The 144179-nt window shown below is 44.0% G+C and overlaps 1 protein-coding gene across 3 annotated transcripts; it reads right to left on the bottom strand.

The window, feature by feature from the left end:
* Nucleotides 1-10220: 10220 nt before the first annotated feature.
* On the bottom strand, nucleotides 10221-88137 carry ripk2 (receptor-interacting serine-threonine kinase 2). Of its 3 annotated transcripts, none has more exons than XM_068031636.1 (11): nucleotides 87660-88135; nucleotides 61661-61814; nucleotides 57468-57623; nucleotides 48248-48405; nucleotides 44608-44657; nucleotides 41108-41269; nucleotides 33420-33505; nucleotides 32398-32478; nucleotides 30103-30250; nucleotides 18864-19064; nucleotides 10221-14107 (listed from the first exon to the last, which is right to left on the bottom strand). In XM_068031636.1, exons 1-11 carry the CDS (start codon nucleotides 87848-87850, stop codon nucleotides 13749-13751), a joined length of 1746 nt encoding a protein of 581 aa, XP_067887737.1. In that variant the 5' UTR covers nucleotides 87851-88135; the 3' UTR covers nucleotides 10221-13748. The 3 variants fall into 3 exon arrangements, with proteins under 3 accessions (XP_067887737.1, XP_067887738.1, XP_067887739.1); XM_068031637.1 differs by lacking the exon at nucleotides 87660-88135 and adding an exon at nucleotides 87536-87584; XM_068031638.1 differs by lacking the exon at nucleotides 10221-14107 and having other exon boundaries at nucleotides 18955-19036; nucleotides 87660-88137.
* Nucleotides 88138-144179: the final 56042 nt, after the last annotated feature.

Here is a 144179-nt window from a genome sequence, read left to right on the forward strand (position 1 = left end):
GAACAATCATTGCTGAGAGAGAAATGGATGTTGCTTCCTGAAGAAATGAATGAACCTGCCAGCCTTCTGGAACAAATCATCAGTCACCTCCTGAACACAAGAACTGGATATGGTAGCTGCTGAATACCTGCAAAAAATCATTCCTTGGTATCTAGAATGAGCTTACAGTTCAAAGGTGATCATTATTGCAAAGTTTACATCACAGCAGAACATCAGGAATCACTCAGGCCAACTCTAAATTAGACGTCATCATTTGACACAGCTCAGTTATTGTCTCCCTCCTGGTCCAGGCCTCTGGATTACTGCAACAAAAAGTTGGATGGATATACTGAATCACTAGTCCAGTAATAGAACCGTTATACTACTGTACACAGTGTCATGTACAAATAAACACTCATGTGGTGTGGTAATGCAATGGGGAATTTATTTCAGACTCTGAAACCTTCCAGATAAAATGAAAATATACAAGAAAGGACCCTGGAATGTAATTGCTATAGTATACTATATACTATACTTGCTCCCATTAGGATTCTCTAACCTTCAGCTTATAATATGCATATCTAGTGTGTGTCACTTTATAGTGAAGACTTGGCAGTTTCAGAAAGTAATGTCTTAATAGGAAGCAAATCCAAAAAAATAAATAGGCTCGATGTTCCAGTGCAGCTACAACACTGGAATATACTTGACAATGTGGAAAATTGCCCAGGTATGTCCTGTCTACAAAAAGCAAGAAAAATACAATCCGGCCACTTACCACCCCATCAGTCTACTCTCGATCATTAGCAAAATGATGGAAGGTGCCATCGACAGTGCTATCAAGCACCACTTGAACAGCAACAATCTGCTCACTGATGCTTAGTTTGGGTTCTGCCAGGGCCACTCAGCTCCTGACCTCATTACAGTGTCAGGCAAACACCACCCCCACCCCCCCCCCACTCACCCACCCTACCAAGACTGAGGCACACATTATTTTGCCACATGAACATTAAAACTTACAATTGCAAACCCCTGGCTGGAAAGAAGTTTGCATAGTAGCAGACAGTGTTGGAACAAAGGGATCCAGTCTTTGCTTCCCCAATACACAGAAGAAGTAGTCAGACCAGTTTTAGTCACATGACTAGCTGGCTGTTGGTTTTTTGAACTTGCCACAGATTTGAAATCAGAAGGTTTTGTTAGCTCCTGAACTGAGAACACCTCAGTCCTGTCTGCTCTCATCAGCTTCGGAAACCATTGAAGACTTATGAACCCCAAAAGAGAAAAGTCTCCTGCAGTGAACAAGGTTTAAGAAGAATACTGGCCCCCAACGAAAAGAAAGAGCTGTCTACAATCAAGGACTCTACGGCGAGCTGGAAACACAAAAACAGTAACAAGAAACCCCCTTTTAGAGAACGCCTCAAACCTCTCCATTTTATTTTTTCTTCTGCTCTTTTCTGTCACTACTTACTTGCGTGTATCACATGTGCATGCTAGCATGGGTGTGTCGTATATCCGCAGACGTTAACTGTATTAGAGTTTAAGTTTAAGGTTTAATAAATTTCACTTTTCTACTTTAAACAAAGAAAATCTGGTGTGCTCATTTCTTTGCCTCATAACTGGAAAGCTGTGAACAAGGATTCACAAAGGGAGAGGTCAAAACACAATGTGTTTAAAAATAAAACCCTGTTACAGTAAGACCAGGTGAAGAAGGTAAAATGACCCTTATACACCTTTCGCACCTGGTCCCAACAGCAGCTTTGGTCCAAACATAGGCAAAAGAGCTGAACTCAAGAGGTGAGATGTGACTGATTACCCTTGATATCAAGGCAGCATTTGACCAAGTGTGACAGCAAGGGGCCCAAGCCAAATTGAAGTCAATGGGAATCGGGGGAAACCTCTCCACTGGTTGGTGTCATACCTAATACAAAGGAAGATGGTTGTGGTTGTTGGACTTCAATGATCTTAGTCCCAGGACATCACTGCAGGATTTCCTCAGGGTAGTGTCCTAGGCCCAACCATCTTCAAATGCTTCTTCAATGACCTTACTTCCATTGTTAGGTCAGAAGTGGGGATGTTTGCTGATGATTGTATGATGTTCAGTACCATTCGCAACTCCTCAGATACTGAAGCAGTCCCTGTCCACATGCAGCAAGATGTGGACAACATTCAGTCTTAGGCTGATAAGTGGCAAGTAATATTCATGCCAAATAATTACCAGGCAATGACAATCTCCATCAACAGATCTCTCCTTGACCTTCAAACGGCATTACCATCACTGAATTCCCCCACTACCAACATCCTGGGGTTACCATTGACTAGAAACTGAACTGGAGAAGGCACATAAATACTGTGGTTACAAGAGCAGGTCAGAGGCTGGGAATTCTGTGGCAAGTAACTCACCTTCTGACTCCCCTATGCCCAACCATCTACAAGGCACAAGACAGGAGTATGATGGAATACTCTTCACTTGCCTGGAGAGTGCAGTTCCAACAACACTCAGGATGTTCGACATCTTGATCATCACCCCATCCACCATCTTCAACATTCACTCCCTCCACCACCGATGCACAGTGGCAGCAGTGCGTACCATATACAAGATGCACTGCAACAACTCACCATGCCTCCTTCGACAGCACTTTCCAAACCCGCAATCTCTACCACCAAGGAGGACAAGGCAGCAGATGCGTAGGAACACCATCTACAAATTCCCTTCCAAGCCGCACACCATCCTGACTTGGAAGTATATCACCGTTCCTTCACTGTTGCTGGATCAAAATCCTGGAACTCCCTTCCAAACAAAACTGTGGGTGTATCCACACCAGATGGACTGCAGTGGTTCAAGAAGGCAGCTCCCCAACTACATAGGGCAATGAGGGATGGGTAATAAAGACTAGCCTTGCCAGTGCCATCCACATCACATGAAAATTAAAAAATGTTTTTAATCTAGTGGAAGTACTTACTGCTGAATTACATTCATAGCAGAAAATTGCATTAATACTGCCTAACTGGAACACTGAGGCCAAGTCAGACATGTTTTTGCATGACACTCGGTTAATGATAAACTATCAAGACTCAGGAAATGTCAGGTCTTCTAAAATATCCATTGTACGTTGTAATACAGCTGAGTTTTACATTGCACTTTTGTCAATATCCTGGTTTCACTTCCTTTGATTCACTCAACTCAAATTCTGCCACATAGCAGAAAGCAGACCCACTCAGAGTCATTTATGGCACAGAAGGTGGCCATTCAGCCCATCCAGCTCTCCACAGAGCTAAGCAGTCAGTCCCAATCCCCATCGCCCTCTAAGTCCATTTCTTTCAAGTGGCCATCCAATTTCCCCTTGAAGCCATTGGTTGTCTCGGCTTCCACCACCCTTAAAAGCCCATGGGATGCAGAGGATTGTGGAGAGTTGGATCCAAAATTGGCTCAGTGACAGGAAACAAAAGGGTAATGGTCGATGGATATTTTTGCGAATGGAAAGTGGTTTCCAGTGGCATTCGCAGGGCTCAGGGTTGAGTCCCTACCTCTTTGTGGTATATATTGATGATTTGGACTTAAATATGGGAGACATGATTGGGAAATTTGTAGATGACACAAAAATTGACCATGTAATTGATAGTGAAGAGGTTAACTGTAGACTCCAGAATGTTATCAATTCTGGTTTGGAAAACTGGCAAATGGAATTCAATCCGGAGAAGTGTGAGGTAATGCATTTGGGGAGGTCAAACAAAGCAACGGAATACACAATAAACAGGAAGATTTTGAGAGCTGTAGAGGAAGTGAGAGACCTTGGAGTGCATGTCCACAGGTCCCTGAAGGTGGCTGGACAGGTAGAAGAAGTGATGAAGGCGGCATATGGAATGCTTTCTTTTATTGGCCAAGGTATAGAATACAAAAGCAGGGATGGAATGCTGGAACTGTATAAAATGCTGGTTAGGCCACAACTGTAGTATTGCGTACAGTTCTGGCCACCACATTTTGGGAAGGACATAATTGCACTGGACAGAGTACAGAGGAGATTTACAAGAATGTTGCCAGGGCTGGAAAATTGTAAATTGGATAATTTAGGGTTGTTTTCCTTAGAACAGAGGGCTGAGGGGTACAAAATCGAGGTGTACAAAATAAGGGGCCTAGATAGACAAGCAGGACCTGTTTCCACTAGCAGAGAGGTCAGTTACCAGGGAGCACAGATTTAAGGTGATTGATAGAAGGATTAGAGGGGACATGAGGAAAAATGTTTTTAGCCAGAGGGTGGTGGGTGTCTGGAATTCGCTGCCCGGATCGGTGGTGGAGGCAGAAACCCACAACTCTTTTAAAAGGTACCTGGACATGCACCTGAAGTGCTGCAACCTGCAAGGCTATGGACAAGTACCTGGAAGGTGGGATTAGAATGGGTGGCTAGTTTTTTCAGCTGGCGCAGGCATGATGGGCTGAATAGCCTCTTTTGTGCCGTAACCTTTCAATAGTTCTGTGGACCATGTGGGTGGCAAGTTTCAGGTCACTACCACCCGCTACGTAAAAAAAGAGCTTCCTCATATTCCCCCTGCATCTCTTGTCCAAAAATTTCAATCTGTGTCCCCTAGTCCTTGTTAATGGGAAGTTTTTTTCTTGTCTAAATAATCGAAGCCTGTCATAATATTGTAGGCTTCTTTTAAATCTCCCCTAAATCTTCTTTGTTTTAAGAACAAACCCAGCTTTTCCAACCTAACCTTGTAACTAAACTCCTCCATCACTGGAACCATTCTGGAAATCTCCTCTGCACCCTCTCAAGGACCTTCACTGAAAGAGATATGACATTTGTAGAGAATACAAAGTTAGAAATGAATATTTTACATTCCTCTTTATAGTGGAGAAGGAGGGTACAGATTAGTAGAGGAGGACACAGATTAATGAAGCAGAGAAACCTATATTGATTTCTCTGACAGAATCTCCTCAACCTGCCACCACCTAGATGTCAAGGGCAGCAGATACATGGGAACATCACCTCCAAGTTTCCCTCCAGATTGCCAGTTAGACTCTTTAAAAGCTCTAATAATTCCATTGGAAGTTTGGAAGATACCAAACATTAACATAGAACATTACAGCGCAGTACAGGCCCTTCGGCCCTCGATGTTGCGCCGACCTGTGAAACCATCTGACCTACACTATTCCCTTTTCATCCATATGTCTATCCAATGACCACTTAAATGTCCTTAAAGTTGGCGAGTCTACTACTGTTGCAGGCAGGGTGTTCCACGCCCCTACTACTCTCTGAGTAAAGAAACTACCTCTGACATCTGTCCTATATCTATCACCCCTCAACTTAAAGCTATGTCCCCTCGTGTTTGCCATCACCATCCGAGGAAAAAGACTCTCACTATCCACCCTATCTTTAAATAAATTAACATTTATTTAAAGGGGAAGAGACTAAGCAGATAACTGTAGGGAAGTTAGTTTAATGTTAGTAATAGAGAATTACTAGAATCTATCATTGCTAGAATAAAAATGCACTCCAACATGGAATGAGCATTATTTCCTCCAGTTAAATATCAGAAAGACCAAAACAATTATGTCCAGTCCCCATCACCAACTCTATCATTGGCACCGTTTCCATTCCCGTCCCCGACCACTATCTCAGATAAAGATCTCAATGTCTTATTTGATACTATCCCACCCTCAAGTTGAGGTTTCTGACCCCTTACCCTCTCCACCAAAAAGATAGCTTATTTCCACCTTTGTCTTATTGCCCGCCTCTGCTCCTGCCTCAGCCCACCTTCTACTAATCCATTCATTCATCACCTTCAGACTCCACTATTGCAATGCTCTCTTAGCCAGCATTCCAACTTCCATAAACTTCAGCTTGTCCAAAAGGTTGTGTAACACATTGTCAAACATTTTAGCACCCGTGATCTTCATATTTCTAGAAAAGCTGGAACTGTAATTTCTCGGCCAGATAGTCATATTCCCACACTCTCAATTTCTTTATGTAGAGAGATGCTAGAGTATGAAATATTTTGTGACAGGAGATAGTTGAGTCAGACAACGAGTTGAAATTAATTTCTGCCAGTTTTTGGGCTTTAAATAGGTGGCATGCTTGAAAGGCGCGCCAGAAGCTCATGCAGAGTTTGGCCACATCAAAGTATTGCTGGCAAGCTGCAGAAGTCAATCGGTCATCCAGAGGCTTGTAGAGGAACATATTTGCTTCTACATCACCCTTCCCATTCAAAGATATATGATTGATATTGACTAGTACGCAACTGTGAAATGAAGAGCCCAACTTTACCAGCTCTCTACTCAAAAAAAAAGCTCATGGCTCTATCAAAGTGCAGGGTCATATAACTTATAAGAAAGCTAAAGAGAATTAGACAAAGTAAATCAAAATATTATTCACATGCAAGTCAACTTTAAATATGTTTGCAGTTGGAAACAAGGTGTAAGGAAAATGCATGACAGTGGAGCTTTGAGTCTTCATAAACGTATAGAAACAGCATCTGTAAAGCAATTATCTTAAAATACAAAATAAATACTTCCTTTAAACCTTTTCACTAAATTCATCATGAAATATTTTAGCAGTTTTTTTAAAGAAAAATCCTTGAAATATTAGGACATTTCTATTGAAAGTGAACTTTATTTTCTTTTAAATCTTAATTTACTGTACATTGATCTAAGGTTACATTGATGCAGAATTTTTTTTAAAAAAACGTTTAAATTAACAAAAGCAGGATGTGCGCTACCAGGCAACACTGCATCACAGAGTTCAAACTTTTCTCTGATTAGGCCACAAAAGTCCTTATTGCACAAGTCTGTTTATGACACATTTAGAAAATGATTTTCATGCCTAATATTTTCTAGGAATTGAATTTTTTGAAGTTATGCATTGGGTAAGTTAGTGTAGAAACTGTTCCCACTTCCATTATTTCACATCCGTTGATTTGAAAGAAAATGGACAAAACCAGAATTTAGGATCAACTTGGATCATGCAGATAAGACATCTGGTAAAATTAGCACTCATTGATGTGACCAAATTGCTGATTATTCCAGTTCATTTTACTTTCAGTACCTATTAGGGGCAGATCTGAAAGAAAAGCTTGTGCAAATGTGTGACTCAGTGATATAAGCTGCAGAGTGCTCACTTGCCAGTTAGAGTTGGAAGATTGCATTTGAAGGCTTTTTCAATCGCATTCATGAGATAGTTTTGATGAACATCCTGCTGTAACATTAAAATATCTTTCTCTTTCAAGTACTGACTGACCCGCTGTGGCTTTTTAGGCCCAGAAATTTGGCCATGCAACACTTATCTTTCGGGTGCGAAACAGCCTCTTAAAGCTCCGATAGATTGGGCAGGAAACACATGCTCATTGAAAGTCAGAGTGTGTCACTCACCATTTCGGTAAAAAGCAAAAGAAAAAAAAAATCAAAGTGTTGCGTGGTCTTGCATTCTCAAAAATGACAGGTCTACAGACAGCCTAACAGACTGTCCTTAAAGAGAATTATGCCACAACTAACAAGGTAAGTTGCAAAAATATACTTACCTGAATGTGGAGTTGGGAGGCGTAGGAGTGCTCTCCCCAACCCCTTATTGAAAGAATGTAATTCTGCATCTCGATCACCCACCCACCCACCAATCACATACCCTGACCACTGTTACCTCTCGATTCAATCACACACCCCACCTTCCTCACTTAGCTGAGGGCCACTGCTAGTGTCACAGCAGCCCAAACTTCAAAAATGCATCACTAGGCAAGCTGTCTTTTACTCCCTGCAACTTGCCCGCTTCATTGAAATGAGGCCCGAGACACCATATCAGGGGTGCCTTGGGCTTCACCATTCAGGGGCAGGGACTGTGTTATGTACCTGCCATGTGCCAAATTATATTCTGTTTTTATTTCAGGAATTATTTTGCTTTGTTTTTGGAAATAACTTGGAAGCACAGCAGCTCTGCAAAGGTTGAAAGAGTACAGGAAACAGAACACAGCATGAGAAGAAACAAAACAAGAATTTACTGTACAATTACAGCAATAGATTATGGTTCTTGACTGAACAACCGTTAGAAGCTATTACTTTGTTTTAGAAAATGGTGATATATGAAATACTATACCTAGATTTTCCAACTAACATTATAACACCAGCACTAATCCATTTAAAATAGAGCGCTGCTCGCATCAAACCACCACCGATTGGAAAATCTAGATTTATGGGCAATTCTCGCATTTGGATCAACCAGCAATATGTTCTCCAACAAGGAAAGCCCAATTATGCTCTCAATGATTTATTGTTAACTCTTTCTTAACAGTTATTACAACAAAATGTGGAAGGGAGATATTAGGTCAGTGTTGCAAATAATGTCAGCATGCATCACTATCTTCAGCTAACCAATATCTAAACTAAACCACTATAAAATATGATAGGTCAAACAAACAATTTACAGAATTCATGTTTTAAGTTTATGTAAATCAGCACAACAATATGGACAAGTAAAACACACATTTTACAGTTTCTGTATTAAATTCCAAAGCAGAAAGGGACATCTTTTCTAAAAGTCTAAGTTTATGATTTCATAAGACAGTGTATTATCATGGACCTAGGAATGGCACCTATTATATCAAAATTTAAAGAAGTCTGTTGTGTGTATACAGTCGATATAGCTTAGAATATAAAAAGGAGTTACAGTAAAGCTTTGTTCGTCTTTGGCATGGTTGAATTATTGTACTTAGGATAGACCAACTGATGAGATTAGCAGAGTAACTCTGGTGCTAAGAGCTGAAAAAAGCAATCTGTTCAAGAATATACAGATCAGGTGGTAGGAAATTAGTCGAACTTGAGCAAAGAACACCACTCCCATCCTTCTTAAAAAAACACTGTTGTATGTTTAAATATAATAATTCCATTAAAGCACCACCCTATTAAGTACTTTTCTAAATTCATAAATAAAAATGCTTGGCAGATTACATCTTAGTGCATACTACAAATCTCTTCGGATTCACAAAGGGAATAGCAGCTCTCATATTACTCACATAATGAAAAATTGCTGAAAAAGTTAACACCATAATGCAAACTCTCCAGGGTTTAATTAACAGAACAAGTCCCCAGGGTCAATTGGCCTCGACTGCTCAACCTCCAGACTAAAGGAGACAGATATTTAAAAGTAGTCAAATTTTTAATAAGTAGTCAAAGTTATACTTATATTTAACTCTTTTTCTTTCTTTTACAAATCAAATCTTATCTACCTCCCCCCCTCCCTTCATGTGCTTACATTTTTTTCAACTGGAAGGTAGCTTAATTCCTGTTAATAGATAAGCTTGCATTTTCCCATCAGGCAAGCCTAGTTGGAATAGTGGGTGGAGATCTGTTACGCACCTATTTCCAAAATACATAAGGAGTGAGATACAACTTTATGGGATTGTTGGAAGATTCATTTAGATATTGAAATAAGTGGGAACATTCTGCATGCCATTTCCTGATAAAATGCATGCAAGACATCTATTCATAATTGAACTGGATATCCAGGGTTGTTTGGTAAATACACACAAGTTGATTTAAAGAGCACAGTAATATTAAGGTATATTTCAATAACTTATTGACCATTTGTCTTTGCCTTCCCACTTGCACTTAGTCTCATGAGCATTTGTTCTTTTTTTTTGCCTCCAGCACCATTAATATCACTAGGTTGGCTTTCCCAATCGGAGTCTCCTTATTAAGGGGTTTGGAAGAAAAGAGGGATGCCAGGTTATACAACAGGTGGTCCGTGTCCATCCACCGGTACCCACACACCCACCTCTGCAGGCAGAATTGAATGCATCTCACTCTGGCAAGCCATTAGTGCAGGTGGAGGTCCTATTCACAAAGGAAACTGGAACCATGGACCCAATGTCACCATTAAGATAGGTTAGTGCCTGACTTGTTGGGTGCTTCCTCAGAAGTACCTGTGACCAAAATGCACCCTTCATCTCTGCTTTTTTGAAATATATTTGTATCATTAGAACTAGAAAGCTAAAAATTAAAACAGGATCACACAGACAAAAAACACATCAGTTTAGTTCTGGATAAACTGAATGGAATGTCTTTCATAAATGAAAAGGTTGAGGCTAACATGCAAGGCATCAACTGGCCAGAGTGGTCACATTCAATGGCAAGCATTTTTGCCATTGCCTATTATGTGCTGCATTCAATATTAATGGATGTCTGTTTGTTCTAATGAAATCATCTGCTGCTTTTGTTTCAGGAGTGCTGCAAAACTCCTGGATATAGATCCAGTCTCAGGGTGATGAATTTGAGTGACAACTGCTTGAGGTCTTTAAGAGATGGACAAGGCCATTGATTGTCTGTCTGTCCCAGTGGGCTCCAGCCAGACAGTCAAGGACATTGTCCACCTCGTACAGAATTATATTGGTAGTCCACAGCCAAAGTATGTCAGTCTTCAGGCAGCCAGAGGGCAGTCTGTTTTAAAAAGCTAATACCAACTTGGACAGGTGTCCCCATTGGAATTTCCAGCTTTGAGAGAGATAGCAAGTTACATTTTTCTTGTTTAATATAATTGAGGCTTTTAGAGTCATATATATTTCACTCTGTTAATAGCCCATCAAGCCTGCTTCACCATTCAAACAGATCATGGCTGATCATCTATCTCTATGCCATTTCCCCCCCCACTATCCCCACATCCCTTGATGTCATTAGTATCCAGAAATCTATCTATTTCCGTCTTGAACATGTTCAATGATTGAGCTTCAGCAGCACTCTGGGGTACAGAATTCCACAGATTCACCACACCCTGAATAAAAAAATTGCTCCTTATCTCAGTCTTAAGTAGCCCGTTCCTTATTCTGAGACTCTGTCCCCTGGTTCAAGACTCACCAGCCAGAGGAAACATACCATCCACATCTACCTCGTCATGCCTTGTAAGAATTTTCTAAGTTTCAATGAGATCACCTCTTATTCTTAGAAACTCTAGAGAATACAGGCCCAGTTTCCTCAATCTCTCCTCATAAAACAATCCCGCCATCCCAGGGAATAGTCTGGTGAACTTCCGTTGCACTCCCTCTACGGCAAGATATTCTTCCTTAGATAAGGAGACCAAAACTGTACACAATACTCTAGGTGCGGTCTCACCAAGGCTCTATACAATTGCAGCAAGACCTCTTTACTCCTGCACTCAAATCCCCTTGCAATGAAGGCCAACATACTATTTGCCTTCCTAATTGCTTGCTACACCTGCATACTAGCTTTTAGTGACTCATGAACAAGGACAGCCAAATCCCTTTGGACATCAACGCTTCTCAACCTCTTACCATTTAAGAAATACTCTGCCTTTCTGTTTTTTTCTCCCAAAGTGGATCACTTCACACTTATTCGCATTATATTCCATCTGCCATGTTTTTGCCCATTCACTTAGCCTGTCCAAGTCCCCTTGAAGCCTCCTTGCATCTTCCTCACAACTTACATTCCTACCTAGTTTTGTGTCATCAGCAAATTTGGAAATATTGCAATTGGTCCCCACATCCAAATCATTTACTTGTACAGATTGGGAACAGCTGTGGCCCCAGTACTGATCCTTGTGGTACCCCACTAGTAACAACCTGCCATCTTGAGAATGGCCCATTTATGACTCTGCTTTCCATCTGTTAACCAATTCTCAATCCATAACAGTATGTTACCCCTAATCCCATGTACTCCAATTTTCTTTACTAACCTCCAGCGTGGGAACTCATCAAAAACCTTCTGAAAATCCAAAGACACTACATCCACTGATTCTCCTTTATCTATGCTACAAGTAACATCCTCAAAAAACTCTAACAGATTTGTCAAACATGATTTCCCTTTCATAAATCCATGTTGACTCTGCCCAGTCATATCATTATTTCCATGTGTCCAGTTATCTCATCCTTTATAATAGATTCGAACATTTTTCCAACTACTGACATCCAACTAACAGGTCTGTAGTTCTCCATTTTCTCTCTCACGCCTTTCTTAACTAATGGGGTTATATTTGCTACTTTCCAGTCTGCAGGAACCCTTCCAGAATCTAAAGAATTTTGAAAGATAACCATCAATGCATCTACTATCTCTATAGCCACCTCTTTCAATACTCTGGGATGTAGTTCATCTGATTCAGGGGATTATCAACTTTCCATCCAATTAATTTTTTTTTTTTTTTTTTTTTGAGTACTACCTCTTTATTGATACCAATTTCTTTCAGTTCCTCATTTTTACAAGTCCCTTGGTTCCCTTTACAAATCACTTGGTTCCCTTGGTTAAAATGTTCAATCATCTACATTATTTAAATAAAACCAACTTGTTGGTTCAAAGCTTCCATGTTGATTCTATCCAGAGCAGAATTAATGGGCCAGCACGTGATACATCCTAGTACCTGAGCAGAGAGTAAGGGTGCTCTGTTCTGATCTGTGGACCTCATTATAGTTTTTCTAGATATTGCTCAGAAATAGTGCACTTTGGATCTTAGGAGACATGTGGTTTGCTTGTTAGAGTGATTAGTGGAGCTTTAATTGGAGAAAATTCTAAGTGTAATAATCTAAAAGCATGATGCACTCCATTCAGAGTTTGGCATACTTCTGGTGGGACTGCCAGAGTGTTCAACAGCCAGTTTACCATTAGTGGCACACCTGATATGATGCATTGACCATATCTGCAGTTACTACCAAAGAACCACCCATGTGGATTTGTGCTCATAGGGTACAGATCAGAAAGTCAAATGCAGAGTGGTGCCATCTGCTGCAAGGACCATTCAGAATAGAACTGGCACATCCAGTGACAGTAACAATTAGCTGAGGCCTGAAACTTTGTTCAAGCTCCTGTTGGGCATGCTGCAATGCTGATGGGAATGACACCATGAAGTGATAAAAGAGGACCACCCCCCTCACCCCCCGCCACTTTAACAACCAGGTTGAAGGTTGAGTGCTCGGCAGGACCATGCTGTATCTGCAGTCTCACCCTGCATCTGGTTTCCTCTCCCTTTATTTTGTCTGTCACTTATTACTCCCCTGCAGGCTCGACATAGACAGTTAATGGATTAACTTGCCTTAATTATCCTCATCCTATTACACCTTTATTCAATGTTTTCCTTCATTAGTGTGCTCCCAGCAAAAAAATAAAAATCTACAAATGCAGCTACGCACATTTATGATGATAATCCAGCCTTGGACAATTTGGGTACTAGCAACATACTTCCACTTGAGTCCATCTAAATCCATTTCAAAAACTCAGGTGTAAACTTCACTCATTTATTAAGGCTGTAATGTCATCCTAATACGAGGCAATCAATGGAGTTTGATGAGAAAACACAAACAGCTGCCTCTATTCCCTTCCAGGTGTGACACACTATTTCGCGGTGACATTCAATGTAACAGCATGATAAAAGACCATTAGAATTCATTTTGTGCTTGTTAGATAACCATCAATGTTGGTAACAGTGTGCAGCAGCAACCTGACTAAATGGGATCTATCCATGATATAATTCACACGTCCTGGGTTGAAAAAAATTATTCCAACTTTTAAAACACTCGACTGTCACTAGGTGCAACCTGCAGCACAATACAAAGACCACTGAAGATGAATCAACCATTATAGCTTAAATGACCCAGGACAACAACAGACCTGAAGAAACAAATCTGAATAATAGTCACAGAGAATGCTGGATTGATGAAAGGTCATTGACCTGAAACGTTAACTCTGTTTCTCTCTCCACAGATGCAGCCTGACCTGATGAATATTCCAGCATTCTCTGTTTTTATTTCAGATTTCCAGCACCTGCAGTATTTTGCTCTGGTCTGAATAACAGTCACTTGTTTTTGAGTTGGGTCGCCAACAGGCTCATAAATGAGATTGGGCTGGATACTGTAGATAGTTCTGGATAAGGTTGAAGGCCCATCTGCTTATTGTCTTTTAACTTCTGAACAATAACTCTGGAAAAGTCTTCTCCTTGGTTGTCACTAGTGTCTAGGAGTTGTCGGACTTTAGCTGTTCTCGTGGGTTTGGTACTGATTAGCTCATAATCCTCCTTCATTATTAGGTCACGGGAAATCAGGGCATCCAGGGATTGATTCAGACATGCTTCTGTCATTTGATTGATGATATCCTCTCTTTTGCTTTGAATCCACTGGTGAGCCACACCTTGAGAGACAGACTCTGTGAGGAAACCTGCAAGGAAGACTTAACATCAGTGAATGGAGCCCAGTAAAACAACAGCAACAGTGCAGGGATTGGGATACCAACATTGCGACTGTTTGTTCAAGTATCAGCCAATGATGTTTGGCACATTTTTTGGGTCTGGATCTCTGGCATGATACTTTGTGCTGGATTTTATGCTCTTCCCCCATGGTAAGTCTGAGGGTGGGGAGAGAATTTAATCAGGCGGGATGGTGGCAGGTGGGGACCCCGGTCATTTTCCTGCCTCGACTCCAATTCAGTAGTTGGAAGGCATGTGGATGGCCTTCCCACCCAGTGCCAATTGAGGCCCTTATGTGGGTAATTAATGCCCAATTAAGGGCCTCTTCCCACCGCTGTCGGTATTAGTCCGGTGGCGGGCGGGCCTGTCACAATGCAGGGAGCATGACAAGCAAACCCGTTCAAAGGCACTCAATGCTTGATCGAAGCACTCAGCTTCAGGAAGGGGGAGGTGGGCCCTGCTCAGAGCCACCCTCCTGCCCTTGCTGCTGACCACCCCCCCCCTACAATCACCACCCCCACGAAACCCCTCTTGCCATCATTCACCTATGGCATGGGTCCATTGACGATCCTGGGCCTTGAGTGGGAGTACTACCAGCAGCAGCCACAACCTGCCTGACTCAGCTGCTGAGTAAAAGAGCTGCCAGCCTCTGATTGTCTCGCAGCTCTCAATGGCTTAATCCCAGGTAAGGCCTGCTGCTGAACAGTTAAGTGCCTGATTAGCACATAATTTCGGATTCCTGAAAAGAGGTGATGTGGGGCTCTCACTGGTTCTTCAGCCGGCAGGCGAGACCCCCGCCGCCTCCATTAAATACTGCTCAATGTGACAGAAAATAGCCCAATGTCGGAGCACAGGCTAGAGCTCTACAGTTTATAATTGGGTGGGTGGGGTGGGGTGGGGTGGGGTGGGGGGCAGGGATAGAATTTGGGATGGGACCAGGAATGCTATGTCTTCACCCTGTTTAACCCCATCAGAAATTCCTATTGATTGGAGTTACCCATTAGTGGGTTGCTTATTATGATACTGTGCAAATTAGACAAACATTATAGCAATCAAGGCCCAGTTTTTTGAAAGCAAGAAAACTGCTCTCTTAAGAAAGTGGAACCATCTTCGAATGTTTTCATCTCCTTGGATCAGCACTGCACCTACACAGCAACCAGGTTCATTGCTAAATCCACTACTAGATGAGGTGGGCACCCCAACTGCAGTATTCCATTGCGGAACCTGCCTGCAATGTGCAAACGTGTCCAACCCCAGAAATTAAATTACAAAGCAGAAATTCCACTCCAGCCCAGATCTGCTCCCAAAGGCTGTCCAGAGGAATTTCGGGGTAAGCTTGTTTAACTCTTGCAAGACTATCATTCTGAGATTACCTTAATAAAAACAGGGAACCACTTTCAACTGCCTGGTACAGACTACTAAGGAAAAACTACTGTGCCTATTCCTGGAGTTTTTCAATGTGTGAAAGGCTATTGGTGCTGCCATTATATTGAGTGGTGACTTGAGATTACCACTAGAAATGAAGAAATTGTACAAGATTGTATATATGCAGCTGTTCAAATGCTCCATTTGCCTCTTTACATGTCTGGCTGCAGAGCCTTACTGATGTCAGCAAAAGTCACTTATAAGGCGGCAATCTGAAATTGCATGAATGGAGTTTGCAATAGAGATCTTGGTTATGTTACAAAGGATCATTTCACCAGAATAAGAAGCAAATGTTCCTATCCCAATCTGCTATTCTCAATCGCCTTGTAAATACAGACTTCAATTTTGAAAATAACTTTCCCTTGTATGAATGTTATCAGGTGATAATTTATAACATGTCTATATGTTGTGAGTGGGCTAAGATTTCAAAACCAAGAAATAGCTAATGAGTTAATTAAGTAATTTTTCTGGAATCAATTCATATGATATCCATATGAATAGTTATATTAATAAAATTTAGTTTAGCCTAACATTCAATCCAACAAATGAACATTTCACTATATATTTTGTCTTGGATCAAAGAGAACTCCATCGACATATCATACCAGCCTAAGAAAGTTATTAGCCAGACCAGACTATCAGCTCTTCCACTGCAAAAGCAAAATTTAGTCATTTGGCAATACAGAACTTGAGTATTGCTGAAAATAAACATGTTGTTGAAGCTTTTTGGCTTGCACTCATCAGGACAATCCACAAGAATACCAATGTAAGGGAAAGCAACAACTTTATACTGTCTGAGAAGAGAATGTTGATTGGTTGGCAAGTGAACTGTGATTGGTAGAGGCATTGCCATGGGGAATGCACCAGTTTATGGTGACTGATAGTTAAATTTCAAACAAAGCTTGACAGTTAAATCAGGCAGCTTGACTCTGATTGGTCAAGTCAATGCCCTGAGGAATGAACCAGCAAATGACTGTCACTTATTTTGTTTCACTGAAACAGATGCAATGTGTATACATGTTCTTTCTGTCTGAAAAGAACAGGGTCCTGTGTATTAATATATGTAGTTTCTAGTACGCGCAAATGCGCCACACTGCGAGCCTGACTGACAATCTTAAATTGGGGTTGTCAGCGTAATTCTTCACACACTGAGGATTATTTAGTAAATGTTGTCCAATTGCAAAATCACATCTAATGTCGGATACTGTGTTTTGCGTTTAGAAAGCACGGGCTGGTTGGGTACGGCCTGTACCTTGGCTGTTGCGAACAGCGGAAGGGACATGTTTGATACGATCCATCAGTCTTTGGGACTCACAGCCTGTATACCTAGCATTAAGCTGGCATTGAAATTCATATATCACATTACTCATTTGTGTGATAGGCAGGACGTCATTTTGTCTTGACGGCAGCATCCTGTTAGTAGCAAGCAGACGTGTTGCTACTGTGTAGTAGCAACGTGAAACAGCTAGCTTTACCTGTTGCTCAAATGTTTGGGATACATTCCCCTTCCAGGGTAATTTGAGGTAGATTGGGCACTTTTCAGGGCCAAAAATGACAGCCTTAGGCCTGTTCATAAGTTTGTACGATATACAGTGAGAAATGATGTGATCATGGGAGCCATTGTCACACAGGATGCCTTTGATTCGTCCTATTTCAACATCAAGCCTACATGGTGAGCAAATGGTTCAGGCCCTATTTACAAAGTTGCCAATAAGTCCACGAGAGAGGGAATGACACCTAACTTCCTACCTCTTGCATATTTCCGATATGTAGTTAATACATTTGCTATATTTGAATCCACAGTTGCATGCAATAATTTCCTTACATGTCTTAATGGGCTCCATCCTGCACTCAAATTCACCTTGGAAATGGAGCTGTCAAATGAGCTCCCTTCCCTTAACATACTAGTTGAGAAATCTGCTAAGGGGTTCTCTACCACGGTCTACTGCAAATATACCTTCACTGGTCAATACATGCATTGGGATTCTTACAGTTCCACGTGCTATAAGATTGGCCTTAATGGCAACCTCGTAAATAGGGCCCGAGCCATTTGCTCACCATGTAGGCTTGATACTGAAATAGGACGAATCAAAGGCATCCTACCTGACAATGGCTCCCATGATCACATCATTTCTCACTGTATATCGTGCAAACTTATGAACAGGCCTAAGGCTGTCATTTTTGGCCCTGAAAAGTGCCCAATCTACCTCAAATTACCCTGGAAGGGGAATGTATCCCAAACATTTGAGCAACAGGTAAAGTTATCTGTTTCACGTTGCTACTATGCAGTAGCAACATGTCTGGTGTTCGCCACTAACAGGATGCTGCCATCAAGCCAAAAAGACGTCCTGTCTATCACACAAATGAGTAATGTGATATATGAATTTCGATGCCAGCTTAATGCTAGGTATATAGGCCGCACATCCCAAAGACTGGCGGATCGTATCAAACATATCCCTTCCGCTGTTCGCAACGGACAAGGTCCAGGCCAGACCCAACCAGACCGTGCTTGCAAAACTCAAGACAGTGTCCAACATTAGATGTGATTCCGCGATTGGACAACATTTGCTAAATAATCCTCAGTGTGCGAAGAATTACACTGACAACCAATTTAAGATTGTCAGTAGGGCTCACAGTGTAGTGCATTTGTGCGTACTGGAAGCGACATCTATGAATTGCAGACAAAAAGAACACGTACACACATTGCGCCTGTTTCAACTCAACAGAATCAGTGACAGCCATTCACTGGTTCATTCCTTAGGGCAATGCCTTGACCAGAGTCAAACTGCTTGGTTTAAATTTCAAACAAAGCTTGACAGTTAACGGTCAGTCATCATAGACTCGTGCATTCTCCATGGCAATGCCTCTACCAGAGTTCACTTGCCAACCAATTAGCACTCTCTTCTCATACAGTATAAAGTTGTTGCTTTCCCTTACATTGGTATTCTTGCAGATTGTCCTGATGAGTTCAAGACGAAGAGCTTCGACAATATGTCAGCAAAGTAAAATTTAGAAACCAAGCAGGAGGGTCTCCCCTCACTTTGACCCTACTAACCCCTGGTCTTCCCAATAGACTTTCTATGTTTACGTATTTCCAATAAATCATGCATTACTTGCTTTCATAATCTGGTGAGGCTGGTGTGCATGCAAAGCCACTAGCAATCTAAACCTATGAATATCACCAAATGGCATAAATGTATATTAAGCTGGAATTTTCTTGATATATTAAAAAAAATCAGTGGCTTCAATTATGGCGGCAGAGTTTAATGTCTGTAGGCTGAATTACAGTATGTCTGCACTCACCACTGCAAGGTTGGAACATTAGTCCCTCTCCACAGTCTGGTTCACTTTCAGGAACTGCCCTTCTCAGTGTAAAGCTGTCGGCTGGTTGGCATATAGCAGTCTGAGGCAAACTGTCTTCTTCACTGGGTGCAACTGAAGATGGTGTGTACGATTCTTCATCTGGACATTTCATACTAGACAGAACATTTTCATCTGTAGTTACTATGAAGGGACATCCATAAGATACAGGTAAACATTATGGGCACAGATTAATTTGCTTCCCTGCTTATTTTGTACATAAAATCTTTCAAACTCACTCAGAAGCTTTTGCAAATATAGATCACATCCTTTTGGAAGTTCGCAAGAAGTTAATGGAATAAATATTGGAAAGTCATTAAGGCAATATTTAAAGCATGACATAACTGTTAATCATATTAGGGGTTAACTACCATGAAAGATATGGAAAAAAGCATACATTTGGAAGGTGGAATTTAAATAGTTTTTTGCACTGATGCTTAGTGATCTAAATTAGTTACATTGCATTAATTAGATTCATTACAGCTCTATTATTTTGCTCCAGTACTCTGGTGTGTAATATATAGAAGTTTTACGCATGGTCCTCAGAATACACATGGAGGGAGGAATTTGTTCACGTAGAACTAACCTATGCCAATTCCCAGAGACAGGTAGTGCTGTGGTCCACTACCTATACAGCCTGCGCAATGTTCTTTATTTGAAGGACACTGCAGATCTGGACATGGTACTGCCTGCCCCTGGGGAATCTGCGCTACGTGAATCAATTGCTCCCCCAAAGATGATTTATTTGAGCTATTTCCTGCTTGTAACCATAACAATTTACCTCTTCTAGTTATACCAGTTAAGGAGACTAAATATTGATGTTATCAACCTTTTGGGTCACACTCTTAGGCTTAACTCAACTGTTCTCAATGTCAAAAGATCCATCGACCCCAAGTTGAGTTTCTTCCCATCATAAAGACCACCTAAATCGCCTGCCTTCACTCCTAATACTGAAACGCTCATTCATGTATTCATCACTCAGACTTCACTTCAATGCTCTCCTTGCTGGCATCTCATCCTCCTCCCTCCTCAAACTGCAGTTTATATTCTCTCTTGCACCAAGTTCAATTTGCTCATTTGCTTGTCTTCTCTGATCTCCTAACATCACAAATATAAAATTCCTGTCCACATCTTTAAATCCCTTCAGAGCTGTCCCCTCCCTACCTCGATAACCGCTTCCAGCCTTACAAGTCCTTCTCCCACAAACTCTCTTGGCCCCTGTACATCCCCCTCCCATCCCTTTGCCCCTCCATTGGCCACTCTCGAACTCGCTCTTCCAAACCCCTCTTCCTTGCCACCTCCATCCTCACTTTTAAGACCAGCTCTTTGATTAAGCATCTAGTAAGCTCTCCTAAATGTCTAGTTCTTTGACTCAGCATCTGTTTTTCTCAATGCTTCTCATAGAGAGTCATAGAGCCGTATAGCATAGAAACAGGCCCTTCAGCCCACGGCGTCCATGCTGACCATAATGCCTATCTATACTAATCCCACCTGCCTCCATTAATTCCATATCCCTCTATGCCTTGCTCATTCAAATACCTGTCCAGATGCCTCTTAAATGTCGCTACTGTTCCTGCCTCCACCACCTCCTCTGGCAGCTCATTCCAGATACCCACTAATCTTTGTGTGAAAAATTTACCCCTTTGATCCCCTTTAAACCTCCTCCCTCTCACCTTAAATCTATGCCCTCGAGTTTTAGTCACCCCTACCATGGGAAACAGACTCTGGCTATCTACCCTATCTATGCCTCTCATAATTTTATATACCTCTATCTTGGCCCCTCTCAGCCTCCTTCGCTCAAGGGAAAACAGACCCAGCCTATCCAATCTCTCTTTATAACTCAAGCCCTCCAAACCAGGCAGCTTCCTTGTGAATCTTTTCTGTACCCTCTCTAGCTTAAGCACATCTTTCCTGTAGTGCGGCGACCAGAACTGCACACAGTACTCCAAATGCGGCCTAACCAACATTATGTACAACTGTAACATGACGTCCCAACTCTTGTACTCAATGCCTCAGCCGATGAAGGCAAGCATGCCATACGCCTTCTTCACCACCCAGTCTATCTGTGTTGCCACTTTCAGGGAACTATGTACTTGCACCCCAAGGTCTCTCTGCTCAACACTACTCCCCAGGGCCCTGCCATTCACTGTATATGTCCTGCCCTGGTTTAACTTCCCAAAATGCATCACTTTGCACTTGTCTGCATTAAATTACATTTGCCAATCCCTTGCCCACTTTCCCAGTTTATCTATATTCTGTTGTAACCTTAGACAACCTTCTTCACTGTCCACCATACCACCAATTTTGGTGTCATCTACAGACTTACTAACCATGCCCCCTACATTCACATCCAAGTCATTAATATATATGACAAACAACTGTAAGGTTCTGTAAGGTACTTGTCCTTGCTGCTCTCTATGTCTAGTGTAGAAACCTATACTACATTTCATAACTTCCTTCAGATCAATAACTATTTAGTTATCTATAATTCCAGTGCTTTCTGCCAAGTATACTCTAAATCAAGGGTTCTCAACCTTTTTGCTTCTGACGCTACCCCTTAACATATTAAAAAAATTCCACAGAACCCCTATAACATAATACAATGTTTCCATATAAAAATCAGCAATGCATTTAAATATATGCTTGTTTATTAATTTTGTTTTAGTTACTTTATGTGAAACTTGAGTTATCTTTAACTAACATACATGCAATAGTCAATGTTCATCCTTGCTCAGTACTTTGTTGCCATTGATATATCTATATTTTTTTATATTTAGAGATACAGCACTGAAACAGGCCCTTCGGCCCACCGGGTCTGTGCCGACCATCAACCACCCATTTGTACTAATCCTACACTAATTCCATATTCCTACCACATCCCCACCTGTCCCTATATTTCCCTACCACCTACCTATACTAGGGGCAATTTATAATGACCAATTTACCTATCAACCTGCAAGTCCTTTGGCTGTGGGAGGAAACCAGAGCACCCGGCGAAAACCCACGCAGACACAGGGAGAACTTGCAAACTCAGCACAGGCAGTACCCAGAATTGAACCCGGGTCGCTGGAGCGGTGAGGCTGCGGTGCTAACCACTGCGCCACTGTGCTGCCCATATATCATTGCTGAAAATACAGCTTCGTGTCAGTAGGTTGCACTAAACGAGACCAACACTTTCAGGGCTGTTGAAGAACCAGTGCTGTATTCATTGGAGTATTCACACCCAGATCGCTCGCAATCTTCAACAGCTGGGGCCCACGCAGTCTCCAATAGCCAGAACCTTAGAAATATAGAAAATAGAAAATAGGAGTAGGCCATTCGGCCCTTTGAGCCTGCTCTGCCATTCATTATGATCATGGCTGATCATCCAACTCAGTAACTTGTTCCCGCTTTTGCCCCATACCCTTTGATCCCTTTAGACCCAAGAGCTATATCTAACTCCTTCTTGAAAACATACAATGTTTTGACCTCAACTGCTTTCTGTGGTAGCGAATTCCACAGGCTCACCACTCTCTGGGTGAAGAAATTTCTCTTCATCTCAGTCCTGAAAGGTTTACCCCATATCCTTAGACTATGACCCCTGGTTCTGGGCTCCCCCACCATCGGGAACATCCTTTCTGCACCTACCCTGTCAAGTCCTGTTAGAATTTTACAGGTTTCTATTAGATCCCCCCTCACTCTTCTGAACTCCAGCAAATATAATCCTAACCGACTCAATCTCTCCTCATACGTCAGTCCCGCCATCCCAGGAATCAGTCTAGTAAACCTTCGCTGCACTACCTCTATAGCAAGAACATCCTTCCTCAGTTAAGGAGACCAAAACTGCATACAATATTCCACGTGTGGCCTCACCAAGGCCCTGTATAATTGCAGCAAGACATCCCTGCTCCTGTACTCGAATCTACTCGCTATGAAGGCCAACATACCATTTGCTTTTTTTACCGCCTGCTGCACCTGCATGCTTACCTTCAGCGACTGGTGTACGAGAACACCCAGGTTTCGTTGCATATTCCTCTCTCTCAGTTTATAGCCGTTCAGATAATAATCTGCCTTCCTGTTTTTGCTACCAAAGTGGATAACCTCACATTTATCCACATTATAATGCACCTGCCATGCATTTGCCCACTCACTCAATTTGTCCAAATCACCCTGAAGCCTCTCTGCATCCTCCTCACAACTCACTCTCCCACCCAGTTGTGTGTCATTTGGAGATATTACATTTAGTTCCCTCATCTAAATCATTAATGTATATTGTGAATAGCTGGGGTCCTAGCACCGATCCTTGCGGTACCCCACTAGTCACTGCCTGCCATTCGGAAAAAGACCCATTTATCCCTACTCTTTGTTTCCTGTCCGCCAACCAATTTTCTATCCATCGCAATACACTACCCCCCAATCCCTTGCGCTTTAATTTTACATGCTAATCTCTTCTGTGGGACTTTGTCAAAAGCCTTCTGAAAGTCCAAATAAACCACATCCACTGGCTCTCCCTCATCAACTCTACTAGTTACACCCTTGAAGAATTCTCGTACATTTGTCAAGCATGATTTCCCTTTCATCAATCCATGCTGACTCTGCCCAATTCTACCTGCAAGTGCTCTGCTCTAAAATCTTTGAGAATGGACTCTGGAATTTTCCCCACTACCGACGTCAGGCTGACTGGTCTATAATTCCCCGCTTTCTCTCTACCTCCCTTTTTAAATAGTGGGGTTACATTAGCTACCCTCCAATCTGTAGGAATTGTTCGAGTCGACAGAATCTTGGATGACCACCAATGCATGCACTATTTCTAAGACCATTTCCTGAAGTACTCTGGGATGCATACCATCAGACCCTCGGGATTAATCGGCCTTCAATCCCATCAATTTCCCCTACACCATTTCTCTACTAATACTGATTTCTTGCAGTTCCTCTCCTTCACTAAGCCCTGTGTTCCCCAACATTTCTGGTATGACATTTGTGTCCTCCTTTGTGAAGACAGAACCAAAGTATGCATTTAGTTGGTCAGCCATTTCTTTATTCCCCATAATAAATTCCCCTTCACAGTTGTTATGCTCCAGAAAGCCAGGTGGTAATAGATAGAAATACAGCCACTCTTTAAACACATTTATAAGCATTTATCAACAGAGATATACATTACAAACATGCAGCTCCAAATCCAACAACCACAGTTTCAGTCTGTTCCTATTTACAGGAGCTCAAGTGAATCCCCGTTAATGCCCACAACCTGTATACAATTAATTTACAACTAATACCCAAATCTCCAATACCCAAAGCCATCACCATTTCTAATCCTCAGAGGATTACCTAGGCAGGATTTTCCTTCTGAGGGTGGGAAACAGAGGTTGCAACTATTTCTGGGTCCCGAACCCGCCCCCTGGGATTTTTATGGGGGTATCCCTTTAACTGGCCTGGAGACAGGTTCTTCATCCAAATATGGCCAAAGGGTGAACTCTCGAAGCTGGAGGGCCAATCAGAGGCCTTGCAGGCCGAGAGGAGCAGCAGGTTGCAATGGAAGATAAGTAAGGGTAGAGGGCAATTCAACATACAGGCCTCCTGTCTAAAGATTTGAACAAGTTAATTAAAAATAGATTCAGCAGCCAGGCCACCACTTTTAGGGGCTGGGGGAAGCCCCTCTACAGGGGGCCTGTAGAGGCTCCTGTGCTCAGGCAGGCAGGGAGGGTGTCTAGGCTTGTCTGGAGTGATGTCCCCCAGCGCTGCCAGCAATGCCTACTCCAGGCACCTAAACCAGCCCTTGCTGCTGTGGGAACCTGGGAGCTGACTGGAAGGTTCCAGTCGGCCTCCTTTAATTGGCCTGAGCAAGCCTGATCGGCTACTTGACGGTGTGGGTAGATAAGCCTGCCAGCCCAGATCTCACCTCCACAAAAATGGCCCAGAGACAAGATGGAGCCAGGGAATCAGCACACTAGCTGGCAGGGATAATTTTCAGCGCCATCTGCCTCCGATTCTGGCCCATTCTTTCCAATAGAATAGAATCATAGAATAATAAAGCATAGAGGAGGTCATTCGACTCATCGTGTCTGCACCAGTTCCTTCGAAGTACAGTGCAGGTAGCCCCAATGTTTGGTTCTTTCCCCACAGGCCTGCAATTTTAACTCCTGAAAATATTCATTCAATTCCCTTTTGAAAGCTACTATTGAATCTGTTTCCATCACCCTATCAGGCATTCTAAAGACACCTGTCACCAGTTGAAACACGAGAAGCTGCACATCCCCGTACCTGTGCTTACAGAAGCACTATTCAAACAGCTTCACAGCTCCAGGGCACCAACAACATTCCTAACCTGCGTCCAGCACATCAGCAGCTTTGGACAAGTACTCAATTTCCCTGCTCTTGCTTCAGTTTTCTCTCTTTCTATGCTTAAATAAATGATTGGGGTTTTTCCTCGGAGAGTGATTCAGTGGGCTGCGCGCTCAACAGAGGGGGAAGCAACATGCGTGGCTAGCACGATACACGGCTAGCCTGCATCTCTTAAAGGGAGGCTGCCCCCTCCCCCCCGCACTCCTTAAAATACTCTCCACTTGCCTGGATGGGTGCAGTTCCAACACAAGCTCAACACCATCCAAGTCAAAGCAGCCCGCTTGATTGGCACCCATCCACAAACATTCACTCCCTCCATCATCGACGCATAGTGTACACACGATGCACTGCAGCAACTCACCAAGGCTCCTTAGACAGCACCTTCCAAATCCATGACCTCGACCACCTAGAAGGACAAGGGCAGCAAATGCTTGGGAACACCACCACCTGCAGGTGCCCCTCAAAGCCACACACCATCCTGACATGGAACTATATTGCCGTTCCTTCACTGTCACCGGATCAAAATCCTGGAACTTCCTTCCCAACATGTGGGTGTACCTTCCCCACATGGACTGCAGTGGTTCAAGGCAGTGGCTCACCACCACCTTCGCAAGTGCAATTAGGGAAGGGCAATAAATGCTGGCCTCGCCACCGATACCCACATCCCATGAAGGAATAAAACAAAAAGAGATGCACTTAAACAACAGGAGCTGCTGCTATAGTGCCTGGAAGGTTTTGCTGGAAGGAAGTGGACAGCAAATGGAGCAAAAGGCCAGAGAAGGCTCCCAGTTTCTCCAATGTGACACTGGAGGCCTTAGTGGTGGAGGTCAAAAGGAGAGATGCCACATTTTAATAAGGGGCCAGAGACACTCAAGGGATATCCTGAGAAGGGAATGGGAGCAGGTTGCCAGGGAGGTCAATCCTGGATTCTGGTGCCGAAGGCCTGGCTGCAGTGCCAGAAAAAGTTCAATGAACTCATATGGGTGTTCACGCTCAGCGAATGTATTTTCAAAAGGACATCTCCTACCCAACACGCAACCTCTTACACTGCACAATGCACCATCATCATTCACCCATTAGCAATCAGGACTCATGGCTAATGTTCAGAGACTCCATCTCACCCTCACACACTTACCAATGCTGCCAGCCTACACTTCTTGCACTTTCACATACTTCCAGCTATTCAGTTATGGCAGGCACATCATCCAAACATATTGCAGGAGACTCACCAATATTTCTCCCTCTCTCTTGCAGAACAAGGGGGCACATAACTGCAGAGAGCAGTAGAGAATCAGTGGGGAAAATGCATGCCCCTATCGCCCACCTGCTTTGAAGGGGACAGTCAATGCAACACGGGTACAGCTATGACTGAGCCCAATGCATCCAGCATCACCAAGAGCACTCAGGATAATGTATGTTCCTGCCTTATGCCCCTTCCCAAATCCCACTTCATCCTCATCCTCCTATCTGGCATGAAGTGCAAGCTGCAAATGCTGTGACTATGGATCTCTTGCTTTCCACCCCACCCTGTACCCTCACCTCAACCATCCCCTTCGGCATTTCTTTTTTCAAATACCTGGCTAATCAGTACAGCCTCACCGTGAAGGGTGAGAGTAACACCAGACCTCTGATGAAAAAGCACTGTCACCTGATCTCAGATACTGGCACTGTGCATACCTTAGAGGGTAGCACATTGGGATCAGCATGTAGTGAGTCACTGAGCACAAATGGGCTGGGGAAAGTTTTGTTCATGTGCCAGCTCACCAGAGAGTGGTCACACATGAGGACTCAGATAAGGACTTTGATGGGGTGGCATACAGAAGAACGCTGATGGGCATGCACATGGAGATGCTTGGTGCATTGGCAGGCCTGCCAGAGAGCCTGTTGGGTCATGATCAAGGAGCATGGAGGAGGCCGGCTTCAACTTGGCACAGAGCTTTGTGCAGAGCTCGGCGATCACCCTTTCCAGCATGGAAGTGGTGCTCAACTCTATGGCATCAGTTGTGGATCCATTTCTGATGTAGTGTCTGGTGACCAAAATCTCATGTTCCATTGCTGCAGAAGCCACCCAGCATCTCAGTGCTGCAGTGGAAGCTCAGATTGAGGTTAAATGAGATCCATGCCTGTTGTAATGCAAGCCTAGGTCGGCGCCATACAGGCTCAGATTTCTGCCCTCGAGGCTGCAGCTACCAGTGCTCAAAGGAGCTTGCAGGCTCTCTCAACAGTCCAGCAATCTGTCCTCCAAACGATTAATAAGATTGCTGAGGCGCTGCCCCAGGGCAGTGGTTTGGTGGAGCATAAACCTGCTGTCCTCCTTTAGGAAGACAGCATTTGTGCTTCCACCATTGCCACTGCTGCTGTTGACTCTCAGCCAGCCAACCCAGACTGCTGCTGCCTATGTTGAGGTGATGCAGTCCAAAGCTAGGCCCACAAGGCCCAGACCTGCTCGACATCATCCTGCAGGCCATCTGCAGACTCCACCACTGAAAGTAAGCAGCCTTCCATGAGTCATGCTGCAGCCACTGGGTGAGCACTGTGCAGGAGCACTAGGACAAGCAAAGGCAGACAGAAGACAGGCACTCATAAGCACAAAAGTGAATGGTTCAGTTATGTATATGTTATTGAAGTGCTATTGGATAAAGTTGCTATGGAATGGTCTTTTGTTGGTGGCTTTTATTTCATGAGTTTGACCAAGAGGATGCTGTGATGCTATTCACAGAGGGATTGAAAGATGGGGAATAGAGGACCAACTGTGATGTGGAGATGAGGTCTCAGGTGAAACTGGAGTCTGAGTATCCACTTAGGAAAACAAGTTTAGAGTGAAGGGGTCGAAAATGTCTACGCCCTTCCTCTTCCTACCGAGGTGTCCTCCATAAGTGTAATAGTAAGGGCTGCGCTCCTGTGATAGCAAGGCTGTGAAGAACGCAACAGACCACCACAACTTGGAGACATGCTTTGCCGAGTACAGGAGGATTCCTCCCGAGTGTTCTAGGCAGCAGAACCACTATCAGGATGCTGACAGTTTTCTCCACAATGTTCCTGGTGGTTCATAGCTCTCTTGGAGGTGTGCTGTTCACGTGTGGCAGAGGGGAGTTATGTGCCAAGTGTCGAGTGGGTATCCCTCATCACTCAACAGCCAGCCACAGGCTCTTTAAGGTGAGCCAAAGATGGGTACATCTGACTGCGTCGTGGCTGCTGCTAGGATAGCAGGCATTCACCAAGAGGATCTTCTGGGCATGGTTGCACATCAACTGCATATTAATAGACTGGTGGCCCATGTGGTTCTGAAACATCTCCCCATAAACATGTAGCTCTGAGGACCCCACATGTATACACTTAATGCACCCTGCAGCATTGGAAATCTTACTAGCCTGACAAAGTCATGTGTTCACTCCTCCTGCTTTTCTCTGGTAAGTGAAAAGACAATGAAGTCCCTCTTCTTTTGTACAGGGCCTCTGTCACCTCCCTGATGCAGTGATGGTTGTCAAACTGTGAGATATTGCTAATATTGCCCGCTGCTCCTTGGAAGGATCCACTGGCATGGAAATTTAGGGCTATGGTGATCTTAGCCATCTGCTTTGCAGCTGAAGGTCATGTTGTAGGAAGTGGCAGGTCACTCACCACCTTCTTGGTGGAACATAGGCACCTCAGACACTGCTTCTGGCAGAGGTGGAGTTGGATAAATGCTCCCTAAAGACCCTTGTTGTGTAGGGCCTTCTATTGCGAGTTGTGCTGTTCCTCCCTCTGCTAACTGTGCTCCATTTCCAAGTCTTGTTGCAGTGCTAGAGGAACAACTATAGTGCTAGACAAACAACTATAGACCCCATCCTGAAACAGGATTTCTCCTCAGGCCTTTCAGTTCCTCTTTCCTTCTTTTCAAAATCGAGCACCACTCCCTTGTAAATCCAAACATTAGCAAAACTGCTCCAACAACACTCAATTCAGTACTTCCACTAACTCTGCACCAGCAAAAGTAAGTCATAAGCACACAGCTTAAGATTGCATGGTTAGCCCTTCAAATAGCACTTGTGGGGAAGGGGGCATCCCTCCTGGAGCTGAATGCATGTTCAGCTGGGAGTGATTAAGACAGAGAGTTAACTGGACCAACGCAGTGTTGGAGGCTGTTTGACGTCACAATTAGTCGACTCTGCACGCCATGCTGGAAGTGGCTGGAACTATTCTGGCCAACATTTTTCCAGTTTCGAGCTTCCATAGCGTTGGCAACAGTGAATTTTGTGGCCTTTATTATTGGATCTGAACAGTGAAAAATGTACTAAAAATATTGTTGGTGGTTCAGTTTTAACGTTGAACTTTGTAAATGAATTGCTGACTCATGGGTGGGGGGGGTGGTGGTGACAGGTTAGGTGAGTCATGACTAGTATGGTGCTGACTGTGATGGCTGTTGATCAGCAGTGAGGAAAAGCTAATCTGAGGGCAAGATTGATGGTATTGGGAGAAGCTGTGGAGGGGTGGCAGCAGTCAGCTTGAAATCTTATTGCAATCCCCTAGGGGACCGGGACCCCTGGTTGAGGGCCCCTGCTCTAAATAGTTACTTCATCTCCAAAAAATCATGAATGAGTGAAATTTTACAAAGACTGATGAAATCAAAAAAAAAAAACTTTAGGCCCCTCCCCCTTCACCATCTCATTAACTTCACTCCCATCAGCAACCCCTCAATTTAATTTAGTAGGCAGAACCTGTCCTCTGTTCCTGCATCACCTCACTGATCTTCCCAATTCTCCGACCATTTCTTAATGTAATCCACTGACTCTTCCTTGTTTTATCATTTCTTCATCAGACACTTCATGCTGGTCCATCTCTGCAAATTTTTCACCAGCCACAGAGTCTCAATAAAACTTACTGGTATCCTTGTCATCTGATACTGTAGGCATAATGTTGTATGGAGGAAATGAGGGAGCTGTGGGAAGCCGATGGAGAACTCCTGCTGACTGCTGATAGGAGACATCATTCTGATGTGATGTTAAGGAATGTGGATCTGAATTCACTGCCTGTCGCACAACAGAAACAAAAGTAAATAGGAAAAGAAAGACAGAAAAATACATTTATACAGATATCAAATTACTTAAAAATTAGGAGATTGAAATGTTTGAAGTTTACAAACATTATCTACCAATTAAGGTAATTTTACATAATAGTGCTAGTGCCTCTGGTAGCAACTACTACCTTTTTATCTGACCATAGACAAGCCAAACAGTCATCTGGAAGCCAGAAAGAGAGTTCCATTTGTGGGGGGTTGTTTCTCTGTTGATCTGTGCGAGAGAATCCCCACATGTCATGCTCAGGGTGCATTCCACAGCACAGGAAGCCAAAGATACTTATAGAAAGGCTTTTTTGTAGCAGCTCTGTAACTTGAAGAGGTTACAATGTGCAAAAGGGTTTGTCACAAAGCAAAATATTGAATGTCAACAAATCCATTTGAAATGCACTACTGCTTGGACAGAGCATACTACTTGACACTACGATAAAAAAAAAACTGATTCGCTGAGAATATTGCATCCTTTTGGGCAAATACTAGTTTGCTTCCCTGGTGGTGCACCAAGTGAACTTGAGAGCAGACAATGACTTAATTCTGGCCTGTATCAACAAACACTGTTAACTAGTTAGGATGAACAGCAACTTAGGGATAATTCTAGATCCAGTTTTCCTTCAATCCTGAAATAAGTATAATGCCTTCACTCAGAAACTCCCTACAGCTACACAAATGAGAGCCAAGCATGGGGAAATTGAATCTGCATTTTACTGCACAAGAGTATTATTCATTCATGGCCCAATGCCATAAGCTACTGTACTTTCAGTATTTCATTTATCTAGTACCACATTTCCAAACAGCTTTTCCTAACCTCCTTTTGCTACTTTCAAAATGTTGCAACCAGCCCAACTGCTTCCTCTATATTAAGGTTTTCTCTTTGTGAGACAAGGCCCACAACAGCACCTGTCCATTTTCGTTGTCTCCTCTTATTTCTCTTCTCTGCTTTTTTGATGATGGCTGGGCCCCGCTTGTTCTTATGTTCCCTTACACTAGACTCTGCATCACATATCATTGATAATATGTACAACATAATTTAACTATCAAATATATCATTCCCTCCACTCCCCCTTTAACTTTATTGAGAGACTGTTCCTCCACAATTTCCTCATTCTTCCTGGTCACATTGTCCACTCCTGACATTTTTCCACGTACCCATTTTTTCTCCCACACTACTGTTACACCCTTCCCTGTGAGATAACAAATTTAAATGCAATTCCTCCAATTTAGCACACTGTATTTACTGCTTATGGTGTCGTCTCCTCTAAATTGGGGAAGAACTTTGTTTAGCACTTCCCTTTTGTCTGTAGGCATGATGTGGCTTCATCACTTCAATTCTCCCATTCACTCTTATTCTGATTTTTCTGTCCTGGGCCTCCTGAATGCAAACCAAAAATAGTACCTTATCTGCCTCTGGGCACCTTGCAACCCTCTGGTTTGAGCAATGGCTTTAGTGATATCACATTAGCTGAAGTCATTTTCAACTTCAGCATCATTGCATAACTTTCTCCACCAGGTTATTGCCCAGGCAGCAAAATTGAAAATTATCCCCGCTGTATCCCTCATTTTCCTGCCAGCTCCCCCCATTCACATTCTGCTCCACTCCCTTCTGGACTTCTGTCAGCCTACTGCATTTTTACAGCCTGTCCCAGATGAATATATTTTCACCTCGTTCTAAACTTCCATTCAGATTTTTTTTTATCCATCATATATACAGATATTAGAGTAAATTTTACAAATTTCTATTATTTTCACATAATTATACAGAGCTTTGACAGATTTCTGATCGAATCGTGGGAAGATATGAATGGCCATTTAAGCATAATACTATCTTCATCACAGACACCTTGAAACATGCTCAAAGAATGGAATTGGCTTTAAAAAAGTCTCAGCATAAAACCTAACACTGACCTTAACCATGAATTTTTGTCAAGGATAAATTAAGTGAGGAAGATCTTTTTCTAAGTAGTTGAAGGTGAGGCCATTGCAGGATCTATTCTTGACAAGGTTTTAATGTGCAAGCTGGCAACTGCTTTTTATCCATTTCTTCAGGTTTACTACATTTTTCTTTTAAACAGAGATACTTGGGATAAAGCACGTATTCATTACCTGTACTGATATATTAAGCGACTTCAAGTCTCCATTGAGTTTTTCATATGATGCTGAAAAAAGGTTCAAATCACAATTTCCCTATAATTACAACAAAAAAAGATTTGAAAACAACTAAATATAGGCTCAATAACAAGTCAAAGTCCTGCAGATTTTACAGGATTACTGAACAATCATTTTGACCATATTGATAGGAGGTCAGTGATTTAGGCTGGCATCAACATGGGAGTCTGCTTCTTATGGATGGCAAAGTAATACAGTTTTATTTGGATTGCATTATATCCTTCTATCCATGCTGTGACCAATTTCATTCAAGGTAACAGGCATGCACCCTGCTGCTAATTCTTAACTTACTTTACTGAAAGATGAATCAGAAAATACAACTTCTTTTAGTGAAATGTTCACAAAATTACACAAGGTCTCAAGACCATTACAAACGAGGAAAGCCATTCAGCTCATCTTGCTTTATCAATCTAGACATACCAGAAAGTTCCTAAAGCTGCATTTAATTGTTTCTTCAACGAATCCTGGTTTTTGCCTCCACTGTTCTATGGGTATCCTCTGTATCGATCACTCTTTGTGTGAAGGAGAATTTCCTGATGTTTTAAAATTTGACTTTTATCATAATAATCTATATCCTCTAGTTCTACTCTTATAATTTAGTTTAGTTTAAAGTGATTGTCCAGATGTACATTTCCTGTGGCATTTACTATCTTATACTCCTCAGCAAAATCACCTCTCAGGCACCTCCCAATGAAGGTTAAAAAGCCATATTTCAATAGGCCTCTATTTGCCACCTCTCCACTAACCAGGAGGTTGTAGATGTGCATCACTTGCTGTGATACAGCAATGCATTCAGCCAAACAAAATAAGCCACCGATCCATGTGATTATAGTACTAATTACATGTTGGATATAATAGTGAACATAAAAACTAATTTTAACTTACTAATTCTGGTAATTAGGGTAAAATCCCGAACCACTTTTTAAAAAATGAGTTGAAACAAATTCAAATACACTTACTTTTGTTCTTTTAAGATACAGAACATCTTCAAGCAGAGTCAGTTCATTAAATGCTCGAACCACTGGTTCCAATTCCATGAGACATTCTTTGTAAATAAACAAGTTTTAGATTAAGGGTTATTCATTTTGTCTTTAAATTTTGAAACCTAATACTTAATCCATGTCCTTTTAACAATGTATATTATAGACAGACAAGGCAGAGATTGTGTTGGTTTATTCAGTGCAATTCACATGAAATCAACCATAACAGTGCAAAACAGGAATTTCAAACTAAAATTACGCCCAGTGTGAATCATGCTTCTGTGATCTTTTGCACTCGTTTAAAAACACTGTACTAGAAGCCAGACCAGCCCAGAAAACTGGCTGTGCCCCCAGATTAAATTGACCTCCATTGCGAGTTTTCTCTATTTCTGCCCATTTGGGGTCAGAGGAGTTCCTTAAAAGTAAGTTTTTCAAGCAAGATTTAAAGGCTTCAATTTATTAATAAATTAAAAAATTATTTAAATTACTGTACACCAATGTAAGTACTAAATGGTTCTATATAGTTTTTCAAAGTCATTTTCAGTTATTTAAAATCAGGCTACCCAATTGGTGGTCCGGATACTGTAATTAAAAATACTTGTTTTCTTCTGATAAACCCTTAGCTGTATTAATAAAACTGCACCATGTTACCATTCTTAAACAGATCAAGGAACGTATTTTTAAAAATGACATTCCAAAGTTTGCCCATTTGAGCAGGTTCATGGAAGATTTTACCTTTGCTGATATGAAAATGAACTTGAGCAGAAACTTGAGCAAAAGAAACACTTGTGAAAATTAGCACAATTTTGAGCGCATTGCACCTGGATCACCGATTGTGCAAAAAACCAGAAACTCTTGGCCATAATGCTTTTACCTTCTAGTGTGGCAGGGGGGTGGGAACCAGAGCAGTAGGACAGCAAGTGAAATAAATGAAGGGGAACTAGTAAATAAGGCTAGTAAAACTAAGAGGAAGAGCAGGCAGGGAGATGTTGCGGAGAACAGCGGGACTGGTGGTCTGAAGTGCATTTGTTTCAATGCAAGAAGTATAACAGGTAAGGCAGATGAACTTAGAGCTTGGATTAGTACTTGGAACTATGATGTTGTTGCTATTGCAGAGACTTGGTTGAGGGAAAGACAGGATCGGCAGCTAAATGTTCCAGGATTTAGAAGCTTCAGGCGGGATAGAGGGGGATGTAAAAGGGGTGGGGGAGTTGCATTACTGGTTAAGGAGAATATCACAGCTGTACTGCGGGAGGACACCTCGGAGGGGTCATGCAGCGAGGCAATATGTGTGGAGCTCAGGAATAGGAAGGCTGCAGTCACGATGTTGGGGGTTTACTACAGGCCTCCCAACAGCCAGCGGGAGGTAGAGGAGCAGATATGTAGACAGATTTTGGAAAGATGTAAAGGTAACAGGGTTGTAGTGGTGGGTGATTTTAACTTCCCCTATATTGACTGGGACTCACTTAGTGCTAGGGGCTTGGATGGGGCAGAATTTGTGAGGAGCATCCAGGAGGGCTTCTTGAAACAATACGTAGATAGGCCAACTAGGGATGGGGCCATACTGGACCTGGTATTGGGGAATGAGCCCAGCCAGGTGGTCGAAGTTTCAGGAGGGGAGCATTTCGGGAACAGTGACCATAATTCCATAAGTTTTAAGGTACTTGTGGATAAGGATAAGAGTAGTCCTCAGGTGAAGGTGCTAAATTGGGGGAAGGCTAATTATAACAATATTAGGCAGGAACTGAGGAATTTAGATTGGGGGCGGCTGTTTAAGGGTAAATCAATATCTGACATGTGGGAGTCTTTCAAATGTTAGTTGATTAGCATCCAGGACCAGCATGTTCCTGTAAGGAAGAAGGATAAGTTTGGCAAGTTTCAGGAACCTTAGATAACACGGGATATTGTGAGCCTCGTCAAAAAGAAAAAGGAAGCATTCGTAAGGGCTGGAAGGCAAGGAACAGACAAATCCCTTGAGGAATATAAAGACAGTAGGAAGGAACTTAAGCAAGGAGTCAGGAGGGCTAAAAGGGGTTATGAGACGTCATTGGCAAACAGGATTAAGGAAAATCCCAAGGCTTTTTAAACGTATATAAAGAGCAAGAGGGTAACCAGGGAAAGGGTTGGCCCACTCAAGGACAGAGAAGGGAATCTATGTGTGGAGCCAGAGGAAATGGGCAAGGTACTAAATGAGTACTTTGCATCAGTATTCACCAAGGAGAAGGACTTGGTGGATGATGAGTTTAGGGAAGGGAGTGTAGATAGTCTCAGTCATCTCATTATCAAAAAGGAGGTGGTGTTGGGTGTCTTGCAAAGCATTAAGGTAGATAAGTCCCCAGGGCCTGATGGGATCTACCCCAGAATACTGAGGGAGGCAAGGGAAGAAATTGCTGGGGCCTTGACAGAAATCTTTGCATCCTCATTGGCTACAGGTGAGGTCCCAGAGGTCTGGAGAATAGCCAATGTTGTTCCTTTGTTTAAGAAGGGTAGCAAGGATAATCCAGGAAATTATAGGCCGGTGAGCCTTACGTCAGAGGTAGGGAAATTATTGGAGAGGATTCTTCGGGACAGGATTTACTCCCATTTGGAAACAAATGGACTTATTAGCGAGAGGTAGCATGGTTTTGAGAAGGGGAGGTCGTGTCTCACTAATTTGATTGTGTTTTTTGAGGAAGTGACAAAGATGATTGATGAAGGAAGGGCAGTGGATGTTATTTATATGGACTTCAGTAAAGCCTTTGACAAGGTCCCGCATGGCAGACTGGTACAAAAGGTGAAGTCACACGGAATCAGAGGTGAGCTGGCAAGATGGATACAGAACTGGCTCTGTCATAGAAGACAGAGGTTAGCAGTGGAAGGGTGCTTTTCTGAATGGAGGGATGTGACTAGTGGTGTTCCGTAGGGATCAGTGCTGGGACCTTTGCTGTTTGTAGTATATATAAAATGATTTGGAGGAAAATGTAGCTGGTCTGATTAGTAAGTTTGCGGACGACACAAAGGTTGGTGGAGTTGTGGACAGTGATGAGGATTGTCAGAGGATACAGCAGGATATAGATCGGTTGGAGACTTGGGCGGTGAAATGGCAGATGGAGTTTAATTTGGACAAATGTGAGGTAATGAATTTTGGAAGGTCGAATGCAGGTGGGAGGTATACAGTAAATGGCAGAACCCTTAGGAGTATTGACAGGCAGAGAGATCTGGGCGTACAGGTCCACAGGTCACTGAAAGTGGCAACGCAGGTGGATAAGGTAGTCAAGAAGGCATACGGCATGCTTGCCTTCATCGGTCGGGGCATAGAGTATAAAAATAGGCAAGTCATGCTGCAGCTGTACAGAACCTTAGTTAGGCCACACTTGGAATATTGTGTGCAATTCTGGTCGCCACACTACCAGAAGGACGTGGAGGCTTTGGAGAGGGTACAGAAGAGGTTTACCAGGATGTTGCCTGGTCTGGAGGGCATTAGCTATGAGGAGAGTTTGGATAAACTCTGATTGTTTTCACTGGAACGACAGAGGTGGAGGGGCGACATGATAGAGGTTTACAAAGTTATGAGCGGCATGGACAGTGGATAGTCAGAAGCTTTTTCCCAGGGTGGAAGAGTCAGTTACTAGGGGACATAGGTTTAAGTTGCGAGGGGCAAAGTTTAGAGGGGATGTGCGAGGCAAGTTCTTTACACAGAGGGTGGTGAGTGCCTGGAACTTGTTGCCGGGGGAGGTGGTGGAATCAGGTACCATAGAGACGTTTAAGAGGCATCTTGACAAATACATGAATAGGATGGGAATAGAGGGATACGGACCCCGGAAGTGCAGAAGGTTTTAGTTTAGGCAGGCATCAAGATTGGTGCAGGCTTGGAGGACCGAATGGCCTGTTCCTGTGCTGTACTGTTCTTTGTTCACTATTTTCAATTCAAATCTTATGCTTCCAAATAAAACAGTTAGGCCAAATTTCCACCATTAAATCTGTATAACGATGCACAAATTCCCGATTTGTGTCAAGACACAGTTACTCCAGTTCCATTTCCGTTTTCCATCTGTCAATCTGCATTTGGGAACAGATTCATTTTGATACGGTTTAAATGAGGGAAGCCCACCTTGCCAGGTATTTCCTGCCATAGTTTTGCTGGGCACAAGGACACCTGTGTGTCTGCCATTGCTAAGGACATCAGAGGTATTTAAAAGGCTGGTTTTCCTAATGTAATTAGTACAGAAACTGTCCTTTTTTGAAAATGGGACACTATTTAAAAAAAACTAAATCAACTGACAGTATAGCCAGTCCACGTGGGCTGTTAGAAAGCAATGCAATGAGATTTTGTGTCAGAAAATATATATTTAGCCCATCAGGGTTTATTTCTGGATTTCTTTGATGCCAGGCAGTTGGAAAGCCCAATTTACACTGTGTTATTAAATGATTATCATTTTAATTCAGAGACCATTTTACTTCTGTCCACTGAGAGAAATCAAGGTAGTTCTTCTGCATGGCTATTGCTGGATTTTTTTTTTGGCTGGGGCAGGAAGCTGTTCTACTGGCTCAGGGCTCCTTGGTGTCCCTTCCGACATTTCCCACCAGATGTGACTGCAAACATCAAGAATGTGCACAGAAATATGGGCAACAATTAAAAGACAAAACTGTCACGCAACATATTTACCACCATCATCATATTAACGCTACAAATACCTTATGTTCAGGCATCTATTGCAGTTGGGAGAAGGGGCGACCCATTTAAAGTATTATGAAAGTTTAACTTAATTCAATCACGGGGTGAGTGTTTAGACTACACACCTCCATGAAATTCTAAGCTGGCCAATTCTCCCCCCTTTCCTCCCTTCAGATTTCCGAGACTGCTGGCCATTCTACACTGTGCTACTGACCTTTGGTACCTGCCAGACATTTTCTCTTCCACAGTACTCCTCCAGTTCAAAGCAAGCAGCTCCACATGGCTGGGGATAGCACAGGAAGCAATTACGCAAATGGAGCAGACAGCAAAATTTCGATAAAACATTGAGTATTCTGGGAGGTTGGGTGCATACAAAGTCTGCCCAGCCCGTCATGCTGCTCTGATCATCACTTCAAAGAAAAGGTCACGGATAGTCATTTTTGTAGTCCAACCATGACTCAACCCATTGCTGACAACAACTTATATTTATACCACGCCTTTAATGTAATAAAATGTCCCAAGGCACTTTACAGGAGCATTTAAAATCAAAAATATGACATCGAGCCACATAAGGAGATATTAGGTCAGATGGCCTAAAGTTTGGGCAAAGTGATAGGTTTTAAAGAGTGCTTAGAGGAAGAAAGCAAGGTAGAGAGGCAGAGGTAGGGACAGAATTCCAGAGTTTAGGGCCTTGGCAGCTGAAGATACAGCCACCAATGGTGGAGCAATTCAATTAGGCCAGAATTAGATGAGGGCAGTTATCTCAAGAGGGTTGTGGGGCAATTTCAGAGACAAGGAGGGGTGAGGCCATGGAGAGATTTGAAAACAAGGATGAGAATTTTAAAATCAGGACATTGTTTGACTAGGAGCCCATGGATGATGAGTGAACAGGACTTGGTGAGAGTCAAGACACAGGCAGCAGAGGTTTGGATGTCCCCAAGTTTACAGAGGGTAGACTGTGGGAGACCAGTTGGGAGTGCACTGGAATAGTCAGGTTTAGAGGTAACAAAGGCACGAATGAAGGTTTCAGCAGCACATGAGCTGAGGGGCCAAGTCAGGCAACGCTACGGAGCTAGAGATAGGTGATCTCAGCATTGTCGTGATTATATGGTCTAAAACTCAACTCAGTGTAAATATAACACCGAGGTTGTGAATGGTTAGGTTTAGTCTCAGACAGTTGCCAGGGACAGGGATGGAGTCAGCAACTAGGAAATGGCATTTGGAGCGGGGACCAAAGACAACGGCTTCACTCTTCCCCATATTTATTTAGCCGAATGGAAATTTACCTCTGTCCAAACATAATATGTTTGCCAAGGCTTTGGTACATCACAGGAACTTGTAAAAGAACCTCTAAATAATACAGAAGGGGGAGAAGTTTGAAAGTACTTCTTCTTGCAATACTGTTCTTCATTCATGTGAAACACTGCATGCCAGGCTGATCAGATAACCACAAGTTCTGTAAAATCTGTGGCTCAACAGTTGTTTTTAATATAAAAGAGGCGTAATTTTTCTAGGTATAAACCTCTATTAACTGTTTAACTCACAATGCCAAAAGAGAATGGCAATCCATATATAAATAATATTTACAACAGAATTGGTTTTAGTGCTGGTGCACAAATTATTGACTTTCACAACCTACTATAGTGATATTGCACTCAGGATTTTTTTTTTTTATTTGACTGAATCATCAATATGATCAATGATCTTGAGAAGATTCTTTTTTCAAAGTGGCAAAAAGCAAGATTAGAACATCAATTCTTTAATTGAGTCAAATGTAGCTACAGCTCACTGCCCAAGAACCAAACATAACACCGCCTTAAATTAATGCATTTTGAAATCATATTTAGATTGTCAATTTAGAGGGAGTTGTAGATATTACATTAGTCTTGACAAGGAGAGGTTAATAAGTCAGTAATGTGATTGCATTCAAGTGAGACATTAACTCCAAGAGAAAGCTGCTTTTCCCTCTCAGAGGGTGAGAGCAATGCAACTGGGCAAGGAGATTTAAACGATATCAGGAAGCTATCAGTGATTACTTTGAAGGTAGTGAGGTTTCAGATGATGGCAAGACTGGCGAGAGTGGCCAAGGCTGGTTCAGCTAATATCCAGGGTGAGGTTGAGTGAGGACAGGCCACCAGAGTTGTCATGCAGGAGAGGAGCTGAAGGCAATTTAGCTGAAATGTGAAATACCGAGGATGAATCACTGCTTGGGAGGAGAACACAGTGAGCAAATAACTTTGGAGGTTGGCGCACAAAGACGACTTTATAGGGGGTCAAAAATGGTGGAAGAGTAAAGATATCAGAGGATTAAAGAAAGATGCGGAGAAGTGATCTAGTGATGGAGGCTTGCCATCACATTGGCGCCTTAGGTAGTGTATGTTGTGGGATTATATGACTGGAGGTAGTAGCTTTGATGTGCGGGAAAAAAATTACTGCATGCGAGTCAGGTTTATGTCAGACTCAGGATGTCAATAGTCATCCAAGATGAGGTCATGGATGGGAGGGGCCTTGCTTGCAAAGCTACCAACATTCTAGGGAATGATGAGATGCCATGTGGACAGTGAACAGAAATGAGGTTAAAAAGATTAATAAGTGGGATATTCACTGTGAGAGGGAGATGAGGCTGTTGGGGTTCTGATGTGGGAGAACCAGCCACCAGTGCCACAATAGGAGCATGCTGAGTTTGTTGTGCAGTGCTATGGAGATCAATTTTGTTGAAGCATGTGCTTCCAGCTCATGGCAGGAGCTATTTCCGGGCTCCAACCAAGTTGGAATTTCAGTAGGAGAAGGGGAGGGCTGTTTCAAACAAATACAGTAACAATCCGACTAAATTATCAATGAGGAACATGCCATGATTGATTTAGGGAATAACTGATGTCAATGATGAAGAATGTCAATTGGCAATGAATTAAGGACCAGCTGCAGGAGTCTCTCATGTCCTATATTGACACCATCTGACTCAAATCACCCATTATCCTTTCACTGCATGTACTGCACATTTGTAACAACTTACTAGTAAAGGAAGGCCGTTCATTAGGGTTTTGAGACCAGCCACTAATCATTAGCTCAATCAGCGTTTTGCGGTGAGGGATGTCCAATGATAAACTCTCCTCGCTGGTGTCAGGTCGAGAACCCTGTAATACACTAAACATGACCTGTACTGGGTTTGTAGCATCTGAGGAAAAAAAAAAGTTGTAGATGAGAAACTTTAACCACAGAATAAACAAAACCTACTTTATATCAATTAAAATTTTAACATTAACCAAATGAAAACATTTTACATTCAAAATGTAAAAAAGTTACAAATTAGAGAAATTAATAAAAAAATGAACTTGAAAATCCTGTGCTTCACACTCCAGTGTCTGTGTTGATTGGACAGAAGTTATTTCATGCAGGCATTTTCATTTAAAGTCATGAGTGATTTCATTTAGATGATCTAAAAGATCATTTTTACCAAGATATACCAGCAATACAAAGAATTAAATGTTAATCAATTCTGTTGTGAATAATTTGGGAATATCATAGTTCCTAAGGTTTCCCATTTTCCCTCCACCCCAAAACACAGGGAACAAAGTTTTTAAGTAGAAAAAGACGAGAACAATGGCATTTCTATAGCACTTTTCAAAACATTCCAAAGCACTTTGCAGCCAATGAGATAGCTTTAAAGTGTTGTCATTGGTGTATTGAGGCAGTCAATTTGTGCACAGTGAGATCCCATAAATGGCAATGAAATAAATAATCACAATTTGTTTTCGCTGATGCCTTCGTTCATTAGTTGGTCGCCAACCACTGGGAAGATGACGACATCATGCATCTCCACCTCTGTCTGTCCTGTGCTGTCCTTACACATTCTGTACAGGTCAACTGCATCCAGTCCATTATATTTGTCATCCACTTTCTTCCCTGCTTCCCTTTCCTACGTTTTCCATCGATCTTTCCTTCCAATAATTGTCTCGGTCTACCTTCTGCTCTAATGATGTGACAAAATTAATTTATATTTCTCTCTTTGATGTTATGCACCAATTTCCTCTTTTCTCCAGCCATTTCCGGCACTTCCTGGTTAGTCTTTCTGTCTCTGGAAAATATGCAGAACATCCTCCGATATGTCCACATCTCGAATGCATTCAGCTTATCAATAGTCTCTTTATTCGCTGATGTTGGCTGAGGTATAAATGTTGGCCTGAACACTGGGAGAACTCATCTTCAAACAGCATGATGGAACTTTATATCCATTTGACCTGACTAGGCTTCAGTTTAACATCTCATCTGAAAGGCAGCACTTCCAACAGTGTGGCACTCCCTCAGCACTGCACTCAAGTGTCAGCCTAGATTATGTACTAAAGGCCGGAATTTTACATGGGGCAGAGGCCCCATCCACCATCTTAAAAGTCAGGGGCGAGCCCGCCTCTGATGGGCCTGGGAGCCACGCAGAGATTTTACGTGGCCTAGGCCCTTAATTGGCCTCGGGAGGGACTTCTACCCCTCCGAGGCAGGAAATCCTGCCTCCAGCAGCTGCCAGCCAAACAGAGGGCCAGCTGCTCCTCAGTCCCAACAGTGCTACCAGGAGTGGTGGCCATTGCTGGGACGGTACCCAGTATCAGGAGGATCCCGGACACCAGCACTGAAACTGGTAAGTGGGGTTTTGGGCCTCACCGTGGACAATCGGCTGGGCCCTGGCGAAGTGGGTGCAGGTCAATCAGGAGAGTGGTGGGAGGTGCACTAGCAGGGGCGGCATGAGCTGCTGGGCGGCCCTCCGTGGGGCACAGGGTTCTTGATCAGGAAGGCCCCCCTTGGGCCTGCAGGGAGGATGCCTGGTATCACTGGGCGGCCTCCACAGCTGAAATGTACTTAAAAGGCCTCAATTGGCCTGGGGCGGGTGGGCTGTTTGTCACCTCTCCTGGCACGTGCAAAAATTGCAGCGGCGACGGGCACGGACCCCGTGCCTCCCCCACAATTTTACATGCCCCCCCATGCCTCCAGCCTGCTCCCACGGGGAGTGTAAAAATCTGACCCAAGTTTCCAGCCAGGGTGAACAACTTCTCAGCATCTACCTGGTCAAGCACTTTCAGAACTTTGCATGTTTCACTGAGATCTCTTCACATTCTTCTAAACTCCAGACAGTATAGGGCCATTCTTCTCAATCTCTCCTCATAGAACAACTCTCTCATCACAGGAATCAGTCCAGTGAATCTTCTCTGAGGTTATGTCTATCCTTCCTTATGTATGGAGACCAAGACTGTACAAAGTAGTCCAGGTGTGGGCTCACCAAAGCCTTATACAATTGCAGTCAGACTTCCTTGCTCTTAAACTCCAACCTCATACAATAAAGGTCAACATACCATTTACCTTCCCAATTGCTTGCTGCACCTGTATGTTAACTTCCTATGTTTTGTGTGCAAGGATACCCAAATCCCTCTGAACACCATAGTTTCTCATCATTAAAAAAAAAAATCTGCTTTTTCAGTCTTCCTACCAAAGTGAATAACTTTACAATTCCCCACAAAATACTCCATCTGCCATTATCTTGCCCACTCACTTAATCTATTTATATCCCTTTGCAGACTCTTTGCATCCTCCTCACAGCTTACTCTCCCACCTAGCTTTGTATCATCAGCAAACTTGGATACATTACACTCAGTCTCTTCATCTAAGTCATTAATATTGATTGTAAATTTCTGACTCCCAGCACCGATTAAGTAGTAGAGTTATACAGCACTGAAACAGGCCCTTCGGCCCACCGAGTCTGTGCTGACCAATAACCACCCCTTTATACTAATCCTACAATAATCCCATATTCCCTACCACATCCCCACCATTCTCCTACCACCTACCTACACCAGGGGCAATTTACAAAGGCCAATTTACCTATCAATCTGCAAGTCTTTGGCTGTGGGAGGAAACCAGAGCACCCGGCGGAAACCCACGCGGTCACAGGGAGAACTTGTAAAGTCTGCACAGGCAGTACCCAGAACTGAACCCGGGTCGCTCGAGGTTGCAGTGTTAACCACTACACCACTGTACCGCCCTTACAGCACTCCACTACTAACAGCCTGCCAACCTGAAAATGACACATTTATTCCTACCCTCTGTCTTTTGTCTGTTAATCAATCCTCTTTCCATGCTAATATATTACCCCAGCCCCATGGGCCCTGATCTCGTGGAACAACTTTTCGTGTGGTACTTTATTGAATGCCTTTTGAAAATTAAAATATACTGGTTCCCCTTATCTTGCTAGTTACTTCCCCAAAAAACTCCCTTTCATAAAACTATGCTGCCTGCCTAAAAACATTATGATTTTCTAAGTGCCCTGTTCCCACATCCTTGCTAATGTAGTCCAGCATTTTCCTAATGACTGATGTCAGGCTAACTGGTCTGTATTTCATTGTTTTCTCTCTTGCCTCCTGACAATTAAACATGTTGATAATAATGCCTGGAACTTGATGGATTAGAATATTACATTTATATAGCATAAAGTCAACACAAGGTCTGAAACCAAAAACAAATAGAACTTGCCTTCAAATGGCTGTTTTCGTGAAAGGACTTCCCACATTATTATTGAGTAGCTACAAAGGAATGAAAGTATATTTAGACACAAAATTTGTGAACTGGTAATTAACAAGCACAAATATATTTCTCCTAACCATTTAGATAGCCTGTCACTCTGCACGAGCTCTGCCTGGAGCAATTTAAACACTCAATTACAGTGGATTTTTTTTTTAAACAAAGAAATCCCTTCAGAAATGCTTTACTACTTGGAAAACGTTTAAATATTTCAAATGTGCTGAATTATTTTAACAGTGAACATATATACAAGTTCCAGTCCTTTAAACAGGAAGTTCACAAGTTCTGAATGAAGAGGATATTTCCAGTTATGAAAGCTAAATGTGTTAAGTTATGGCGTTTCAAGTGCCCATCTAAATACTTCTTAAATGTCATGAGTGTTGCTGCCTCTACCACCCCTTCAGGCAGTGCGTTCCAGATTCCAACCACCCTCTGGGTGAAAACATTTTTCCTCAACTCCCCTCTAAACCTCCTGCCCCTTCCCTTAAATCGATGCCCTCTGGTTATTGACCTCCCTACTAAGGGAAAAAGTTTCTTCCTATCTATCCCATCAATGCCCCTCATAATTTTGTATACCTCAATCACAGCCTCCCTCAGTCTTCTTCGCTCCAAGGAAAACAACCCCAGCCTATCCAGTCTCTCTTCATAACTGAAATGCTCCAGCCCAGGCAACATCCTAGTGAATCTCCTCTGCACCCTCTCCAGTGTAATCACATCCTTCCTATAGTGTGGTGCCCAGAACTGTACACAGTACTCCAGCTGTGGCCTAACCAGCGTTTTATACAGCTCCATCATAACCTCCCTGCTCTTGTATTCTATGCCTCGGCTGATAAAGGCAAGTATTCCGTATGCCTTCCTAATCACCTTATCTACCTTTGCTGCTGCCTTCAGTGATCTATGGATAAGCACCCCAAGATCCCTCTGTACTCCTAGGGCCCTACCATCCATTGTACATTCCCTTGCCTTCTTAGTCCTCCCAAAGTACATCACCTCACACTTCTGCCACAGCTCCGCCAATCTTAACAGCCCATCTATATCGTCCTGTAATCTAAGGCCTTCCTCCTCACTATTTACAACACCACCAATTTTCGTGTCGTCTGCGAACTTACTGATCTATACTACTATATTCATTTCAAAATCATTAATGTACACTACAAACAGTTAGGGTTCCAGCACCGATCCCTGCGGCACACCACTGGTCACGGGCCTCCTTTCGCAAAAAACAATCCTCTACCATCACCCTCTGCCTCCTGCCACTAAGCCAATTTTGAATCCAATTTGCCAAATTACCCTGGACCGTATGGACTCTTACCTTCTTAACCAATCTCCCATGTGGGACCTTATCAAAAGCCTTACTCAAGTCCACGTAAATGACATTAACTGCTTTACCCTCATCGACACCTCTAATCACCTCCTCGAAAAATTCAATCAAATTTGTTAGACACGATCTCCCCCTGACAAAGCCATGCTGACTATCCCTGATCAATCCCTGCCTCTCCAAATGGAGATTAATCCTGTCTCAGAATTTTTTCCAATAATTTCCCTACCACTGATGTTAGGCCTAGAATTACATGTTTTATCCCTCCTACCCTTCTTGAATAATGGTACCACATTCACTGTCCTCCAGTCCTCTGGAACCTCTCCTGTGACCAGAGAGGATCTGAAAATTTGTGTCAGAGCCCCCGCTATCTCCTCTGTTGCCTCACATAACAGCCTGGGATACATCTCATCTGGGCCTGGGGATTTACCCACCTTTAAGCCCGCTAATACAGCTCATACTTCCTCCTTTTCAATGCTAATTTGAAATATCTGAATGGGGTGGGCTCAATAGGACTCAATAGGAAGGAGAGACTGGGGGAGAGGAAAAGAGATCACAGGAATGGGGGAAATGTCAGCTGATCTTGGGAAGGAAGATATCGCAGCAGAAGATTTGCTTAACAGGCTGGCAGCGGGGAAGCATGCCTGTGCTCCTCCTGGCCTACAAGCACTGCTGGAAAAGCACTTAGCTGCTTGATCTGGCAGTTCCCACCTCCCTTCAGCTGCTGGGTTTGCCGAGACTTGGGAAACCCAGCCCGCAGCCATGAATTTTAAACAGCTTCCAAAATCTGAAGAACAGAGCCTCATTAAAATATAGTTACAGCCTTGCTTCTCCAGAGCAGGTTACCCAGACCTTTCCAAACCCACCATGGTTAAACCAGATGTAGGCACATTTGCAACGGGTTGGGGGATGGGTTTCACGTACATATCGATTTAACCCTACGACACTTCCCTGTCTGTCTTAGGGGAGTTAAAATTCCCCTTAAGATGTCTGAATGATGTTTCAAAAGTTGTTAGAAGACATCACTATACTACCAAGGAGTGAGCCATTGGTTCGTGGTAGCATTCTTATCTCTGAGCCAGTAGGTACACCATTTGAACCGCGTTCCAGCAATTCCCACTGAATGGAGAGCTAAGATCTGGCTCCGAATGCTGGGTTGATATTCATTGGGATGTTCCTGACTGATGGGTGTGTGTGGCCCCCTCTCATCATATGGATCATGGGAGCCCATTAAACTGTCCCACCATATAGGACTAATCACCCTACTGGCTGGTATAAAGATAGTTACAACTGGAAAGAGCTTTCAGGTCACAGCCTGTTAGACTGACAGTCAGCTTGCAAATATACTCCCATATATGATATGCACAATTATAAATTCAAAAATTAGGCAATTGTTCTAATTTACAGATTCACAGGTATATAATTTCACAGCAGCAATTTCATTGTAAGCACATCAACAGCTACAATAGGTCAGAGCGTCCCAGTACATCAACACAGCTGAAATGATAGACAATTTAAAATACATTTTTGAAAAGCATAACTTTAGATACAAATGTTCAGCTTGTCAAAGGAAACAAACGACAGTACACAACTCTTCCAAAAAGTACAGCACTGTTAACAGTTATGAAGAGCTTAAAATCATGAACCTCGGGGCCCAAATGGTGCCAATTGCATTGAACATCCATAACAATGTAACTCAATGACCCAAAAATCCAAACTCCAGGCTTTTTCACTTTTTTGCCTCTCCCAGAAGGTTGCATGGTTGTATGTGAGTGAGAGAATGGGCATGATGGAATTCAGAACATTTTTCATGCCAGAATGGAACAATCTTGATGCAGCAGCTGATCTTTTCCTGTCCTTGTTTGTATGTTTATAGGCAGATATGATTAGGATAGTTAGGTGAGTTAAAGTCGCGACTATTATTTCTCATCTCAGACAATTCCACGCATCATAAATATAGAAGATTTGAAGGAATGAAGGATCACAGACAATATTTGCCTTGTAAAGGCAAACCATGTGCCATCAGTTTCTTTACAAGAAAATAAATGCTTCGCAACTCAGAATATAGAGATATTAAAATAGTTAGACACTATATTGCAAAAATAGGCTAATATTAGGGGAGTCTGGCAAATGCTGTTTTGATCTGGGGACATAAAGGGAGTTAAGTGTCAAATTTCATGATGGTAAGTCTTATGCAAGAGATAATGATTGGAAACTATTCAAAAATTCAAAACAATAATTTTAATCCATTCTTAAGTGTTAATCTCATTTTACCTGTACATGTCATGTTTTACATCTGCACGCTTTGCTTTGTTAGGCTCATACTGCTCCGGAGCCATGTAGATAACGGTTCCTCCTGCTGTGGGAGATTTAAGGCCTGATGATTTACTCATAGTCAAACGGCGCCATTTTGAGAGTCCAAAGTCTGCAATCTAAACAAAAAAATATTTTTTCCTACTGAACTCAGCTAACCAAATATGTTGACACTTGAATGACAAAATAAATCAATCTTCTGTTTGAAGGAAACCACACTGTTAACTCATGACATGATTTAGAGAGTGCAGGCACATCAGAATGTATGAATATCCTTAAAAGGGAAATGAAGGAAATAAAACAGCTGTTTAATTTTTTGAATAAATTATTCAATCATCCATTAATTCATGGGATGTCAGTGTCACTGGTAAGGCCAGCATTCCTTACCCGTTCCCAATTGCCTTTGAGGAGGTGGTGGTGAATCGCTTTCTTGAACAGCTGCAATCCGTGTGGTGAAGGTACTCCCACAATGCTGTTAGGGATGGAGTTCCAGGATTTGTACCCAACAACAAAAAAGGAACGGTGATGTATTTCCAAATAAATGGTGACTTGAAGGGGAAACGTAGTTATTGGGGTTTCCATGCATCTGCAACATTCGTCCTTCTAGGTGTTGGAGGCTGTGGGTTTGCTGGTGGTGTTAAAGATGCCTTGGTGAATTGCTGCAGTACATCTTTTAGATGGTACATCCTGCAGCCAAGTTGAGTCAGTGGTGGATGGAGTGCCGATCAAGTGGGTTGCTTTGATCTGGATGGTGTTGAGCTCCTGGAGGGTTTTTGGAACTACACTCGTCCAGACAAGTGGAGAATATTCTATCACACTCCTGACTTGTGCCTTGTAGATGGCAGCCAGGCTTTGGGGAGTCATGGATGACTTGCTCTCCACAGAATACCTAACTTTGACCTGCTCTTGTAGTCACAGTATTTATGTGGCTTGTCCAGTTAAGTTTCTGATCTATGGTGGTCCTCAGGAAGTTGTTAGTTGGGATTTCGATGATGGAAATGCCATTGACTATAGTACAGTGAAGCGTTTTCCCCCAATTTTCAATAATTGCAATTTTACTTGGGCTCCTTAATGTCAAGGGCAGTCACTCTCACAGTATCTATGAAATTCAGTTCCTTTGTCCATGTTTGGATCAAGGCTGTAATGAGATCTGGCGTCAAGTGGTCCTGGTGAACCCAAACTGAGCATTGGTGAGCAGGTTATTGGTGAGTAAGTGCTGCTTGATGGGACTGTTGATGACATCTTCCATCACTTTGCTCCCCTTCAGGGAGCGGAGAGGAACTGGACCTGCATGGGAGCACCTGACAGCAGGAGTGGATAAATACAGAGCAAGGCTCGGGGCCTAAGCCTACCTTCAGGGAGTGGAGAGGAGCTGGATCTTTTTGGGAGCACCTAACAGCTTCAGGAGTTTGCACGTGCTGACTGAGATTGAAAAAAAAATAAATCGAACAGTGACATCACAGGAAAGCTGTAAGGAGATTAGTTGGTGCGTAACTGCTGTTAGGGAAAATCTGTAAATAGCTAGGTTAGTACACTATTAGGGTGTGAGAGTTAATAACTGGAAATTAGAAAAACGTAAAACTAAAATTAAAAATTAAGTAGCTATCTTATAATTAATTAAGACACACAAGCAGAAGTGAAGTAAGAAGCTGGTGAGTCTACTGTTTTGTTTTATTTTTACATGGTAATACAAGAAGCCTTACCAAGGTTTAAATTAGTACAGCAAGTGCTGGTGAGGACAGGCATTAATGAAAAAAATTAAGAACATAATTAATTAGTTGTTTAAAAGACAATCAGGATGGCAGCGTAGGTCAGTATGCAGCTGCAGTATGTGGTAGATTGTGGTTACCAATGTGATTCACGGCAACCACGTCTGCAGTAAGTGTCTACGGTTTGAGGAGCTTTGGCTCAGAGTCAATGAGCTGGAGGCTGACCTGCAGACACTGTGATGCATCAGGAAGGGGAAAAGTTACCAGGACACTTTGTTCCAGAAGGCAGTCACACCCCATAGGATAGGGTCTTCTGATTTGGTCAGTGGTCAGGGACAGGAGAATGTGACTGCAAGTGAGGCAGCTAAGAGGATTGAAAAGGCAGAAGTGGAGGAGCCTCAGCCCTTGCAATTGTCCAACAGGTCTGAGGTTTGTTCAGCTTGTATGGATGAGAACGAAGGCTGCAGGGTGGAAGAGCGATCTGACCATGGCATTGTGATACAGGAAGCCATTCAAGCAGGGTGAGTAAATAGGAATGTCGCAGTAGTAGGGGGCAGTTTAAATCAGCGGATAGACACAGTTCTCTGCAGCCGAAGGCAAGAGTCCAGAGGTTGTGTTGCCCTGCCCGGTATGGGACATCTGCTCAAGGTTGGAGAGGAACTTGGAGGGGGAGGATCCAGTTGTTGTGGTCCAAACAGGTACCAACAGCATAGATAGGACTAGGAAGGATAGGCAGTATGAGCAACTAGGGGCTAAATTAAAAAGTAGAAAGTCATAGGTAATCATCTCTGGATTATTTATCCCATAGCAGTTTTCTCGTGGCTATGGTAATAATCTCTGGATTATTACCACAGCTACGAGCAAACTGCCGTGGGACAAATAAGATTAGAGAGTTAAATGCGTGGCTCAAAGTTTGGTGTGGGAGAAATGGGTTTCGATTCATGGGGCCAGTACTGGGGAAAGTGGGAGCTGTACTGTTGGGACAGTCTTCACCTGAACCATGCTGGGACCAGTGTTCTGGCGAGTTGTAGAACTAGGGCTGTTATTCAAAATGTTCAACAAAAATATTTTCTACTGAAAAACAAAAACTCAGCAAGGAAGACCGATCTGTGGCTCACTCAGGAAGTCAAGGATAGTATTAGAGGGTGGATGGAATCTGGAACACACTACCTGAAGGGGTGGTAGAGGCAGGAACCATCACAACATTTAAGAAGTATTTAGATGTGCACTTGAAACACCATAGCATACAAAGCAAGTTCTCCCTGTGACGTGTGGGTTTTCGCTGGGTGCTCCAGTTTCCTCCCACAGCCAAAGACTTGCAGGTTGATAGGTAAATTGGCCATTGTAAATTGCCCCTAGTGTAGGTAGGTGGTAGGGAATATGGGATTACTGTAGGGTTAGTATAAATGGGTGGTTGTTGGTCGGCACAGACTCGGTGGGCCAAAGGGCCTGTTTCAGTGCTGTATCTCCTAAAAAAAAAGCTACACGCCAAGTGCTGGAAAATAGGAATAGAATAGATAGGTGCTTGATGGCCGGCACAGACACGATGGGCCGAAGGGCCTGTATCTGTGCTACATAACTCTATTATTCTATTAGATTAAAAGAGGCTTACAATGTTGCCAAAAAGAGTAGCAAGAATGAGGATTGGGAGTGGTTTGGAAACCAGAAATGTTGGGCTCTGTGGCTGGGGGATGGCCAGAAGATCGTTCTGGTAGAGGCCTGCCATGGAGGCCGACGGGACCACAATTTCAATATTTAAATCAACGACATGAATAAATTTAAATGAACTTACCCGCAATCTTATGGGCCCACCGCGATTCTCAGTGAGGCAGCCGGCACTCCTGTGCCTTCAATTCCCCATATGGGGAAAGCTGGCGTGACACTGGTGAGGACAGGGAAGGAGTTAAGATTTCCAGTCCAGGGTGGTGCGGGGGGGTAGAAAATGGGGTCAAATAAACATAATGAGTGTAGAGGATGGTGGGAAGGAGTGAACTTTAAACTTTGTGCTCTTTGGGGGGAGGGGTGGGAAGGTCAGATTTAAAGGGTAAGTGTTTTGGGCAGGGAAGGGCAAATACTGTAATATTTATTGAAGAATTGGAAAGGGGTGTTACAAATTTTTGGGGGGGGGGGGTTCACTTTAAAAATTCACATTTGCTGGCAGGGCTGGCAATTTTTTGAGCTCGCTGCTGGGAGCGATGGCGGGCTCTTAAAGTGCAGCCCAAAAAGTGGGTAAAAATGGAGCATTTTCAAGTTGGCAGTCGCAAGGATCGGTGCTGGGGCCTCAGCCATTTACACTCTATATTAATGACCTGGATGAAGAGACGGAGAATAATGTATTTAAATCAGATGATACAAAGGTGCCTGAAAAGGATACAAAGAGGCTGCAAAGAGATTACAGATAGGTTAAGTGAGTGGGCAACAAGATGGCAGATGGACTACAATATAGGGAAATGTGAAGTTATTCATTTTGGGTGTAAGAGTAGAAAAGCAGAATTTTTTTTAAAAAGGTGTGAAACTTATAAGTGTTGATGTTCAAAGAGACTTGGGTGTGCTTGTACAAAGAACACAAAGTTAGCATGCAGGTACAGCAAGCAATTAGGAAAGCAAATGGTATGTTGGCCTTCCTTTATTGCAAGGGGACTGGAGTATAGGAATAAAGCAGTCTTACTACAATTATACAGGGTTTTGGTGAGACTGATCTGGAGTGGAGTTTTGGTCTCCATATTTAAGAAAGGATATTACTTGCATTGGCAGTGGATATGCTGAAAAGTTCACGAGATTGGTCCCTGGGATGAGGGGATTATCCGAAGATGACAGGATGAATGAATGGGCCTGTGCTCTCTGGAGTTTAGAAGAATGAGAGGTGATCTTATTGAATCATACAACATTCTGAAGGGGCTGGATAGGGTAGACAGAGAGATTGTTTCTGTTGCTAGAGGAATCTAAAACACAGGGGCACAGTCTCAGGATAAGGGGCCGATAATTTAGGACTGAGATCAGGAGAAATTACTTAACTCAAAAGGGAATCTTTGGAATTCTCTATCCCAGAGGGTTGTGGATGTTCTAATCTTGAATACATTCAAGCCTGGGATAGACAGATTTTTGGTCTCTCAGGGAATCAAGGGACAGGGTGAGCAGGCGGGAACGTGGAGTTGAAGCCCAAGATCAGCCATGATCACATTGAATGGTGGAGCAGTCTTGATGGGCCAAATGGTCCACTCCTGCTCCTATTTCTTGTAATGAGGCAGTAAATGGCTGGATTGAATTTGTCCTGCTTTTTTGTGGACAGGACATATCTAGGCAATTTTACCCTTTGCCAAGTAGATGCCAGTGCTGTAGCTGTACTGAAACAGCTTTGCGACAGATGTAGCTAGTTCTGAAGCACAAGTCTTCAATACTGCAGTAGGATGTTGTCGGGGCCCATAGCCTTTGCTGTATCCAGTGAGCTCAGTCATTCCTTGATGTCACGTGGTGTCAATGAAATTGGCTGGCAGGTGTGATGGTGGGAACATCAGGAGGAGGCCGAGATAGATCAACAAATCATACTCCTCCTACTGAGTGTATGACACTGGCAGCACACTGCAGTTTTGGGCTGGAATAATTCAACAATTATGAAAGCCATTTGAGATGTAAGGACATCTTTGAAGAATTAACTGCCAAGGCCAACAACATTTCTGGTTACAAAGGGAGGGTGACTTTAAAGTATTGAGAGTGCCATCCAGTTACATTAAATGTTTTATATTTTATATAAAAAAGCACGAGGGAAAAAAATAGGAGAATATGCTGATAGGATTAGATGAATTAGAATGGCAAGAGGGCATAATCACTGACACAGACCTGAGCTGAACGGCCTCTTTCTGTGCTCTGCAATAGATGAACTTTGGGATATAATCAAACATACTCTGATTCTCTTAAGAGTGGAAATGCATTTTCATCAATGAATCATGTGATTGACATTTAAATGCTTTCTACTTAGTCAAGCAGTTGCAAAATACTTCTGTGTCTTTTGCAAGGAGTAAAGTAACATGCTGCTGAGTAACCTACAATTAACTCTATGTAAAAATCAAGGTAAGTTACTCTGTTTAGTCATTGTTTAAAACATTGCTCCAACAAGCACAGAATTGAGATTTTGTGTTCAGTTTTCAGCATTACATGAACTAAAGAATACAGGCTGAATTTTAAAAGTTACAACTCGCTTGCAGTGGGGGAGGCCAGTAGTAGGTCAGGAACCCGGAAATATCAGCAGCAAATTTGTCTGTGGCTTTATGACTCAGCCATGACATTTGCATCTGACTTCCAGGCTTCCAGACCAATTAGATAGAACAGGTGAACTGATGACTCAGCTCCAATATCTAAAGGGTTCCTGCGAGGATCAGAATGGAAGCATTCCAACATAAGTTAGATAAGTTAGACAAGAAAACGTTGTTCACATTAACTCATGGTACAAGGACTAGGGGACACATATTGAAAGTTTTGGGAAAAAGATGCAGGGAATATTTTTTTACGAAGCGGGTGATAATGACTTGGAACTCGCTGCCCAAAAGAGTGGTGGAAGTACAGACAATCAATGGCTTCAAGAGGCAGTTGGATGGCCACTGAGAGAAACAGACTTGCAGGGCTATGGGGATCGAGACGGGGAGTGGGGCTGACAGCATAGCTCTGTGGAGAGCCAGCATGGGCTCATGGAAAGTATCAGAACTGAGACAACAGCTGGACAAATGGAGAGTCAATGTCCAAAGGCTGCACCACCATTCCCAGATGCATCCCTGGACATTATGCTGCAGGCTGTAAGGGTCTGCAGGGGGGGTTCTCTTCCCCATGAACGGGAGGAAGAAGGGAGCCACAGAGAACAAGCAGGCGTGGCCAGAAGTGGCAGAGGAAGTCAGCAGCAGGAGTGCGTTGCCTCGTTCCTGGAAACTGTGCCGCAAAAGGTGTAAATGACCTGATCAGGGCAGGAAAGATGAGTGGCATTCCACATTCAAGTGCAAATCTCCTTACTCTGCCTTGCCTAGGCTCCTCCTGCGTATCACTCCCCAGGTGAGCACACCTTGCAGGTGAACCTCCTCACATCACCATCTGGCCAGCCACCAATGACACTCACCCTCATCTTAGTGCAAAGAGGGTGGTAGGGGTCTGGAACTCACTGCTTGAAAGAGTAGTAGCGGCAGAAACCCTCAACTAGTTTAAAAGGTGTCTGGACATGCACCTCAAGAGTTGTAACCTGCAGGGCTGCGGATCAAATGCTGGAAGGTGCAATTAGGCTGGGTGGCTCATTTTTCAGCCAGCGCAGACACGATGGGCCAAGTGGCCTCTTTCTGTGTTGTAAATTTGCTATGATTTCTATGACAGCAGTATCAGCCTATTTCTCATGCAATGATGCTCAATTAATTCCTTCCCCACCCACTTTGTTTTCCATAAAGCACTGACTGATACTTGTGATGCTGTTCCACTATGGCTGGCAGCCCTGCAGTAGCTTTTTCCAATGGCCATTCTTCATGTGTGTCCCTGGACAGTGAAAGTCAGCAGACTATTTTATCAGTGGGGGTGGGACATCAGTGCCAAGCCTTGTCTTGCTCTCATCCAGTATATGATATGCTGATATAGATATACATACACACAAACTTTCCAAAAGGTACTACCTGGTCGCAGGCAAGACAAAGGCAATATGAGTGATTTTTCATTTCCTAGCCTAAGAACACGCCACTGCCACTCTGACCAGAATGGCTAACCAGATAAATTGAGGGATCAAATTTAGATTTTTCTTGGCCTCTAAACTCAGTTTCATGTCAAAAAAAATCAGATTTGAAGTGTTGCTGAAAAAAACACTAACATGAATAGCTTTCCAAAACTTTAAAAGCAGTATCTTATATCTGATAAGTATATTTTTGTCACATAAAAGCTCAAGAGTTCATAGCAGGTGTATCCAAACTGCAGCCCCTGAGCACTGAATCTATTCAAGTCAAGTCAATTCTATTTAGACTTCTCACGACTCCACAAAATACTGTGGGTCACTGCCAGCCCACGTTCCTCCATCAACCTCCCAAAGTGTTAACTATAGGCCAACTTGGCATTGGAGCTGGGCAGGTTTCCAAAGGCTTTGACCATTGAGCTGCATCACAGCATCCTAATGACATATATAGCTCACTGGTTTAATGGAGATGAGGCTGAGGCCCAATTTTTGTTGAGACTTGAGCAAAACGTGCTCAATTGCAAATATTTCATGATGCATATTCTGAGTCAATTTCAAGTGGTACAGGAGTTTCTCTCCCATCGTTTTCAACTTGTAAATTTAGGCTTCTTCTTAATTTTCTATATTTATACTCCCTGAGAACATCAGCATCCATAGATGAGTTCACTCTTTGCAGGAACCAAAATTTGACAGTATGCATAAAATATATTGGGACATAGGAAGAGCCATGAATCGTTATACCATTGGAAATGGTCACGAAATGGGCATCGTGGCAAATGCATGGCAGAACATTGTAGCCCAATACTCAGTAGAAATTAAGCTTCACTCTCATCTCCATTAAGCCAATGAGCTGTGGATGCAAATCAGAAATTGTACAGCATATATGATCTTGCCAAAACAGTAAAAACCACCATGTTGATAGAAGGTTGAATGTCCAATTTAAATTTATTGCAATAAATAACATTAGACAGAATCAAGACGAAATCAGCAAATTAGATCATGACATATTACTTAACATCCACAATTGTATTAACATGTACTAAATCCCATGTAATAAATAAATTTGAGATACCTTTGGAATCCTTAACTAAGTTTGTAAGCCATACACAGCATCCATTGCACCAAGTTTTGGCTCATCATTGTGACATGGTTAAATGGCTGAATCAGGTAAACTACCGAAATGGCCAAAATAGGACTATACTACAGAAAAAAGTAGTATCAGCCAAAATTTTCAGTCCCGATTGTAATCGAGCAACCCTGTTGGAAAGTGTATAATGTCTGATAATGGCTCAACTCCAGGGACCCCAGGGTCAAAAGTCTGTGGCCACTTATCATCTAGGGTCACAGCATGGCCACTTGGAGGTCAGCTGGTGTCCATAGAGCCATACACCAGCAAGAGTCACCCTAGCATTTTTGTTCTGAATTCAAAGAATTAAGTTATGATTTTCCATTTGATTACTAGCTCTATTATTGTAGAGAAGTGCTTGAATAAGCTAACTGAGGGGGATCAAACTCTCCTGACTAGCCAGCAACAAAATGCCAAATTAATTTAGTGAGTCTAAACCAAATGAGTAAAGTGGACAGCCAGAAACAAAAAAAAAAGCTCCACAAGAGCTACACACCAGGATTGGGAAAAACGAACTGGTGGAAACAGTGTCAGATATTCTAACTTTTCAAAGGTTGTTAAAATGTCCTAGTGATTATTTAACAAGCATATTAAGATGAAGTATTAATTATTGTAATAGCGTAATACTGAATTCTAATTGAACAGACCATTTCTTACCTTTACATGAAATTCACCATCGAGCAGAATATTTTGTGCCTTCAGATCATGATGCATCAATGGTGGGTTCATGTTATGAAGGAAATTCACTCCGAGTGCGATTTCATATAGTATGCGAAGTCGCAATGACCAAGGAAGTGTTGGATAAGTATCTTTCTGCATCAGAAAAGGACATGTCTGTTTTTTTTTAAGCGAACTCATCTAGAAAGATAAATTATCATGCACCTGACAACTCTACAGAAGTTAACATTTTTAAGTTTGTTAAACACAGACAATACTGTAGCATATTGGTAATGTTATTGGATTAGTAGTCCAGAGGACTGGACTAATGCCCCATAGACAGGAATTCAAATCCCACCAAGGCGGGGGGTGGGGGGAGGGAATTTAAATTCAATTAATTAATACATTGGGAATAAAATGCTAATCTCATTGATAATGATCATGAAACTACTGGATTGCTGTTAAAAACACATCTGGTTCAATCATGCCCTTCAAGGAAGGAAATCTGCTGTCCTTACCCTGTCTGGCCTACCTGCAACTCTACATCAGTGACTCTTAACTCCTTCTGAAATCATTCAGTTGTATCAAACCACTGCAAAAAAGCTGAACAACAACATCTGGGGACTTGTGCCAAAATTGGGAGTGTTATCCCACAGATTAGTTAAGCAACATCCTGATAGAGCCAAACTCACTGAATTATCCCTTCCAGCCAATGTCCCAGACTCCATCAGCACCATCCCTGGGTATGTCCTGTCCTACCAAAAGTGGTGGCAGGATGATATACAGACAGGAAGGAGTGGTCCTGGAAGTCCTCAACATTGACTCCAGACCCCATGAAGACTCATGGCATCATCTGGTCAAATACGGGCATGGAAACCTCGGTCCTCCTTCAGCAGATGAATCAGTACTCTTCCATATTGAACAAAGCCTGGAAGAAACACTGAGGGTAGTAAGTGTACATAATACACTCTGAGTGGGGGATTTCAATGCCTATCACCAAGAATGGATTGGCAGCACCATAACTGATCGCGCTGGCAGACTGGTGAGCAAACCAAAACAAGGGAAAAACTTACTCGATCTTATCCTCACCAATCTACCTGCCATAGATGAATCTGTATGACACCACACAATCCTTGTGGCGTCAATGTCCCATCTTCCCACTAATAACATCCTTCATCATGTTGTATGGCATCACCACCGTGGTAAATGATATAGACTCAGAACAGGTCTAGTAGTTCAAAACTGGGCAACCATGAGGCACTGTGGGCCATCAGCAGGAGCAGAATTGCATTCAACCACAATCTGTAAACCTCATGGCCCAGCATATCCCCCATTCTACCATTACCAACAAGCCAAGGACCAACCCTGGCTCAATGAGGAGTGTAGGAGAGCATTCCAGGAGCAGCACCAGCTGTAGATGAAAATGAGCTGCCAACCTATTGAAGCTACAACACAGGACTACATGGATGCTAAACAGCAGAAGCAGCATATGATAGACACAGCTAAGTGATCCCACCACCAATGAATCAGATCAAAGCTCTGCTGTCCTGCTACATCCAGTCATGAATGGTGGTGGACAATTAAACAACTAACTGGAGAAGGAGGCTCCATAAATATCCCCATTCTCATGATGGGGGGGCCTAGCACATCAGTGCAAAAGACAACGCTGAAGCATTTGCAACCATCTTTAGCTGGAAGTGCCAAGTGGATGATGCATCCTGGCCTCCTCCTGAGATCCGCATCTTCCGGCAATTCGATTCACTCCATGTGATATCAAGAAACGCCTGATGGGACTGGATACAGTAGATGTAGTACTGAAGACTTGTGCTGCAGAACTAGCCATGCCCCTAGATAAGCTTTTTTCTGGTACAGCTACAACACTGATGGCTGCTAGACAATATGGAAAGTTGCCCAGGAATGTCATGTCCACAAAAAGCAGGACAAATCCAATCTGTTCCATCACCATTACATCAGTCTACACTCAATCATCAGCAAAGTGATGGAAGGTGTTGTTGATAACGCTATCAAGTGGCACTTACTCAGCAACGATCTGCTCACAGATGCTCAGTTTTGTTTGCACCAGGGCCACTCGGCTCCTGACCTCATTGCAGCCTTGGTCCAAACATGGAGAAAAGAGTTGAATTCAAGAGGTGAGTTGACAGCAATTGCCCTTGATATCAACGCACCATTTGACTGAGTGTGGCCTCAAAGGAGTTCTAGTAAAATTGAAGTCAATCGGAATTGGGGGAAAACTCTCCACTGGTTGGAGTCATTGCTAACACAAAAGATGGTGGTTGTGGTTGTTTGAGGTCAATCATCTCAACCCCAGGACATCAGTGCAGTCAATACTCAGGGTAGTGTCCTTGGCCCAACCATCTTCAGTTGCTTTCTCCAACATAAGGTCAGAAGTGGGACGTCCTCTGATGATTTCAGTGTTTAGTACCATTGGCAACACTTCAGATACTGAAGTAGTCTGTGCCCACATGCCAAAAGATCTGGACAACATTCAGGCTTGAATTTTATAAGTGACAAGTAACATATATGCCACACAAGTGCCAGGCAATGACCATCTCCAACAAGAATCTAACCATCTCCCCATGACATTACTATTGCTAAAACTCCCCACCCCCACCCCACCGTCATCATCCTGGGGTTATCATTGACCAGAAACCTAACTGGACCAGCCATATCGATACTGTGACTACAAGGGCACATCAGAGGCTGGGAATTCTGCAGCAAATAACTCATCTCCTGACTCCACCAACTATAAGGCATAATCAGGAGTGTGATGGGATGTTCTCCACTTGCGTGGATGAATACAGCTGCAACAACATTCAAGAAGCTTGACGCCAAGCCAACCAAGACAAAGCAGCCCGAGTGACTGGCACCCCATCCACCTCATTAAACATTCATTCCCTCCACCACTAGCACACAGCAGCAGCAGTGTCTATCATCTACAAGATGCACTGCAGCAACTAGCCAAGCCTCCTTCCAAACCCACAACTTCTACCACCTAGAAGGGCAAGGGCAGCAGATGCATGGGAACACCATCACCTGCAAGTTCTCCTCCAAGCCACACACCATTCTGACTTGGAACTATATTGCCATTCCTTCACCGTTACTTAATCAGAATCCTGGAACTCCCTCCCAAACAGCTTCTCAAGGGCAATTAGGGATAGGCAATAAATGCCAGCTTTGCCAGTGACACATCCTAGGATGTAAGCCACAGAAAATCTCGATTACAATGTTTAGTTGTAAACATATAGTTGGACAATCCAGTTTTCAGATATAAACTAACAAATGAATGTATTCCACCTCCACTAACCTTCTTTCCTGCTGGTACACAGGACTTGTCAATGAAGGATAGTATGTAATCTACAACTACACTCCAACCAATGCCTGGCTCAAAGCAGCCAGGAAGGTGCTCGAGAGTTAGAAGTGTGGAAATGCACACTCCTATGAAGTAGTATCTAGCATATACTTGTGCACTCACCATAATAGCACTACATTGCTGGTGGGGCTGCTGGAAGGGAGGCAGAGCTGGGTATAGTACAATCTATCATCCAGCAACTCCACAGCATAATCTGTAATATCTATACCTTAAATCATTTGGGCTATGCAAACAAAATGTTACATCAAGTCATAATTTGGTACCATATGAAATAATTTGCTGGCAGTGAAAGATTTAACAATACTGAGTCTAATGTAACACATTTTTAGAGCCAAAGGACAAACTCCAATGGGAAAATTACACCAATAACTTAAAATCCACTCCAATTTCAAACAAACAACAGATATGAAGAAGAAAATTATTATTCAATAGAATTAAATAATTAGACCATTAATTTTAGCTAACTAGGGATCTGATAATCTAGTAACCAGATTAAATGCCCGAGATCTAAATCTCCAATTAATACAGTCAAGATAAAAATCCACTTCCGAGTTTCTTCGTGGTTAGCGTATTATGCTGCACACATTTACTAGGTTTTCACATTTTCTACATAACAGTGACTACATTTCAAAAGTGTTTAATTGGTTGTAAATTACTTTGGGATATCCTGAGGTCATGAAATGTGCCATATAAATGCAAGTCTTTCTTTATTACTTCTTTCCAAGGTTTGTCACAAGAAATTATATGTTAACAATGTGCACAGAATAATGACTGTAGAAACATCTTCGTTTGATCACAATACCTGATAAAGGAGTTGGTCCAAAGACCCATTGCTCATATATTCCGTCACAATGCCCATGAATTCAGGTTCATTGCAAATACCATAAATTTGGATTATGTGGGAAAATCTGGCTCTGTGCAAGACCTCTGCTTCCTTCAACAGACTGTTCCTTTCCCTTTGGGAAAAAAAGAAAAAGAGAAAGAAATATTGGAACTATTCATAGAAGCATTTTCTCTGTCACTCCAAGGGAGATTATGAAGGAAGGGGAGGTACCAGGGAGTAATAGATAACTGTTGCATTGACATCACACCCAAACACAAAAATATGTTTGTAATGTAGTGAGATGTTTCAATTATCAAAGACACCTTACTGATTACAAAGTCCCTCGAGCATACAGTACCCTACAAATGTCAAGTTTAGATGACCTTTTTTAAAAAAAATAAAAAAGGTGGCATTCAACAAATTTGAAATAATCACAATTACAGAAAATATAACTTGTGCACTTTTATTACTACCATATGATTAGCGTTCGCCAGAGCTGGCAGACAGCCATAAAGGCAGGGCTAAAGTGTGGCGAGACGATGAGACTTAGCAGTTGGCAGGAAAAAAGACAGAGGTGCAAGGGAAGAGCCAACTGTGTAACAGCCCCGACAATCACATTTTTCTGCAGCACCTGTGGAAGAGCCTGTCACTCTAGAATTGGCCTTTATAGCCACTCCAGGCGCTGCTCTACACACCACTGACCACCTCCAGGTGCTTACCCATTGTCTCTCGAGATAAGGAGGCCAAAGAAGATGATTAGAATACATTCTGCAAATCTGTAGACAAGCTGCAACTATACATAAATCTGCATTATTCAGAATGCGGACAATCGCACAGAATGGCCTGACTTGCAAAAAGCTTGCAAGTGTTCCAATATTCCAATCTGGAATAGAAATAATTCTACAGTATGCACCACCAACAAGCAGAATTAATTTGACATTTCTCACAAAGGCTTGGGTCAAACTGTCATTAGTTTGAAGTTATTTGCCAGTAGAGAAATTTTATTCAGTACATGTAAGCATCCTTGGCAACAAAGTACACCCTCTTCCAAGTCAGAAGGGCACTGGTTCAGACCACACTCCAGGACCTGAGCAGGTAATCTACTACCATATAATCTTCAAAGCAGTGCACAGGAAGTGCTGTATTGTTTTAGCTGCCAACTTTCAGATGAGACTGAAACCACCAGTCCCCTCCCACCCCCAGCCAATGTTAGTCCATTCAGGTGGATGTAAAAGACTTCGAAGAGGAGCAGATTTCTCCTGGTCTTCTGATCAAAATTCTTGCCTCAACCAACAGCGCAAAAACAGATCAGCGCTGCCAATAAACAGATAAACACCACAACCTTCTATCTATACAGCACCATTAACGTTAAAATATCCCATGGCATTTTAATGATACATGAATGGAAAACAGATGCCAACGTAAGAAAGCAGCAATTAGGAAGGCTGACCAAAGGCTTGGTTGAAAAAAAAGAATTTTGAGAACATTTTTAAGAAGTGGAAAGTGAGGTTCAGAGTCAAAGAGGATTAGGGAGAGAATTCCAGACAGTCGGGCAGAACTCTCTGCCAACATACGTAAAAACATCCGAATTAGGAGCAGCAGTAAGCCACTAAAGGTTGGGAGGGTGGGGAGGGGGGGTGGGGGGCGAAGGAAGATGGTGGCAGTGATAATGTCACTAGACTAGTAATCCAGAGCCCAGATTAATGCTCTGGGGACATTGGTTCAAATCCCACCACAGCAGATGGTGAAATTTGAATTCAATTAATAAATCTGGAATTAAAAGCTAGTATAACGGCGACCATGAAACCATTGTCAATTGTTGTAAAAACTCATCTGGTTCACTAATGCCGTCCTTATCTGGTCTGGACCCATAGCAATGTGGCTAACTCTTAAAATGCCCTCTGAAATGGCCTTGCAAGCCACTCAGTTCAAGGGCATTCACAATCCCGCCTACCCCAATAACCTTTCATCTCCTTGCTCAACAAGGACCTATCTACCTCTACCTCAAAAATATTTAAAGACACTGCTTCCACCACCTTTTGAAGAGAGTTCCAAAGACTCACGACCCTCAGAGAAAATAAATTCTCCTCATCTCTGTCTTAAATGGGCGACCCCTTATTTTTAAAACAGTGCCATCAATGATTGGAGGAGGGGAAGGTGAATGAGACTGGAGTCAGATGAAAGGAGAGTTCAAGCTAGAGGTGTTGCAGAAATAGGGTGCTGCATAACCATGGAGGAATTTAAAGATGCATAAGAGGATTAAATTAGAGATTTTAGGGAACTAGCTTCGATAAGCAAGGATAGGAGCCATTGCAAATGCCCAGTAGTGCAGTAGAACACCTGTTCCAGATTTTGACAGGGTGTAAATTAACAGTCAATTATTTTAGTTAGTATTTGTAGGACACTCTATGCAAACTAGCTGTTGCATTTGCCTACATAACAAAAGTGACTACATGGCACTTCAACGATACATGAATGGAAAACAGAAATAATTAAATAATTAATTGGTGGTAAAGCACTTTGGGACATTCTGAAGATGTGAAAAGTACAATATAATGGAAAATTGTTCCTTATTCAGCTGTAGGATTCATCAAGGCCAAGTCCAATACTATATTTTTCAGCAAGGGTCACTGATTATAGATCAGGAGTGGAAACTATTGCTTACTGTTGCACAATTGCTTACTATTACACAACAGCGCTTCTGACATGTCTTCCTTTATCCTCAATTGAGGATGCCCCCCCACTGTGGTCCATAGGGCCCTGAACCGTGTCCGACCCATTTCCCGCACTTCTGCCCTCACCCCTCCCCTCCCTGCCAGAACCGTTATAGGATTCGCCTTGTCCTCACTTGCCACCCACCAGCCTCCACATCCAGAGGATCATCCTCCGCCATTTCCGCCACCTCCGGTGTGATGCTACTACCAAACACATCTTCATTTCCCCTCCCGTCAGTATTCTGAAGAGATCATTCCCTCCGCGACACCCTGGTCCACTCCTTAATCACCCCGACCTGCCCTTTTACCTCCTCTCTCCTCACCATCCAAGGCAACAATCCTTCAAGGTGAAGCAGCAATTTACTTGTACTTCCTTCAATTTAGTAACTGTATTCGCTGCTCAAAGTGTGGTCGTCTGTATACTGGGAAGACCAAACGCAGATTGGGTGACCGCTTTGCAGAATACCTCCTCTCAGTCCAAAAGCAAGACGCCGAGCTTCCGGTCGTTTGCCATATCAACACACCCCACTGCTCTCATGTCAACATTTCTGTTCTTGGCCTGTTGCAGTGAACATCAACTCAAGCTCGAGGAGCAGCACCTGATCTTTCGATTAGGCACTCTACAGCCTTGTGGACTGAACACTGAGATCAATTACTTCAGAACATGAACAGCCTTCTTTTATATTTTTAATTTTATTTCATTTCATTTTTTTTTCAACCATGTGCTTGTTTTTCATGTAGATAGAGTTGCTCATTACTCTGCCATTAACACTCGCTCTGGACTAATGCTTTGTCTTTCACCACAAGCATTAAAACACTCTTTGCCTTTGTCCCAGACAATTTTGTTATTTAATCTCTCCTGCCCTATCAAACACCTTCCCTCTTGTTCTCTTCCCACCCCCCCCCCCCCCCCTTCACTTGCTTAAAACCTAATTCTTTTCTAACCTTTGCCAGTTCGGATGAAAGGTCACCGACCTGAAACGTTAACTCTGCTTCTCTCCACAGATGTTGCCTGACCTGCTCAGTATTTCCAGGGCTTTGTTTTTATTTCAGATTTCCAGTATCTGCAGTATTTTTCTTTGATTTATTGCTTACTGTTTCCTGCCTTAGCTTGGGGCACCATGACTAATTATAGTCTCTGGCAGTGTCATCATTTAGAACGTCTGAGCCAGCTCACATCAGGAATTGATCCTGGGATCTTTCAGAACTGTATAGCTCAGATGCATACCACATGATTTACCCACTGAGCTATCAGGTGAACATTCCATGCATCTAGCCAATTGGATTCTTTCCAGTGAACGCAGGGGCTTGCACATAACTCATCTGTGCTAGAAACATCACCAGGAAATTTCAAAAGGGAACATAAAGGAAATTTCCCCAGTGTGTTTCAGACTCCTGTAAAATTTGTCCAGAATTAAAAACAAAAAATGACTCAGAACTTCTCAAAACTGTGGAGAAAAAAATATTGATGCTGGGTTTATTTGTGTTGTGAAATTTAAATAAAGAGCAAAAGGTACCAATTACGATCAATAATTGATTTTTTTTTAAAACAACGAAAATTGAGATTTTTTTCTAATGGAGTAACAATAATGAAACAACTCCATCCAGGAGCAAAACTCCAAAAATCAGATCACAACTCTGATGCAATGTGAGCTTGGGGAAAGGAGGGGCTCTTGCAAGTCTACAACAATGAGCCAGTTCTCTTAAAAAGGAAGGGACTTTTCAGTTCAATGCAGAACAATCCTAATGATGGATAAGTAGGAATTTTAATACTGTCATACGGATTAACTCCAGTGAGCTGAATTAATATTCAGCCAGATATATATTTGTTTTCCCTTCACAGTTAATGGAGCCAAAAACCTACAAATGCTGCTTTCCCAGCATAAATGCCAGAATGTGTCCACCTGAAAACCCCAGTGCTGACCTTCGCAAATTTGGCAAGCCCAGAGGATATGTATTCATGGCCTGTACGAAAAAGGTTATTGTCTTGAGAATTGCAGGCAAGGGTGAAAAGTTGTTCAGGGTGTTGCAGACAATGCTACAAGTAAATCAATCAGTGTTAAACCAAATTCAATCTTACTGAATACATGTTCGAACAAATGACAACAGTTTTACATAGTCTGCTGATAGAGACCACTTTTCATGTTCAGCACTAGAATTAAATTGCTGCACAAGTTATTGGGAAGTCAAACAGTATTTTGCCTGAAAGAGAATGCTGATGTAGGAGATCTGGGGAGGGGGGGGGGGAAAGATGGGAGGGGGGGGGGGGAAAGATGGGAGGGGGGGGGGGAAAAGATGGGAGGGGGGGGGGGAAAGATGGGAGGGGGGGGGGAAAGATGGGAGGGGGGGGGGGCCGAGAGTCCTCAAAGAGCGTGAGGGGAGCTGAGAGTTTCCAAAGAGCACAGCTGACTGGTGAGTAAGTCTGGTGGGTATTTTTCAAACTGGATTGAATTGTAAGTCATTGTTTTAGCAAGATTTATTTGATTATTTTTTATTATAATAGTCTTCTAAAGTTTTAAATTGAAAGGGTTTAGTCATGGCAGGTGAGCTTAAAGCCGCGGTTTGCTCCTCTTGCTGCACATGGGAATCGGGGAACATTTCCAGTCCCTGGGACCAGCATATATGCAGGAAGTGCGTCCAGCTGCAGCACCTGGAAGCTCGGGTTTCAGAGCTGGAACGGTGGCTGGAAACACTGTGGAGCATCCGCGAGTCTGAGAGCATCATGGATAGCACGTATAGAGAGGTGGTCACACCACAGCTGAAGGGACTTGAGGAAGGAAGGGAACGGGTGATCACCAGGCAGTCCAAGAGAATCAGGCAGGTAGTTCAGGAGTCCCCTGGGGTCCCGCTTGCAAATCGGTATTCCATTTTGGAGGCTGATCAGGCTGGTTCCTCCTGGGAGTGCGGACAGAGCCAAGCTTCTGGCACCACAAAGCAGCCTGTTGCACAGGAAGGGGGAAAGAGAGGAAGAGCAATAGTAATAGGGGATTCTATAGTCAGGGGAACAGATAGGCGCTACTGTGGCCGTCAACGTGACTCCAGGATGGTGTGTTGCCTCCCTGGTGCCAGGGTCTGGGATGTCACTGAACGGCTGCAGGGCATCCTGAAGTGGGAGGGTGATAAGGCAGAGGTCACGGTACATGTTGGTACCAATGACAGAGGTAGAAAGAGGGATGAGGTCTTGCATCAAGAATTCAGGGAATTCGGCAGTAGACTAAAAAACAGGACCTCTCGGGTTGTAATCTCTGGATTACTCCCAGTGCCACGTGCTAGCGAGTATAGAAATAGGAGAATAGCACAGATGAATGCGTAATTTAAAAGTTGGTGCAAGAGGGAGGGTTTTAGATTCCTGGACCACTGGGACTGTTTCTGGGGAAGGTGGGAGCTATACAAGTGGGACGGTCTACATCTGAACCAGAGGGGGACGAACATCCTTGCTGGCGGGTTTGCTAGTGCTGTTGGGAGGAGTTTAAACTAATTTGGCAGGGGGAGGGGATGCAGACTCCTAGCAGAATAGGGACACAGCTAAACACAGGAAAGCAAACAAGTCAGAGGGAAAACAGCGGAAGTAGGTTTCAAGTGAGTAAGACCAGGATGGATGGCCTCTACTTGAATGCCAGGAGTATTACAGGTAAAACGGATGAGTTAAGGTCAAGGATTGACATGTGGAATTGTGATCTCGTCGCCATCACGGAGACATGGTTGAGGGAGGGGCAGGATTGGCAGCTCAATATCCCGGGATACAGAATCTTCAGGCGAGACAGAGGAGGGGGCATTGCAATATAAGGAGTCAGTTACTGCAGTAAGGAGAGATGATATCTTGGAATGGGGCATCAAATGAAGCTTCATGGGCCGAGTTTAGGAATAAAAAAGGGACAGCCACATTGCTCGGTGTTTATTGTAGAACCCCAGATAGTCAGCGGGAAATTGAGGAGCAAATATGTGCGCAATTCACAGAGGTGTGTAAAAATACTAACAGGGCAATTATATTAGGTGATTTCAACTTTCCCAACATTAATTGGGATAGTAATCGTGTTAAGGGCTTAGATGGAGTGGAGTTCTTAAAATGTATACAAGAGAACTTTTTAGCTCAATATGTAGAGGATCCGACAAGGGAGGGTGCAGTGCTGGACCTAATTCTGGGGAATGAAGCCGGACAGGTGGTTGATGTGTTGGTGGGGGAGCTTTTTGGTGATAGCGACCACAACATGGTACAATTTAAGCTTGTTATGGAGAAAGAAATAGACAAGTTGCAAAAAAAGGTTTTGGATTGGGGGAGAGCGAATTTTAGTAAAATAAGGCAGGATCTGGCCAAGCTAAACGGGAAAGAGTTACTGGTCGGAAAATCTACAGAAGAGCAGTGGGGGGGGGGGCATTCAAAAAGGAAATGGGGAGGCTACAGGCCCAACATGTTCCCTCTAAGGTAATAGGTAGGAGCAAAACATCCAGAGAACCATGGATGACTAGAAGTATTCAGGGTACGATGAGAAGGAATAGAGAGGCTTTTAGCAAACACAAGGAGGGCAAATCAACGGAAACATTAGTGGAGTACAGAAAGTGTAGGATGGAGCTGAAAAAAGCAATTAGGAGAGCAAAGAGGGGATATGAGAAAGCTCTGGCTGGTAAAAGTAGGGAAAATCCCAAGATATTCTATAAGTATATCAATGGGAAGAGGATAACCAGGGAAAAAGTAGGACCCATTAGGGACCAAGGGGGAAATCTGTGGGTGGAGCCAGAGGACATTGGTAGCGTGTTGAATGAATACTTCACATCTGTCTTCACCCAAGAGAATGAGGATGTAGATATGGAACTCAGAAAGAAAGGCTGTGAGGTTCTTGAGCAAATTGTCATAGGGAGTGACAAGGTATTGGAGGTTTTGGCAGGCTTAAAAGTGGACAAATCTCCAGGTCCGGACGATTTGTTTCCCAGGATGCTGTGGGAGGTGAGGGTGGAGATTGCAGGGGCTGTGACCCTAATTTTTAATTCCTCTCTGGCCACGGGGGAGGTGCCAGAGGACTGGAGAACAGCTAATGTGATCCCACTATTTAAGAAAGGTTGTAGAGATAAGCCAGGGAACTACAGACCAGTGAGTCTCATGTCGGTGGTAGGGAAACTATTGGAGAAAATTCTGAAGGAGAGAATCTATCACCACTTGGAGAGGCAAAATTTGATTAGGAATAGTCAGCATGGCTTTGTCAGAGGGAGGTCATGCCTAACAAATTTGATTGAATTTTTTGAGCATGTGACCAGGTGTGTAGATGAGGGTAGTGCAGTTGATGTAGTTTACATGGATTTCAGCAAAGCCTTTGACAAGGTCCCACATGGGAGACTTATCAAGAAAGGAAATGCACATGGGATACAGGGTAACTTGATAAGGTGGATTCAAAATTGGCTTGTCTGTAGGAGACAGAGAGTGATGACAGGTGGCTGTTTTAGTGACTGGAAGCCAGTGTCCAGTGGCATACCACAGGGATCTGTGCTGGGTCCCCTATTGTTTGTCATTTATATAAATGACATAGATGACTATGTGGGGGGTAGGATCAGTAAGTTTGCGGATGACACAAAGATTGGCCGAGTGGTTAACAGTGAGGTGGAGTGTCTTGGGTTACAGGAAGATATAGACGGGATGGTCAAATGGGCAGAAAAGTGGCAGATGGAATTTAACGCTGAAAAGTGTGAGGTGATACACTTTGGAAGGAGTAATGTGACACGGAAGTATTCAATGAATGGCCTGACACTGGGAAGTTCCGAGGAACAAAGGGACCTTGGTGTATTTGTCCATAGATCTCTGAAGGCAGAAGGGCAGGTTAATAGGGTGGTGAAAAAGGCATATGGGACACTTGCCTTTATCAATTGAGGCAGAGATTACAAAAGCAGGGAGGTCATGTTGGAGTTGTATAGAACTTTGGTAAGGCCACAGCTGGAGCACTGTGTGCATTTCTGGTCGCCACTTTATAGGAAGGATGTGATTGCACTGGAGGGGGTGCAGGGGCGATTCACCAGGATGGTGCCTGGGATGGAACATTTAAGCTATGAAGAGAGGTTGGATAGGCTTGGGTTGTTTTCGCTGGAGCAGAGAAGACTGAGGGGTGACCTGATCGAGGTGTACAAGATTATCAGGGGCATGGACAGGGTGGATAGGGAGCAGCTGTTCCCCTTAGTTGAAGGGTCAGTTACGAGGGGACACAAGTTTAAGTGAGGGGCAGGAGGTTTAAGGGGGATTTGAGGAAGAACATTTTTACCCAGAGGGTGGTGACGGTCTGGAATGCACTGCTTGGGAGGGTGGTAGAGGCGGGTTGGCTCACATCCTTTAAAAAGTACCTGGATGAGCACTTGGCACGTCATAACATTCAAAGCAATGGGCCAAGTGCTGGCAAATGGGATTAGGTAGATAGCTCAGGTGTCTTCAATGCATCGGTGCAGACTCGATGGGCCGAAAGGCCTCTTCTGCACTGTATTATTCTGTGATTCTGTGAGGGCGGGGGGGGAAAGAGAGAGAGAGCGAGAGAGAGAAAGATGGGGTGGGGGAAGGGAGAGAGAGAGAGAGATCAGGGCTTGGACGAGGGATAGAGACAAGAGCCATCACAGGAGCAAAGGAGAGAGATCGGGGCTTCAGAGATGATGGACAGAACCCATTTCAGAAGCAAAAGAGAATAGGTTGAGGGGGCAGGGGTACAGTGGCAATTACAGAAGAGGAAGGCCAAAGGCTTCCTTGAAGGGCTTGGGATGGGGGAGTTGGGGATGGGGATGGGGAGCGGGGGCAGGGGGGGGGGGGGGGCGGGGGAGAACTCCTGCTCCACCTGGCCCAGAAGGAGCATGGCAACATGGACTTACCTTCGGGAGGCAACAGCTCCCACCTCACTTTTAGCGCTAGGTTTAAGTCCTGGGAACCCTGCACAGTAACTGATAAATGTAATATCAAGCTCCCAGTTGCACTGTGGGAGCCTGTCTTAACTATGTTAATGAAGTTTCCACTTCTCTGTGGTGGGACACTCATATGCCACGAAACCGTAGGGGGTGTGTTGGGGACACACCTTCAAACCCCCACTCCTGACTTGCTCCAGCCTGCCATGAAAGGGTTAATATCAAAGTTCAGGATTCTATAAATTCATCATATAAATTCAAAGATTTATTATAGCAGTAGTGATTTCCATGGAAAGGATTTACCCCAGTGGTTTCTCAAAGGAAACAGAAGTGATCCCCTATTATTTTTACACCAGCGCTTTTTTAAACAAAATCACCAGAACCTATCACAAGGCAATCACAAAGCATACCTTTTAGATACTTGTTATTCATTATCAATTATGTCAGCACCAGTTGCATCACCTGCCCTGTACTTTCCCACTAGATACCATGGCTGGAATTTTGCATTGGACAGGAGGCCCCACCCTCCAGCCGAGAAGTTGGTTCTGAAGAAGGGTCACTGACCTGAAACGTTAGCTCTGCTTCGCTCTCCGCAGATGCTGCCAGACCTGCTGCGTATTTCCAGCATTTCTTGTTTTTATTTCAGATTTCCAGCGTCTAAAGTATTTTGCTTTTAATTAAGTCGGTGGTGAGCTCACCTTCACCAGGCCTGGGGATTTTTCCAGACTGAGATTTTTCACTCCCCAGGCCTTTAATTGGTCTTGGGAGGGACTTCCACCTCCTTGAGGCAGGAAGTCCTGTCTAATGGAGCTGCCGGCTAATCTGCAGGCTGGCAGCTCTTAGACCCAGCAGCGCCACCAGAAGCGGTGGCCACTGCTGGGACTACACCCAGCCATCGGAGCCAAGAGGAAGGATGGCCTCGGAACTAAGGTACGTTAGTACAGTCTCACTGGGAACAACTGGTCAGGCCTCAGCGAGACAAGAGGAGTCAGTTGGGGGGGGGGGGGGGGGCGGCGTGGGGGAAGTGTTGTGCGTTGGAGCGGTTGGCACTTCGAGGGTGGCCCTCAATGGGGCACAGGGTGCCTGATCAGGAGGGCCCCCCCCCCCCACCAGACTGCAAGCAGCCGCCGGGTTGAACCAGTAGGGGTTTTTGAGACCTCAGCCGCCCGCCAGCGAAGGGTAAAATACACATGGCGGCGGGCGGAGGCCCTTAAGTGCCAGTTAATTGGCCATTTAGGGCCTTGATTGGCCTGTGGTGGGTGGGCTGTTTCTCACCGCTGCCCCCACATAAAATTGCAATGGGGGTGGGAAGGGGTTGGGAACGGCCCCCCACACCTCACCTCCCACTCAATTTTATACCCCACCCCACCTCGCTCATTTGGGGGCGTAAAATTCTGGCCCATAATTCGCATATGCTTGATCAATCCCTGAAGAATTTGGAAAATCAGTTTGTTTCCCTTTTGTGGGCATGACTTGTTCTAGAACACATGCTTCAATCCATTTAACCATATAAGTTTACAGCATCAGAGGCAGCCATTAGGTTCATCATGTATGAGCAGCCATTTTCCTAAAGGAATCCAGGTCAAATCCTTTTGCCGTGCTCTCTACCCATGACCATATATATTTATCCACTTCAAATATTTATCTACTCTAGCTACTGAATTTGTAGCACTATTTCTCTCATACGCATTTACATCTCTCCCCATCAACAACTTGCATTTATACGGCACCTTTAACATAGTAAAGCATCACAAGACACTTCACTGCATTGTCAGACTAAACTTGACATGGAGCCACATAAGGAGATATTAGGATAGATCAAAAGCTTGGTCAAAGAAGTAAACTTTATCTTCCTTTTAAGATGCTCCTTAGAGAGGTAAAGAAGTTTAGGGAGAGACTTCTAGATACCTGAAGACAGGGCCGTCAATGGTGGGACAAAGGAAATAGGGGATACACAAGAAGCCAGAATTGGAGGAATGCAGAGTTTTCGGAGGGTTGTAGGGCTGAAGGTTACAGAAATAGGGAATTGTGAGGCTTTGGAGGAAACGGAACATAAGGATGAGAATTTTAAATTTGAGGCATTGCTGGACTTTGAGAAAATGTTGACTAGTGATGGGTGAACGTGATTTGGTAGGAGTTAAAATAGCAGCTAATCATAGAACGTGTATATTACAGAACCACTTCTGGAATCTTGTGAAGCAGCTAGCACTGTGGCAAACTGAGTTAGCTCCATTTCCACAATACAGTGGATTCAAAAAACCAGGTGCAGCACTGCAACAAATGCATGTACAACTTGAAATTTCTAACAGCAAACTTCTTATTGGTACTCGAACAGCTCAGGCTGCATGTAGCCACTGGTGGTTTTCTGCTCTCAGATAGGCCATTTATTTTTGCCAATGACACCTTACTCCAGAGGTAGGAAGCAAAATTTCTCATCAGCCAATATTCTGAGCATCCAGATGGACGACATCATGTTGTATTACAAGTTAATTGATGAAATAGAGTGTAATTACACTTTCTGGTCATGAACCTCATTCTGATAGAAGACCAACTAATAGCCTTGCATTGATATGGCAGCTGAACAACTACCTGAAAAATAAATATTTTTTAAATTTGTTCATGTGATGTGGACGCCATTGGCCAGAACAGCATTTATTGCCCATCCCTAATTGCCCATGAGAAAGTGGTGGCGAGCAGCCTTTTTGAACCGCTGCGTTCCATGTGGCGTAGGTACACCCACAGTGCTGTTAGGGAGTTCCAGGATTTTGATCCAGAGACAGTGAAGGAACGGTGATATAGTTCCAAGTCAGGATGGTGTATGACTTGGATGGGAACTTGCAGATGGTGGTGTTCCCATGCATTTGCTGCCCTTGTCCTTCTAGTTGGTAGAGGTTGCGAGTTTGGAAGGTGCTGTCGAAGGAGCCTTGGTGCATTGCTGCAGTGCATCTTGTAGATGGTACACACTGCTGCCACTGTGCGTCGGTGGTGGAAAGAGTGAATGTTGAAGGTGGTGGATGGGGTGCCAATCAAGCAGGCTGCTTTGTTCTGGATGGTGTTGAGCTTCCTGAGTGTTGTTGGAGCTGCAACCATCCAGGCAAGTGGAGAGTATTCCATCACACTCCTGACTTGTGCATTCTAGATGGTGGACAGGCTTTGCGGAGTCAGGAGGTGAGTTACTCACCGCAGGATTCCTAGCCTCTGACCTGCTTTTGTAGCCATGATATTTATATGGCTAGTCCAGTTCAGTTTCTGGTCAATAGCAACCCCCAGGATGTTGAAAGTGGGGGATTCAGCGATCATAATGCCATTGAACGTAAAGGGGAGATGGTTAGATTTTCTCTTGTTGGAGATGGTCATTGCCTGACACTTGTGTGGTGCAAATGTTACTTGCCACTTATCAGCCTAAGCCTGGATATTGTCCAGTCTTGCTGCATTCCTACATGGACTGCATCAGTATTTGAGGAGCCGCGAATGGTGCTGAACATTGTAAAATCAGCAGCAAACATCCCCACTTCGGACCTTATGGCTGAAGGAAGATCATTGATGAAGCAGCTGAAGATGGTTGGGCCTAGGACAAAACCTGAGGAACCCCTGTAGTGATGTCCTGGAGCTGAAATGATTGACCTCCAACAACCATAACCATCTTCCTTTGCGCTAGGTATGACTCCAACCAGCGGAGGGTTTTCCCCGATTCCCACTGACTCCAGTTTTTCAAGGGCTCCTTGATGCCATACTCGGTCAAATGCTGCCTTGATATCAAGGGCAGTCACTCTCACCTTACCTCTTGAGTTCATCTCTTTTGTCCATGTTTGAACCAAGGCTGTAATGAGGTCAGGAGCTGAGTGGCCCTGCTGCAACCCAAACTAAGCGTCACTGAGCAGGTTATTGCTAAGCAAGTGCCGCTTGATAGCTCTGTTGATGGCACCTTCCATCACTTTACTGATGATTGAGAATAGAATGATGGGGCAGTACATGGCCAGGTCGGACTTGTCTTGCTTTTTGTGTACAGGACATACCTGGACAATTTTCCAAATTGTTGAGTGGATGCCAGTGTTGTACCTGTATACTTCATAACTCAGCACACAAATTAATTTTGCAGTCACTGATCCTAGGAAGGCAAATGTGACAGCCACTTTACACAAGCCAAGATCCCATAAGCAATAATGGGATGAATGAACTATGTCCTTACTTGCACCAGGTCCCAGTCACCTATCGTCCTTGGGCTCACTAACCTACAATGGCTCTCAGTTAAGCAATAATCTCAATTTTAAAATTCTGATTCTTGTTTTCAAATGTCTCCATGGCCTTGCCCCTTCCCATCTCTCTAATTTCCTCCAGCTCCACAACCCTCTGAGATATTTGCGCTCCTCTAATTCTGGCCTTTTGTGCATCCTCAAATTTTAAAATCGCTCCACCATTGATTGCTATGCCTTCAGCTGCTCTGGCCCTAAGCTCTGGAATTCTCGCCCTAAACCTTTCCACTTTAAAACCTACTTCTTTGACCCAGCTTTTGGTCATCGGCCCTGATGTCTCCTTATGTGGTTTTCCTCTATGATGGTCCTATGAAACACCTTGGGATGTTTTATGTTAAAAGTGCTATAGAAATAACGCTGTTGTTGGTTGAGGAGAAATGTTGATCAGGACAGTGCTATGGGATCTTTAACATCCACCAGAACAGGCAGATGGCACTTCAGATTTACAACCACATACAGCATAAGAAGTCAGTACTTCTGACCATTAAGCACTTCCTCACGACTGCAGTGAATTATCAATTTAGATGATGTGTTGGTACTTAACTAAACTAGCACTTTTCACCCCAAAATCATAACCAACCCACTTAAAACTAAACTTTAAAGCTCTTCCAAAGGCTTTGTGAATTTACCAAGTGAACAGCTGAGTCACATAGACCAGGAAGTCAATACCTAATGGAAAATAATGAAGGCACAACATTGTGTAGAAAATGTCTTAAAACAAAACTTTTGACTGGCATAAATTTAATCAGGATTTTAATGACTGCTTACAGGTCTGGCTGGTACCAGCATTGAACTAAAACAGAAATAATTCAGCAAAAGCATAGCTGCTCTAAGAATAGAATCTAAGCTTTGTTATAAGGAAGTTCTATATTCCCAGAGGCACTTCGTGTAAATTTTCACAGCCAGTATTTTCCCTCCTCGACAAAAAACATATTAATCTATATTGGAACATACCAATTATATTCTAATACAAACTGAAAGCAAAATGCCAGGTGTGAGGCATCATACCCACAGGCTTGCATTTCAGGAACCGGAAATTCTTATTTATACAGGACCACGCCAGCAATATACATGAAAAAAGGCTGAGCTCTTCCAAAAAAAAAAAATGCAGCTACCAAATATTTCCAGCTTGGCTCACTTGGTAGCACTCTTGTTTAAGTGAGAGGTTGTACATTCAACCCCACCATAGACTTGAGAGCACAACCTTGACTGATGCTTCAATGCATCATAGTTGGAATACTATACTGTTGGAGATGGCACCTTTCAGATGAGCTATTTAATCAAGATCAGGTGATGTAAAAAATATCCCTTGGCAATTTCACGAGCCGGTTCTTGTACTAGTGATCAGCATTCCTCTCTCAACCAGTGATACCATTTGCTGTGTGGAAATTGGCAGCCATTACTTGTCAATATAATAACAGTGGTTACACTTCAAATATTTCGTAAATTGTTTTGGGACAACATGAGTTTCCAATAAAGGTCCTATTTGAATACAAGTTGTTTCTTTAGCCTTGGTTGAGCTGAGAAAAGCAAATGGAATACATTTTCTAAAACTTCTACATAGCTATTTACACTACCTCCAAGAAAAATGATGCAAGCTAATTATAAGTTGCGTTCCATTTCATCATTTGCAAGCACACTTTTTCCCCCCGAGTGACTGGATCTTTTCATCTCTTTTTTGGCAGGGTGTGGGTGGGAGGAACAGATATGCAGAGAAGTAACTTTATCCTGGACAAGTTTTTAAAGAGACAGTGCTTGTCCTAGCCATTAAATCTACTTGCACTAATGTCTGATTACTCACAGCCAAAAATAGAGACATATTCATGCTGTTTCTTTTCAAATAAGAAAAATTAAAGGCCTTCACTGTAATCAAATGCAGCATTCCTACCTGTCTTAAATATTAGATTATTGAAGTGGGATTATAGAGCATTTCAAATGAAGAGTGGAAATATATAGATAGATGTATCTTTCAGAACAACATTACAATTGTCAATCGCTCCAAAGATACACAATATATAACTAGTTTAGAACGACACTACACAAGTTCTGGTAACATCATAGAGAAATTCCAGACTACGTAGAGACTGCAGTATACACCCATCATGACGAGGTACTTCCATTTAAAGTGCAAGAAACACATTGAAATAACAATTTGAATAATTACTAATGTAGCAATTCCACCACTACATGGCTTAAAAATAACAGCAACACTACTGGGAGATGATAACTTTGATAAACTTTGATTTCCTGAACATCTACGAGCTTACACTGGACAGAACATTTGAGTGAACAGACACTTTTCTACCTTCAGTTCTGACTCATTGCAAGTGACTTCAATTCAAATTCCACACTTTTTCCTTCAATTCAACCATGATTACCAATACCATTAATATTCAATGCTCCTCTAATGTCTGTACTTGCCACTTCATATAATCTACCCACTACCATGTGTTACTGCAGACATGTCCGAGACCTCTCTCTCAGCAGGGCTGTCTCAGCTTTCGGTTCAATATCATCCTTTGTCTCATCCAGCATTTTAACAAAACTGTTTTTCTTCTTTTCAAACAAGGACCACGAGCTTTAACAATTCTTGAATCCCAGCCTGCCTCCTGATCATTCTTTCTCTGTACTTTCTCCCAAACCCATTTGCTCCTCCCAATCTCACCATTTGCTGCATTTTCACAAACCTTTGCCTGACCTTTCCTTCTCTGACCCTGAACAATCTGTCCATGGCAAGAATCTCCACTTCATTCCCCTTTCTTCCCACCTCAATGAATACCGAGCTTGAGAATGATGTTGAGTTCTTCCTTCACCACCTTTGTGCTTAATTTTGTTTTGCTCAGGAAGCTTCCCCTGCATACTGTCTCCACTTTCAACCATTGCCTCAGCTCTCCTGCCCTTTCTTAATCTTTTCATTGAGAACTGCCAATGTGATAACTGTCCTTTCAGTTTCTCCAATCCTTTCATTCACTGATTTCTCTCTTTCCAAAGTTGCAGGGCTCTATTCTGCCAAGTCTAATCTCAACACCATCATCAAAGTCAAAGCTACTAACAAAGGGGTTGCTGTTGTTGTGTTAGAAAAATCTTGACCTTGGTAGAATGCCAATTCCCCTCCCCTCCTGGACCATGATCCTACTACTGAACACTATACCGTAATGCCTGAAACAGGCCTAATTTTCTCCTAATATCTACCCCCCCCCCCCCCCACCCCATTCCATTTGCCCCAACCTCCGTTTCCTACCTCGGCACAGCCTTCTTACAAGTAGATCAGTATAGGAGGCGACAAAAAGGTTGACCATAAGGGTGGGTTTTAAAGAGGATCTTAAAGAAGGAAGTAGGGTGGTGAGATAGAGGGGTTTAGGAAAGGAATTTCTGAGCATAAAGCCTAGGTGGGTGAAGGCATGATTGTCAATGGTGGGTCTATATGAAGAGGATATGGGGTTGAAAGATCAGCTCGCGATTAAATAGGATGCCAAGATTGCCTGAAGCAGGGGAAAATGAAGGAGATGGAGTCAATGGCAAGAGCAGAAGACATTACTCTTCTCCCTGTTTTGCATCTTGAGGCTTTGGTCTTCCCAATGCCCTTTGGGAACAGTGTGTCAGAGGAGGTTAAATTGTTTGAATCCAAGGACATTCCCGTCTGCCAATGCTATCTTCACTGATTTTGAAGTCGACTGAGGCTCCTGCTGCAGGCTGATGAGGCCTCATTTAAATCTATAGGTTGCAGTTTTATGGTGTCATTGCTGCACAATGGCATTTTAACTTTGGAATTCGAGAGGCCCACAGTGGGACTCTCAGTCCCCAGAAAAGATAAAGGTAAGTTTTTTTTAAATCGCTTTTCTGTGGAATCCTTGCAGACAAGGAGAAGAGCTCCTCTGGGTGCCACAAGGTAACCTTGGGCCACCCCAGCCCTGCCTTGCCTCTCCCTCTCAGTGCTGACATGCTTAAGAGTTTTAGGCAGTGACAGGCGACTACCCTGGCAGCATCCTCAAATGCCAAATTTGCAGATAGAGAGGCCTTACAGAAATGAAGGACGTATACAGTTCTCATCACACACAAGTGACTATTGATATTTTCACTTACTATTTTGTAGATATTTCAATTAGATATTGTACACTCAAAGGGGAAGTTTTAAGTCCATTTTTTGAGGCATTCATTTCCAATTAATTAAATGGCATCTTCAAATTTGAGGGCTCAAAGGAACCCTTCCAAGGCTTTCACAACTTGCATTTGGAGAGAAAACAAAAAGGACATTCTCATTGGATTGATTTAACACTTTCAACTATCAGTATTTGTTCGTACAATAAGTTCCATCAGTATAAGAGAATAAAACTCCATCCTTGATTGCTGAGTTTTCAATCATTTCTGGAGGTACAACCTGAATTATTGCACTGCACAATATATTCACAGCAATGACAAACTTCATTCAGCATATCAGCCTTGAAAGGTTACAGACCAACATCACACCTGACCCAACACAATTTAACAGTTGTACATATTCCTGCTGTGGGTTGAGCTAATTTGCACTAATGGAGACAGAGTTTACCCATACTGCTTAGCATGAATAAAAATGCTCCAGAATTTAGTAATTAGATTGCAGTCTCATTCTGAGTATGGGTGACCTTATTTTCCATTGGCGTGAAATTGATGCTTCCCTCGTGCTGTTAATGGCACTTAATTTTTTTAAAGCATGGCATAGCTTGAATAATTAGACAAACTTCATTTATGTGCAACATTATTTAAATGGAAACAAAGGTCTGATATTTTATTAACAGCAAAATACTGCAGATGCTGGAAATCTGAAATAAAAACCAATAAGTTCTGGAAATACGAATAATACTACTACTACTAATATTCATTATACGCCCACCGACTCCCACAGCTACCTCGACTATATTTCTTCACACCCTGCATCCTGTAAGGACTCCATTCCATTCTCCCAGTTTCTCCGTCTCCAACGCATCTGCTCTGATGATGCAACCTTCCACAACAGTGCTTCTGACATGTCTCACTTCACAGCATGACTGTTTTCCCCCCCCCCCCCTCCCTTTTTAAGTTTTACTTTGTATTTTTTAAATTTCATTTCATTTTAGTTTGTTTCATCATTACACTTTTTTTTTTAAACCATGTGCCTACCCACTTTTTTTTCATGTTTTGCTTTTGGCTAGGGTTTTCATTATTCACTAATGTCCTTCAGGGAAGGAAATCTGCTGTCCTTACCTGGTTTGGCCTACATGTGACTCCAGACCCACAGCAATGTGGCTGACTCTTACATGCCCTCTGAAATGGCCTAGCAAGCCACTCAGTTGCATCTAACTGCTACGAAGTCAATAAAAAAAAGAATGAAATCGGACAGACCACACGGCATCGACCGAGGCACCAGAAATGACAATGGCAAACCCAGCCCTGTCGACCCTGCAAAGTCCTCCTTATTAACATCAGGGGGCTTGTACCAAAGTTGGGAGAGCTGTCCCACAGACTAGTCAAGCAACAGCCTGACATAGTCATACTCACGGAATCATACCTGACGGACAATGTCCCAGACACTGCCATCACTATCCCACCGGCAGGACAGACCCAGCAGAGGTGGCAGCACAGTGGTATAGTCGGGAGGGAGTTGCCCTCAATATCAACTCTGGACCCCATGAAGTCTCATGGCATCAGGTCAAACACGAACAAGGAAACCTCCTGCTGATTACGACCTACCGCCCTCCCTCAGCTGATGAGTCAGTACTCCTCCATATTGAACAGCACTTGGAAGAAGCACTGAGGGTGGCAAGGGCTCAGAATGTACTCTAGGTGGGGGACTTCAATGTCCATCACCAAGAGTGGCTTGGGAGCACCACTACAGACTGAGCTGGCCAAGTCCTAAAGGACATAGCTGCTAGACTGGGTATGCGGTAGCTGGTGAGGGAACCAACAAGAGGGGAAAACATACTTAATCTCGTCCTCACCAATCTGCCTGTCACAGATGTACCTGTCCATGACAGTATTGGCAGGAGTGACCACCGCACAGTCCTTGTGGAGATGAAGTCCCGCCTTCACATTTAGGATACCCTCCACCGTGTTGTGTGGCACTACCACAGTGCTAAATGGGATAGATTTAGAACAGATCTAGCAATGCAAAACTGGGCATCCATGAGGTGTGGTGGCCCATCAGCAGCAGCAGAATTGTACTCAACCACAATCTGTAACCTCATGGCCCGGCATATCCCCCACTCTACCATTACCACCAAGCCAGGAGACCAACCCTGGTTCAATGATGAGTGCAGGAGGGCATGCCAGGAGCAGCACCAGGCATACCTCAAAATGAGGTGTCAATCTGGTGAAGCTACAACACATGACTATCCGCATACCAAACTGCGTACGCAGCATGCGATACAGAGCTAAGCGATCCCATAACCAACGGATCAGATCGAAGCTCTGCAGTCCTGTCACATCCAGCCGTGAATGGTGGTGGACAATTAAACAACTAACTGGAGGAGGTGGCTCCACAAATATCCCCATCCTCAATGATGGGGGAGCCCATCACATCAGTGCAAAAGGTAAGGTTGAAGCATTTGCAACAATCTACAGCCAAAAGTGCCGAGTTGATGATCCATCTCGGCCTCAAAAAGAAGAACAGTACAGCACAGGAACAGGCCATTCGGCCCTTCAAGCCTGCGCCGATCTTTGATGCCTGCCGAAACTAACACCTTCTGCACTTCCGGGGCCCATATCCCTCTATTCCCTTCCTATTCATATATTTGTCAAGATGTCTCTTAAACGTCGCTATCGTATCTGTTTCCACCACCTCCCCCGGCAACAAGCTCCAGGCACTCACCACCCTCTGTGTAAAGAACTTGCCTCGCACATCCCCTCTAAACCTTGCCCCTCACACCGTAAACCTATGTCCCCTAGTAACTGACTCTTCCACCCTGGGAAAAAGCTTCTGACTATACACTCTGTCCATGCCGCTCATAACTTTGTAAACCTCTATCATGTCGCCCTCCACCTCCGTCGTTCCAGTGAAAACAATCCGAGTTTTTCCAACCTTTCCTCATAGGTAATGCCCTCCAGAGCAGGCAACATACTGGTAAACCTCCTCTGTACCCTCTCCAAAGCCTCCACATCCTTCTGGTAGTGTGGCGACCAGAATTGCACGCAATATTCTAAGTGTGGCTTAACTAAGGTTCTGTACAGCTGCAACATGACTTGCCAGTTTTATAGTCTATGCCCCGACCGATGAAGGCAAGCATGCCGAATACCTTCTTGACTACCTTATCCACCTGCGTTGCCACTTTCAGTGACCTATGGACCAGTACGCCCAGATCTCTCTGCCTGTCAATACTCCGAAGGGTTCTGCCATTTACTGTATACCTCCCACCTGCATTCGACCTTCCAAAATGCATTACCTCACATTTGTCCGGATTAAACTCCATCTGCTATTTCTCCACCCAAGTCTCCAACCAATCTATATCCTGCTGTATCCTCTGACAATCCTCATCATTATCCGCAACTCCACCAACCTTTGTGTCGTTCGCAAACTTACTAATCAGACCAGCTACATTTTCCTCCAAATCATTTATATGTACTACAGCCAGCAAAGGTCCCAGCACTGATCCCTGTGGAACACCACTAGTCACATCCCTCCATTCAGAAAAACACCCATCCACTGTTACCCTCTGTCTCCTGTGACTGAGCCAGTTCTGTATCCATCTTGCCAGCTCACCTCTGATCCCGTGTGACTTCACCTTTTGCACCAGTCTGTCATGCGGGACCTTGTCAAAGGCTTTACTAAAGTCCACATAGACAACATCCACCGCCCTTCCCTCATCAATCATCTTCGTCACTTCCTCAAAAAACTCAATCAAATTAGTAAGACACTACCTCCCCTTCACAAAACCATGCTGTCTCTCGCTAATAAGTTCGTTTGTTTCCAAATGGGAGTAAATCCTGTCCCGAAGAATCCTCTCTAATAGTTTCCCTACCACTGACGTAAGGCTCACCGGCCTATAATTTCCTGGATTATCCTTACCACCCTTCTTAAACAAAGGAATAACATTGGCTATTCTCCAATCCTCTGGGACCTCACCTGTAAACAATGAGGATGCAAACATTTCTGTCAAAGCCCCAGCAATTTCTTCCCTTGCCTCCCTCAGTATTCTAGCGTAGATCCCATCAGGCCCTGGGGACTTATTTACCTTAATGCTTTGCAAGACACCCAATACCTCCTCCTTTTTGATAATGAGATGACTGAAACTATCTGCACTCCCTTCCCTAGGCTCATCATCCACCAAGTCCTTCTCCTTGGTGAATACTGATGCAAAGTACTCATTTAGCACCTCACCCATTTCCTCTGGCTCCACGCATAGATTCCCATCTCTGTCCTTGAGTGGGCCAACCCTTTCCCTGGTTACCCTCTTGCTCTTTATATATGTATAAAAAGCCTTGGGATTTTCCTTAATCCTGTTTGCCAATGACTTTTCATGACCCCTTTTAGCCCTCTTAACTCCTTGCTTAAGTTCCTTCCTACTGTCTTTATATTCCTCTAGTGTTTAATCTGTTCCTTGCCTTCCAGTTTTACAAATGATTCCTTTTTCTTTTTGACTAGGCTCACAATATCCCGTGTTATACAAGCTTCCCAAAACTTGCCAAACTTGTCCTTCTTCCTCACAGGAACATGCTGGGCCTGGATTCTAATCAGCTGACGTTTGAAAGACTCCCACATGTCAGATGTTGATTTACCCTCAAACAGCCACCCCCAATCTAAATTCTTCAGTTCCTGCCTAATATTGTTATAATTAGCCTTCCCCCAATTTAGCACCTTCACCCGAGGACTACTCTTATCCTTATCCACAAGTACCTTAAAACTTATGGAATTATGGTCACTGTTCCCCCACTGAAACTTCGACCACCTGGCCGGGCTCATTCCCCAGTACCAGGTCCATCCCTAGTTGGACTATCTACATACTGTTTCAAGAAGCCCGCCTGAATGCTCCTCACAAATTCTGCCCCATCCAAGCCCCTAGCACTAAGTGAGTCCCAGTCAATATTGGGGAAGTTAAAATCACCCACCACTGCAACCCTGTTACCTTTACATCTTTCCAAAATCTGTCTACATATCTGCTCCTCTACCTCCCGCTGGCTGTTGGGAGGCCTGTAGTAAACCCCCAACATCGTGACTGCACCCTTCCTATTCCTGAGCTCCACCCATTTTGCCTCGCTGCATGACCCCTCTGAGGTGTCCTCCCGCAGTACAGCTGTGATATTCTCCTTAACCAGTAATGCAACTCCCCCACCCCTCTTACATCCCCCTCTATCCCGCCTGAAGCTTCTAAAGCCTGGAACATTTAGCTGCCAATCCTGCCCTTCCCTCAACCAAGTCTCTGTAATTCCTGAAGTCCGCAGCAACACAGATGCCAGACTTCAGACAATTCGATTCACTCCGCATGATATCAAGAAACGACTGAAGGCACTGGATACTGCAAAGGCTATGGGCCCTGACAATATTCCGGCAATATACTGAATACCTGTGCACCAGAACTTGTCGTGCCCCTAGCCAAGCTGTTCCAGTACAGCTACAACACTGGCATCTACCCTGCAATGTGGAAAATTGCCCAGGTATGTCCTGCACACAAAAAGCAGGACAAGTCCAACCTGGCCAATTACCGCCCCATCAGCCTACTCTCCATCATCAGTAAAGCGATGGAAGGTGTCAACAGTGCCATCAAGGCACTTGCTTAGCAATAACCTGCTCAAAGATGCTCAGTTTGGGTTCTGCCAAGGCCACTCAGCTCCTGACCTCATTACAGCCTTGGTTCAAACATGGACAAATGAGCTGAACTCAAGAGGTGAGGTGAGAGTGACTGCCGTTGACATCAAGTCAGCATTTAACAGAGCATGGCATCAATGAGCCCTAGCAAAACTGAGGTCAATGGGAATCAGGGGGAAAACCCTCCGCTGGCTGGAGTCATACCTAGTGCAAAGGAAGATGGTTGTGGTTGTTGGTGGTCAATCATCTCAGCTCCAGGACATCACTGCAGGAGTTCCTCAGGGCAGTGTCCTGGGCCCAACCATCTTCAGCTGCTTCATCAATGACCTTCCTTCAATCATAAGGTCAGAAGTGGGGATGTTCGCTGATTGCACAATGTTCAGCATCATTCACAACTCCTCAGATACTGAAGCAGTCTGTGTAGAAATGCAGCAAGACTTGGACAATATCCAGGCTTGGGCTGATAAGTGCCAAGTAACATTCCCATCACACAATGACCATCTCCAACAAGAGAGAATCTAACCATCTCCCCTTGACATTCAATGGCATTACCATCGCTGAATCCCCCACTATCAACATCCTAGGGGCTACCACTGACCAGAAACTTAACTGGAGTAGCCATATAAATACTGTGGCTACAAGAGCAGGACAGAGGCTCGGAATTCAGCGGCGACTAACTCACCTCCTGACTCCCCAAAGCCTGTCCACCATCTACAAGGCACAAGTCAGGAGTGTGATGGAATACTCTCCACTTGCCTGGATGGGTGCAGCTCCAACAACACTCAGGAAGCTCGACACCATCCAGGACAATGCAGCCCGCTTGATTGGCACCCCATCTACAAACATTCACTCCCTCCACCACCGACACACAGTGTGCACCATTGACAAGATGCACTGCAGCCATGCACCAAGGCTCCTTGGACAGCACCTTCCAAAATCGTGACGTCTACCAACTAGAAGGACAAAGGCAGCAAATGCATAGGAATACCACCACCTGCAAGTTCCCTTCCAAGTCACACACCATCCTGACTTGGAACTATATCGTCGTTCCTTCACTGTCGCTGGGTCAAAATCCTGGAACTCCCTTCCTAACAGCACTGTGGGTGTACCTATCCCACATGGACTGCAGCGGTTCAAGAAGGCAGCTCACCACCACCTTCTCAAGGGCAATTAGGGATGGGCAATAAATGCTGGCCTGGCCAGCGACGCCCACATCCATGAATGAATAAAATTTATTTTAACACTAACGCTTTGTATTTCACCACACCATTAATGCACTCTTTATCTTTGCCCTGTGACCTCCTTGCCAGTTATTCTCTGTGACCCTGTGTCCTATCAACATCTTCCCATTTGTTCTCTTTTGCCCCACCCCCACTTTATTTGCTTAAAACCGATTACATTTCTAACCTTTGCCAGTTCTGATGAAAGGTCACTGACCTGAAACATTAACTTTGCTTCTCTCTCCAAAGATGTTACCAGACTTGCTGAGTATTTCCAGCACTTTTTGGTTTTATTACTGCTATTTTATTATCTATGGAGCTCAAAGTTGTTCCACAAACAGCACAATAAGCCTGACAACTGTCCAAGATTTCAAATGATTTTTTTTTAACCCTTAATGTACCTCCACTATCTTACACAGGATTATAAAATCAGCAGAACTTGTTTTAATCATTTTTGTCTAAACACAGATCTCCCTACCTCAAGCCACCCCTCTAGACTATCCCAGTGAACTGCTTCCTGTAACCCAGAGAAGTTCCATAGTAAACACGAACAGGTTGCTACTTCAGACTGGCCAAAGAGCCATGGAAACTTACAAACTATGGTACCAGGTGAAATGAACAAAATATATTTCCTTCTCTTTAAAGAAGTCTGTAAAATTGCCAGTTAACCCCTATTGGAGGTGCATCATGCCACCCGCTCATTGTATCCTGAGCCCAAAACACTTACCACAATAACCACAGACCCAACTTCAAATCAGTCGACTCTACAAACTCTTGACCATAGACAGACATACTCTGTGCTATGGGAGTGGCAAACTATTGAAATAAAAAATGTCAATAGTTGGTCAGGAGTAACTGGAAATTAATCATATTAAGAGTTTCGGATGATATAATTGCAGTAGCGATGTTCATACGGATTAGACGTGGCATTTTAGGCAAATCACAAGCTTAGAATTATTAAGAAATATTATTTTTCCTGATCACCTATTCATTCTGCAGTGGTGCATGGCAACACGCATAACTGAAGGATTGAGTATTGGCAAACTCACTTCATATTTCAAATAGAATTATTACTGCGTTGTTGATTTACAGCTTATACAAAGTCCTGCGGAATTTTTGCAATTGTTTAAATAACAGCATCTTCTGCCCTCTCCCATGTACTCAATACCATACCCTTCCCCCATTGGAGAGTCGAACTGTAAACACTTGACCGCCACCGTCATTCTCCAGTCGCTGTGCTGTGCTCTGAACACCACGCCATAGCCTCCTTTGCTGATATAATGCAGATCCACCAACTTCTGATAAGGAACCACATCCAGGATGGATGAGATACTAGAGAAACTGCTCCCCCTCGAACACTCCATAATTTTCTAAACACACTCAAATCTTTTTCTCTCAGTTCAGTCCCTGTCTCCAGCGTTTGCTCATTGCTGAAAGACTTGTCAGCTCCAATAGTAAAAACACATTTTCACAAGTTAACTCTCCTTCTGCATAAACAACGAACGAGTTAGCACTGGCCTGAAGTCCTCAACACACTTTCGCCTTCGTTTAAGGCCGAGTGCTATGAGCGAAGGAGCTGGTGTTCGGCCACTTCCTTCCAGGAATTCCCCAAACTTCGGACTCTTCCGCCGTTCAAGATCAGTAACTACGCAGCCTTCAGCGTACCAGAAACCACGCCTTTTACGGGAAATACACAAAATCTGGTCATAGGAGCTTTCGCTCAATATTTCCAAAAGTCAGTTTACTTTGCTTGGGGTTACCACGATAATGTGAAAACTTATTCTCCTCTCCCCTGTAAGTTGCAAAGAGTACTGTAGTTTTCAATTTGAATCGGAACAAAACAATTATGCTAAAGAAGTGATGTATGTCATCTGTGTAGTTGATGCTATCTTAGTTGAAATATTCCACTTAAAGCGATTAAGAGGCTCCAGCGCTTTGCACTGACTACCAATTCGCCGTTTTCTGGGAAAATGTTGCTAAATCATATGACATATTTCAATATTAGGAGTATAAATAAATCAGTACAGGGTAGGCTCCCCACTGTAGATGTGCAGACTGGCGAAGGCAACCACGCCCACTCATCACACCACACTAGGCGGCATCTGAATTCCATAGCATTCCAGAGCTCTGTTAAATAATTGATCAGCCAGTTTGGTTCACTAGGAACGATAGCTTTGTCAATGGTGACTGGAATTCTCCCCAATCAGCTTCAGATAATTATGTAAACCAATGTACCTACTAGGTACGGTCGTCTTACCTGGGCAAGCAGTGGGAAACTCTGTGCTAGTTAGGAATACCTTGTAGCAGTTTTTACCAGCACTGATACAGTGGCAGTAATTATTTGAGGTGCGAATGGAGGGGAATAAATAAGGAGCGGTCTCCAAATCTGTAGTTGATACTAAAATAAGAGACATAATAATTTTGAGGACCAAGGAAAACTACAATGACAGATTGCTTAGATAGTGGAATTGGCAAACAGTAGTGTCAATAAATGAGAGATGATACATTTTGATTAAAAATGTGGAGATGCAAGGGTGACTCTATATAACACCTTGGTAAGAATTCTGTTGGAGTACAGTGCAGTTTTGGTTTCCAGAATTATGGACAGATGTTGAGGCAATCGAGCGGATATAGCATAGGTTCACTCTTGCACAGTGGGTTGTGAAACTGTGGAATGCACAACTGGAGTTAGTGATTGAAGTAGAGATTATATCAACATTTGAGAGTCAGCTAAGTAATTCAAGGAAAGGAGAATAAAGGGATGTAGGAACAAGACAGGCACGTGTGATTAGGGTTATTGCTTATGTGGAGAATAAGTTATTGGGGAAAAGGTCATCAACTGACATGTTAACCATACCATCCTCTCGCCACATTTGCTCTCTGATGTACTGATGTTCCCAGCATTCTGGCATAGACTTGATGGGCAGAACAACCTTCTTCTGTGCCATAATTACTTGATGTCTCATTTTCTGTTTTTATTTCCAGTTTCTAGTACCAGTGTTATTTTGCTTTCAGCCTGTTTGTAGGTTATAATTTCTGTGTAATTCTATAAAAGGAGCAGAGAGAATAGCCAGATGACCATGACCCTGTTTAAACATGGCAGAGTGGGTTTCTGATTGGCCTTAAAGGAAACTGCGTTTTTTGGGAGAAGAATGCATTTTCTTTTGCAGTCAGTTTTGAGGCAGTAGCCTTTAAGAACACATTTTTCTGTTTACCTGTCCAAACCCATATCAAGATGGGTGGTAATTTGAAGAATCTAGGACAACAATTCAGCTGCAGAACATTTGTCAGCATATCCTACTTCAGAACAGATAAACAGCATTTGAAAAGTAACAAAACAAAAAAAGAGGTAAAAACACATGAGAAAGAAATAAAATTACTTGTAAAGTGCTTAAATGGAAAACAGTAGTTAAATGACTGAAGTAATAAGACAAGAGGAGACATAATGAGATAAATTATGGAATCATACCTTTCAGACAATGTATGAGACTCCTGCATCTATGAAATGCAGAGAACCTTTGAATAGATGTAGTGGTGGGAAATGAGGCTGGTACAAAAGAAAGCAAAAAAAAAGTGGCCCAGTAGAAGAAAATGTAGGTTTGTCCCAAGGATTCCATTAAGTACTATAACCCATCTCCAAAGCTACCAAAATGCTAACAGACCTACTGCCAGAATTTCATGCTGAAGGGGAAGTGTGAACTATATTAAAGTCCAAAGTTAGGAACATAGGAGCAGGAGTAGGCCATTCAGCCCATCGAGCCTGCCCCACCATTCAACATGATCATGACTGATCATCCACTTCAATGCCTTTTTCCCACACTATCCTCATATTCCCTCGTGTCATTTGTATTTAGAAATCGGTCAAACTCTGCTTGAAACATACTCAATGACTGAGCTTCCACAACCCTCTGGGGTAGAGAATTCCAAAGATTCACAACCCTCTGAATAAAGAAATTTCTCCTCAGCTCTATCCTAAGTGTCTTCCCCCCTTTTTTTTTGAAATTGTATCCCCTGGTTCTAGACTCCCCAACCAGGGGAAACATCTTAGCTGCATCTACCTTGTCTATCCCTTGAGGTATTTTGTAGGTTTCAATGTGATCACCTCTCATTCTTTGAAACTCTAGAGAATACAGGCCCAGTTCCCACAATCTCTCTTCATAGGACAGTCCTGCATACCCTCTATGGCAATAATATCCTTCCAATGGCAAGGAGACCAAAACTGCTCACAGTACTCCAAGTGTAGTCTAACTAAGGTTCTATACAGTTGAAGCAAGACTTCACTACTCCTGTACTGAAAGAAAGAAAAGGAACCCCTCCCTCATGTACTGTGGGGACAGAATAATATGGGGACATTTAAGGTGAAATAATTAATCAATTATGTACTACTAACAAACTAACCTCGGAGCTGCAGAGACAGCTTATCAGAAATGACTTCATAACTTCAGGGCTGCAGAGGCAGCTTATCTGTAGAAGTAGACTAACAAGCAGAAACTAACGAGGCAGCTGCAGGCTGCTTAATAGTAGCCTATTGTACAACAATCAGCCTAACGGTTCACAAGGAGATAAGGGGATAGGAAACTGGAGTGAGAAGTTAAAACAGATTGACAAGGCAGTACCCCAATCAGGCCCCGACACCAAGAAACTGCAGGAGTTTGTAGACCAATTGGGAACAAAGAGTAGGTGTTACTGATTTGTATGAATAACTATAATAAGGCATGATTTGACACGAAAGATGGCTTAGTTCAGTGTTACTTTTAGTTTAGTGCAGTTCATTGTTAAGTTGTCTGAAGATGTAACTTCGTCTCTCTTTGTGCAACTAATGGGATCCAACATGCACCAAACTCCCACTTTACACTCTGTGCACTCAAATTTATTTTCTCCTTAATTTATAGTTCCCTTCCTTACGAAACTCCCTTCTTAACACGTTGTGCCCTCCAGCAGCCCTGCGAGCCCCCTGAATTTATACTCTGAAAACAATGCTGTGTCAGCTCTGCTACAGCTCAGAAACCAGTTTAAGCTAGCTACCTCATTAACTAGCTACAGCTGCTCTCAGAGCGTTAGTGTACCCCTATTTAAAACTGCAATTAACCAAACTTACCTCTTAACTGAAACAGGAACTTCAATTTATTGCTAGATGTAAACAAAACAAAAACTAGTCTTGAGAGATTAACCCTTAAAATTGACTGACTTACCAAACTCCCTTCTTCACACTCAGTGCAGACCCAGTTATTAAAGACCCAATTTGATGACACCACATAACAGGTGGAACAGTAGCATAGTGGTTATGTTACTGGACTATTAAACCAAAGGCCTTTTTTTATTCATTTGTGGGCTGTGAGTATCACTGGTGAGGCCAGCATTTGTTGCCAATCTGTAATTGCCCCTGAGAAGGTGGTGGTGAGCCATTTTCTTGAATTTCTGCAGTCCATCTGATGTAGGTACACCCATACTGCTATACTGCTATTAAGAAGAGAGTTCCAGGTTTTTGACCCAGCAACAATGAAGGAACAGTGATATAGCTCCAAAGCAGGATGGTGTGTGACTTGGAGGGAACTTGCAGGTGGTGGTGTACCCATGCATCTGCTGCTCTTACCCTTCTAGGTGGTGCAGGTCATGGGTGTGAAAGATGTTGTCGAAGGAGCCTTGGTGAGTTGCTGCAGTGCATCTTGTATATGGTACACACTGCTGCCACTGTGCACTGTTGAAGGTGGTGGATGGGCTGCTGATCAAATGGGCTGCTTTGTCTTGGATGGTGCCAAGCTCCTTGATTGTAGTTGGAGCTGCACTCATCCAGGCAAGTAGAGAGTATTCCATCACACTCCTGACTTGTGCTTTGTAGATGGTGGACAGGCTTTGGGGATTTAGGAGGTGAGTTACTCATCACAAAATTCTTAGCCTCTACCTGCTCTTGTAGCCACAATATTGATATGGCTAGTCCAGTAAAGTTTCTGGTCAATGGTAACCCCCCCCCGGATGTTGAGGGTGGGGGATTCCGTGATGTTAATGCTTTTGAATGTCATGGGGAGATGGTTAGATTCTCTCTTGTTGGAGATGGTCATTGCCTGGCACTTGTACGGCGCCATGAGGTGCTGTGGGCCATCAGCAGCAGCAGAATTGAATTTTACCTCAATCTGAAACCTCATGGCCTGGCATATCCCTCACTCGACCATTACCATCAAGCCAGGAAACCAACCCTGGTTCAGTGACGTGTGTAGAAGAGCATGTCAGTAGCAGCACTGTGCATTCCAAAAAATGAGGTACCAACCTGATGATATTACAACACAGGACTACATACATGCTAAACAGCATAAGCAGCATGCTATAGACAGAGCAAAGCGATCCCCCTACAACCAATGGATCAGATCAAATCTTTGCAGTCCTGCCACATCCAGTCAGAAATGGTGTTTGATGATCAAACAGCTAATGGGAGGAGCAGGCTCCATAAACATCCCAATCCTCAAACATAGTCAAAAGAGGTGAGCTGAGAGTGACTGCCCTTGATATCAAGGAAACATTTGACCGAGTGTGGCATCAAGGAGCTCTAGCAAAATTGAAGTCAATGGGAATCGGGGGGAAACTCTCCATTGGCTGGAGTCACACTTAGCACAAAAGAACGTGATTTTGGTTGTTGGAGATCAATCACCTCAGCCCCAGGACATCAGTGCTGGAGTTCCCCAGAGTAGTGTCCTAGGCCCAAACATCTTCAGCTGCTTCATCAATGACCTTTCTTCCATCATAAGGTCAGAAGTGTAGATATTTGATGATGATTGCATAGTGTTCAGTTGCAAATGTATCACAGACATATCAGGCAATGACCATTTCCAACAACCATCTCTCCTTGACATTCAATGGCATTACCCTGATCAAATCTTGCACCATTAACATCCTGGGAGTCACTATTAACCAGAAACTTAACTGGATGAGCCGCAGAAATATTGTGCCTATAAGAGCAGGTTAGAAGCTGGGAATTCTGCGGCGAATGACTCACGTCTTGGCTCCTCAAAGCCTGTCCGCCATCTAAAAGGCACAGTCAGGAGTGTGATTGAATGCTCTTCACTTGCCTTGATGCATATAGCTCCAGCAACTCCCAAGAACCTTGACACCATCCAGAACATAGCAGCCCACTTGATTGACACCCCAACCACTACTTTAAACATTTACTCCCTCCACCACCAGTGCACCATGGCTGCAGTATGTACCATCTACAAGATGCACTGCAGCAGCTCACCAAGACTTCTGCAATCTCTGCCTTTTAGAAGAACAAGGACAGCAGGTGCAGGGGAATACCACTACCTCCAAGTTTTCCTCCAAGTCACACACCATACTGACTTGGAAATATATCAATGTTCCTTCACTGTCACTGGGTCGAAATCATGGAACTTTCTCCCTAACAGCACTTGGGAATACCTTCAACACATGGTGAAGAAGGCAGCTCACTACCACTTTCTCAAGGGCAATTAGACTTTGGCAGTAACTCCTGGCCTTGCCAGTGATGTCCACATCCCATGAATAAATATGAAAAAAATGTCAGGTTAGGGCAAACAAATTTCACAGCAAGCGCAGGACCCTTATTTAAATATTGTAATGAGAATTTTTAATACTTGCAGCACATGCTCTGGACACTTTTTGATGAGCCTGACCCAAGAAGATAGGCGTTGATAGAACATATGTACGCCAGCCACCACGTTGGATCCTTAGACACCCATTTTTCTTCCATTTTCTTTGCAGTGGCAGCTGCTGGCAAGGTGGAATCAGTGGTGTTAGCATTTCTGAAAGGGAAGAAACCCTTTGTCAGAACATTGCACTGGCAGGGCAATCTACATCCTTGGTGTCAAGCTGGTATTTTTCTTCTCAGGCTGTTGGATTCAGTTGCACTTTCTCAGCCGTTTCTGCTTCTATTTCAGACCAGGAGAATCCCCAACACTGCAGCTGTTCACATATTCCCAATGTCTTTCAGTTCTTTTGTTTCTTCATATTGTCTCTTGATACTGTTATTTCAGACACCCAAATATCTCCTGTTTTGCTTTTTATCACTTTGCAGGTTATTCTACTCCCTCTTTGTGTGAGAGAGTGTGTTTCTATGATTATTTCTTCCTTCCCTTCTTTCCTTTTTAAATGTTGCTCACCTTGCATATTTTCCTCTTCTGTTGAAGGATTGCTCCTGAAATATTAACTTGCCTGTTTTCTGTACCGATGCTACCTGACCTATTGAGAGTTTCCAGCCTTTCTTGCTTACATTGCCAAATATTGATGGTTTCTTAGTCGTTATAAAAGTTATAAAAATGGACCTTTCTTTTAAAAAGTGAACAAAATGCTAAAACATGGCCACCCAAAGTTCAAAGACCTGGCTTTGTATATTCAAACTGTATGGCGAAGAGAAAAGAATACATTCAAAATGAAGAGGTGTCAATTACACCCACCCTGAACTCATCAAGAAACATTTTTGAATTGAATGGGTTCTTTTGAAACAAAAAAGGCGTGCATTAGCCACATCCTGGGCCACTGTCGGTGACCAAATGGAGGAAAGTCCCTGTATCCCAGCAGAGGCAAGATGTGAGAAGCCTTTAGTTTTAAAGGTAACTCCCTGAAGAGAGAGAGAGACTCAGGGAGAAACATCATCAAAAGCTTGTCCAGCTAAGAGTTGGGAGAAAAATCAAACAAGCCAAGAAGGGACGACACCCTGTAAATTCTACATTTTCAATTTGTGCAGCAGTGAATTGGAAGTGATCCTCTGTCTTCAAACTGAACTTTCAACCAAGAGATAAATCTACAAACACCCCAGGCCTACCACCAAAGAGAACTTGATTCCGAGAGAATTCAGCAGGTTTATCATGAACCCCAAAACCCTATTTCACTTAAAAATCACATCCCTTTACCTCTCTATCTGTCTCTTGTGTGTTTGTGCACGAGTGAATGCGTGCGTGGTTCTGTTTGCGACAATTTCAGGATAAGGCATATTGCCCAATAAATAATCAATCTTTTTTAAAACCTTGGCTGTCTGTTTATTTGACAAATAAAACGCAAAGGGGTTAAACCCGAATAATGAAAAACACTTGCTGTGGTCAGGTGGGAGTTGAACAGTGGGAACTACCCACGCCCCTCACCACGTGGCCATAACTCTGGGTCTCTGAGAGGAAAATACACAGGAACTCACAGACCTGAAGGATCCCTGAATTTTCCAGTTGAATTCAGTCTGAACTCAGAGCCCAACACACAACTGCAGGCCTGAGAAGCCTGCAGCTTTATTTCTGTTCCATTACTGCTAACCCCTGCCAGGGAGCGGGACTGCATTGGTACTGCTGCTGGCACAGGACAGGAAATCCAAGCTCAGTAATAGCAACAGACTTTGAGTGCACTGTTCCTATGCAATGACATTTACAATGTTTTAGATATACCCTAGATCAGAAGGGCTGTGATGTCCAAAATATCAGAGCCTCCTTTTTCTATTAACTGCTGCTGACTGACCTGTTGTATACTTCCATTATTAAAGAAACTGATTATATCAATAGAAACATAGAAAAATAGGAGCAGGAGTAGGCCATTCAGCCCTTCGAGCCTGCACCGCCAATCAATACGATCATGGCTGATCATCCAAACTGAGTACCCTGTTCCCGCTTTCTCCCTGTATCCCTTGATTCCTTTAGCCCTAAGAAATATATCTAACTCTTTTTTGAATATATTTAATGACTTGGCCTCAACTGCTTTCTGTGGTAGAGAATTCCACAGGTTCACCACTCTCTGGGTGAAGAAATCCCTCCTCATCTCAGTCCTAAATGGCTTACCCCTTATCGTTAGACTGTGAACCTTGGTTCTGGACTCCCCCACCATCGGGAGCATCCTTCCTGCATCTAGTCTGTCCAGTCCTGTTAGAATTTTGTAGGTTTCTATGAGATCCCCTCTCATTCTTCTAAACTCTAGTGAATACAAGCCTAATCGACCCAGTCTCTCCTCATACGTCAGTCCTGCCATCCCAGGAAACAGTCTGGTGAACCTTTGCTGCACTCTCTCCATAGCAAGAACATCCTTCCTCAGATAAGGAGAACAAAACTGCACACAATACTCCAGATGTGGTCTCACCAAGGCCTTGTATAATTGCAGCAAAACATCCTTGCTCCTGTACTCGAATCCTCTTGCTATGAAGGCCATACCATTTGCTTTCTTAACTGCCTGCTGCACCTGCATGCTTACTTTCAGCGACTGGTGCACAAGGACACCCAAGTCTCTCTGCACCTCCCCCTTTCCCAATCTATCGCCGTTCAGATAATCTGCCTTTCTGATTTTGCCACAAAAGTGGTTAACCTCACATTTATCCACATTATACTGCACCTGCCATGTATTTGCCCACTCACTCAACCTGTCCAAATCACACTGGAGCTTCTCTGCATCCTCCTCACAGCTCCCACTCTCACCGAAGAACAAAGAACTTAAAAAGAAAATTACAGCACAGGAACAGGCCCTTCGGCCCTCCAAGCCTGCGCCGATCCAGATCCTCTATCGAAACATGTCGCCTATTTTCTAAGGGTCTGTATCTCTTTGCTTCCTGCCCATTCTTGTATCTGTCTAGATACATCTTAAAAGATGCTATCGTGCCCGCGTCTACCACCTCCGCTGGCAATGCGTTCCAGGCACCCACCACCCTCTGCGTAAAGAACTTTCCACGCATATCCCCCATAAACTTTTCCCCTCTCACTTTGAACTCGTGACCCCTTGTAATTGAATCCCCCACTCTGGGAAAAAGCTTCTTGCTATCCACCCTGTCTATACCTCTCATGATTTTGTACACCTCAATCAGGCCCCTCCTCAACCTCCGTCTTTCTAATGAAAATAATCCTAATCTATTCAACCTCTCTTCATAGCTAGTGCCCTCCATACCAGGCAACATCCTGGTGAACCTCCTCTGCACCCTCTCCAAAGCATCTACATCCTTTTGGTAATGTGGCGACCAGAACTGCACGCAGTATTCCAAATGTGGCCGAACCAAAGTCTTATACAACTGTAACATGACCTGCCAACCCTTGTACTCAATACCCCGTCCGATGAAGGAAAGCATGCTGTATGCCTTCTTGACCACTCTATTGACCTGCGTTGCCACCTTCCGGGAACAATGGACCTGAACACCCAAATCTCTCTGTACATCAATTTTCCCCAGAACTTTACCATTTACTGTATAATTCACTCTTGAATTGGATCTTCCAAAATGCATCACCTCGCATTTGCCCTGATTGAACTCCATCTGCCATTTCTCTGCCCAACTCTCCAATCTATCTATATTTTGCTGTATTCTCTGACAGTCCCCTTCACTATCTGTTACTCCACCAATCTTAGTGTCGTCTGCAAACTTGCTAATCAGACCACCTATACTTTCCTCCAAATCATTTATGTATATCACAAACAACAGTGGTCCCAGCACGGATCCCTGTGGAACACCACTGGTCACACGTCTCCATTTTGAGAAACTCCCTTCCACTGCTACTCTCTGTCTCCTGTTGCCCAGCCAGTTCTTTATCCATCTAGCTAGTACACCCTGGACCCCATGCGACTTCACTTTCTCCATCAGCCTACCATGGGGAACCTTATCAAACGCCTTACTGAAGTCCATGTATATGACATCTACAGCCTTTCCCTCATCAATCAACTTTGTCACTTCCTCAAAGAATTCTATTAAGTTGGTAAGACATGACCTTCCCTGCACAAAACCATGTTGCCTATCACTGATAAGCCCATTTTCTTCCAAATGGGAATAGATCCTATCCCTCAGTATCTTCTCCAGCAGCTTCCCTACCACTGACGTCAGGCTCACCGGTTTATAATTACCTGGATTATCCCTGCTACCCTTCTTAAACAAGGGGACAACATTAGCAATTCTCCAGTCCTCCGGGACCTTACCCGTGTTTAAGGATGGTGCAAAGATATCTGTTAAGGCCCCAGCTATTTCCTCTCTCGCTTCCCTCAGTAACCTGGGATAGATCCCATCCGGACCTGGGGACTTGTCCACCTTAATGCCTTTTCGAATACCCAACACTTCCTCCCTCCTTATGCTGACTTGACCTAGAGAAATCAAACATCTGTCCCTAACCTCAACATCCGTCATGTCCCTCTCCTCGGTGAATACCGATGCAAAGTACTCCTTTAGAATCTCACCCATTTTCTCTGACTCCACGCATAACTTTCCTCCTTTGTCCTTGAGTGGGCCAATCCTTTCTCTAGTTACCCTCTTGCTCCTTATATAAGAATAAAAGGCTTTGGGATTTTCCTTAATCCTGTTTGCGAAAGATATTTCATGACCCCTTTTAGCCCTCTTAATTCCTCGTTTCAGATTGCGCCTACATTCCCGATATTCTTTCAAAGCTTGGGCTTTCTTCAGCCTCCTAAACCTTATATATGCTTCCTTTTTCCTCTTAGCTAGTCTCACAATTTCACCTGTCATCCATGGTTCCCTAATCTTGCCATTTCTATCCCTCATTTTCACAGGAACATGTCTCTCCTGCACGCTAATCAACCTCTCTTTAAAAGCCTCCCACATATCAAATGTGGATTTACCTTCAAACAGCTGCTCCCAATCTACATTCCCCAGCTCCTGCTGAATTTTGGTATAGTTGGCCTTCCCCCAATTTAGCACTCTTCCTTTAGGACCACTCTCGTCTTTGTCCATGAGTATTTTAAAGCTTACGGAATTGTGATCACTATTCCCAAAGTAGTCCCCTACTGAAACTTCAACCACCTGGCCAGGCTCATTCCCCAACACCAGGTCCAGTATGGCCCCTTCCCGAGTTGGACTATTTATATACTGCTCTAGAAAACCCTCCTGGATGCTCCTGACAAATTATGCTCCATCTCGACCTCTAACACTAAGTGAATCCCAGTCAATGTTGGGAAAATTAAAATCTCCTATCACCACCACCCTGTTGCTCCTACATCTTTCCATAATCTGTTTACATATTTGTACCTCTGTCTCACGCTCGCTGTTGGGAGGCCTGTAGTACAGCCCCAACATTGTTACCGCACCCTTCCTATTTCTGAGTCCTGCCCATATTGCCTCACTGCTCGATCCTCCATAGTGCCCTCCTTCAGCACAGCTGTGATATCCTCTTTGACCAGTAATGCAACTCCTCCACCCCTTTTACCTCCCTCTCTATCCCGCCTGAAGCATCGATATCCTGGGATATTTAGTTGCCAATCATGCCCTTCCCTCATCCAAGTCTCAGTAATAGCAATAACATCATACTCCCAGGTACTAATCCAAGCCCTAAGTTCATCTGCCTTACCTACTACACTTCTTGCATTAAAACAAATGCACCTCAGACCACTAGTCCCTTTGCGTTCATCATCTGCTCCCTGTCTACTCTTTCCCTTAGTCACGCTGACTTCATTATCTAGTTCCTTTCAGGCTTTAGTTACTACCTCCTTACTGTCCACTGACCTCCTCATTTGGTTCCCATCCCCCTGCCACATTAGTTTAAACCCTCCCCAACAGCGTTAGCAAAAGCACCCCCAAGGACATTGGTTCCAGTCCGGCCCAGGTGTAACCGTCCAATTTGTAATAGTCCCACCTCCCCCAGAACCGGTCCCAATGTCCCAAAAATCTGAACCCCTCCCTCCTGCACCATCTCTCAAGCCACGCATTCATCCTGACTATTCTTTCATTTCTACTCTGACTATCACGTGGCACTGGTAGCAATCCTGAGATTACTACCTCTGAGGTCCTACTTTTTAACTTGGCTCCTAACTCCCTAAATTCTGCTTGTAGGACCTCATCCCGTTTTTTACCTATATCATTGGTGCCTATGTGCACAACGACAACTGGCTGTTCACCCTCCCCTTTCAGAATGTTCTGCAGCCGATCTGAGACATCCCTGACCCGTGCACCTGGGAGGCAACATACCATTCAGGAGTCTCATTTTCGACCACAGAACCGCCTATCTACTCCCCTTACAATCGAATCCCCTATGACTATAGCCCTTCCACTCTTTTTCCCGCCCTTCCGAACAGCAGAGCCAGCCACGGTGCCATGAACCTGGCTACTGCTGCCTTCCCCTGGTGAGCCAACTCCCTCAACAGTATCCAAAACGGTATACCTGTTTTGGAGGGAGATGACCGCAGGGGACACCTGCGCTGCCTTCCTGCTCTTTCTCTGCCTTTTGGTCACCAATTTCCTTTCTCCCTCAGCAATCCTAACCTCGTTTTGTGTTGTCTGCAAACTTGGATATATTACATTTAATTCCCTCATCTATATCATTAATATATATTGGGAATAGCTGGGGTCCTAGCACTGATCCCTGCGGTACCCCACTAGTCACTGCCTGCCACTCGGAAAAAGACTTGTTTATTCCTCCTCTTTGTTTCCTGTCTGCCAATCAGTTCTCTGTCCATGTCAGTACCTTACCCCCAATCCCATGTGCTTTAATTTTGCATGCTAATCTCTTATGTGGGACCTTATCGAAAGCCTTCTGAAAGTCCAAATACATCACATCCACTGGTTTTCCCTTATCTATTCTGCTGGTTACATCCTCAAAAAATTCCAGTAGATTTGTCAAGCATGATTTCCCTTTTGTAAATCCATGTTGACTTTGTCCGATCCTGTCATTGTTTTCCAAGTGGACTCTAGCATTTTTCCCACTACTGATTTCAGGCTAACCGGTTTATAATTCCCTGTTTTCTCTCTACCTCCTTTTATAAATAGTGGGGTTACATTTGCTACCCTGCAATCCATTGGAACTGTTCCAGTGTCTATAGAATTTTGAAAGACGACCAGCAATGCATCTATTATTTCTCGGGCCACTTCTTTAAGTACTCTGGGATGTAGATGATCAGGCCGGGGGATTTATCGGCCTTCAATCCCATCAATTTCCCTAACAACATTTCGCTACTAATACTGATTTCATACAGTTCCTCCTGCTCACTAGACCCCACGTTCCCCAAAATATCTGGGAGTTAATCTGTGTCCTCCTTTATGAAGACAGAACCAAAGTATGTATTTAATTGGTCTGCCATTTCTTTGTTTCCGATTATAAATTCCCCTATTTCTGACTGTAAGGAACCCACTTTTGTCTTCACTAATCCTTTTCTCTTCACATATTTATAGAAGCTTCTACAGTCAGTTTTTATGTTCTCTGCAAGCTTACTCTCATACTCTATTTTCCCCTTCTTCATCAATCCCTTTGTCCTCCTTTGCTGAATTCTAAATTGCTCCCAATCCTCAGGTTTGCTGCTTGTTCTGGCCATTTTATATTTCTCCTCCTTGGATCTAATAATATCCCTAATTTCTTCTGTAAGCCATGGTTGAGCCACCCTTCCAGTTTTATTTTTGCGCCAGACAGGAATGAACAGTTGTTGTAATTCATCCATGCGCACTTTAAATGCTAACCATTGCCTATCCACTGTCAACCCTTTAAGTAACATTCCCCAATCTTTCATCGCCAACTGGCACCTCATACCTTCATAGTTTCCTTTATTAAGATTCCGGACCCTAGTCTCAGAATCAACTCTCTCCATCTTAATGAAGAATTCTATCATGTTATGGTCATTCTTCCCCAAGGGACCCCGCACAACAAGATTGTTAACTAATCCTTTCTCATTACACAATACCCAGTCTAGGATGGCCTGTTCTCCAGTTGGTAATCTCACTTTCCTTGAGTAGGTAAAAATTTATAGAAGGTCAAAGGTCAGAATCTTGGGTTGATTAATTAGATCACTAACAATAAAAACATCATGTTTCCTTTATTTCAAATGCAGTTCAGTTTTACAGCTCAAGTACTGTTTTCACGAGTTCCTCTTTCTGGTCTGATCTGAGGTAATCAGAGATCCAGTTCAGAATATTTTTAACCTGCCTCTGGTGCCAGAGGAACAATGAATAAATCAGATGGTAACAATCGGTAAAGGAGTTCTGGATCACTTCTTTATTTGCTATGTTAGAGTTGCCAAAGACTCAGAATGAGATAGTTCATAAAATAAAAAGAAAGCCTTAATGTAAGGAGTGCAAGCCACTAGCTTGGAGCATGCATGTACAATAGAAGCAGCAGCATTAATAAACTTTCAGAATCAGTTGAGCCCTTGTTTCCTGTGTCAAAAATTGACTGAACAGTTTCGAAAAGCATAGATTAAGTATATCCTGACGAATAAAAAATGCTGCGTTTGCTGACAACGCAACCACTAGGTGGTGCAGTACTTACACATGCGCAAATGCAGGCTCTTCAACTGGAATGTCAGTGTCTGCGACATTCAGGCAGCTGCCAGGATTAAAGATGGCGCTGCTCAATTTATCATAGGAAATGCTTATGGTTAGATCGTTCTAGCAAACTAACCTTACATTAAGTTGGATGGAAGCCCAGTAATATGTTACTATGTAGTTATAGGATACGAACTGTAATCCTCAGATCTATTTAATATTCCAGTAATCCTATTAAATACAAAAACAATTTTATGATTGAATTTCCTTTGGAAGATAGTGAATTGACAACCCGATCGATGGAAAAGAAAATTGGGCAGAGTATAAAATGTGCTGCCAATTCGTCATCATGATTCATTTATATGACAGATCAGGACCGATTTCAGCCGAACGCAGCTACTAGCTCCTGCCCAACTGGCCGCTCTCTCCCCTCGACAACTCGCTTTCTCCCCCTCCTTTCTACTGGCCGCTTCCCTCCCCCCCACTTCAGCTACACGCTCCAGACCTCGCTGTTCTCCCCCCTTCCCTGGCCAATTGTTCCCTGCTCGCGCCACCCTACTCTCTGGCTGCTCACTCCCGGCCCCCAGCCCCCAGCTCTCGACTGCACCACTTCCATCCTCTCGGCCACTCGCTCCTACGTTTGATCAGTCACCACGCGCTGCCTGAAGAAGGAAGGCGGGCCACAAGGGGTGATGGGACGACATAGGAGTGAATGGCTGAGAGGAGGGAAGCGGCACGGCCTACAGCTAGCGGCTGGAGGGGTGGGGGGGAAGCGAGCGACCAGAAAGCGGGTTGGCACGAAGCCAGGGACAATCGGCCAGGGGAGTGGTGGGGAGCAGCGAGGTCTGGAGTGAGTGGCTGAGAAGAGGAAGCGTCGAGGCCTGGAGTGGGTTGCAGAGGGGGGAGAGCAGCTAGTGGGGCGGTAGCAAATGACAGGGATCGAGCTCCAGTCTCATAAGTCTCCCATTCAGCCGCTTCCTCCAGTTGAGTGGGGGGCTGGATACCCGATGATGTTTATCGCGCATTCGCTAAGATGGACCAGGCGTGGATACGCGATGAGGTAATCCCACGCATGCGCCACTTAGTCCTGGCAAGTTGTAGCTGCGTGTGTGCGCAGCTTGGCGCACTCTGTTGACGACAGTGGGCCGCTGCATTGTCAGGAATCACTTTGAATAAAAAAAGCTTTTCATTTGTCAAGAATCAATTATAGTTCACTGGAAGAAAATGTGATTTAATTCAACATCAGGGCTGCTGCTGAGAAGCTGCAGTAAATCAGAGGGATTAAAAATAAATTCAAAAGCTTTATTAAAAATACAAACAGCATACCTTTAATCTGTTGACAACAAGGGCATATTAACTTGTTTAAATCTTCTACCCTGTGTCAAAACAATCCCTTGGGTGTGCTGAAACCAATGAAAATACTTTAATTACCTAATTTCTTATCCGGGATCTGAGATATGTTAATTGTTTTTGATGGAGAAATTTGGAAAGGCTCACAGAAATGTACACAGGTTTAATAGGGAGATTAATATTTCAGGAAACCTGTCGGTCCAACTTGTTTTTCTTGTGATTTCTCCTGTAACTGGTTTTACTAGAATAGAAAAAAGAGAACTTCCACGTATATAATGACTTTCACACCCTCAGGACATCCTAAAATGCTTTACAGCCAATTAAATGTTTAAGTGTAGTCACTGTTGGAGAAAATGTGGTCGCCACCAATTTGTACACAATAAAGCCTCACAAATCAGTGATAATGACTATATTAAAAACCAGCTTATGGTTTATAAAGCCTGTTTTCTCAGCACCTTGCTGTATGACTGTGAAACATGGGTAACTTGTAGCTACCAGGAAAAGCAGCTCAATAATTTCCATCTTCACTGTCTATGGGAATAGAGCGATATGGACCCCGGAAGTGCAGAAGGTTTTAGTTTAGGCAGGCATCAAGATCGGCACAAGCTTGGGGGGGCGAATGGCCTGTTCCTGTGCTGTACTGTTCTTTGTTCTTTATTCCCATCCATTTCATGTATTTGTCAAGATGCCTCTTAAACGTCGCTATCGTACCTGTTTCCACCACCTCCCCCGGCAGCAAGTTCCAGGCACTCACCACCCTCTGTGTAAAGAACTTGCCTCGCACATCCCCTCTAAACTTTGCCCCTCGCACCTTAAACCTAGGTCCCCCCAGTAACTGACTCTTCCACCCTGGGAAAAAGCTTCTGACAATCCACTTTGTCCATGCCACTCATAACTTTGTAAACCTCTATCATGTCGCCCCTCCACCTCCATCGTTCCAGTGAAAACAATCTGAGTTTATCCAACCTCTCCTCATAGCTAATGCCCTCCAGACCAGGCAACATCCTGGTAAACCTCTTCTGTATGCTCTCCAAAGCCTCCATGTCCTTCTGGTAATGTGGCAACCAGAGTTGCACGCAATATTCTAAGTGTGGCCTAACTAAAGTTCTGTACAGCTGCAGCATGACTTGCCAATTTTTATACTCTATGCCCCGACCGATGAAGGCAAGCATGCCGTATGACTTCTTGACTACCTTATCCACCTGCGTTGTCACTTTCAGTGGACCTGTACGCCCAGATCTCTCTGCCTGTCAATACTCCTCAGGGTTCTGCCATTTACTGTATACTTCCCACCTGTATTAGATCTTCCAAAATGCATTACCTCACATTTGTCCGGATGAAACTCCATCTGCCATTTCTCCGCCCAAGTCTCCAACCGATCTATATCCTGCTGTATCCTCTGACAATCCTCATCACTATCTGCAACTCCACCAACCTTTGTGTCGACCGCAAACTTACTAATCAGACCAGCTACATTTTCCTCCAAATCATTTATATATACTACAAAGAGCAAAGGTCCCAGCACTGATCCCTGCGGAACACCACTAGTCACAGTCCTCCATTCAGAAAAGCACCCTTCCACTGCTAACCTCTGTCTTCTATGACCGAGCCAGTTCTGTATCCATCTTGCCAGCTCACCTCTGATCTCGTGTGACTTCACCTTTTGTACCAGTCTGCCATGAGGGACCTTGTCAATGGCTTTACTGAAGTCCATATAAATAACATCCACTGCCCTTCCTTCATCAATCATCTTTGTTACTTCCTCAAAAAACTCAATAAAGTCAGGGAGACACAACCTCCCCTTCACAAAACCATGCTGCCTCTCGCTAATAAGTTCATTTGTTTCCAAATGGGAGTAAATACTGTCCCGAAGAATCCTCTCTAATAATTTCCCTACCACTGACATAAGGCTCACTGGCCTATAATTTCCTGGATTATCCTTGCTACCCTTCTTAAACAAAGGAACAACATTGGCTATTCTCCAGTCCTCTGGGACCTCACCAGTAGCCAATGAGGATACAAAATTTCTGTCAAGGCTCCAGCAATTTCTTCCCTTGCCTCCCTCAGTATTCTGGGGTGGATCCCATCAGGTCCTGGGGACTTATCTACCTTAATGCTTTGCAAGACACCCAACACCTCCTCCTTTTTGATAATGAGATGACTGAGACTATCTACACTCCCTTCCCTGGACTCATCATCCACCAAGTCCTTCTCTTTGGTGAATACTGATGCAAAGTACTCATTTAGTACCTCACCCATTTCCTCTGGCTCCACACTTAGATTCCCTTCTCTGTGCTTGAGTGGGCCAATCCTTTCCCTGGCTACCCTCTTGCTCTTTATATACGTATAAAAAGCCTTGGGATTTTCCTTCATCCTGTTTGCCAATGACTTTTCATGACCCCTTTTAGCCCTCCTGACTCCTTGCTTAAGTTCCTTCCTACTGTCTTTATATTCCTCAAGGGATTCGTCTGTTCCTAGCCTTCCAGCCCTTACGAATGCTTCCTTTTTCTTTTCGACTAAGCTCACAAAATCCCGTGTTATCCAAGGTTCCCGAAACTTGCCAAACTTATCCTTCTTCCTCACAGGAACATGCTGGTACTGGATTCTAATCAACTGACATTTGAAAGACTCCCACATGTCAGATGTTGATTTACCCTCAAACAGCCGCCCCCAATCTAAATTCTTCAGTTCCTGCCTAATATTGTTATAATTAGCCTTCCCCCAATTTAGCACCTTCACCTGAGGACTACTCTTATCCTTATCCACAATACCTTAAAACGTATGGAATTATGGTCACTGTTCCCGAAATGCACCCCCACTGAAACTTCGACCACCTGGCCGGGCTCATTCCCCAATACCAGGTCCAGTATGGCCCCATCCCTAGTTGGACTATCTACATATTGTTTCAAGAAGCCCTCCTGGATGCTCCTTACAAATTCTGCCCCATCCAAGCCCCTGGCACTAAGTGAGGCCCAGTCAATATAGGGGAAGTTAAAATCACCCACCACTGCAACCCTGTTACCTTTACATCTTTCCAAAATCTGTCGACATATCTGCTCCTCTACCTCCCGCTGGCTGTTGGGAGGCCTGTAGTAAACCCCCAACATCGTGACTGCACCCTTCCTATTCCTGAGCTCCACCCATATTGCCTCGCTGCATGACCCCTCTGAGGTGTCCTCCCGCAGTACAGCTGTGATATTCTCCTTAACCAGTAATGCAACTCCCCCACCCCTTTTACATCCCCCTCAAAAACAACTCACAGCTTCAGTTGGCAGCTTCACATGTGGCACTTGAGGCAGAACCTGCCTCTCAAGGATTGACCTTCACAGCCATCAACAAAGGTGCACCAAGAGAAGACACCTCACTAAGTGGATTGTTTGCTGCATGTCCATCAGCTTTCATAGATGGAAGGATGCCAACCAATGACCAAATAACCTCTTTTAGTGATAAATACAGAAAATATTGGAAATAGTCAGCAGGTCAGGCAGCATCTGTGGAGAGTAGCCATGCTTAGTCCAACATACTCACTTTTTCCTTCCATACTCCTGTGTCTGCGTGGGTTTTCGCCGGGTGCTCCGGTTTCCTCCCACAGCCAAAGACTTGCAGGTTGATAGGTAAATTGGCCATTATAAATTGCCCCTAGTACAGGTAGGTGGTAGGGGAATAGGGGGATGTGGTGGGATTAGTATAAATGGGTGGTTGATGGTCGGCACAGACTCGGTGGGCCGAAGGGCCTGTTTCAGTGCTGTATCTCTAAATAAAAATAAAATAAATACTCTGTGGGCACCTGTCCAACTCCCTTTTAAAATTATTCATAGAATCAACTTCCACCATCTTTTCAGGTAGAGCATTCCAGATCCTGGCAATTTTCTGACTGAAAAACATTTGCCTCATCACCCCTCCAGTTCTCCTGCTAATGAGTTTGAATCTATGACCTTCAGTTATTGGCCCACTCATCAGAAGGAATAATTTTTCACTGTCCACTGTGTCAAAATCGCTCTCATCATCTTGAAAATTCTATTATGTCACCTATTAATCTTCTCTGTTCCAAGCAGAAGAGTCCTATCTTGTCCAACCTGTCCTCATAACCAAAGTCCCTCATCCTGAAGTCCCAGCTCCTGGTGAAGTTATGTCACCTGCTGTGAGAAAATTCCTGCATTATTTTATAAGTACAACCAATCAACTAAAAAGCAAGAGCCTTGGTTATAAAGTCTATATAAATGCAAATTCTTTCTTTGAATTTGTGCCACATATTAGAAAAATATGCATTTCCAAACTTAAGCTTTGTAAGTGATTTACTAAAATATAATTTGTATTTTTTTTCCTGTGGGTTCAACAAAGTCTCTGATAATGTCATGTGCCATGTATGCCACTATGTGGTGAAAGAAGGAACTGAGTATTCACCATGGGAATTGTAATGCTGCCTTCCATTTAGTAATACTGCTTATCTGTTCCATTTGATTTTGATTACCTCAAGTAAAAAGCTACTGATGTAAATTCTTAAATTCTATAATAATACTTGAATTTGGTATTTTACAACAACTAGGGTAATATAAAATAAGATATATAGAATAATCAGCATAAGTACAATGGGGAGACAAATCAGGTGCCTTATCTGCTAAAGTACAACGGACACTGCCTCCCCATATTATGGAATGCTGAGACCTGGTGCACTGGGCATGTCTGGTGTAGCTGTGCAGAACGTTACACATTGGGAAACATTGCACAAAATCCTTGGCAACATTATCTAAGGCCCCAGAAATCATTTATGTTAGGGAGTTTCCCTATCCCCCTATAGTGTATTTGAGTGACCACTTCAGGGAAAGCCCTTGAGGCATTTGGCAGGGTGGGGGGGTTTGGTGATGGAACTGTTTCTCCTGGTCCACTAGCCCCTCCATATTATATGGCTACCCTTCCTAATTGTCACTATTTTTACAGTCCTCAATGATCAAATCAAGCAAGGGTAGTTAATGGCACAGTATCTGAAAATAAAACAAAAGGCAGAATATTATGCTAGCCTTTCCATGGCTGCTAGCAGCCACCATTCCAGCCCTGGTTCCCATGGTACTCCCAACTAAGTGGGAGCACCACTGTCGTACATAGATGCGTCAATCTTGTGTGATTATGATCTCGTGCTGAACCAGGCTGTAATCTTTTTTTGGATTAGATTAGAGATACAGCACTGAAACAGGCCCTTCGGCCCACCGAGTCTGTGCCGAACATCAACCACCCATTTATACTAATCCTACACTAATCCCCTATTCCCACCAAACATCCCCACCTGTCCCTATATTTCCCTACCACCTACCTATACTAGTGACAACTTATAATGGCCAATTTACCTATCAACCTGCAAGTCTTTTGGCTTGTGGGAGGAAACCGGAGCACCCGGAGAAAACCCACGCACACACAGGGAGAATTTGCAAACTCCACACAGGCAGTACCCGGAATCGAACCCGGGTCCCTGGAGCTGTGAGGCTGCAGTGCTAACCACTGCGCCACTGTGCCACCCTATGTCTTGATGTCCTATTTGACCCATATCCTTTCCATCGCAAGTAGCACCTACTTCCATCTAGTATTTCCCATCTCTGCACTTGCCTCAGCTTTTCTGCAACTGAAATTCTCAACCACACTTTTACATATTATATAGAATTGCATCGCATTTTACAGCACAGAGGCAGGCTAATTGCCCATCAAGTCTATGCTGGTGTTTATGCTCCACACAAGCCTCCTCCCACCTTATTTCGAATCACCCTATTAACATATTATGCCAGTCAATATGGAGCACCGAGGGAGGAGCTATCTGGAACAAAGACCAGAGGAGTCTCGGAATTCTGATCATGACATCACAATGAGTGCAGAGGAGGAGAACTGAAGGTGAGTAAATAGGTTGAATTATTCTTTAACAAAAGCAGTTCTCAATTTGAAAGCCCAGAGGGAGGGGAGTGTGTACCTGAGAGAGTTCTGCAGTGGAGCATCAGAGAGATGGAAGAGTTATAAGTGGTGAGTTTCTGAGAATAAGCCTCAATCAGAGAGTCTGGAGGTCAGGGAACAGAAATAATTGATGAATGTTTTTTTGTGTTGTCCAGCTTGGAGTCTAGTCTTAAGTTTATTTTTAGTAAGCTTAGATAGTTATATAATAAATAGAGGCACGGCAGGGCACCTCAGTCCCATCGGATGCCCATCCTGTATCATGTGGGAATTCCAGGATGCTTCTTGTGTCCTGGACAACTGCATGTGCAGGAAGTGTTATCAGCTGGAGGAGCTTGAGCTCTGGTTTTCAGAGCTTGAGCAGAAGCTGGAGTCACTGCAGTGCATCCATGAGGCTGAGTGTTTCATGGATAGCACATTTCAGGAGGTGGTCACCACAGAGCTTAATAGTGTGAAGGCAGGGAGGGAATGGGTGATCACCAGGTGGACAAGGAGGACCAAGCAGGTAGTGCGGAAGTCCCCTGAGCATAGTTTGCTCTCTAACTGATTTTTAGTTCTAAATACTGGTGAGAGTGATGGTTCCCCTGGGGAGTACAGCCAGAACCAAGCCACAACACCATGGGTAGCTCAACTCTAAAGAGGTGGGTGGTGGTGGTAGTGGGGGGATGGTGAGGGAGGAAGGATGAGGTTCAGAAAAGCAATGGTAATAGGGGATTCAATAGTTAGGGGAGCACACTGGCATTTCTAAGGCCGCAGACATGATTCCAGAATGTTATGGTGCCAAAGTCAAAGATGTCACTGAGCGGCTATAGAAGATTCTGAAGTGGGGGTGGGGGGGGGCGTGGGTGAACAGCCAAAGGACATGGTCCATATTGGTACCGATGACATAAGTAGAAAGAGGGATGAGGTCTTGCAGACAGATTTTAGGGAGCTAAGAAAGAAAATAATAAGCAGGACTTTACTGGATTACCCCTGATCCCACATGGTAGTGAGTACAGAAATAGGTGAATGATGCTGATGAAACGTGGCTGGAGAGATGGTGCAGGAGGGAGGGATTTAGATTCCTGGACCATTGGGACCAGTTCTGAGGCAGGTAGGACCTTTACAAGCTGGACCTCAACAGGATCGGGACCAAAATTGGAGAGGTTTGCTCATGCTGTTGAGGAGGGTTTAAACTTGCCTGGCAGGGGAATGGGAACCTGAGGGTAGATTCAGAAGGAAGACAAGCAAAGTTGGAAATGAAAGGGAGAAAATTAGTAAGTGAGTGTGGAAGGCAAAGGAAACAAAGACTAGAAAATAGACAACAAAGGAGTCTGGCAGGGCTTAATGGTATATACATCAATCCAAGGAGTCTAGTGAATAAAGCAGATGAGTTGAGGGCACACATAGGCACTTGGAAGTATAGTGTTATAGCTCTTACTGAAACAAGGCTTAAAGAAGGGCAGGAATTTCAGCTTAACATTCCGGGTTACAGGGTTTTCAGATGAGATGGGGGGTGGGGGGGGCGTGGTGGCGGGGGGCGCAATATTGATTAAAGAAAAAATGTGAGGAGAGATGATATGCTGCAAGAATCGTCAAATGAGGCCATATGGGTTAACAAGAACTGAAAAGGGGCAGTAACAATGCTGGGAATATACTATAGACCCCCAAAGAGTCAGACAGTGATAGAATAGCAAATGTGTAGGCAAATTTCTGAGAAGTGGAAAAGCAAAAGGGCAATAATAATAAGGAATTTCAACTACCCTAATATTAACTGAGATAAAAGGTGCTGATCAGTATAAGGTGTAGACTGCTCAGAATTTTTTAAATGCATTCAGGAGAACTTATTTTTTTATCCAGTACATAACAAGCTTAACAAGAGAATGGACAGTTGTGGACTTAGTTTTAGGGAATGAAGCTGGACAAGTGGAAGGGGTATCATAGAGTAATACAGCACTGAAACAGGCCCTTCAGCCTACCTAGTCTGTGCCGACCAACAACCACCCATGTATACTAATCCTACATTAATCCCATATTCCCTACTACATCCCTACCATTCTCCTACCACCTACCTACACTAGGGGCAATTTACAATGGCCAATTTACCTATCAACCTGCAAGTCTTTGGCTGTGGGAGGAAACTGGAGCACCCGGCAGAAACCCACACAGTCACAGGGAGAACTTGCAAACTCCGCACAGGCAGTACCCAGAACTGAACCTGGGTCACTGGAGCTGTGAGGCTGTGGTGCTAACCACTGCGCCACTCTAAATATATCAGTGGGAGAAAGTTTTAGTGATAGTGATCATAATTCAGTTAGATTTAGCATAGTTATGGAAAAGGATAAAGATGGACCAAGAGTAAAAGTTCTCATTTGGGAAAGACCAATTTTACTCAGCGGAGATGTGATTTCGCAAAAGGCTGCGTTTGCTGACAACGCAACCACTAGGTGGCGCTGCAGTGGCATATGCACAAATGCAGCCTGTGCCACTAAAGCGTCACAGTCTGCGACGTCAGGCAGCTGCCAGGCCTAAAGATGGCAGTGTTCAAATAATCACAAGAAGACAACCTAAACACATGGCAGGACACAATGGCCGGAGGGAGAGAGCGAGCGGGCCAAGGAGGGAGAGAACGAGTGGGCCAATGAGAGAGCGAATGGGCCGGAGAGTGGGCGGGGAGGCGGAGAGCAAGCGGGCTGGGGGGGAGGAGCGAGTGGGTGGGGGCAAGAGCGAGTGGGCGGGGTGGGGGAGAGCGGGCTGGGGGGGGGAGAAGGAGAGTGCACCTGCCACCACCAAGCTCTCTTCCCGCTTCCTCCACCCCCGCTCTCTTCCCGCGTTAGGCGATGACGTCTCTGTGCATGCGCCAACCAGTCCTGGCAATGCGGAACGGAGCGCATGCGGAGAGAGTATGAGCCAATCTGCGCATTTTGGCACAGTCTGATGATGTCAGCTGCCGGCTGTGTTGTCAGTAATCACTTTGTTCGCAAAAATGGACTGGAAGCAGCTACTTGAAGGTCAACCAGTGTTAGAGCAGCACGAAGCATTCAAAGAGAAGATTGTGAGGGTTCAGAACAAATATGTTCCCACAAAGGAAAAGGGTGGGATTCCCAAATCTAGAGCCCCTTGGATCTCAAGGAGCGTACAAGGTAGGATAAGGCAAGCGATGGAACCTTATGTGAGGCACTGAGAGCTCAATACTGCAGAAAGCCTAGAGGAATAAAGAAAGTGCAGGGGTGAAACTAAAAAGGAAATTAGGAAAGCAAAGAAAGGGCATGAAAAAATATTGTCAAGTAAAATAAGGAAACTCAAAGATGTTATATAAATACATAAAGTGTAAGAGACTAAAGAATGAGTACAGCCTATTAGAGACCAAAAGGCAATCTGTGTGTGGAGGCAGAAGACGTGGGCATGGTTCTTAATGAATACTTTATGTCTGTCTTCACAAAAGACTGGTACATTGCAGACATTGTAGTTAAGGAAGAAGAGTGTGAAATATTGGGATAAACATGAGAGAGGAAATATTAAGGAGTTTGGTATATTTGAAAGTAGATAAACTACCAGGCTCAGCTGAAATGTAGCTCTGTCTGTTAAGAGATCAAGGGAGGAAATAGCAGAGGCTCTGACTATCATTTTCCAATCTTCTCTGGCTACAGGTGGAGGACTGACATGGTACTGCTATCTAAAAAGGGAGGAAGGGATAGATCAAGTAATTACAGGGTGGTGGGCAAATTATTGGAAAAAATTCTGAGGGAGAGTATTAATCATCATTTAACAGTTACTGGATTAATCAAGGACAGTCAGCATGGTTTTGTAAAGGAGAAGTCATATCTGACTAACTTGACTGAATTTTTTGAGGAGGTAACTAGGAGGATGAATGAGATTCATGTGTTTTGTGTAGTCTGCATGGATTTTAGTAAGGCTTTTTAAGAGACTGGTCAGAAAAGTAAAAGCACATGGGATTCAAGGGAAAGTGGCAAGTTGGATCCAAAATTGGCTCACAAGCAGGAAGCAAAGGGTAATGGTTGATGGGTGTTTTTGTGACTGGAAGGCTGTTTCCAGTGGGGTTCTGCAGGCCTCAGTACTAAGTCTTTTGCTTTGGGGTGCATATATTTAGACTTTAATGTAGGGGGCATGCTTAAAAAATTTGCAGATGATACAAACATTGGCCATGTGCTTGACAGTAAGGAAGAAAATGGTAGACTACAGGAAGATAGAAATGGACTGGTCAGGTTGGCAGAAAAGAGGCAAATGGAATTCACCTTGGAGAAGTTTGGGGTGATGCATTTGGGGAAGGCAAACAAGGCAAAGAAATATACAATAAAGTGTATTCTGAGAAGTGTAGAGGAACATAGGGACCTATGTCCACTAATCTTTGAAGGTAGCAGGACAGGAAGATAAGGTGGTTGAGAAGGTGTAAGGGATATTTTCCTTTATTAGCCGAGGCATACAAGAGTAAGGAGGTTATGCTAGAACACTAACATAAAACACTAGTTAGGCCACAGCTAGAGTACTGCATACAGTTCTGGTCACCACATAACAGGGAGGTTGTGATCTTACTACAGAGCATACAGAGGAGATTTATGAAGATGTTGCCAGGAATGAAGAATTTTAGCTATGAGGAAAGATTGGACAGGCTGGGGTTGTTTTCTTTGGAACAGAGGAGGCTGAGAGGAGATTTAATTAAGGTGTATAAAATTATGAGGGACCTTGTTAGAGTGGAGAGGTCAATAGCCAAGTGCATAGATTTAAAGTAATTGGTAGAACGACTAGCGGGAAGGTGAGAAATTTTTTCACTAAGTGGGTTGTGGAGGTCTGGAACTTACTGTCTGATCGGGTGATATAGGCAGAAACTCTCATCACATTTAAAAATTACTTGGCTATGTGCTTGAAATGCCGTAACCTACAAGGCTACTGACCAAGAGCTGGAAAGTGGGATTAGACTGCATAGTTCTTTTTCAGCTAGCACAGACATGATGGGTTGAATGGCCTCTTTCTGTGCTATAAATTTCGATGATTCTAAATCATGTTACCTCCAGAATCAACTATTCCAATGCTGTCCTGGCTGGCACTTGGAAATCTGCGTCAATGACCTATCAACAGAAATTGCAAAGGTTAGAAATGTAATAGGTTTTGAGCAAATGAAAGGTTGGGGGCGGGGTGGGGGGGGGGGTGGTGTGGGGGTGGGGGAAGAAGAACTGAAGGGAAAATGGAGGGCGGGAGACATTAAGTGACAAAAGGTTTTCATGGTACAAAGCCAAGAAAAAAAGCAAAAGATGTGTTTGGATGAGGTGTAAATGGCAGGACAGCAGCCATCTGAACACAGAGTAAGAAAGGAACAGGGTGGCAGGGGTTAGGGGGTTGTGGGGGGAAACCAGCAAAAAACACATGAAAAGGGAAAAAATGGGGCAGAGGTTATGATCTAGAATTATTGAATTTAGTGTTGAGTCTGGAAGGCTGTAAAGTGCCCAGTTGAAAGACGAGGTGCTGTCCCTTGAGCTTGCATTGAGCTTCACTGGAACACTGTTGCAGGCCAAGGACAGAAAGGTCAGAGTGGGAACAAGGTGGAGAATTGAAATGACAAGCGACAGGAAGCTCGGGGTCCTGCTTGCGGACTGAGTAGAGGTGTTCCGCAAAGTAGTCACCCAGTCTGAGTTTTGTCTCCCCAGTGTAGAGGAGACCACATTGCGAGCAGCAAATACAGTATACTAAATTGAAAGAAGTACAAGTAAATCACTGTTTCACTTGGAAGGAGTGTTTGGGGCCCTGATCTGTGGGCAGGGAGGAGGTAAAAGTGCAGGTGTTGCAGCTCCTCCACTTGCATGGAAAGGTGCCGTAGGAAACCTGGGGATGAGTTGGGGGTGACTGAGGAGTGGACCAGTGTGTCGAGGAAGGAATAGTCCATTTAGAATGCTGAAAAGGAAGGGGAGGGAAAGTTGTGTTTGGTGGTGGCATCACACTGGACGTGACGAAAATGGTAGAAGATAATCTGTTGAATACGGAGGCTGGTGGGGTGAATGGTGAGGACAAGGGGAACCCTATTATGGTTCTTGGAGGGAGAGGAAGGGGTGAGAGCAGAAGAGCCTGAAATAGACCTGACACGGTTGAGGGTCCTGTCAACCATGATGGGTGGAGGGGCATCCTCAGTTGAGGAGAAAAGAAAGACATAACGGAAGCGCTAGTATGAAAGCTTGCACCAACCAAACAGATGTGACGGAGAAATTGGGAGAATGGAATTGAGTCCTTGCAGGAAGTGAGGTGTGAGGAAGCCTATTTCAGGTAGCCATGGGAGTCCGTGGATTATAGTAAATATTATTGGACAGCCTATCCCAGAAATGGCGACAGAGAAGTCGAAGAAGGGAAGGGAAGTGTCGGAGATGGACCATGCGAAGGTGAGAGAAAAGTGGAATTTGAAACAAAGTCAATGAAATTTTCCAGTTCAGGGCGGGAGCAGGAAGCAGCACCGATGCAGTGATCAATGTACTGGAAGAAGAGGTGAGGGAGCGGGCCTGAATAGGACTGGAACAAGGAATGTTCCACATATCCCACAAAAAGGCAGGTATAGCCAAGACCCACGTGGGTGCCCTTAGTAACACCTTTTATTTGGAGGAAGCGAGTGGAGTTGAAGGAAAAGTTATTCAATGTGAGAACAAGTTCAGCCAGGCGGAGGAGGATGGTGGTGGATGGGGACTGGTTGAGCCTCTGTTCTAGGAAGAAGTGGAGGGCTCTCAGACTGTCCTGGTGGTGAATGGAAGTGTAGAGGGATTGGCCATCCATGGTGAATAGGAGATTGTGAGGGCCAGGAAACTGGAAACTCTTGAAATGACAAATGGCATCAGAAGGATGTTAGTGGGAAGAGACTGGACCAGGGGAGTAAAAATAGAGTCGAGATAAGAAGTCAGCTGTCTAGACTCTATGCTCTGGAATGTTCTCCTTAAATCTCTTAACCTCTTTCTCCTCCTTTAAGACCCTGCTTAAAAGCCACCTGCTTGATCAAGCTTTTGGTCACCCCTACTAATACTTCCTTCTTTGGTTCAGTGTCTAATTGTTTTTTATTACACTTCGTGAAGCACTTTGAAATGATCTTCTACATTAAAAGCACTACATAAAGTTAGGTTGTCTTTTTAGCATAGTTAGGAGTTAGTGTGGCAGGTTGACATTGTTAATATAAGTTGTAAATGTAACTTATAACTTGTACCAATATTGTTCTTTAGTGAGGAATTATTGTGACGGGGATAACAATAGCAAACTTAATATTCCCTCGACAACATTCACTAATATAAAATTATATTTTATCTTCCCCCTCCCTACCCCAATTATTAGAATTATTTTTCTTGGAATTCTTTCAGGCCTCCAACCATCATGGCTGAGCAGATGAGTAGGCAAGCTGTTCCTATTGGCTCTGTTGTTGCTATTCCGTCATAGGCCATTTGGAGCTGCAGAAATGTAACACAGGTTGACTGGTCCTCCAATTTTCCATCTCCCCTTGTGGGGAATTGCCTCCCTTCAACACAATACCTTTCCAGATGGTCTGGCTGAGATTGGCAACATGCCTTAGAGGCAGGGGCAGAGAAATTACGGCCATAAACGTCATCCAGCTCTATTTGGCACAGAATTTTAATGCTCTGACACCATGCGATTAAAATTCTTTTTGTCACTTAGCAGCTTTACAGCATGACTCTTTCTACATGACCACTGATGTGCCAACAGAAGTATCAAAATTTACACTCACAACCGGTAAACTACTTCACGTGCAATCACATGTGATCATTACAGAAAGCAACCTTCACTAATAGCTTCGGGCAGATGGGAAAAGTGACAATTATCTTTAATGGCATTGTACTGTAGGAAAGCTGCAGCATGCATCAGCCTGGAAATAGTCATCTGAAACAATGATCCAAGCTGTGAATGCTCACAGCAGGCCTTAGGCTGTTTACTGGCAACTGCCTGACAGCTTTCAGCAAAACAGCATAAGCTCAGCAATGGCACTGATGCTGATCTGGCAAAATTAAATGCATCTCAAGCTGGTTTTCTATTAGTCTGAATGACAGTCAAAGTTCAATGAGACTCAGCAGGCTTCAGTCAGTTACTTTATTTAAGGAGGTGAATCTAGGAATTACTGGCTGGCTGCTGCAGTTTGATGTGTGTGAGATAGGCATTTTACCCCATGGATGGCCTGAGGAAAAAAGATTTGAACTTTAAATTCCTCAAGCATGTTCAGACTAACTATTAACTCAATCTGAATATCAGTTTAGTTACTAATTAAAGATTCATATCATACATGGAAAGCAGTGCATCAATAGCCGCAAATTGATGGCTTTGTAAGTAAAAGAAAACCTTACAATTTATTATAGCCAGTATGATAAGAAATTTGTTCTTACTAATGAAATGATATGAATGGTGAAGTCTCTATGACATTGATCATACAGTCGAAGCCATTTATTTCTTAATGCTAATGGGCCACAGCACATGGAAACAACAACAACTTGTACCTTGATGGTATCTTTAATCGAAGAAAACTCCAAAAGACTCCTTGCAAAGGAAGAGAGGATTTAATAATAAAGATAAGAATTTTGAAATTAATACATTGGAACAGTGAAGGTTAGCAAGGAGTGGGGTGATGGGTGATTGGAATTTAATGCAGGGTAGGTTTCAGGCAGCAAAGGTTTAGATGAGCTGGGTTTTACATGGGGCGAGTTGGGGGAGACAATGCAAGGAGGCTATTAGAGAACTAGGGACTGGAGGTGATAAACAATGAGTAAGTATTTCAGCAGTACTGGGGGTGAGATAGAGATATTGCAGCGGTGGAAATAGACAATCTTGGGAATAGATCAGGTGTGAAGTTTGAAGCTGAGGTCAAAAACGACACTCAGGCTGCACACAGTTGTGGTCAGAGAGGTGAGGTGAGAGTGACTGCCCTTGATATCAAGGGAGCATTTAACCGAGTATGGCATCAAGGAGCCCGAGCAAAACTGGCGTCAATAGGAATCAGGGGGAAAACTCTCTGCTGGTTGGAGTCATACCTAGCGTAAAGGAAGATGGTTGTGGTTTTGGAGGTCAATCATCTCAGTCCCAGGACATCACTGCAGGAGTTCCTCAGGGTAGTGTCCTAGGCCCAACCATTTTCAGTTGCTTCATCAATGACCTGCCTTAAATCATAAGGTCAGAAATGGAGCTGTTCGCTGATGATAGCACAATGTTCAGCACCATTCACGACTACTCAAATACTGAAGCAGTCCGTGTAGAAATGCAGCAAGACCTGGACAATATCCAAGCTTGGGCTGATAAGTGGCAAGTAACATTCGTGCCATACAAGTGCCAGGCAATGACCATCTCCAACAAGAGAGAATCTAACCATCTTCCCTTAACATTCAATGGCATTACAATCGCTGAATGCCCCACTTTCAACATCCTGGGGGTTACCATTGACCAGAAACTGAACTGGAGTAGCCATATAGATACCGTGGCTACAAGAGCAGATCAAAGGCTAGGAATCCTGTGGTGAGTAACTCACCTCCTGACTCTTCAAAGCCTGTCCACCATCTGCAAGGCACAAGTCAGGAGTGTGATGGAATACTCTCCACTTGCCTGGATGAGTGCAGATCCAACAACACTCAAGAAGCTCAACACCATCCAGGACAAAGCAGCCCGCTTGTTCGGCACCCCATCCACAAACACAAGGAGGAGGATAGAGCAGATGAATGCGTGGCTGAGGAGGTGGTGCAGGAGGGAAGGCTTTAGTTTCCTGGATCACTGGATCTGTTTCTGGCAAAGGTGGGACCTGTACAAGTTGGATGGGTTTCACCTGAACCGGAACGGGACCAACATCCTTGCTGGGAGGTTTGCTAGTGCTGTTGCGGGGGGCGGGGGGGGGGGGGGGGTGGGTGGGAGTTTAAACTAATTTGGCAGGGGGTTGGGATACAGAGTAGTGTTACAGTAGTGGTGATGCACAGTAAAATATAGAAGAGAAACTGAGTCTGTCTGGAAGGCAGAGCAAATATAGACCTGTTAAGGCACAAGTGAAAAATGCAAGGCTAGATTGCATCTATTTTAATGCAAGGAGTCTTACTAGTAAGGCAGACGAATTGAGGGCATTGATTAGCACATGGCGTTATGATATTATTGCTATCACAGAGACATGGTTGAGGGAGGGGCAGGACTTACAGCTCAATATTCCAGGGTATGGAATCTTCAGGCATGACAGGGGAGGGGGTAAAAGAGGAGATGGCATTGCACTGTTGATCAAGGAGTCAATTACTGCAGTAAGGAGGGATGATATCTTAGAAGGTTCCTCAAATGAGGCCATATGGGTAGAACCTGAACAAAAAGGGGGCAATCACTTGGCTGGGAGTGTACTACAGGCCTTCAAACAGTCAGGGAGAGATAGAGGAGCAGATATGTAGGCAAATCTCAGAGGGGTGTAAAAATAATAGGGTAATAATAGTAGGGGATTTCAACTTTCCCCATTATCAACAGGGATAGTCTTAGTGCAAAAGGCTTAAAGGGGGTGGAATTCTTAAAATGCATACAGGAGAGCTTTTTGAGCCAGTATGTAGATAGTCCTACAAGAGAAGGGGTGGTACTGGACCTAATCCTAGGAAATGAAGCCGGACAAGTGGTAGAAGTGTCAGTGGGGGAGCATTTCAGGGATTGTGACCATAACTCTGTAAGATTTAAGGTAGTTATGGAAAAGGACAAAGATGGACCGACAATAAAGGTACTGAATTGGGGGACGTCCAATTTTAAGATGATAAAACAGGATCTGGCCAAAGAGGACTGGGAGCAGCTACTTGTAGGAAAGTCAACATCAGATCAGTGGGAGTCATTCAAAGAGGAAATAGTGAGAGTTCAGAGCCAACATGTAACCATTACGATGAAGGGTAGGACCAACAAGTCCAGGGAACCCTGGATGTCAAGGGATATAGAGGATTGGATTAGTTAAAAAAAGGAGGCTTATGGCAGATTCAGAGCGCTGAAAACAGTGGAGGCACGAGAGGAGTATAGAAAGTGTAGGGGGGTACTTGAAAAAGTAATTAGGAGAGCAAAGAGGGCAAATGAAAAAATACTGGTGGGAAAGATAAAGGAAAATCCTAAGGCGTTTTATAAGTATATTAAGGGCAAGGGGATAGCCAGGGAAAGAGTAGGGCCCATTCGGGACCAAAATGGCAATCTGTGTGTGGAACCAGAGGACATAGGTGAGGTTTTAAATAATTACTTTTCATCTGTGTTCACGATGGAGAAGGATGATGTAGGTGTAGAGATCAGGGAGAGGGATTGTGATATACTTGAACATATTAGCATTGAAAGGGAGGAAGTATTAGCTGTTTTAGTGGGCTTAAAAGTGGATAAATCCCCAGGTCCAGATGAGATGTATCCCAGGCTGTTATGTGAGGCAAGGGAGGAGATTTCAGGGCCTCTGACACAAATTTTCAAATCCTCTCTGGCCACAGGAGAGGTACCATAGGATTGGCGGACAGTAAATGTGGTACCATTATTTAAGAAGGGTAGCAGGTATAAACCAGGTAATTGCAGACTGGTGAGTCTATCATCAGTGGTTGGGAAACTATTGGAAAGAATTCTGAGGGACAGGATTAATCTCCACTTGGAGAGGCAGGGATTAATCAGGAATAGTTAGCATGGCTTTGTCAGGGGGAGATCATGTCTGACTAACTTGATTGAAATTTTTGAGGTGGTGACAAATTGTGTAGATGAGGGTAAAGCAGTTGATGTGGCCTATATGGACTTCAGTAAGGCTTTTGATAAGGTCCCGCATGGGAGATTGGTTAAGAAGGTAAGAGTCCATGGGATCCAGGGCAAGTTGGCAAATTCGTGGCAGGAGGCAGAGGGTAATGGTCGAGGGTTGTTTTTGCGAGTGGAAGTCTGTGACCAGTGGTGTACTGCAGGGATCAGTGCTGGGACACTTGCTGTTTGTAATGTACATTAATGATTTAGACGTGAATATAGGAGGTATGATCAGTAAGTTCGCAGATGACACGAAAATTGGTGATGTCGTAAATAGTGAGGAGGAACGCCTTAGATTACAGGACAATATAGATGGGCTGGTAAGATGGGCGGAGCTGTGGCAAATGGAATTTAATCCTGAGAAGTGTGAGGTGATGCATTTTGGGAGGACTAACAAGGCAAGTGAATATACAATGGATGGTAGGACCCTAGGAAGTACAGAAGGTCACAGGGACCATGGTGTACTTGTCCATAGATCACTGAAGGCAACAGCACAGGTAGATAAGGTGGTTAGGGAAGCATATGGGATACTTGCCTTTATTAGCCGAGGCATAGAATATAAGAGCAGGGAGGTTATGATGGAGTTGTATGAAATGCTAGTTAGGCCACAGCTGGAGTACTGTGTACAGTTCTGGTCACCACACTATAGGAAGGATGTGATTGCACTGGAGAGGGTGCAGAGAAGATTCACCAGGATGTTGCCTGGGCTGGAGCATTTCAGTTATGAAGAGAGACTGAAAAGGCTGGGGTTGTTTTCCTTAGAGCAGAGAAGGCTGAGAGGAGATATGATTGAGGTATACAAAATTATGAGGGGCATTGATAGGTTAGATAGGAAGAAACTTTTTACCCTTCGTGGTGGGGTCAATAACCGGGGGCATAGATTTAAGGTAAGGTACAGGAGGTTTAGAGGGGATTTGAGGAATCTGAGGCTGGTTGGAATCTGGAACGCACTGCCTGAAGAGGTGGTAGAGGCAGGAACCCTCACAACATTTAAGAACTATTTAGATAAGCACTTGAAACGTCATAGCATACAAGGCTATGGGCCAAGTGCTGGAAAATGGGATTAGAATAGTTAGGTGCTTGATGGCTGGCACAGACACGATGGGCTGAAGGGCCTGTTTCTGTGCTGTATAACTGTATGACTTCCTCCACCACTCAGGCACAATGACAGCAGTGTGTACCATCTACAAGATACACTGCAGCAACACACCAAGACTCCTTAGACAGCAGCTTCCAAACCCACAACCTCGAGCAACTAGAAGGACAAGGGCAGCCAATGCATGGGAATACCAACACCTGCAAGTTCCCCTCCAAGCCACACACCACTCTGACTTGGAACTATATCGCTGTTCTTTCACTGTCGCGGGGTCAAAATCCTGGAACTCCCTTCCTAACAGCACTGTGGGTGTACCTATCCCACATGGACTGTATCGGTTCAAGACGGCAGCTCACCACCACTTCTGAAGGGCAATTAGGGATGGGCAATAAATGCTGGCCCAGCCAGCGACGTCCACATCCCATGAATGAATAAAAAAATAGCCTGTGCAAAGAGCTGGGAACAGTGATGGAATTAAGGCTAAAGGACTGAAACAAGCAGTTACTAAAAAAGTTCGGCTATGCTTCGGATAGATAAGTCACCTGGTCCGGTTGGCTTACATCCCAAGTTGCTAATGAAAGTGGGCATGGCGATAGCAAAAGGGCTTGCCATAATCTTCCAATCTTCCCTGGATATGGGAGAGGTGCCAGAGGATTGGAGAGTGACAAATGTGGCATCTTTAATCAAGAAAGGGTGTAAGGACAATCCTAGCAACTACAGGCCAGTTCGTTTAACATCAGTGATGGATCAGGTTTTAGAAACAATAAACAGTGAAAAAAATCAACACACACTTGAAGAGGTGCAGGTTAATTAAGGATAGCCAGCATGGATTTGTGAAAGGCAGATCATGCTTGACTAATCTAAATTAATTTTTGGATGAAGTAACAGTGAAGGTTGATGAAGGGAATGCGTTGTGTAACGACCAGGTGAGCAAAGGGTCTAGGGTTCCCTCTCAGCCTTCACCGGTCTTCCCGTAACATGGTTTAATTTTAAAGACACCGTTTTTTAGCTCCCATGGAGGTCCAATTATAAGGCAAAGAAACTAGCCAAACAGGTTTTCTTAGGTTTAAAGAGAAAAGGTTGAACTTTATTTACCATAAACTCTAATTCGGTTAACGCCTATGGATATGCGACTCGCCCACACTAGCATGCACATGCATATTGAGACAGAAAAGAGCAGGAAAAGTAAAGTAGAAAAGTTTGAGGCAATATCTGAAGAAGGTTTTGGTTCCTGTTCTTTGAGCTTGCTCTAAAGTCTTTGATTGCAGGAACGTCTTGCTTTTCGTTGAGGCCCTGTATTCTTCTTAAACCTTGTTCGATGTAGGAGACTTTTCTCTCTTGGGGTTCGTGTGTCCTCAGTGGGTCCAGAGGCTTGTGAGAAAAAGATGGAAGCAAACAGGGGAGGTCTTCTCACTTCAGGAGCACAGTCTTTTTTCAGCTCAAAAACTGTCGGTATAATACAGAAAACTCTCCAGTTGGCCAGCAGGTTAGTGACGTGACCAACTGGTATAACCACTTCTGTGTTGGTGAATTCTCTTGTCCTAGCAGACCCTGGAATGTCTCTTCTTACACACAATACCTGGTGATCAAAGTCCATTTTAGGATAAGTGGTTAAGGGAAGTAACCTCTCTTGTCCCTATTGGTATGCAAATATCCTCCAGCTAAGTGTCAGGCATCCCTTGTAACAGGCCTTCTCTTCTTCCCAGCAACAATTTGAAATTTAATGTACATATGGCAAAATTTATCTGCCTCATTCTCAGCATGACACCTCCACACCCAACGGAATGAAATGCGATTTGAGAAAAAAGCATTTCATTAAAAAGGGTCGAGAGGGAAAATATAAGATAAAGGAAAATGCATGCATCTCTCCCTCTCAGTCATTCACATTCATTCATAAATCCAAGACTTATTACAGCATGTCTTTTCTTGATAGCAGTGTGGCTTTAAACTTCCCATTTTGGCATCCCAATAAGTCTGTGGTTCTTTGGGGAAGTTTTTCTTCAGTATGCCCACTTCCATGGCTGCCTTGGCTCTTTGTTCCTGTTGAGGTCTGCAAAAAGGCCGGGTGTGGGGGGATGGGAATTAATTAGCCCTAAGTTAGAATTTTTGTGCTCAGGAGAGACAGTAGTGGGTGGGTCTATCCTGAATTCTCCTTCAGTGCTTTGCTGAGTCATGCAAAGGCTTTTGACTTCAGGTGATGGGTGGTTCTCCTGTTTTCAGACTATGGAGAAGGATTCTTTGCTAATCTCCCCTTTGTCCTCTGGAACACTCCTGCCTGCAGGTATTTGTGCAGACTCTGCTGCACTCCCCTGTAGCACTTCGATTTGGTGAGACATCACCCTCACCGTTTCTCTGCCCCCTAGGGGTCCTTCTTTGTCTCTGCAGGTTCCTGTAAATGCTGTTAGCAACTCTGGTGGGGTGATTCTGGAGTCTGCATTTACATAGAAGGATGTGGGGTCTAACTTTTCAAATTTTTTGGGGGTTGGCTGACCGGACAGGAGAGGTTTTCATCTGGGATTCTTCCTGGGCTTCCTTTAACCTGCCCTCTCGGTCACTTTTTCCCCTTCCCTTTCTAAACATTTTCCAGCCTTGTGACTGCCTGTCCCCTTTTGTTCTCAGCATGGTTCCCTTACAGTTCACCAGCCCTCTGCTGGAGGGTCCTCCTACCATCGGGACAGGACTTAGGGGTGCAGGTTTCACTGTAGCTTGGGGTTTCCCCTCAACCTGGCACATGTGGCAACTCCTGCAGTACTCCACCACATCTTTGTGGAGTTTTGGCCAGTCAAACTGCTGTCATATGTGGGCTTTGGTCTTTCATATACCGGCATGTACAGCCACTGTAGTCTCATGGGCCCTTAATATTTCTCTCCGGTACCTCTGTGGCACCACTAACTGGTGAACTACTGTCCACTCCTTGCTCTCAGGTTTGTGAGGAGAACTCCATTTCCTCATCAGTACCTCATTCTTTAAATAGTAGCAATCAGAGACTCCCTCTGCTTCACTTTCAGACTGGGCAGCCTGTGCTAACCCTTGCAATACTGGATCGGCTCGCTGAGCCTCAGCTAGGGAAAATTTATTTAATTCACTCCCTGGGTCTTCTAAATTCCCAAAGAAAGTCTCAGATAGGCAGACCTCATGGTCATTTGCCTGGAGTGCCAATGCCGTCTCCTCTGCGGGAGCTGGTTTGATCATGGTCTGATTCATTATACATTCAGGAAAACTACAGGGGACCGTATCCTGCCTCTGCCCTGTCTCTCTGACCTACTGTGGTCCTTCTTTCACTATTGGGGAGGCGGGGGCGGCTAACACTTTCAGCCCCACCAGATCATTACCTAGGAGCAGGTCAACTCCGTCCACAGACAAACTAGGGACAATTCCTATGGTCACTGGTCCCGAAACTAGGTCGCAATCCAGGTACAGGTACAAGCATACACTGCCCTCCAATACCCTTCACCACCATTTTGGTGCTTACTGCACTCTCTGGGGGAAAGGTCAGGCCTTTTCCCAGTAAAAGGGATCTAGTGGCCCCTGTGTCCCTGAGAATTACAATGGGCTTGTTTGCCCCACTCAAGGGGTATGGGGTTACTTTCCCTTCAAACACATAACCCTGATAGCCTTCAGGAATCCTATTAACTTTTCATGCACTTGCAGTACTAAACTTCCTGGGTTGCACTCTTACTGCAGTTAAAGCTACAGCTTACTCTGTTGTGCTCTCCTCCAGGATTCCTTCTTCACTGAGTGGATGTGCCCTAATTAACCCTACAGGTTTTCCCTTTAGTTTCCTGCCTTATTACAATGATTTTAGATGACCTACCTTATTACAATGGAAGCACACAGGTCTCCAGGTCTCACTCTTGCTCACAGCACCTTCCTTTTTGGCTAGAGGAGGCCCCCCAGTGTCTCCTGCTTTTCTTTCACTCCCAGGACTGCTTAGGCTCCTGTCACCTTCCCACCCTTTGTCCTTTTCAGATTTGTAGGGGTGACTAGGAAAGGTTCTCCCCTGGGTAGCTGACATAAATTAAAGCAAACACATCAGCCACAACAGCCGCTTGCCGGGCTCTCTGAACCCGCTGCTCCTCTACATAGGACTTTATGGAGAGTGGGAGAGACTATTTAAATTCCTCTAACAGAATTACTTCTCTGAGATTCTCATAGCTGAGCTGTATTTTAAGAGACCTCAGCCACTGGTCAAAAGCCAGCTGCTTACTTCTTTCAAATTCCAGATAAGTTTGATTAGCTTGCTTCTTGAGGGTTCTAAACATTTGACGATTGGCTTCAGGTACTAATTCAGTTCATAATTTGATGAACTGTCATCTGGCAACAGGGAATAAACCTCATGGGCTTTTCTGGTTTGCTTGCTTTGTAATAAAAGAGGCCAGGTCTCAGCTGGCCATTTTAGCTGCCTGGCCAGTTTCTCAAAAGACACAGAAAACGCTTCCATGTCTTCCTGATTGAATGTTGGGATTATCAATTCTATACCCAGCCCTGAATTGTGCTCCTCCATATTGGCCATGCTCTCACTGGGGTTACTATGTCGCTCCCTAGTTAACTCAAGCCGCTTCAGCTCTCTCTCTTCGCATTCTTTCTGGAAGGTTCTTTCTCTCTCTCCTCCCTCTCTTTGTCTTCACGTTCCTTCTGGAAGGCTCTTTCTTTCTCTCTCTCTATTTCCTTAAATTCAAGTTTCCTCTTTTCCAATTGTATCTTTGCGAGCAACACCCTATCTGGGTCTGCTTCTAACCCTGTTTCTGCTTCAGATTCAAAGGAAAAATGGTTGGCCACTAGCCTTGCCACACACAGTGATCACACACTGCTCACCCATTTTTCTCAACTCCTCCATAGACAGTGATTTTAACTTATCCCAAGTTACTTCACCCTGGCTTGGGGAGCTACTAGCTTCAGTTGCAGACATGTTAGTATTCTAGCACACAACCACAAGAAAACCTGTCTTGGAATCTTGCTCTTTTTGATTGGGATCAATTTGGCTTCCCACTTCCAATTTCTCTTGTTTGTCAGTGGGTAAAATCTCGGACGAGCCCCAAAATTTCTGTTATGACCAGGTGAGAAAGGGGTCGAGGGGTCCTTGTACTATTATATTAAAGGCTCTATACAAATACAAGTTGTAGCTGTTGTGATTCATCAGTTTGGGATTCTACACGGACAACATTTAAGAAGTATTTAGATGAGCACTTGATGGCCAGCGCTGACACGGTGGGCTGAAGGGCCTGTTTCTGTAAAATGAAAATTTCTTTTCACTGTTATGAGTTGTTAATGCAGGGATCTTTTAAATAAGAATTTTAAAAGTAAATCAGAAACATACCTGTTAAATTATGGTCTCATAGAGTCATAGATTTATACAGCACAGAAACAGGCCCTTCAGCCCACCGTGTCAGCGCTGGCCATCAAGTGCTCGTCTAAATACTTCTTAAATGTTGTCCGCATAGAATTCCAAACTGATGAATCACAACAACTACAACTTGTATTTGTATAGAGCCTTTAATATAATAGTACATCTCAGGGTGCTTCACAGAATCATTATAAAGCAAAATATGACACCAAGTCACATAAGGAGATATTAGGGCAGGTGGCCAAAAACTTGGTCGAAGAGGTAGGTTTCAATGAGTGTCTTAAAGGAGGAATAACTGGAAAATGACTCAATAAGAAGACAAATTGGAAGATTCTGACTTCTTGGTCCATATCTGCAATCCAAAATAACAGAGTGTAAGCGGCACCCATGGTATTGCCTTGGAGTGCTGACTTGGGTTGCATTAGAGTGCTATAGTGGAAGTTTGGTAACTGAGGAAGTTCGGTGAGGAGGGAGCGAGGAGCTCCTTTCATTTCCTACCTGTCCTCAGAGTGAGGGGAGCCGAGAGCTTCCAAAGAGCACAGCTGACTGGGAGAAGACTCGGAGGGCGGAGTTCCTGACCGGTAAGGATAAAAATCTTACCTCTAGTAAAAAAAAATGAAAGTGACGTCACAGGAAAGCTGTGACCTGATTGGCTGGTAGGGAATTTTTACTGAATTTGAAAATAAAACATTGATAAAAATTGATTAAAACCCTAATTAACTAATTAATAAGTAGAGTAACTAAACCAGAGGGAGGAGATTACTGTATTTAGTTAGCATTTAATATTTATAGTCGGAATCCAGCACGACGGACCATATAGTTAATTATAACAATTTAGTAAGGATTTAATAAGTATTTATTTATTTTAAATTAATTAATTAATTAGTGCTAGAAATGTCAGTTAGAGGGGTGAAGTGCTTCACCTGTGAGATGTGGGAGGGCCCTGACGCTTCCAGCATTCCGGACGACTACATCTGCAGCAAGTGTACCCAGTTGCAGCTCCTCACAGACCACATGGATCGGCAACTGGATGCACTTAGGAGCATGCAAGTGGCAGAAAGTGTCACAGACAGGAGTTTTAGAGAAGTGGTTGCACCCAAGGTGCAGGCAGATAGATGGGTGACTGCTAGAAGGGGCAGGCAGTCAGTGCAGGAATCACCTGTGGCTATCTCCCTCTCGAACAAGTATACCGTTTTGGATACTGTTGGGGGGGATGGCCTATCAGGGGAAAACAGCAGCAGCCAGAGCAGTGGCACCACGGCTGGCACTGTTGTTCAGCAGGGAGGGACAAAGAGCAGAAGAGCAATAGTTATAGGGGACTCTATAGTCAGGGGCACAGATAGGTGCTTCTGTGACGTGAAAGAGACTCCAGGATGGTATGTTGCCTCCCTGGTGCCAGGGTCAAGGATGTCTCTGAACGGACATGGGGCATTCTGAAGAGGGAGAGTGAACAGCCAGAGGTTGTGGTACACATTGGTATCAATGACATAGGCAGGAAGAGTGACGAGGTCCTGCAGGAGGAGTTTAGGGAGTTAGGTAGAAAGTTAAAAGAAAGGACCTCTAGGGTTGTAATCTCGGGATTACTCCCCGTGCCACGTGCCAGTGAGGCGAGAATTAGGGAGAAAGCGCAGCTAAACACGTGGCTGAACAGCTGGTGTAGAAGGGAGGGTTTCAGATATCTGGACCATTGGGATCTCTTCAGGGACAGATGGGACCTGTACAAGAAGGACAGGTTGCATCTAAACTGGAGGGGCACAAATATCCTGGCTGCGAGGTTTGCTAGCATCACTCAGGAGGGTTTAAACTAGTGTGGCAGGGGGGTGGGAACCAGAGCAATAGGAAGGAACTTAAGCAAGGAGCCAGGAAGGCTAAAAGGGGTTATGAGAAGTCATTGGCAAACAAGATTAAGGAAAATCCCAAGGCTTTTTATACGTATATAAAGAGCAAGAGGGTAACCAGGGAAAGGGTTGGCCCGCTCAAGGACAGAGAAGGGAATCTATGTGTGGAGCCAGAGGAAATGGGTGAGGTACGAAATGAGTACTTTGCATCAGTATTCACCAAGGAGAAGGACGGTGGATGATGAGCCTAGGGAAGGGAGTGTAGATAGTCTGAGTCATCTCATTATCAAAAAGGAGGAGGTGTTGGGTGTCTTGCAAAGCATTACGGTAGATAAGTCCCCAGGACCCGATGGGATCTACGCTAGAATACTGAGGGAGGCAAGGGAAGAAATTGCTGGGGCCTTGACAGAAATATTTGCATCCTCATTGGCTACAGGTGAGGTCCCAGAATAGCCAATGTTGTTCCTTTGTTTAGGAAGGGTAGCAAGGATAATCCAGGAAATTATAGGCCGTTGAGCCTTACGTGGGTGGTAGGGAAATTATTAGAGAGGATTCTTCGGGACAGAGTTTACTCCCATTTGGAAACAAATGGACTTATTAGCAAGAGGCAGCATGATTTTGTGAAGGGGAGGTCGTGTCTTACTAATTTGATTGAGTTTTTTGAGGAAGTGACGAAGATGATTGATGAAGGAAGGGCAGTGGATATTATCTATATGGACTTCGGTAAAGCCTTTGACAAGGTCCCTCATGGCAGACTGATACAAAAGGTGAAGTCACACAGGATCAGAGGGGAGCTGGCAAGATGGATACAGAAATGGCTCTGTCATAGAAGACAGAGGGTAGCAGTGGAAGGGTGCTTTTCTGAATGGAGGGATGTGACTAGTGGTGTTCCGTAGGGATCAGTGCTGGGACCTTTGCTGTTTGTAGTATATATAAATGATTTGGAGGAAAATGTAGCTGGTCTGATTAGTAAGTTTGTGGACGACACAAAGGTTGGTAGAGTTGCAGTGATGAGGATTGTCAGAGGATACAGCAGGATATAGATTGGTTGGAGACTTGGGCGGAGAAATGGCAGATGGAGTTTAATCTGGCCAAATGTGAGGTAATGCATTTTGGAAGGTCTGATGCAGGTGGGAAATGTACAGTAAATAGCAGAACCCTTAGGAGTATTGACAGGCAGAGAGATCTGGGCGTACTGGTCCACAGGTCACTGAAAGTGGCAACGCAGGTGGATAAGGTAGTCAAGAAGGCATACGGCATGCTTGCCTTCATCGGTCGGGGCATAGAGTATAAAAATTGGCAAGTCGTGCTGCAGCTGTACAGTACTTTAGTTAGGCCACACTTAGAATATTGCGTGCAATTCTGGTCGCCACACTACCAGAAGGACGTGGATGCTTTGGAGAGGGTACAGAAGAGGTTTACCAGGATGTTGCCTGGTCTGGAGGGCATTAGCTATGAGGAGAGGTTGGATAAACTCGGATTGTTTTCACTGGATCGACGGAGGTGGAGGGGCGACATGATAGACGTTTACAAAGTTATATGCGGCATGGACAGAGTGGATAGTCAGAAGCTTTTTCCCAGTGTGGAAGAGTCAGTTACTAGGGGACATAGGTTTAATGTGTGAGGGGCAAAGTTTAGAGGGGATGTGCGAGGCAAGTTCTTTACACAGAGGGTGGTGAGTGCCTGGAACTTGTTGTCGGGGTAGGTGGTGGAAGCAGGTACCAAAGAGACGTTAAAGAGGTATCTTGACAAATACATGAATAGGATGGGAATAGAGGGATATGGTCCCCGAAAGTGCAGAAGGTTTTAGTTTAGGCAGGCATCAAGATCGGCGCAGGCTTGGAGGACCGAATGGCCTGTTCCTGTGCTGTACTGTTCTTTGTTCTTTGATCTTTGTTCAAAGAGGCTCCATCACTCCAAGCTGAAGGGCCGCCCGCGCATCAGCACTAACAGAATTTCTTATCCACAGCTGTTACTTAAGTTTCTAAATTCACTTGAAAAAGCCCTTCAAAACACTCCTGCAGGGGATGCAGAGACCAAGTGGGCCCACATCAGAGACGCCATCTATGACTCAGCAATGACCACCTTTGGCAAACGTGAGAAGCAGAATGCAGACTGGTTTCAATCTCACTTTGAAGAGCTGGAACCTGTCGTAGCCGCTAAACGCACTGCACTGTTGAACTACTGTTGAACCCCCAGCGAGTTAACATCCTTAGCACTTAAAGTTGCCAGATGTGCTGCACAAACAACAGCCAGGAGCTGTGCAAATGACTACTGGCAGGGAGAATGTTGTCAATGCAGCCCAGTGTCTGCCTGTCATGGATGAGCTGGACCAACAGCCAACAAAATCAGAACTCAGTGATGCCATTGATTCTCTAGCTGGCGGAAAAGCCCCTGGAAAGGATGGCATTGTCCCTGAAATAATCAAGAGTGCCAAGCCTGCTATACTTTCGCACTCCGTGAACTCCTTTGCCTGTGCTGGGATGAGGGAGCAATACCACAGGACATGCGTGATGCCAATATCCTCACTTTCCATAAGAACAAGGGTGACCGGGGTGACTGCAACAACTACCATGGAATCTCACTGCTCAGCATAGTTGGGAAAGTCTTCGCTCGAGTCGTTTTAAACAGACTCCAGAAGCTGGCCGCGGGTGTCTACCCTGAGGCACAGTGCGGCTTTCGAGCAGAGAGATCCACCATTGACATGCTGTTCTCCCTTCGTCAGCTACAGGAGAAATGCTGCGAACAACAGATGCCCCTCTACTATAATAAAAGCAAAATACTGCGGATGCTGGAAATCTGAAACAAAAACAAGAAATGCCGGAATCACTCAGCAGGTCTGGCAGCATCTGTGGAAAGAGAAGCAGAGTTAACGTTTCGGGTCAGTGACCCTTCTTCGGAACTGACAAATATTAGAAAAGTCACAGATTATAAACAAGTGAGGTGGGGGTCTTTCAACACACCATTAACATATTGTTTGCCTTTGCTCCGTGACCTTTTGGTCAGCTATGTGGCCTGGTCCAATCTGCACCTTCTCCTTTGTTATCTCTTGCCCCACCCCCACCTCACTTGTTTATAATCTGTGACTTTTCTAATATTTGTCAGTTCTGAAGAAGGGTCACTGACCCGAAATGTTAACTCTGCTTCTCTTTCCACAGATGCTGTCAGACCTGCTGAGTGATTCCAGCATTTCTTGTTTTTGTTTCAGATGCCCCTCTACGTTGCTTTCATAGATCTCACCAAAGCCTTTGACCTCGTCAGCAGACGTGGTCTCTTCAGACTACTAGCAAAGATTGGATGTCCACCAAAGCTACTAAGTATCATCACCTCATTCCATGATAATATGAAAGGCACAATTCAGCATAGCGGCGCCTCATCAGACCCCTTTCCTATCCTGAGTGGCGTGAAACAGGGCTGTGTTCTCGCACCTACACTGTTTGGGATCTTCTTCTCTCTGCTGCTCTCACATGCGTTCAAGTCTTCAGAAGAAGGAATTTTCCTCCACACAAGATCAGGTGGCAGGTTGTTCAACCTTACCCGCCTTCGAGCGAAGACCAAAGTATGGAAGGTCCTCATCAGGGAACTCCTCTTTGCTGACGATGCTGCATTAACATCCCACACAGAAGAATGTCTGCAGAGACTCATTGACAGGATTGCGGCTGCCTGCAATGAATTTGGCCTAACCATCAGCCTCAAGAAAATGAACATCATGGGACGGGATGTCAGAAATGCTCCATCCATCAATATTGGCGACCACACTCTGGAAGTGTCATAGAGTCATACAGCACTGAAACAGGCCCTTCGGCCCGCCAAATCTGTGCCGACCAACAACCACCCATTTATACTAATCCTACATTAATCCCATATTCCCTACCACATCCCCACCATTCTACTACCACCTAGGGGCAATTTACAATGACCAATTTACCTATCAAACTGAAAGTTGTTGGCTGTGGGAGGAAACCAGAGCACCCAGCGGAAACCCACACGGTCACAGGGAGAATTTACAAACTCCACACAGGCAGTACCCAGAACCAAACCCAGGTTGCTGGAGCTGTGAGGCTGCGGTGCTAACCACTGCACCACTGTGCCGCCCCAAAGTGGTTCGAGAGTTCACCTACCTAGGCTCAACTATCACCAGTAAACCTGTCTCTCGATGCAGAAATCAACAAGTGCATAGGAAAGGCGTCTGCTGCTATGTCCAGACTGGCCAAGAGAGTGTGGGAAAATGGCGCACTGACACGGAATACAGAAGTCCGATTGTTTCAAGCCTGTGTCCTCAGTACCTTGCTCTATGGCAGCGAGGCCTGGACAACGTATGTCAGCCAAGAGCGATGTCTCAACTCATTCCACCTTCGCTGCCTCCGGAGAATCCTTTGCATCAGCTGGCAGGACCATATCTCCAATGCAGAAGGCCTCGAGGCGGCCAACATCCCCAGCTTGTACACCCTACTGAGCCAGAGGTGCTTGAGATGGCTTGGCCATGTGAGCCGCATGGAAGTTGGCAGGACCCCCAAGGACACATTCTATTGCGAACTCGTCACTGGCATCAGACCCACCGGCCGCCCATGTCTCCGCTTCAAAGACGTCTGCAAATGTGACATGAAGTCCTGTGACGTTGACCACAAGTTGTGGGTGTCAGTTGTCAGTGATTGCCAGAGCTGGCGGGCAGCCATAAAGGCGGGGCTAAAGAGTGGCGAGTTGAAGAGACTTAGCAGTTGGCATGAAAAAAGACAGAAGCGCAAGGGGAGAGCCAACTGTGTAACAGCCCTGACAACCAATTTTATCTGCAGCGCCTGTGGAAGAGTCTGTCACTCTAGAATTGGCCTTTATAGCCACTCCAGGCGCTGCTCCACAAACCACTGACCACCTCTCGGCATTTACCCATTGTCTTTCGAGACAAGGAGGCCAAAGAAGAAGGAGAAGATGAAATGAGTAATTAAAATATGTACAGCAATGATCAGAGCTGTTCAAATCAATCCTTTGTTGATATTCCAGAAGCCAGCAGAGAGCAGTCATGATTTGCAATTGTAGGTAAAGTAACCAAGGGCTGATATTCCTGAGTTTTGGACTCTGACAATGGTTATTTCCAGGGTGCAATGCACTGTAAAAATTGGAGCAGTCCTGTTGTGCTCTGTCTGTAGACCGATTGTATTTCCCCCTATTTTATGGCTGGCCATAACCTTAGAAAACCATTGGAATGAAAATAATCTGCACATCCAGGTCATGTCACACAAACCTGCACTTCTGCTGTTTTTTTTATTTGTTCATGGGACGTGGGCATCAATGGCTAGGCCAGCATTTATTGCCCATCCCGAACTGCCCTTGAGAAGGTGGTGGTGAACTACCTTCTTGAATTGCTGCAGGTATACTGACACCTGCGGCAGGCAGATTGGTGAGGACGAGGTCAACTATGTTTTTCCCTCTTGTTGGTTTCCTCACCACCTGCCACAGACGCAGTCCAGCAGCTATGTCCTTTAGGACTCGGCTAGCTTGGTCAGCTTGGTGCAACCGAGCCACTCTTGGTGATGGACATTGAAGTTCCCTACCCAAAGTACATTCTGCGTCCTTAGCAGCCTCATTGCTTCCTCCTAGTGGTGTTCAACATGGTGAAGTACCGATTCATCAGCTGAGGGAGGGTGGTAGGTGGTAATTAGTGGGAGGTTTCCTTCCTCATGTTTGGCTTGATGCCATGAGACTTCATGGGGTCCGGAGTCGATGTTGAGGACTCCCAGGGTAACTCCATCCCAACTGTGTACCACTGTGTCATCATCTCTGCTGGGTATGTCCAGCCGGTGAGACAGGAGATACCCAGGGATGGTGATGGCGTTGTCTGGGACATTGTCTGGAAGATATGATTCGATAAGTATGACTATGCCAGGCTGTTGCTTGACCAGTCTGTGAAACAGTGCTCCCAACTTTGGTACAAGCTCCCACATATTAGGAAGGAGGACTTTGCAGGGATGACAGTCTGGGTTTGCCATTGTCGTTTCCAATGCCTCGGTCAATGCCTGGTGGTCCATCCAGTTTCATTTCTTATTGACCTTATGGCAGTTTGATACAACTGAGTGGCTTGCTAGGCCATTTCAGAGGGCAGGTAAGTGTCAACCACATTGCTGTGGGTCTCAAGTCACATGTAAGCCCAACCAGGTAAGGACAACAGATTTCCTTCCCTCAAGGACATTAGTGAACCAGATGGGTTGGTGGGTTTTACGACAATCGATTCATGGTGAGGCTAGCTTTTTAATTCCAGATTTAGTAATTGAATTCAAATTCCACCCATGTGCCCAGAGCAATACCTTGTCTCTCTCAGTTACTAGTCCAGTGCCAATACCACTATGCCACCGCCTCCCCCACAGGTCTGGTGCCTCTTATCTGCATTTAAACTGGGCACTGAGGGTCAGGTAAGATGTCATTTTAATTGCTGCGGCTGAGGCTTCTGCATTTGGAAATAACATGGTGGATTTTGAAATGTACTGGTGTTGAAACTTTATTATCTGAAGGATTTGTGGTTCTAGCCGTTACTGAAAGCTTTAATGCCCAAACATCTGCAAGTTTGTTTTTGCTCTAATAATGGTAGGGGGACAGAGGTTTTTCTTTCATTTATTCATGGGATGTGGGCGTTGCTGGCCAGGCCAGCATTTATTGTCCATCCCTAATTGCCCTTGAGAAGGTGGTGGTGAGCTGCCTTCTTGAACCGCTGCAGTCCATGTGGGGCAGGTACACCCACAGTGCTGTTAGGAAGGGAGTTCCAGGATTTTGACCCAGTGACAGTGAAGGAACAGCAATATAGTTCCAAGTCAGGATGATGTATGACTTGGAGGGGAACTTGCAGGTGGTGGTGTTCCCATGCATTTGCTGCCCTTGTCCTTCTAGTTGGTAAAGGTTGTTGGTTTGGAAGGTGCTGTCTAAGGAGCCTTGATGCATTGTTGCAGTGTATTTTGTAGATGGTACACACTGCTGCCAATGTGCATCAGTGGTGGAGGGAGTGAATGTTTGTAGATGGTGTGCCAATCAAGCGGGCTGCTTTATCCTGGATGGTGTCGAGCTTCTTGAGTGTCGTTGGAGCTGCACTCATCCAGGCAAGTGGAGAGTATTCCATCACATTCCTGACTTGTGCCTTGTAGATAGTGGACAGGCTTTGGGGAGTCAGGAGGTGAGTTACTCTGCAGGATTCCTAGCCTCTGACCTGCTCTTGTAGCCATTGTATTTATATGGCTACTCCAGTTCCGTTTTTGGTCAATGGTAACCCCAAGTATGTTGATAGTGGGGGATTCAGCGATCGTAATGCCATTGAATGTCAAGGGGAGATGGTTAGATTCTCTCTTGTTGGAGATGGTCATTGCCTGGCACTTGTGTGGCACCAATGTTACTTGCCACTTATCAGCCCAAGCCTGGATATTGTCCAAGTCTTGCTGCATTTCTACACAGACTGCTTCAGTACCTGAGGAGTCACGAATGGTGCTGAACATTGTGCAATCATCAGTGAACAGCTCCATTTCTCACCTTATGATTGAAGGAAGGTCATTGATGAAGCAGCTGAAGATGGTTGGGCCTAGGACATTACCCTGATGTCCTGGAGCTCAGTTGATTGACCTCCAACAACCACAACCATCTTCCTTTGCACTAGGTATGACTCCAACCAGCAGAGAGTCTTCCCCCTGATTCCTATTGACTTCAGTTTTGCTAGGGCTCATTGATGCCATCCTTGGTCAAATGCTGCCTTGATGTCAAGGGAAGTCACTCTCACCTCACCTCTTGAGTTCAACTCCTTTATCCATGTTTGAATCAAGGCTGTAATGAGGTCAGGAGCTGAGTGGCCCTGGCGGAACCCAAACTGAGCGTCACTGAGCAGGTTATTGCGAAGCAAGTACCGCTTGATAGCACTGTCGTTGACACCTTCCATCACTTTACTGATAACTAAGAGTAGACTGATGGGGCTGTAATTAGCTGGGTTGGACTTGTCCTGCTTTTTGTGTACAGGACATACCTGAGCAAATTTCCACATTGCCGGGTAGAGCCAGTGTTATAACTGTACTGGAACAGCTTGGCTAGGGGTGTAGTTAGTTCTGGAGCACAGGTCTTCAGTATTATTGCCAGAATATTGCTTGCACTCACTGGGGATGTATGTCACTGACCCTGCCACATGTCACAGGATGGAATTTCTACTAATGTTCCAAGCATAACTTCATCACCCCGCTTGTTGACTTTTAATGATTTACCAACTATCGCTCCCCATCCTCTCGCCAAATTATATAAATGGCATTTACTACATTGAAGGACATCTGCGACACATGAGCCCATTCCCCAATGCAGCTTATATATTAGATCTAGGTTCCCATCTTCTGTGCATATTTTTGTATCATCTGCAATCTTGCACTCATCCAAATCATTTACGAAACTGATAACAGCAATGGTTCCAACACAGATGCCTGCCATTCTTCATTGGCAATCTGGATCCATTGAAATCTAATTCCATTGATGAAATGGAGATTGTCATGCTCGGCCCCCACCTGCCTAGAATGAGGCACATTAATTTTGTCATGAACATTGATTTTAAACTGTTACTGGAGTGAAGAAAGGACTTGTTAAACAGATTGGCTGTGGCTGGAAAACACATTTGCATACTAACAGATGGTGATTGGAAGGACAAAGGACCATCCCCTGACACATTCAACTCACAATGGACCTTGATCAGCAGGTATTGTGTTTAACAGGAGCATTCCAGAGACTGCTAAGGTGACACAATCCAAGATGTGGTCAGACCAGTTAGTCATATGACGAAAATAAAAGCAAAATACTGTGGATGCTGGAAATCTGAAATAAAAACAAAAAGTGCTGGAACCACTCAGCAGGTCTGGCAGCATCTGTGTGGAAAGAGAAGCAGAGTTAATGTTTCGGGTCAGTGACCCTTCTTCGGAACTGACAAATATTAAAAATGTCACAGGTTATAAGTGATGTGGGGGTGGGGCAAGAGATAACAAAGAAGATAACGAAGGATAACATGTGGCCTTGTCCAATCTACACCTTCTCCTTTGTTATCTCTTGCCCCACCCCCACCTCACTTGCTTATAACCTGTGACATTTTTAATATTTGTCAGTTCCGAAGAAGGGTCACTGACCCGAAACGTTAACTTTGCTTCTCTTTCCACAGATGCTGCCAGACCTGCTGAGTGGTTCCAGCATTTTTTGTTTTTATTTTATATTAGTCATATGACTAACCTGCTTGGCAACCTGGGTTTTTCGGAATTGTACAAATAGTTTGAACTGAGAAAGACTGTTTGTTCCTGGACTGAGAAGGCCTCTCCTGTCTGCTTCCATATCTTTCTCACAAGCCTCTGAATCCACTGGAGACACATGAACCCCAAGAGAGAAAAGTCTCCGACAGCGAACAAGGGTTAAGAAGAATACTGGGCCCCAACAAAAAGCAAGATCTACCTACAATAAAGGACTCTACAGTGAGCTTGAAGACCTGTAACAAAAACTCTTCAGATATTGCCTCAAACTTTTCCACTTTATTTTTCTTCTGCTCTTTTCTGTCTCTATCTGCATGTGTGTATCATGTATGCATGCTAGCGTGGGTGCATCGTGTATCCGTAGGCTTTAACCAAATTAGAGTTTAAGTTTAATAAATTTCAACTTTTCTTCTTTAAACCTAAGAAAGCCTGTTTGTGTTGGTTTCTTTGTCTTATAATTGGAAAGTGGCGAACAAGGATTCACCAAGGGGGAGCTAAAAACACAGTGCGATGAATTTTATGAGTGCACCGCTGTTTGCGGCGACGCAATCTAAGAACGGCGTGCATCCCGTGCGGATGCGTCGTCCCTGAGCCCCCGCAATATTACGTGCAGGGGCTCATTTAAATAGAGGGCGTGGAGCGGCCGCCCCGGTGACATAGAGAGGGTGACCTCTTCGTCCCTGGCAACGACGTCTGGCGACACCGTGCAGTCACCGGCGCCATTTTTAAAGGGCTTTAAGCCCGCACAAATAAGTTCCATTTTTAAAGGGTATAAAAAAGAAGATTTTTAATACTTTGAAAGATAAGTTATGGTGGCCCTTCCCCAACCCCCCCCTCCCCCCAATGGTCAATCCTGGCAATGAAATGACCATCAGTTGATTGTTCACACACCCGAACCTCCCCCCTCAACCTTCAATATTTTGTCCTTCAACCCCTTCCTACCATCCCCACATACAATAACGATTGATTTCCCTGCTTCTCCACCCCTCCTGCCTTGAAAATTTTATTACTCCCCCCCTCCCCACCATGTTCTCGCCTGGAACTCCGTACTGAGTTCCGAAGATGCTCGGAGCACGAACGGTGGCCGTAATATTGGAGTGGGACGGCCGCCGCCTGTACGTAAGTTTATTTAAATATTCTACATGCTCATTTACATATGCTGATGTAGAGCCCACCGCCAGGCAGCGGGGGTGGGGGGGGCTGCACAGAGGGTCCGCCGCCGCCGGTAATATGCAGCGGGCCCTTCTCGATGTCGTGGATTGAGGCAGGCCTCTCCTCGCAGCATTTTACCGGCCCCTGCGCCGCAACCTGCGGTGTCAAGGAGCCAGTAAAATTCAGCTCAGTGTGTTTAAAATTCCGAAGAAGGGTCACTGACCCGAAACGTTAACTCTGCTTCTCTTTCCACAGATGCTGCCAGACCTGCTGAGTGATTCCAGCATTTCTTGTTTTTGTTTAAAATTAAACCCTGTTACGGTAAGACCAGGTGAAAACTGAGAGGGATCCCTAGACACCTTTCTCACCTGTCGTAACAAGATGAACCTCCATCTATGAGATTGCAATTTGAATCTTATTCAACATAACCTCTGAGTTCTATCTCCTTTTGATAAAACCTTTATAGAAAGCATCTACTGGACTGCCAGCATCCACAAATTTGGTTACTTCCTCTAAGAAGTAAATGCCTGACCACATTGTAATGTCAGATGTTTATTTAGAAGCATGCTATTCATAGCCTGTCATGCTTTCAGTGGCACTGCAGGAAAGAAGGCATACCAGCTAGTGCACTCTGTCTGCACTCATGAGTTGTGATCATCATCTCTGCAAGCGCTAACACACCTACTTGGCATAACCAATCTGAGCTATCTTCACAGGAAAGTCACATGCAAAACAGTGCTATCCTCTGCAAGGGCACATCTAGCTTCCATGCAGCACAGGGCTGGTATAGTCAGTACCAGTAATGGTTAACTGCGGCCTGAAATGTTGTTCTAATTCCTTTCAGGCATGTTGCAATGCTAGCTTATGAAAATGATGTTTTGGAGTGGCACAGAGAGCAATTGTCCCAATTCCTTTAAATTCCAATTACATACAATTTTCCAATTCCACCGTGTGTCACTTGCAACCATCACATCTATATTTGGAGAGAGGCATGATAATTATATTGAGCTGGCCTGATAAAATTGCAGGTGTAAATTGCACCCACCCTTACGACTTGCATCAGTTTCCTCAAATATATTCCCTGAAAACTCATAGGCTATTGATCCCAAATGCACCTGCAAATCATTGGTGCCCTTGCCATTCGGGGAGTATCTAGGCTGCCCGCCATATAACCTAAGCTGAAAAGACCAGTATAAGCGACCTAACTGGAGATGGTGATGAGATTGTTGGCTTTCCCCTCCTAGAAAGATGTTGTATGTGCCCCTGGCAGTCCTCTAGGTTGTACCTAAATGTGCCGTTGAGTCAATTGGTATGCCAGAAATACCTGCACTGGCCATACATTGGGTCCCACTGAAAACTTGGGATTCAGGATTTTTGGTGTTCGAAGTCTCTCACCTCCCTTGCCCTTGCCTTCCTTTATGTTGCCCATTGTTGCAGTGCACATAGGCTCTGCCTACATAAGTCCACCTAGAACCTTAGGGGAAATGGCTGTGGATTTTCAGGACCATTGACGTCGCACCCAACTATTATATTCAGATTCATTTTCTCTGTCCTCCTTCCACATGCCTGTGTTCTCGTACAGATAAATCCAGCCCATGGGCAGTCCAAAGCCACAGTTAACCAAACTATAATTGTGGGTTGAGGTATGAAATTTCCCTCCCTTACAAACATTCAAACTGAGCTTGTAAATGGTGCAAAAAATGTCACAGTCAAGACTGCCGGGAGTCAATTTTCACTGTTGACACTGGGCAGCAAACGAGCAGCAGTGGGTTGGTAGGTTGAAGTGAATGGAAAGGAATATTGGGCAGGGTATAAAAAGTGATGGAGGGGTGGCCAGCCTGCTACCATCTGTTTCTTGCCCTATGGAAAAGATGAAAATTTACCCCAGTTTCAATTCTTCTTGCTGACAGTCCAACGCTCCAGCACTCAAAGACACCCTATTTGTATTATTTTTGATAGAATATTTGTAAGATGTTTGATGTTAAGTTTCAATTTAACGCTTCTTTGAATTTTTAATTCACCTCCCCATTTTTCAACTTCTCGGTAGTGTTTGCAATTCTCTGGTCCAGAAGTTACGGTTTATGTCTTTGCTTTCTACCGTGTTTTGTTGTAGCTCTGTTTTTACAGATATGCAACTGATAATCCTGCAGGGATTTGTTGAACCGTTGCCAAAATCTGAATGACTGCAGAGCCAACCTCCGTGTACATGAGAAATACATTACTATGTTGTGCAGAAATTACTTACAATCAAGGAGTTGACAGGACACAGGGGAAACATAGATGTAGACGACTGTAACATTTTCATAATGAATTGGCCAGATTTCCAATACATTCAGCCATATCCAGATGAATAACAAAAAGCTGTTTGTTTAAAGGAATATCCATAACATCTCTATCAATAGCAGGAACAGCATATTTGAGGAAATCTAACATCTACTGCTGCCACAACAATGCATTGAATCAGACAAGCCTCTTCTGACCTCCCTGTTGGCTGATTTGAATATATGTCAGAATTAAATGTAAGAGATGACTGAACAGTAATTATGTATTTGCATTGAGAATGCTTTTGTTAAATTAGGACATCTTATAAAGACTAAAACCTCAGCTTTCAGTTATCAAACTAGTCCTCATCTCAGCACATCTAGATTTCCAAGCCCATTTCTGCATTGGTGTTGCTCTGCAGAACATTTAAAAGATTAACAGAGATGATGTGCCAGGAAATGAATTACGTTGATCGGAGCACCTTTGATAGAAGGTATCAGTGGCTTTCATTTTAAGAAGAATGACTTTTAGAGACAAAATGCCTGCTTTCTTTGAAGACCTCTTGATTTATGCAGAACCACTGGATTAGCAGTGGGGGAACATTCCTTTTTAATTTGATTTTGCTGATCAATATCAATTAAAATAATTTGAAGATTGATAGACTATTTTAGAATCAAATAAAAGCAGATCAGCAAAAATAATGCAAATAAATAGGTTGCTTGGCATTGAGACAACTTATTAAAAAGGATTACTTACATGGTGCAGTAACTTTAGTTGTAGCTTTGGACTCAAATAAGGGACCTGTACAGACCCTGGTCTTGGCTGATGTTTAATCTCGGACTGCCTCGGGCCAATTTGTGCACAGAAAGATCACAAAAAACGTAGTGGGATCATCTTTTTCAGGTGTTTTCACTGGCATCAACCTGATAATGTGGAAAATTACCTAGGTATGTCCTATCCACAAAAAGCAGGAAAGATCCAATCTAGCCAATTATCGCCCCATCAGTGATGGTAGGTGACATCGGTAGTGCTATCAAGCGTCATTTATGCACCAATAACCAGATCACTAATACTCAGTTTGGGTTCCGACTGGGCCAGCACATCAAAGTTTGTACCAGCCTTAGCCCAAGCATTGACAAAATAACTAAATTCCAGATGTGAGGTAAGAGTGACTGTCCTTGACATCAAGGAAGCATTTGAGTGAGTGTGGCATCAAGGAGCTCTAAGAAAAATTTAAGCCAATGGGAATTAGGAGGAAAACTCTCCACTGGCTGAAGTCATACTGAACACAAAGGAAGATGTTTGTGATTGTTGAAGGCCAATCATCTCAGCCCCATGATATCGCTGCAGGAGTTTCTCAGGGCAATGTCCTAGGTCCAACCATTTTTATCTGCTTCATCAATGACCTACCCTCCATGACAAGGTCAGAAGTGTGATGTTTGCTGATAATTGCACAGTATTTAGTCCTGTTCACAACTCCACAGATAAAGAAGTAGTCCGCGCTCGCATACGGCAAGACCTGGACAACGTACAGGCTTGAGATGATAATTGGCAAGTAACATTCATGCCAGACAATGACCATCTCCAACAAGAGAGAATTTAAC

Source organism: Heterodontus francisci, chromosome 5 (assembly GCF_036365525.1).
Source record: "Heterodontus francisci isolate sHetFra1 chromosome 5, sHetFra1.hap1, whole genome shotgun sequence".
Classification (NCBI taxonomy): Eukaryota; Metazoa; Chordata; class Chondrichthyes; order Heterodontiformes; family Heterodontidae; genus Heterodontus; species Heterodontus francisci.

Excerpts from the sequence above, each read along its gene's own strand:
- ripk2 (XM_068031636.1), bottom strand. The coding sequence starts at position 87,850 with ATGGAGTGTTCGAGGGGGAGCAGTTTCTCTAGTATCTCATCCATCCTG. Across the intron at positions 48,406-57,467 it reads ATGGTGAATTTCATGTAAAG|ATTGCAGACTTTGGACTCTC; the intron begins GTAAGAAATGGT and ends TTTTTTGTTTAG. Across the intron at positions 41,270-44,607 it reads ACGAAAACAGCCATTTGAAG|ATGCTACAAACCCAGTACAG; the intron begins GCAAGTTCTATT and ends TTTTTTCCTCAG.